This window comes from Bombyx mandarina, chromosome 10, assembly GCF_030267445.1.
Source record: "Bombyx mandarina strain Sakado chromosome 10, ASM3026744v2".
In the NCBI taxonomy this organism is placed as follows: Eukaryota; Metazoa; Arthropoda; class Insecta; order Lepidoptera; family Bombycidae; genus Bombyx; species Bombyx mandarina.
In genome coordinates, this window is record NC_143217.1 from 4,732,626 (window position 1) to 4,854,521 (window position 121,896).

The 121,896-nt window shown below is 37.8% G+C and overlaps 10 protein-coding genes and 3 long non-coding RNA genes across 14 annotated transcripts in view; 5 read left to right on the forward strand and 8 right to left on the reverse strand.

The window, feature by feature from the left end:
* Nucleotides 1-6,713, forward strand: part of LOC149502146 (multicopper oxidase 3-like) — a 63,868-nt gene extending 57,155 nt beyond the window's left edge. Inside the window, exons 6-9 of one of the 2 annotated variants that reach the window (XM_089730226.1) lie at nucleotides 3,308-3,503; nucleotides 3,592-3,804; nucleotides 4,118-4,348; nucleotides 4,891-6,713. In XM_089730226.1, coding sequence (XP_089586352.1) covers nucleotides 3,308-3,503; nucleotides 3,592-3,804; nucleotides 4,118-4,348; nucleotides 4,891-5,054 — 804 coding nt within the window. In that variant the 3' untranslated portion in view covers nucleotides 5,055-6,713. Of the gene's footprint in view, nucleotides 1-638; nucleotides 835-906; nucleotides 1,120-1,545; nucleotides 2,862-3,307; nucleotides 3,504-3,591; nucleotides 3,805-4,117; nucleotides 4,349-4,890 lie in introns of those variants that run through there. The other variant, XM_089730225.1, reaches the window with a different exon arrangement.
* Nucleotides 6,714-8,996: 2,283 nt separating this feature from the next.
* LOC149502147 (trypsin-1) lies at nucleotides 8,997-16,040 on the forward strand. Its single transcript, XM_089730230.1, has 5 exons — nucleotides 8,997-9,089; nucleotides 9,504-9,664; nucleotides 13,424-13,575; nucleotides 14,573-14,787; nucleotides 15,632-16,040. The coding sequence occupies exons 1-5, from the start codon at nucleotides 9,032-9,034 to the stop codon at nucleotides 16,012-16,014; spliced, it is 969 nt and encodes a 322-aa protein (XP_089586356.1). The 5' UTR covers nucleotides 8,997-9,031; the 3' UTR covers nucleotides 16,015-16,040.
* A 109-nt stretch (nucleotides 16,041-16,149) lies between these two features.
* LOC149502148 (multicopper oxidase 3) lies at nucleotides 16,150-30,493 on the reverse strand. The gene is made up of 9 exons (XM_089730227.1): nucleotides 29,982-30,493; nucleotides 29,466-29,816; nucleotides 27,886-28,099; nucleotides 27,286-27,449; nucleotides 20,725-20,873; nucleotides 18,866-19,073; nucleotides 17,784-17,984; nucleotides 17,016-17,154; nucleotides 16,150-16,669 (listed from the first exon to the last, which is right to left on the reverse strand). Exons 1-9 carry the CDS (start codon nucleotides 30,103-30,105, stop codon nucleotides 16,435-16,437), a joined length of 1,785 nt encoding a protein of 594 aa, XP_089586353.1. The 5' UTR covers nucleotides 30,106-30,493; the 3' UTR covers nucleotides 16,150-16,434.
* Nucleotides 30,494-30,861: 368 nt separating this feature from the next.
* Or-54 (olfactory receptor 54) lies at nucleotides 30,862-37,998 on the reverse strand. Its single transcript, XM_089730229.1, has 6 exons — nucleotides 37,848-37,998; nucleotides 37,059-37,227; nucleotides 36,127-36,338; nucleotides 33,251-34,076; nucleotides 32,699-32,923; nucleotides 30,862-31,120 (listed from the first exon to the last, which is right to left on the reverse strand). Exons 1-4 carry the CDS (start codon nucleotides 37,978-37,980, stop codon nucleotides 33,433-33,435), a joined length of 1,158 nt encoding a protein of 385 aa, XP_089586355.1. The 5' UTR covers nucleotides 37,981-37,998; the 3' UTR covers nucleotides 30,862-31,120; nucleotides 32,699-32,923; nucleotides 33,251-33,432.
* A 2,864-nt stretch (nucleotides 37,999-40,862) lies between these two features.
* On the reverse strand, nucleotides 40,863-46,481 carry Or-55 (olfactory receptor 55). Its single transcript, XM_089730231.1, has 4 exons — nucleotides 46,044-46,481; nucleotides 45,542-45,710; nucleotides 44,819-45,033; nucleotides 40,863-43,615 (listed from the first exon to the last, which is right to left on the reverse strand). Exons 1-4 carry the CDS (start codon nucleotides 46,180-46,182, stop codon nucleotides 42,972-42,974), a joined length of 1,167 nt encoding a protein of 388 aa, XP_089586357.1. The 5' UTR covers nucleotides 46,183-46,481; the 3' UTR covers nucleotides 40,863-42,971.
* Nucleotides 46,482-48,548: 2,067 nt separating this feature from the next.
* On the reverse strand, nucleotides 48,549-109,156 carry AdoR (Adenosine receptor). The gene is made up of 3 exons (XM_089730235.1): nucleotides 108,353-109,156; nucleotides 50,232-50,443; nucleotides 48,549-49,551 (listed from the first exon to the last, which is right to left on the reverse strand). The coding sequence occupies exons 1-3, from the start codon at nucleotides 108,765-108,767 to the stop codon at nucleotides 48,853-48,855; spliced, it is 1,326 nt and encodes a 441-aa protein (XP_089586361.1). The 5' UTR covers nucleotides 108,768-109,156; the 3' UTR covers nucleotides 48,549-48,852.
* Nucleotides 54,485-56,700, reverse strand: LOC149502152 (uncharacterized). The gene has a single exon (XM_089730232.1). It carries the CDS (start codon nucleotides 56,640-56,642, stop codon nucleotides 54,912-54,914), a length of 1,731 nt encoding a protein of 576 aa, XP_089586358.1. The 5' UTR covers nucleotides 56,643-56,700; the 3' UTR covers nucleotides 54,485-54,911.
* On the forward strand, nucleotides 58,172-59,428 carry LOC149502153 (uncharacterized). The gene has a single exon (XM_089730233.1). The coding sequence runs from the start codon at nucleotides 58,172-58,174 to the stop codon at nucleotides 58,865-58,867; it is 696 nt and encodes a 231-aa protein (XP_089586359.1). The 3' UTR covers nucleotides 58,868-59,428.
* On the forward strand, nucleotides 62,941-69,170 carry LOC149502154 (uncharacterized). Its single transcript, XR_016323645.1, has 2 exons — nucleotides 62,941-63,886; nucleotides 69,061-69,170. It is a non-coding gene; the product is annotated as an uncharacterized LOC149502154 (long non-coding RNA).
* Nucleotides 96,872-98,296, reverse strand: LOC149502155 (uncharacterized). The gene has a single exon (XM_089730234.1). The coding sequence runs from the start codon at nucleotides 98,003-98,005 to the stop codon at nucleotides 97,187-97,189; it is 819 nt and encodes a 272-aa protein (XP_089586360.1). The 5' UTR covers nucleotides 98,006-98,296; the 3' UTR covers nucleotides 96,872-97,186.
* A 3,176-nt stretch (nucleotides 109,157-112,332) lies between the features above and the next one.
* Nucleotides 112,333-116,894, reverse strand: slim (scruin like at the midline). The gene is made up of 3 exons (XM_089730274.1): nucleotides 114,552-116,894; nucleotides 113,830-114,041; nucleotides 112,333-113,291 (listed from the first exon to the last, which is right to left on the reverse strand). Exons 1-3 carry the CDS (start codon nucleotides 114,876-114,878, stop codon nucleotides 112,631-112,633), a joined length of 1,200 nt encoding a protein of 399 aa, XP_089586400.1. The 5' UTR covers nucleotides 114,879-116,894; the 3' UTR covers nucleotides 112,333-112,630.
* Nucleotides 116,884-119,330, forward strand: LOC149502157 (uncharacterized). Its single transcript, XR_016323647.1, has 2 exons — nucleotides 116,884-118,144; nucleotides 118,229-119,330. It is a non-coding gene; the product is annotated as an uncharacterized LOC149502157 (long non-coding RNA).
* Nucleotides 119,116-121,277, reverse strand: LOC149502158 (uncharacterized). Its single transcript, XR_016323646.1, has 3 exons — nucleotides 121,018-121,277; nucleotides 120,558-120,689; nucleotides 119,116-120,480 (listed from the first exon to the last, which is right to left on the reverse strand). It is a non-coding gene; the product is annotated as an uncharacterized LOC149502158 (long non-coding RNA).
* Between the last annotated feature and the right edge of the window lie 619 nt (nucleotides 121,278-121,896).

Consider the following 121,896-nt stretch of genomic DNA (forward strand, 5'->3'; position numbering starts at 1 on the left):
TATACAACATGGGTAATACAAATGTACATAAATGTCGCAATAATCTGAAAGTCATCGATACACGTATTGACGAGTTACGCTTCCTTTGAGTTTCCTCTGTCGTAAGTCTATAGAATGTACGGTTAATGTCACGAGACTACTTTGCTATGTTATTAAATGGCGGATATTGCATACTTGATATTAGTGCCGACAGGACAACCTCGATCAAGCTTACCTAAACTGTCAAGCACTAAGAACTCGGTTGCTCAAACATAAATGCTTCGATCGACTTGATACAACTTTTCGCGGCAACAATTAATTCACAACGATAAATTAATTTACAAGCTGATCAAGAATTAGACCATAACAGTACAGCTATCTTAATTGGACACTCACACACGAACCAGTCTTGTAAATATGTCAGTAGTGATACGGGCATAAGTTATTTTTCAATTAATTTATTAATCGAAACGGGTTTAAAAATGAGATCGAAAATAATTAAAATCGTCCATCATTTTATAGGTATAATACCTACAACGAACTTGTAATGATACACTTTTACCAATGTAGTTAGTTTGTAAAATATGGTAAAGTAGAATTGTATAATTTGCACGTATATTTAGTAACTGCACGTACCTTTGTTCCCACTAACCATTCAGGTGATGAACCCCTTGGACGCGAGATGTAATATATCAAGAAACGATGCTATTTGCGTGAGCCAATTGAAAAACGCTCAGAACATCGACCCCGCCATCCTTCAGGAGAGACCCGACGTTAAAATCTTTTTGCCCTTCCGATTCTTCGTATACAGACCAGAGATGCTCTTCCAACCCAACACATACAACAGATACTTGGGTAAGAAAAAATAAATTTTTTGAATTCATTTTGAATATAGATGTAATATTAATTCGAGTTTGGGTTCTTCAGTTGCCCCTGGAGGAGACCACGTTATCAGTTTGATTGACGAAATATCATATATGTCCCCGCCTGCTCCATTGATCAGTCAGTATGATGACATCAACCCTGACCAATTCTGTAATGGAGACAACCGACCCGCTAACTGTGGACAAAACTGCATGTGCACACACAAAGTTGACATACCTCTGAATGCTGTTGTGGAGATTGTATTGGTAGATGAAGGTATTTCCCATTTAAAATATATTACCCAACCCAAACTTACCGAAATAAAATTATTTCGTCAAAATACTTTCTGATTTTAAAAGCCTGTCGTTGGCAAATGGATTAATCGAATTATTTCTCACTAATCATTTCTCGTCTGCGTGTTGATATTTTTTATTACTGCATAAAAACTTAACCGAACCTATTAAAAGAGTCAGTTAAAGAAAACATAATTAAAGTCAGTTCAGAGATGAAAAACTTATAGACGTTTTAATTTTATATTGAATAATGACGTCACTGTCCATAAGCGTCATAAGAATTATTTACTAACTATCATTCTGAATAAAAGAGATAGAGCCCCACAATCAAACAAGAAACATTCACCGCCTTAAACTATTTTAGTAGTAAAAAGTAACAATTGTTAAACACATACATTTCACTTTCCAGTACAAATCGCGAACTTATCTCATCCGTTCCACTTGCACGGATATTCATACAACGTGATAGGTATCGGAAGATCACCCGACCAGAACGTTAAGAAAATTAACTTGAAGCACGCACTCGACCTCGACAGAAGAGGATTGCTCGAACGTCACCTGAAGCAAGGAGACCTTCCTCCTGCAAAAGACACCATCGCTGTTCCCAACAACGGCTACGTCATTCTCCGTTTCAGAGCCACAAATCCTGGCTTCTGGCTACTCCATTGCCACTTCCTTTTCCACATCGTTATCGGAATGAGCTTGGTGCTCCAAGTAGGCACGCAGGGCGACCTTCCCCCCGTACCCCCGAACTTCCCCACATGCGGAGACCATCTCCCAGCCATCCCACTCCACTGAACGGTTCCTAGAACGTTTCCCAGTCTACTTATATTCATATAAGTACATCACAGTTGATTTTAATAATGTTATCTAAGTGTAAATTTATGTTTGTTTTGTGTGATGTGTCCTGCGGATTCGAAGTGCTCGATTCCGTTGTTTGTGTTTATTTTTGTATTCGAATGATTCAACGGGAGTTTATGATGGTTTGTGATTTTATTTAAACAATGATACACTGTTTTTATGCGTTGATTCCATTTTTATGCCATATTCGGTGATATACTTAATATACGTTCATACTTCGATATCAATATCGCCAATAATATGCTTCTCGAGGCTCTTGAATCAACATGTCTTGTATTAAGTTTAATATTTTTAACACGAATCGTCTCGTTTATCCTGTAACTAACAACTTGCCATTATATTTTTCATCAATAATATTTATTACGTGTATATATTATAAAAAATATATATTAGACTACTACATGCTTAGAATTTTAAGAATTCCAGACCATTTTAACTTACCGCATGAGGAATTTATCCTCAGCGTGATACAAAAATGTAAATAACTGCAACTATTTGTAAATACACTAAATATAGTTGAAAGCCATATTTTATCACACATTCCATAACATGCAAGACTGTATATAACTGTGAATTTATTAGAAAGTATATACACAGGTTACCACAGAAAGTTACCATTATGTTAAGACATTAAGTGCTTACAGCATGAACTGTGTGACTACAAATACAAGAATTGGTGTAAAGAAAAACAAAAGTGGCGACTAGTCTACAATAATCCTATTGGTAAAATTATTTGGACAGCAGAAACAAAATCGCTCATAACTGTTACATTAAAATTTAAGCCCTGCTCAACAGCAGCCCATAAAATATTAAACATAAGTGTATAATTTTTATACCATTTAATAAAATTTGTAAAAAATAAAATGCTTATTACTTTACCTGAAAAAGACACAGAAATCGTAGTGTACATTACTGTAAATAGATTCAGCACTTTTACAAATTAACTTAGACGATACAAATGTTTTTATAATTAGTGTAACCTATACGGAAAACTGAAGGAGTAACTGCACCTAACATTACAGGTTGTATTTTTGTCTATTATTGTACCATTGCTTGTAATAAGGAGTGCTCATTTACGCTATAAGCATCACTAATCACATGAACCACCTACTAAATCTATGAACTTCATATTTTTATCATCTATGTGTTGTTTCAATACCAAATTTCTATTTCACCAAATTTTCCACTGATTTATTTATGTTATGAACATCATCGACTTCTTTTTCATTATTCATGGCTTTTTCATCTTGTGTTTTGCTTTTTTGATCCAATTCTACAATTTCGTGTTTTTTAATTAATTCACTTTATAGGTTATGAATCCACTGGATGCTATTTGTGATGTGAAGCGGAACGACGCAGTATGTGTCAGCAATCTCAAGTCGGCAAGGCCGGTTGACAAAGCATTATTACAGGATCGACCGGACGTTAAAATATTTCTGCCATTTCGATTTCATTTTTACAAGCCAAAGGATCTTTTCAAGGAAAATACTTACAGAAATTTCTTAGGTAAGTTTAACTTTTTAAGCTGTGCACGTGTAATTTCAATAATTGATTTCAGTAACTTTATTGAGTGTAACTGTTTATTTGATTTTAGTGGCCCCGGGTGGTGATCACGTGCTTAGTTTGGTAGACGAAATATCATACAGTGCTCCACCAGCGCCTCCTTTGTCCCAAATGCACGAGCTCTCCCCGGACCTATTCTGTAATGGAGACAACAGACCTCCCAATTGCGCAGTCGACTGCCGTTGCACCCATATGATTGATGTTCCATTAAACTCTATAGTTGAAATTGTACTCGTTGATGAAGGTGCGTATTTAAGGCTTCATTTCATGACACAAAGCTCTTTATTATAATACTTAAATCAAACCAGTAACACCCAGTCAGAATAGGATCAAAGCGATCTGACATTCTTACATTTTTAAATAAAAAAGAATATTGATCAGTTTCACATTAAGCGCTTGTCGACTAAGCGAAAACATATTACATGATCCAATTAATTAAATTCTACAAATAGCTTCGCTGAATGAAACGATAAAATTGCCAATTTCTTCAGTCTCAAAGAAAAAACTCGGAGCGTGTAATCGATTTTGTATCAATTTGAATCGCTTTCACGTTACAGTGCAATCGCCAAACCTCTCACATCCGTTCCATCTCCACGGCACGTCGTACAACGTCATCGGCATGGGACGGTCCCCAGACAAGAATATCAAGAAAATAAACTTGAAACATGCTTTAGACTTAGACAGAAAAGGACTCCTCCACAGACAATACAACTTGCCGCCGCATAAAGATACTCTTGCTGTACCTAATAATGGATACGTTGTTCTGAGGCTCAAAGCTGATAATCCAGGTAAAACTAGGAAGACTTATTGAAATTAAGCTTTCGGTTGTTTAGTGTCATTTCAAGTCAAAAATGTCCCAAGGATCACTATAAATTTAGATTAAAGCTATGACAGTAATTCAGAAAGGTTAATAGTTGCACTTGATTATGAGAAAATGTGCTGTAAGCATTATATACCCCATAGTAAGTACTATTCAAGTGAGATCAAAGATATAGAATCATTTTACAAATTCAGTCACAAAAATAAAAGTAATTTCATCAAAATCGAGACATTACTCGAGCCAACATATTTCACTGATGATTTGGAATCAGGTGCTCCTACCCTATCATCTTATGATTTATTATAGTAAATTCTTTTAAGTTCCTCTCTAGATATTATTTTGATACTCATAATATGAGATTTGCAGAAATGACAATTTGGCATGAAAACCACTCTTTGCTGTCAAGTTAGAACATGAGATGTTATCATTCTATAAGTTCATTGTCACTGAATTAATGGCACAGTCATCTATGTCAATGAAGTTAACCATACCATTTCTGATTGATTCCAGGTTATTGGCTCTTCCATTGCCATTTCATATACCATATAGTGATTGGCATGAGCCTGATATTACACATAGGAACACAAGGAGACTTGCCACCTGTTCCACCGAACTTTCCCCGTTGTGGGCATCATCTACCGACCATCTCACCACCGTTTTATCCGATACATTGAAAGTATCGGCAATAAACACGACGTCTTTCCGACGGCCTCCAAATCATTCAATAGATTTTTACGAAACTAAATTTAAATTATTAAAGTTGCTGGTTGTTTATATTGTTTGTATTATGTGTATTATAGTTTGTGTTCTTGTATGGTTTAATAATTATAAATTGACATTGGAGTCCGTCGAATGATTTTGTGAATGAATCCAGAGTATAACTCGATATAAACACGCCTAATGCCATATTTATTGAGTTGTTATGACAACGAAAGATTAAAAGTTTGCTCAAACATGACGCCGACTTCTGTGGAAACGCTTTCATCCTGTGTTATCACAGCTTTATACTTATTTCTCCATACTTGCGTTCCACAGGAGCAGCTTTATGTTTAACCAAACCATCGTTATTGACGTGTTAAAAATGTACATTGTTATTTATGGTGCTTTTCGCATCACTATTTTTAATTATCAAAAAAAAGCTTGATTTATTTCTGGTATTGACCACATCCATTGATAATGGTGGGGAAAATTTTACCACAAAAACGCAGATACCACTGGTTACTAGTGTTACTACTGGTTACTTTAAATGTTATTGTGTACATCCGTACATACGAGTATATAATATACTATATCACTTAATTCATAGATATTTGAAATGAATTTGAATTTATCATGAATTCTGACTGCACATTCGCAACATCCTATATCTTCGATACTATTCATAATTATTTTTTGTTAATTAAAAAGTAATGGTGCATTTATGTATAAGCCGTCAAATATCAATAGCGTTAGGAGACCAAAGTATTCTAATATGTTAATATCACCAAATAATTCATTGCTTAAGTTTTCAATAATTCCTTCATTGACTTCAAGACCATGATAATTGATGGCATATAAACCGTTTCGTATTTTTTTAGAGACGACTTTTTTTTTAATTTTCTTTCATTGTTATTGTAAAGTAAATTAAATTGGTTTAGAGCAATAAATCAATTTAATAGAATATAATGATAAACATAATCACACTATAAAATCAGATGAAGATGTACTTAGCTTAAACGTACCAATTCCTATAAATCGATTTTTAGAACACCTAAATTATCATAGCTCTAGATTATTTCCATTTATTACTAAAATATCTAATGGTTAGTGTTTAAAAATTTGTTACGACATTGATATGACTGATTCGCTTCATATTATAATGTATTTACATTTTATAGTCATTCGTTGTTGTTCAAGTTTCTTACGTGATCTTATGAAACTTGATACCGTAATATCGTTACGGTACGTAATTATAAGCCACGTTGCAACTATAATTAGATATGAGTTATCGTTACCTTTCTTATGGTATTTGCAATCGTTTGATCACTCTTTTGTGTCAGGAGAAACGTGCTTTTAGAACTAGAATTTCCATGTCCCGCGTATTTTCATGTTAAACAATAAAAACATAGTTTAAGTCGTTCGTTTTAGGATTTTTTTCAATCGTTGTGGGAATTTAGCTCTAAGCATAGTAAATGTGACACAGGGTAATATTTTGAATGTAATATATACGCCTGTGCCGAGATCGCGATCTGGAATGTTCTTGAATTCAGTTTCATGTTTTCTACTTTTATATTTCGCGTACGTTTTAGGAAATGTAGTCATTTTTATAATAAAAATAAAAAAGTTTTTATGAATGCTATGTTGTTTTATTTTGGCTTGATTTTATGACCACACCAAGCAAAGATCATAGTCGTCATAGGTTCGAAATATGGTATAGAAGTTAGTTCAGCTTAACTCTGGGTGCTATATCGTTACGAAAAAGTTTTCGCTAAATATACCTCTTTGTTAATCCACTAGCAAATCGTCCAAAAAGAGTTTTTGTTCACACAAAGATAACTACACGTAATAAAGGTTTTTAAAATAGTTCTTTAAAATAAATCGAAAGCTTCAGTGCTATTGGAATATACAACCCCGAATGATTTCAACACTATAACGACGAGACATATAATAGAAGATACAAAAATCTGTAAAAATCTGAATCGCTCCAAAGACATTTTCAAGATAATTTTGAATGTATACAAATTCTGAAAATAACATTCAGACCGTCGATCTACCGAACAAAAACTCGGTGGAAAATCTTCCCTAGGCTGTTCCTCGAAACCATTTGGAGGTGTGATTTACTCTTGCCAGAGCCCATCTGATATTAATCATGTGTATAGGTTAGAAATCAAAATCTTGCGACCAAAGTCACATTTACGTAGACAACGCATGCATGACTGGTTCGCGGTAAAAATAACCAAAACAGCGGTACCATGAGCCTTAACTATGTGTGTTGTGTGTGTGTGTGTGAATATTGATTGAATAGAAGTAAATAGGTTTGTTTCTTTTTTTTGATGTGAAACATCTATAGCCGCACGTAAAACCGATTTCTGGCATGGCGACGCATGCCGCGGCGACGCGTCGCCATGCGCAATCGACTGTGCGATTCTTTACCACTCGATCCGGCGTTAAGCCACCTCTCTCGCTACACTGAGCTCGGATACCTATAGTGTATACTCCGTAGTGTATACAGTGTTGTTTACTACAGTACACATAACCTGTGTTTTACTTGAAAACAAATTATTTTTTCGTGATATTTTATTTTATCATTATGACATACTTAGTTCCTATCACAATCTGTTCTTTTCTGCATATACTTTTACAAAATAATGTCGGTGTTTCACATCCGCCAGGCGTCCCGTGACGGCTCACATTTTTTTCTATTAGCTTTGTTTTTCGCAATCACCCATAGGAGTTCTCGCCATAACGGCTATCCATCCCTTCGTGACGGTAGCCCTTACCCATGCGGGCTGAGAAGCCATAATACCACCAGCAAAAATGTCATGACCGCCTACACCCCCTGACTAGCTTCGCATTTAACATAATATATAATTCGTGTAAACAGATTCCGTATGCATTTGTCCGTCAATTATTCTTAAACAGGGCCAGTATTTCAAAGTGCACTCATCAACGATAACTTGTCATAATTACTTAAACCCTGACCTATTATTTAAATTACCCGTACGCTTGTTTTCGTTACTTATATATTACTTTGCTGTGTTGGATGTTCAATTTAAAGCAATCTACATAAAAAATCACAACCAAAGCACTTTTGATAGACATAAATAAGGACTTTCGTTTTTTGAATCATTACTGATGGTAGGACCTTTTGTGAGTCCGCACGGGTAGGTACCACAGCCCCGCCTATTTCTGCCGTGAAGCAGTAATGCGTTTCGGTTTGAAGGGTGGGGCAGTCGTTGTAACTATACTGAGACCTTAGAACTTATATCTCAAGGTGGGTGGCGCATTTACGTTGTAGATGTCTATGGGCTCCAGTAACCACTTAATATCAGGTGGGCTGTGAGCTCGTCCACGCATCTAAGCAATAAAAAAATAAAAAATATTAAGTCAAAAATAATGTTGTGAAGCTGCAGATAGAAAGCCATTGTTAATGATAATAAACTGCAACTTCTATTGCCCATACAGTGACTGAACTCTGCTAATAGCATTCCACCAAAGCTAGAGTACTCTGCTTTTGTGGAAAGAGCAGATTAAGTACGTGTGCAATCTCGAACTTAAGCTCTCATACTTAACGTGATACAAAAAGGCTACGCGCGTGCCGATAGATACCGCCATAGAATACTTATTTGTAAATCCTACATTCATCAGACTTCATCTAGATACGTGTAAGTGTGTAGTTTTATCTAGTTGTTCTTGTGTTTAAAAGATACTTAGCTAATTAGAAAGGACAAGAACAATTAAGTGAAGCACAAAAACAATTAACAACACTAACAAGTGACAAAGAAAACTAGATATATTGAAACTGAATGAAACCAAAAAAATAAAATTACTTGAAAATAAATGCACACAATGTTGGAAACCTCTGCCACTAATATGCGTACCGATAACAAGATAGATCTCCACGTATGTTATATAAGAGCAGAAATGACATTAATACTAGTGCGTTGTCACCATGAACTTGTTTGTGAACTTTGTTTTCATTCTATTGAAGTGTTCGCTCTTATGGGCAGGTAAAATTGAGTTTTTTTTTTTGTTACTATCTTTTTAATAAAGCTGAATATATTTTTCAACATTCCACATACATTTTTATTCCATTAAAATGTGAGCATTGACTGCTTGAAACTTCTTTCACTCAAATAATATACAAATCCCCAGACTACATTCGTTGATATTAAAAACAGATAAATTGTATTTATTTTGTTAAAGTTTTTAACATTTTCTATTCAATAATACATCCCCCTATCTTATAAATGGCTGAGGTGAACTTAAGAAGTAAATAGCTAGCCTGCTGGCTCAAGACAAAATATGGTTAATTTGAATTATATACTTAAAAAAACGAAATCAGTCAGTCGCGGATACATTACAACCAAATGTTAATTTATTTCGAATAAACATAAAAATTCAATTTATTATTTTGTCCATAGCCCTAACAATTTCAAATGAAGAATCTAAGGCCCCAGAAAATAGAATAATGGGTGGAATAAATGCAAAACCTCATGCACACCCGTACATCGTATCGTTGCAGATTAGGTTTCTGTTTTTAAAATTGCATATTTGTGCAGGCACATTGCTTAACGAATATTGGGTAAGTTTTGATAAAACGAATTCACTAAATGTTAAATTTTATATCCTCCTCCTCCACGCGTCGTTTTCCTCATTACTGACTCCCCCGCTGCATCAGTTTCTCCCGAACGATTTCCCTCCATCTGCTGCGATCCTTAGCTTCATGAAGGGCTTTGTGGAAGTTGATGTTTAAAGAAGATCGTATTTGGTCCGACTATCTCGTGGGACTGCGTCCTCTGGGATGTTTGGCATCTACCTTTCCTGTCACCATCAGCTGTTCTAGATTGTGACCCTCTTTACGAGCAATATGTCCGAAGGTTTCCAGGACTCTACGAAGGGTTTCTATAAGGCCTTCGTAGGGTTTATATCCATTATAATGAATTTAAAAATGTTCTTGCCTTTTCTCACTGTCTTCTTTAACCTGTGTCCAGTCAATGCTGAGTCCAGGTCTCTTCGTGTACACTCTATTCTTTTCGGCCTCTTGCCTTTTGCATCAATATTGTGCTGGTCTTAATATAACCGATTTTTTTTAGTCGTAGATATAATTAACACTATTTTTGCTTTAACGACTGACGAGTCGTCCATGACCACGAAAACCGTAAAGTATTTGAAACGTCAGAAATAATATAATGAAAATAACAAAATTATAGATTAAACCATAAAAGTGGTTTTTTCTTTTTTTTAATAAATTTAAAATCTCGAAATAATGTGTAAAATGAATAAAGTCTCGTTTCTAAAATTGGTGGCGCCACGCTATCGCCGATATCAAATCTAAAATTGTCGCGATATTGTTGCTCATACAAATTCATATACAGAAAACGATTTATAATCTATGTATATGTCGGAGGAGAAACGCCGAAGGAATGTTTTTAAAAAGTGTGACGTCACCATTGCTGACGTCACGGTCATTAAGTTCTCGACGATGACTCATGTTTGGGCTTCCGAAACAAAACTTCAAACACGTGAGCGTGTTTACAAGATTTTAAAGTATTGAAATTACAATAAAAGGGACTGTTTAACATCAATTTCTTATCACAGAGTAATTAGTTGATGATCAGTAGGTAAATAGTCATATTTGCGCCGACACGGCCATACTGACAGGCGGTGCGCGCTCTGCACCGGCCTCGTTGATTCTCGTAGGTTTTTTCTTTGATTCTCATTGACCTGCAGGAATAAAAAGTTTCTCTGAGTAGCGCATCTGTTATACTTGCGTTACTTGTAACTATGTAGGTTTGAGACTTATTAATGCGATTTGATTGTAGGGTTCTCGGAGGGTATCGTAGGGTTCTCGGAGGGTATAGTAGGGTTCTCGTAGAATTCTCGGCGGTTCTCGTAGAGTTCTCGGCGGTTCTCGTAGAGTTCTCGGCGGTTCTCGTAGAGTTCTCGGCGGTTCTCGTAGAGTTCTCGGCGGTTCTCGTAGAGTTCTCGGCGGTTCTCGTAGATTTATTTAAGGTGTTCGGATAAGGATGTTGTGTAGTGTGATGTTGTGGCGTACACTGTGGTACTTATGTAGTGGGCGTACACTGTGGTACTTATGTAGTGGGCGTACACTGTGGTACTTATGTAGTGGGCGTACACTGTGGTACTTATGTAGTGGGCGTACACTGTGGTACTTTTGCCGAGGCGTACACTGTGGTACTTTTGCCGAGGCGTACACTGTGGTACTTATGTGGTGGAACTTTAGTAATCAAAAATAAAAACTTATCTTTGAGTGTTGATTTTGTTGCTCGACCATGCTGATTTGTGAAGTAGATGTATAGGCTCATCGGCTGTTGCTGGGGGGTAGTCTTCTTCCGCCGATACGGTTATCTGGTCACCAGGTTGTTGCTGAGCGGAGGCGGCGTGTGATCCCGCTTCTGATGTCGGAGGAGAAACGCCGAAGGAATGTTTTTAAAAAGTGTGACGTCATCATTGCTGACGTCACGGTCATTAAGTTCTCGACGATGACTCATGTTTGGGCTTCCGAAACAAAACTTCACCAGAATTCACAATAACTGCGTATATTTCACGAGAAGCGTGACAACGTTCAGAGAGATCCGTACTGTACTACGGCTCGGACACGAATGAATCAACGCTTTTTTTTTTTTTTTTTTTTTTTTTTTTATGATTGAAAGATTACTGGTGGCCCGGAGGCCTTTCCAGCTTCACCAGGACAGGTGGGCGAGCAAAGGCTCAGCCAGGAGGGGTGGGATTTGCTAACAACTGCCTGAGCGCCTCCGAAGGAGACCTAACAACTCAAGAGCAATTGCTTCGCGAATGAATCTACTACCGGATCGGAATCGCGACCCACTGAGAAGATCCGGCGAGAAACTCAGCGGGCTGATGCATGGGTTAGGTTGCACGTCGACCTCTTTGTCGAGTTCGACGAGTACGGTTACCGGGGTTCCTCAGCCTGCTTCTAGTGTTAGAGCTGAAGGTATCTAATGCAAGAGTTATTGGATCTGATGGATCCGTAAGGACGTGTCTAGGGCGACGACGGTGACTTGCTCCTGCGTGATCAGGATTCGGGGAGTAATCAGCGGCGGCAACGATAAGGCGATTATCATGACGCATAGCCTTATCGAAGTAACGTTCCGACATTGACTTCATGTGTTTGCGGATCGATTCGAGGCCCAGGTCATCGTGTAAGTCGATGTTCCTCACGAACCACGGAGCCCCGACGGCTAACCTGCAAAAGCGGGATTGTAGGGATTGGAGGCTGTCTATGTGTGTGCGGGCCGCGTGAGCAAACACCACACTCGCGTAAGTCATGACGGGCCTTATGCAAGTTTTGTAAAGTGTCACCTTGTTCCGAAGGGACATTTTACTCCGCTTACAGATCATGGGATAGAGTCTTCCGAGAATAAATGCGGCACGGTCGCGGACTGTTTTTATATGCGGGCGGAATGTCATGGATGCATCCAGGGTGACTCCCAGGTACTTAACCTTCCTGGCCCAGGGTATAGGTTGGCCGAAGAGGGTGATCGGGGGTGTGATATTTCTCCTCCTAATGCGGGAGGAAATAAGCGGTGTGAATCAACGCTAGACAGCACGGCCGTATTTATAGGACTTTACACGTCAGCGTGTTGACAAGTATTAAACACGTGAGCGTGTTTACAAGATTTTAAAGTATTGAAATTACAATAAAAGGGACTGTTTAACATCAATTTCTTATCACAGAGTAATTAGTTGATGATCAGTAGGTAAATAGTCATATTTGCGCCGACATATATAAAAGAAAGTCGTGTTAGTTACACTATTTATAACTCAAGAACGGCTGAACTGATTTGGCTGAAAATTGGTGGGGAGGTAGCTTAGGATCAAGAAAAGGACATAGGATACTTTTTATCACGTTTCTGTGGGATGTGACATGAAATGTGGTATAACAAAACGCAACTGACAGCTAAACGTAATGTAGTTTATGGTTAATATTATAGTAGAATTTTGAAGTTGACCGGTTGATGTGTTTATTTCGAGTTTCGATTAGCTTAATGTGTCGACAATCAAATCTTTCCCGACGAAACCGTAATGCAACTAGGATTTGAAACTTTGAGAGTGAAAAGACTGAAGAAGAACAAGAAAATATAATAATAATAACTAAAATACATGGCCAATAAATAATCATTAAAATACTTGCTTTTTTAATTTACATTAATTATCCAAATAAAAAATTTACCTTGATCAATAGTCTGTTCATTTATTGCCTCTAAGGCGGAACAAAGTTCGCCGGGTTCGCTAGTTTAATATATATCTTCTCGGTTACATTTATTTGACCAAATTCAAAAAGCCTACCTATCAACAGATCCTGTCTGCCGCCCACTGTATTCCAAGTTTCTTTCTGATCAAATGGCTCCCGATGGAAGCCATTGCAGGATCAAATAATATCAATCATTTGGCACGAACAGCACAGATTGCCACAATTTCAAAAAGAATACCGCATCCGCTATTTACCAGGCAAGTACTGATTATTTAAAAAGAAAATTTTCAGGGAGTTCACGGAGAAAATTTGAGTAATTAGTTGATTCGAAGGGTGAGGCAGCCATTGTACTTTAAAAATGTGACTTAGAACTCGTGTCTCAAAGTGGGTCGCAGCATTAACGTTGTTGATAGGCTTCGGATAGCCGACAGCGACTTTTTTAATAACACAAAAACTAGAAATCGTCAACTCCGTTACGTTTCGGTGTTGTTTAAATCCCAACAATTAGGTAATTTGAATTAACTCATATTTGAATTAACTCATTAATAATTATTAAGTAGGAATTTTACTGGTTGTAGGACCTCGTGTGAGTCCGCACGGATAGGTACCACCACTCTGCCTATTTCTGCCGTGAAGCAGTAATGCGTTTCGTTTTGAAGGGTGGGGCAGCCGTTGTAACTATACTTGAGACCTTAGAACTTATATCTCAAGGTGGGTGGCAGCACTTACTTTGTAGATGTCTATTTTTTTTTATTGCTTAGATGGGTGGACGAGCTCACAGCCCTTCTGGTATTAAGTGGTTACTGGAGCCCATAGACTTCCACAACGTAAATGCGCCACCCACCTTGAGATATAAGTTCTAAGGTCTCAAGTAAGCTACAACGGCTGCCCCACCCTTCAAACCGAAACGCATTACTACTTCACGGCAGAAATAGGCAGGGTGGTGGTATCCACCCGCGCGGACTCACAAGAGGTCCTACCACCAGTAATTACGCAAATTATAATTTTTGCGGGTTTGATTTTTATTACACGATGTTATTCCTTCACCGTGGAAATCAAATTAATAAAATTGGTACCCGTAGATATAGTTTTATATGTATATATAGTTTTTTTGGTTTTCATAAGCAACTCTTCTACCTCATTCTACTCATCTACCTTAAAAAGATGCAACTAATTCAATAGCTCTTTATATTTCGAAATAGACTCTTAAATTTTAAGTCGTCATCGTTAAATCGTAACCTTATTTGCTTTCAGTGACATAGCACCGTATGACATAGCGATGCTTAAAACAAGCAAGCCTTTCACTTTCACAAAAGAAGTTAAACCCATAAATTTACCGGAAAACTCTCAACTTCGACACAAAGACCTTATTCTTGCCGGTTGGGGTGAACTCAGTGAGACGAACATCATATTTTCTAACTCACCAAGTAAATTGCAGGAAGTACGAGTGCAATACATCCCGTATAAAGGTAAAGGCAATATTCTGGTACATCAAATCAAATTTATTGCACCTCAAAATCACCGTGACGTTGTTGCTGTTTTTAGTGGTGGTAGGACCTCTTGTGAGTTCGCACGGGCTCGTACCACTACCGTGCCTATTTCTGTCGTGAAGCAGTAACGCGTTTCGGTTTGAAGAGCGGGGCAGCCGTTGTAAATATACTTGAGACCTTAGAACTTATATCTCAAGGTGTGTGGCGCATTTACGCTGTAGATGTTTATGGACTCAAGTAGCCACTTAACATCTTAGTGGGCTATGAGCTCGTCCGCCCATCTAAGCAAAAAAAAGGTTAACTTTACCACCGGCTCCAAAAAGAAGTCAGATTCATAAGAAAAACTGTCGAAATATACGGCCCACCTGGTGGTGAACGGTAACCGAAGTTTGTGGACATCAGTAATGCTGGGAACACAGCTGAGCCTTGCCTATTCCATTTTGTTATATTTCTTTTAAACGCATTCTTCTCTATAGAAATGTTTTTTTTTTATTATGCTGCCACTTTTTATCGCTGTAGTGAGAGAAAATACATTTTTTAAGTCTAGTACTATGTAATTTCATTAATCTATCTATACAGTGATAAAAAAGAAACTTATGAAGGAAACCCTATAATTAGGATATTAATGCGATGCCTGTACTTAACCGACCCTTATAAATTTAATATAAAGAAACACTTTTTTTTCAATGTATAGATGGTACATGTACAGAGCATAATATTTATTAAAATACAAAATATGGCTATCCAAATATTGTCCAAAATAACGTACAATCAGAAGTCTTGAGTGCTATATTGACTAACAAAGAATACTAAATGATTACAGAATGTCACGAAGCTATGGAAAACCTTTTTGAAGACGATGGTAGTATTGAAGACATTGAAACTTTGAAAGAAAACGTTCACATTTGTACGGGCCCTCTAACTGGTGGAGTGGCAGCCTGCAGTGGAGATTCCGGCGGTCCACTTGTTGAATACATATCTAATTATAACAGCGATAATGCAAAAAAAGAATTCAATGATGGCAATGAGGTAAATAGTAAAGAAAATTCACGTAGAAGCCAAGATGGAAACGCCGATCATAAAACACCATATATAATCGGAATAGTTTCATGGGGATTCGTACCTTGTGGAGAACCAGGTGCACCCACAGTATTCACGAATGTTTCTCATTACACAGATTTCATTTATGATCATATATACGAATGACAAATAAAAATAATGATCACATAAAAGTTTTTTATTTTACTAAACATAGATCTACACTCATAGGTAAATAGTTACTTATATTAAATTTATAAAAATAAAAAATCAACCTTAAATTAGAATTCCTTACATTCGATCTAGTAATTCACATAACAAATAAAAATATTTTATATTTGAGTATTTTTGAGTTGCATTAAAACCACTTAATTTTTTTTCTCTGAGTCCGATAAATTTATAAGGTAAAATAAAATTGATAACACAAAGCTATCATCGTATATTAAGTTACATTTGTTTAGTTAAAGTAAAAGATTTATAGAATAACTTAAATTCACATCCATTCTTAAATATTACAAACTTCAGTAAAAACCGATTAAGGCACTTACTAATCATTCTCGAGCACAATAAATTATCAGTCTTTTGGTACTAATTAAGTAAGACATCGGGAGGTCTATAGCTGCCACACTTTGGTAATGAATCCACAATGGATGTGGGTAATGCTTGTGGAACGTTTATCAGGACTGCTGTGGGTACAGACGAAACAGAACAAGCTCTACATTCGAGTAACCAACTACCTCCGCGGTTGAGTTTGACCCTGACTATTACGAAACCCTTATTAGGAACGGATATTGTGTCTTTGATAGGAGGGCTCTGTAAATTCCTGAAAATAAGTAAATAATTACGAAATAATAAAGATTATATGAAATGTAAATAAATATCTGAAAATGCAAATTCTCTAGCGAACCTGTTTTATGGAATTTAATAATAATTTGAAATAAAACGGAGTGCCACAGTTTGTCGCGTTTGTCTTTCTGTGGTAGACGTTTGCTATACTTTATCAGACTTATACGAGTTATAAGGTCGTACACATAAAAATTACCCTAATTTTATTAGAGAAGATGATTGGCATTTTCCGAAAGCCCGAAATCCTCTTACAGTGAGACCTAGCCCGTAAACAAACTAGCGTTTCTTTAATACTATTAGCTGTTTTTACTTGAAATACATACCTCATTAGTTTCCCCTCCTTATCCAATTGAATAAACTTCTCTTTCGTCAAGGGATTTCCATCTTGGCTATATCCCGTTGCTAGCACCTTCATACCGAAACCGTGCATGTGGAAAGTATAGGATTCATCACTTCCATTTCCTAAAATTTAAGGAAGAACAAGTAAATAAATATTTCAAGCTAAACGATACTACCATTCAAATAATGGTTTACTTTTTTTGATTACTATTGGAGGCAAACAAGCTTACGGTAAGTTGCTACTGTCGCTCAATGATATCAGGAATGACTGAAGCACAGTCTAACCACTCCCTATTGATAAGACATGGTTCTTTATGATATGGATCTTTATATGTATAAAGTCACATAGCTTGAAACGAAGATGCGAACGGACTAATAGACTTCAGGTATGGGCTACTACGTCCTCAATGACAACGGCTGAAATTTCCATGCAATTCGCTCCTCTGTGTTTGTGTTAAAAGGGCAAGTATCTGTCATGTTGATCTCTCAAGACGTCCTTTTTTATTGCTTAGATGGGTGGACGAGCTCACAGCCCACCTGGTGTTGTGATTACTGGAGCCCATAGACATCTACAACGAAAATGCGCCACCCGCCTTGAGATATAAGTTCTAAGGTATCAAGTATAGTTAGAACGGCTGCCCTACCCATCAAACCGAAACGCATTACTGCTTCACGACAGAAATAGGCAGGGTGGTGGTACCTACCCATACGGACTCACAAAAGGTCCTACCACCACTAAATTCAACACCCACCTTCATTAATTAAAGCTATCTCCAACATATCTCCAACAACAGCTTCCACCGTCTGTATACATTGTATTTCCAATTGCTTGCTCTCATCCCCGACGTTACAAATCAAATTTTCTTTAATTTCCCGAGGCTTCAGTAAAATTGGAGCGTTCGGGTATAGAAAACTCTTCTCATTTATTTGTACTACACCTTTGTCCTGAAGAACTGTGAACACGATTACAATAATAATAAGTATTACGATTCGTTTATGTAAGTTAAATAATTATTTATAAATTTAAATTAGAATAATCACTAAATTTCTATAAATTAAACCACTTACCTGAATTATCATAAACCACATACAACTAAGGCTTATTTCAAGTTACTAAAATTACAAATCTATATATTAATACGTGAAGCAAAAACTTTGTATCCTTTTTTACAAAAATTGCGCGGACGGAGGAGTATGAAATTTTTCACACTTACAGAGAATATAGAGAAGAAGTGCACAATGCTCTTTTTTTTTTAAATAATGCATAAAAAATACATTAAATCAATAAAGAAAACATTACACACACTACCATGTATTTGACACACACATATACTCTTTGTTTAGTGTCAAATTTTTGTTATTGCTTAAAGTCTGTAGTCAAATTGAGAATAGGTTAGTATTGTTTATCTTTAATATTACGACGATTTGTCTATAGTGTAGTCTTGGCGAAATCTGTAACCATAGGACCATAATAATGTTGAAACTGATAATTTCAATTAATAATAGTCGAATTTCGACTACCTACTGCGGGACCACTAGTCTATATCTATACTAATATTATAAAGAGGAAAGATTTGTTTGTTTGTTTGTTTCGAATAGGCTCCGAAACTACTGGACCGATTTGAAAAATTCTTTTACCATTAGAAGCCGACATTGTCCCTGATGAACATAGGCTACTTTTTCTTATTTTTTTTTATTTTTTTTTTGGTTTCATGTGTGTTTTAATGTTTCCGAAGCGAAGCGAGGGCGGGTCGCTAGTAATTAATAAACGCGCTAATTTATGCACCACGTCTCTAATCCTCGTTTAATAAAACACTGCAGTCAATAAACTTACATAATGGAGCTGGATAGTAAGCCTTCTTTGGAATAGCATCACTGATGTATCTGAAATCATTTTCCTCTTTAATAGGCTTCTTTCTGTCAATCGATAAATAGATCGATTTAATATCGGAACTGAAAGAATCATCGCGAATCGATTCCAGTGCTTGTCCATTTAACGCTGGCGTATTTTCATCCAATTCGGTGTCTTGCAATTTTTCATCCTGCAAAACAACATTAGAAGATGTATCACACATTTTCCGAATGTAATTTTATGTGGGTTCACGAGTGCTCATAGGTGTGGTGGTGTCGTCCTAGAGTAGCACCCGACCTCTGCCCGTAGCTATGCCGTGAAAAGCGAATATCGAATTCAACGGAAAATTGATAACAGCGTTCTCTAAGTACCAACGAACTGCTATTGCCAGCCGGCATTGGTGATATGGCGTATTGTAAGCCTAGGCAGGTATCTGGTACCGGATACCATGGACTATTCCTGTCGCAAAACAGTCTTGCATTATTCATTGAAGGGTGAGACGACTGGTGCGGTAATAAAATAAAAAATTCGACCTCAAATCTCAAGATGAGTGGCGGCATTCAAGCAGTTAGTTATATCTATTATGTCTATGGGATCTAGCAATCACTTGATCAAAACTTTTGGTATATAAAAGTGTAAGACAATCGTATATCAATATTAATCTCCTATTCGTCACTGCTGAGGGTCGTGACCACCATTTTGTATCGCCTTCGCATGTACGATCTTTCTACATGAATACACAATAACAAAAAAAAACTTTCGAAAAATCGCGTTCATAGTTAATCACTTTACTGGTGGTAGGACCTCTTGTGAGTCCGCGCGGGTGGGTACCACCACCCTGCCTATTTCTACCGTGAAGCAGTAATGCGTTTCGGTTTGAAGGGTGGGGCAGCCGTTGTAACTGTACTTGAGACCTTAGAACTTATATCTCAAAGTGGGTGGCGCATTTACGTTGTGGGTGTCTATGGGCTCCAGTAACCACTTAACACCAGGTGGGCTGTGAGCTCGTCCAACCATCTAAGCAATAAAAAAAACAACTTGCTAATAGACTTTATTTACTTAACATGATGCAACACAATCAATGCATTCCAATATTTATGCTTCATGAAACGAAAAATAAGTTGACAATTTTTTTGCTTAGATGTGATGGTGACGTGGTGTGGACGAGCTCTCTGCCCATCCGGTGTTAGATGGTTACCGGAGCCCAAAGATACCAACAACATAAATGGTTTTAACGCTGGGGAATCCTTTTACGGATACCAGGTCCCAGGAAACTACGCCCAAAGCACCCGCCCTGCAGAACCGACTACCGACTAAGCCCCATCGAGCTCCACCACACCAGCTAAACGAAACCTACGGTACCGCATAGTGCGTGCCGAAGTCCATCTTCATCGGTACCCGTCCTGATAAAAGGACGAGATTTCATCCCCGGGAAAATCCCGAAAGACGTCGTCCCACCTTGCACTGCCTTTTGCACTCGTCAGCCTCACGACAGACAACACGACAGCCCGCAAGGAGTGATCCCACCCCAGCAACGCGATGATAAATGTCGCCACCTACCCGTGCGGACTCACAAGAAGTCGTACCATTTTGCGTGTTTAATTTTTATTACACGGCGCTATTACATTAACGTGGAAGTCAATCGTGAGTATAATAAGTACGTATCTCATTAGAAAAATGAGTACCCGCCTGCGAGATTCGAACACCGTTGCATCGCTTGATACGAGTGCACGGGCGTTTTATCCTCTAGGCCACGATGACTTCAACAATCACATTCTTCAAGTCAAAGTATTACATTGCTTTCTTTCTTTCTACCTACAATTCCACAGTAAAAAGCCAACCTGATTTTGTAACATAGAAGTATAGTTGAATCCAGAGTATATGAGCATAGATTTACTACTGAGTCCGCCACAGACTCCTTGTCCGCTGATTCTTATCCAGTATCCGTTGCTTGGCTGGTCTGCTCTAACCACGACATCCATACGTTCACCTGAAATAATACATTAAAATATATAGTCAAAACTTCACGGCTGTAAAAAACGAATAGGTTGCATTGAAAATAACACTGAGCTAAAATAACTTAAAGTAACCAGAAAGATGTAGTGAGTGATCAATTGTCTGAGCACCTGGACATGAGGTTGAGCGACGTACTTCACTGTATCACTGACCGACATAAGTGTCACAAATCACAAAAAAAGGTTGTGACCTTGTGAGCGCATCACGATGCTCAGCAATTAGCGATAAGTTGAAGGAGGAGAAAGATTTTTTAAAGATTAAACTGCTTTGGTACAATGCTTAAGTGCCTTGTTCCTTCGAACCTAAAGGCAATAGCAGAAAGCATAGCTCCAAGATGGTACAAAGCGGGTTTACAACATGCCTTAGCACTACCTAAGATAAGATACAAGAGAAAAGATTATGATTAAATTTACAGAGTTAGGTTACAGTGTTAGACTGACCATAACTGCGAATGGGAGTAGAAATAAATGACCTCGAGGAATTTTATACTATTGTTACGCCGGTAAGAGTAACGCCATCTATCGCCGAATAGTCGAACGAATGTCGAAGGACCCAGTAGCACCTAGAACGCTAGAGAACTACAACGCCATCTATTGTCAGATAGCGGAAACACAATACTAGATATGTGTGGAATGTTCTCGAGAATTCTAGGGATGTGATATCGGCTATAAAAGCGATGCAGAGCCAGCAACGCAATTAGTTAGTAATCGGAACTACTCGAAGCGAAACAGCGAACGGATCACCTGAAGCGAAGCGGGAGAAGCGAATTGAAAGTTTTAAAGTGTTTGTGAAGTGTTTTAAGTGTTGTAAGTGTGGAATATAGTATTAACTTGTGCTTTGGTGGAACTTTTTATTTATCTCGAACCCCAGCGCGTAGCACTATCCATCACAATTTCATGATGAATTTCCGAATTAATAAACCTCCTCTGACTTTAAAGTGATGTTAAAGTAAGTGCCGCGAAAAGCATCAGTACGTTTTAGAGACATATCACTAGGCACCAAACACCAGGCAAATGGTTGGGCACATTGAGATAGTCCGCATTATAAAAGATTCTGAATTTGTAACAATTTGGAATATACTGTTTGAAATAATAAGGTCAATTTCGATTGGACTGCTTACAAAGTTTGAAGAAATGCACATAATTTGTATTTTACTACTACTAAAAATAAATTACTTTCAAATAAGATTTTCAGCACATCTTTAACTTTGATCACGAAGTGAGTATAATGTGTCATACAATTGAATAAAATATATCTTACAAAATATTTACATATTTCGTATATTTTAAATATATAAAATCTAGGTTAGCTGTTGCATGTCGTGATGACCTTGCGAGATTATAATCGTAATTATTTCGCTTTTAAAGAAATCGTATTAATTAATTATTGTTCGATGTTTGTTTTTGGTCAGATTATCTTAACCTGGCGACATCCACCAAATCGAACTTCTACTCTCAAGCGCTAGAGTTAAAGTATCCTACGACTGAAAGGCCCAATAGCTGTGGGCCGGCTCAGCGTCCTGCAGTGGCAAGGTGAAAGATATTCTCCAAAATAACTCCAATACAAAACGCTTCAAGCTGCCCCGCGGCTGCCTCGATTGATTTATATTTCATCTAAAGTTATCGTTTCAATTCCAACATGCCCTCCAATCCGTAAGCTGAAGTACGGCAATTTCATTTTTTTTTTATTGTCTAGATGGGTGGACGAGCTCACAGCCCACCTGGTGCTAAGTGGTTACTGGAGCCAAAGACATCTACAACATAAATGCGCCACCCATCTCGAGATATAAGCTCTAAGGTCTCAAGTATAGTTATAACGGCTGCCCCGCCCTTCAAACCGAAACGCGTTACTGCTTCACGGCAGTTATAGACTCCTGACTTAAAAAAAAAGTTCTAAGAAAAGTCTTAAATCAAACAGGAATTTTGGATATGAAGATGATCGAACGACCCGTTTCAACTGAGTCCCCGTGCTCATTCATCTGTCATTAACGTTCCGTCTTACTGGGTAGAATAACTGCTGTAGCAATGTAGACATTTAAGATTGAATGTCAAGGTTAGTAGCACAGTTACCATACAAGAAACACTGTGTGAATTTCACGTCAGTCCAGATCCTTCCGATCCATTAACTCTGCTTTTATGTACCACAAGCACTGGTCATCGTCCTCGTCGAAGCCGTCGCTTGTTACGAAGGGCTCGACGAGCGAATTAGCCCATAGACACAGCCCACTGAGTTTCTCGCCGGATCTTGTCAGTGGGTCGCGTTTCCGATCCGGTGGTAGATTCTGCGAAGCACTGCTCTTGCTAGGGCCAGTGTTAGCAACACTCCCGGTTTGAACCCCGTGAGCTCACCTACATGTTAGGGTGAAGCTGAAATAGCCTCTCAAACTTAGATAGGGGAAAAAAACAAGTGTGAATTTCAATAATCACTGTAAATCCCACTACCGGAAAACTATGTTTATTTTCCGCTCCAACATACGAAGTAGCACAAAAACACAACATTCATAAATAATTAACCAAAACTGTTTGCATTCTTCAAAAGTAAGAGCAAACAGTTTATTTCAAAATTAACATTGAAAATGACATTGAACTGTGAATTCTTTTCTTTTAAATTATAATGGCCAATTAACATATTCCGTTTTATTTATTAGCATGTGCGCAATTCATTTAAATAATTAAACTTGTTTCTTGTATTGGGTAAAGTAAAGAACTCTATTTAAGTGCAAAAGTAAACTGTTTACAATCTTTTCAGCTAAAGACCTGTATTTTTGGGAAATAATACGCTAACTAAAACTTTAGTTGATTGTCGTATTTATTATCATATTAGACTTAATGAAGAAAAGTTGTTACTAGTGGTAGGACGTCTTGTGAGTCCGCACGGGTAGGTACCACCACCCTGCCTATTTCTGCCGTGAAGCAGTAATGTGTTTCAGTCTGAAGGGTAGGGCAGCCGTTGTAATTATACTGAGATCTTAGAACTTATATCTCAAGGTGGGTGGCGCATTTACGTTGTAGATATCGGGCTCCAGTAACCACTTAACACCAGGTGGGCTGTGAGCTCGTCCACACATCAAAGCAATAAAAAATAAAATAAAAGTACTGTGTAATAAAATTAATATCGAATCGATAGTTGTATTTAAATCAACTAGCAGATTTCATTGATATAATACTTTAAAGTTTTAGTAGAGATCCTCTCTTAGTAGAGATGCTCGATTCCATTACAAATGAAAAAACTGTCAATAAGGTGAATGATCACACAACGATTGCTTGATCATTTTAATTCCTAATAATAAAGATGCAATATCGAAAATTACTTTCAAATATTACATTAGTCGTGCCTTGCGGTTTCACCTGCGCTCAATTTTAAATCCAGAAAGTATGCAACGCGTTTTGATATTCCCGGCTTAGCCAAGCTTACACCACTCCCTATTCCATAAACTACCAGTCAATTTGTAGATTTTTGGTGTGTAAATTCACGACTCGTCAAACACATTTGATTGAGTGACAAACATACAAACTTTCACATGTAAAATATAATATAAACCGAGTCTTAAGCTCAATTCCCAAGTCGGTTAAATTAATAAGTCAATTTGCTCTTTGTCGGAATTATATAGATTATGTTTAAAGGTGTTTAAGTATATTTTTCAGTCTCTGTTTCGCAACTACAGAGAACCCTAGTTGGAGGCCAGATGACAAGTCACACTTGTCCCCATTTATTATTTTTATTTCAACCCACAGACATCCACTCCTGGCAATGGGCCTCCCCAAGGCTCGCCGCAATAACAGATCCAGCGCAAGGTACTCGGTACTCAACTAATTACTGTTGTTACTAATTACTGTGTAGCAGACGATCACATCATGATTATCTCTTTTCTTTTTCTCCACCTTATCCCACTAGGTGGGGTCGGCACAGTAAATTTTTTCTTGCATTTTCTTCTATCAGCCGTCATCTCAACACTCACTCCTCTCATATCGTCATTCACACACTCCATCCACGTCTTCTTCGGTCGACCTCTTCCCGCTCTACCTTGCACTATAATTTCCATACATCTCCTAGTCACATGCATCTTCTCTCTGCGCATCACATGTCCATACCACGCTAACCGTCCGCTCATCATGATTCCCGCAATTCTTAGGAGTTCGTCGGCCCACGTCACGATAGACCTACTCAGGCTGCGCTTTCCAGTACGCAATCTCCATACGAGAACTTTTCAGCGCCAGCAGTAATTGTGTGCAGCGCAGTGTTCTTCGAGCAATTTGCTCGGCCCAATGCCAATTCAGTCTGGCAAGATATTACTGTTATTGTATAATAATATCCATATCAATATTCCATATAACAATTATTCTGTTACTCGAAGGTACTACCACACTGCCTATTTCTTCATTTCGGTTTTGAAGCTGAAGTAGTCGTTGTACTGTAAAGACTGAGTCTTAGAACTCATGTCTCAAGATGGCATTGTAGGCATTACTTAAAGATTCAGCATTTCGTAGACACCAACCTCGACTTTTTCGCTGATCACTTAGACCAGGTGGGCCGTGAGCCCGTCGCCCCATATTAGCAACAAAAAATAATAAATACATACATACATATTTACTAACAACCACGCCACGTTAACTGGTCCCGTGATAAGTTCGTAAAGAACTTGTGTTACAGGTACCAGATAACGGAAATAAATGTAAGATTTTTATTATACACATACATATATTTAATATACATCCATAGCCCTGGAAAAGACATTTATATTTATCATACAAATATCTTCCCTTGGCGGGATTCGAACCCGCGACCCCCTTGTATAGTGACCATGTCACTTACCACTACACCAGACGGCCGTTAAAACCGTTAAAAACATATGCTCACGAATAATTTATAATTCACTTAACCAGATAGAACGTGCGTGTTTCTTTACGTGCTATCATAGCCAGGATAGAATAAACTTAATGCGAGCTACAAATTTCCAGTACTAAAAGTGAAATTAAAATGAAACCGGTTCTCAGTCGACCTTAAACTTAAGCCGCGGACTAGCGCGTGAATCGGTTGCCTTTCTCCTCTCTCGCAATTACAGAGAAAATAATAACAATTTTAAAAATGACTGTTGTTTCCGTTAGGCTTTGCAATATGCCTATTTTTTATTGCAGTAGATTGGTGGACGAAGTCCCATCCCGCCAGGTATTACGTGAGTATCAGGGTTAAAAGGCGATGTTAATGTAGACGAAATACTGAAGCTTTGAATATTACCACAGATTACTACTGTAGTACTTATTAGGCTTTCTTACGACACGTGTTCCTTGCACTTTCCTGCCGCCAAGCAATAATGTATTCCAACTTGAACAGTAAAAATTGAGATTTAAGCTTGATGTCACAAGCTGGGTGGCCCATTCGTTTTCTGAGCTCTATGGGCTCTGGATGAGGTATAAACGATCTAAATTGCGGTACCTACCCTTGCGGTCTTACAATATGTCATTCTTAGAAGCTACTCAATACCAGACGAGCTAACCCGAAGCAAAATAAAATTCTTAAACCAATAATAATTTATTACTTTAGCAAAATTGATTGACACAGTCAATTCTACTCCTAGAAAGTTGTGATAGAAAGGTCGCAATGAATCGAAGAATTAAACACGTAACAAAAAGTACTGATGTGGTTGAAATGTGCTCTTAATAGTGCGTCTTATGCAATATTTTCTAATTTACACTCACCGGTTGCATCATAGACACAAAAAACATGACTATACTATTTTATGTAGTTCCAAATTGAATGAAATAACGTATCAGATTTACACTTTGTTTTCCACGCCGAGCAATGACGGCATGCTGTTTAAGCAGTGCGTTAAAAATTAACATATTCATATATTTCGGTAATACGAGGACAGTTAATTACAACATAAAATAATGTTTTTCATGCTACACATTATTCGAGGGTTTAGAAATCACGACAAAAATAATTAGTTAATTAATAAATACTCTGTTAAACTCTTTGTGAATCTGGGTCATGAAGCTATGTTAACAAGACAAAGTATGTACTTAGCTAATTCTTAACCTTAACATACCGAGAAATGTAATGCCGCATGACGCATTTTTTGATCATAATATTTTGATGTTAGTTTTCAAATAAATCTACATCTAGTTTAGACTTTAGTGTTCCATAATTTATGATAAAATATGGAAGCAGTTTACTTATTAACCCTTAAAACTGTTAAACTTCTATTATATCTTCTATTATATATATTCTGTTATATCAATCAAAGCATTTTTTGGTTCATTAAAAAATTAATATCTGCGTGTTTCTTTGCTAGTGATTTTACATGCGGAACCTTTACCGTACTCCCAGAGGTCTGTGTTGACGAAAACAAAATACGCTTGTACTTAGAGATTGTAAATGTAACTTACCTGGATACAGTTGTACCTTTCTCGTGGATACAGGCTTGACTGGTTCTCCGTCGGTGGCAATGATCACAACATCGTGCTTATCAATGCTCATTACAATGGGACATTCAATAGCAATTGCGTTAATAAGCCTCAATCTGTACGCGTAGTCTGGTAGTACGAAGAATCTGAAAAAAGCCAATTGTGTTAAGGCAAAAATCAGATAAAATTTAAAAGTCTAAATCTTAAGTCAAAGAGTATTGAACAAAATCCTCAAAAACATCATGCCAAAGTTTGTTGTTGGATTTTTTTATTGCCTTTGTAGGCAGACGAGCATAATTGGCCCTTCTAATGGTGAATGTTACTGTCGGTCTTGGATGTTAGCAACGCCAGGGACAGAGCCAAGCCGCTGCCTACATTTTTGCTGGACTTTCACTCAACAACAAAGGTACACATTAGTTTCTGATATATATAAAAAAAAGTTAACCCGCATGGAAATAATATTAGTTTTATATAAAAAAATTAACACGTATTTTGTTCTTTAAATTAATAATAAGAATAAGGCCAGTGATAGTATAGAACATGTTCAGTAGTTTAATGAACATATTTTACTATAGTACGCACTTAGAACTTTCTTCATTGCCATTCACAATTAGAGAATACGGTTTCAAACGACTTAAGTCTTCGAGATTCCCGGTCATGAACTGATCGAATTTGGCGGCAATAAGGACCGTTGTTTCTTCGCTCCTGTCATAATCATACAAATTCGAATGAGCCTCCAGAGGTTGAGGTTGATTCACTATCAGAGACCCGTACAGTCCATCACTTTGATGAGTAACTGGAAAAAGAAATAGAACTGGAAATAGATTGATAATGGCAACTCTCAAAACCCGACAATTCGTTTATGCTGCTCTATGTTCAATTACTAAAAATATAAAAGGTACAATACAAACAATGATTCATTATTATATACAAATTAATCATATCGAAAGCCTTATGCATATCTAGGTACGGACTGGTGAATTTTGATGAAACTACTTGTGTTCACAAAACTGGACAATTACAGCCAGATTGAACTAAAAATTCACATTTTTTTTCATGTACTAGCTGACCCGGCAGACTTCGTAGTGGCTCAATCAATAAATCAAAATACCTAAACTTTTGTATAAAATAAACTTAAAACAAACAAAAGAAATCCGTCCGACGGGGGACACATCAAAGGAAATACAAAATTGTTATTTTTATTTTTAATTCCGAGCATTTTCATATTTATCTACCTTTTAAACCTTCTCTGGACTTCCAATAATACAAATAATTCAAGTCCAAAATTAGCCCAATCGGTCCAGCCGTTCTCGAGTTTTAGCGAGACTAACGAATAGCAATTCATTTTTATATATATAGATAGATAATAATAATAATAATCTGCATAAGCTGAGCTCTCATTTTAACTAAACGTACTTCCAGATGCTGACCAGACATACCAGTTGTTTTATTTATTCTAAACTAGCAACCCGCCCTCGCTTCGCTTCGGAAACTGTAATTTATTATTGATTTCTCCACTATTTAATGGATGTTATTATACATACGAACCTTCCTCTTCAATCACTCTATCTATTAAAAAAAACCGCATCAAAATCCGTTGCGTAGTTTTAAAGATTTAAGCATACATAAGGACAGTTATAGGGACAGAGAAAGCGACTTTGTTTTATACTATGTAGTGATTAACGCGGACGAAGCCGTGCTATTCGATCGTGCTAACGAGGAATACATACATAAAACTAAACGAGCATAGAAATTAACGTAGATATCATTATAATGTACTGATATGACGTATTTTGTTTACCTGATGTTTCATTTAATTGTATGAAAATGCCGGTAGTATTGAAGTCGTAAAACTACGGAGAGTTGTGGTTAACTATTTTCGACCAGAAATTTTTAGTTTTTTTTTATTGCTTAGATGGGTAGACGAGCTCACAGCCCACCTGGTGTTAAGTGGTTACTGAAGCCCATAGACATCTACAACGTCAATTCGTCACCCATCTTGAGATATAAGTTCTAAGGTCTCAGTATGAATGGCGGCATTCAAATCGTAGTATGAATGGGTCACGACGAGGACACTGTGGACCTCTTCTGGTCTTCTAAAGGTGTAACAAAAATACTTACTGCCTTATTTCGTTGGAGAAGAATTAAAGAACTACCATTACCTGAGTCTGCATGATAGAAGAAAGTACCAGGAGACGAAGCCCTGAAAGCGTATTTGTATGTCATTCCGTAACTTATCGGACATTGTGTTATCATAGGGACACCATCCATATAAGGTGTTCCTTTTTGTTCTATACCATGCCAATGAATCGCTAGATCCTGGCCCGGGATTCTGTTGGTCACTTCCACTATTATTATATCATTGACGCAAGCGACAATTGGAGGTCCCGGGGTTAATCCATTCATGGTTAGTGCAGGAGTTCCATCTTCCATTATGGATGGTTCGATATTAATTTTGTACTGACATCGTCTCGGTTTCACGTTGAACTTGCAAGGTCGGTGACACGATCGATCTACATAATTAATATATAAATTAAAAACTTAAACAAACAGCTCAAAATATACACATACTATTTACTTTATAAGATTATGATCATTTATTCCAAAATAAACTTTGTAGAATAGCACATGCTATAATAATATTTGTAGTTAAACTAGAAATTGAATTACAAACAAACCCGTATTCTTGGTGGTGTCTTCAAAAAGGAGGTTCGTCGCCATCGGAGCGAAACTCTCCAACGATGCTTTTCCATTATTACTGATGTTAATAAAAATAAATAAACAAAAAATAAACACTTTCATTATGGGCACAACACTACGCCTTTCTAACGAATTGACGTAAAAACATTACATTAAACACGAGTGATTCTCGGTGTGAGCCGAGGCAAACTGGCTTGAGCCTCCGCACTGTTTCTCTGCCACAGAAACCAAATTTAGCTCTTTCACTTAACGTTTCCTCAGTAAGTATCGCGTATTGAAATATTGTTGGAAATTTAACAGTTGTGGTAAAGGTTCTTTTACAGTCATTTTAAATATATAGCGTATCTGACAAATCCTAGCTAAAACAACTTTTACTTGCTTCCGCATTCAAACTGATTTGGAATTCAAAGCACGAGGACGTTTGAGGCCTATAAAAAACAAAGAAGAGTAGCACTAAATGTTATATTAATCCTCTTTGTGCTTTTTAATTGATTTTTTTTTTATCATCAGCGTTTTATTTCGAAAATGAATTGAATGACAATCTGTTGACAGACTGCTTTATTTATGAACTATGAATGACAGCCGGCAAATCAGAGTGCTTAGTGCGAGTTTTTTAACGTTCTCGATAGCGTAAAAGTTAACCCAATTTTGTATGCAGTTGCAACAGCGCCCCTAACGGCAAACGTAGGCAAACGACCCCATACCATACAAATATGAGCTAACTTTTACGCTATCGAGAACGTAAAAAAACTCGCACTAAGCACACTGCAATCCACCAAACTCCCATCGTCAATGGTAGATACATTTTGATCAGTGGATAATGGAGCTGAGGGTTGTATAATTACCTACGTTTAATCTTACCCCTGTATTTATTTAAGTTTTATAATGCAAGTGCTTGTAGTCCTCAGTAAAAACTAAAAATGGTGCGGGTGCAACTTGGGGCACGTGAAAGAAGTGAAACTTCTTTTACGGTGTGTAGTATGGTGGTTTTGTTCATATTTCATACTTAAATCAAGTTTCTTTTGTAATAGGGAATGTTGTGTATAAGAGAAACGACATCTTCACCATTTATATATATTTTAAATTATAAATAGAAAAACAAATCTTTTTTTTAATCCTGCAATAAAAATAAAATATAAGATAGTTAATATGTTACTGCCATCTAGAGTAGCAATGAGAATCTAATAACCCACCCGTTTACGGGCGTCGGCTACTAGATGGCTTGTTAACGACCGAGCTCGCTTTCTCCATCTCTCCAAGATCAAGTACTTTGCAAGACGCTCTGTCTATTTTCTCACTCGCGCTCGTCCTAAATTGTATATTTTCCCTCTAGCCGTAACGAATCTGTCACGAATTAAATTTGACTCTCAAAGCGCCTAAAGAAGTTTCACTTCAAAAAACAGACAAGTTCGGGAAAGTGTCTTAAAATTATTGACTATATACTTATTTATATATGAATATGTTCGAATAAAATTTGGGAATATACATAAAGGAAAAACGATAACTTCATGTTTCAGTGCTTGAGTCAAATAGTTTTGAAATGGGCTTCTGATCCAATGAAGAAGTAAATAATCCAAATAATTATGTATATTTTCCTATCAATCGTATGGGTGGAATTTGAAAAGAAAAAGCGTTTAGAAAAGCGCTTAAATTTTCTCGCTTAACTCTTGCTTAATCTGATGTCATCTGATAAGTACCTATAATAATTCATGAATTAAATCCACCCGTTTTAACATTTATATCTGTTAAAAATAAATAAAAAACACGAAAAGGTTAAAAGGTGGTATATACTCGTATAATGTAACCCATATGAAAGATATCCTTTTGGATCTAATAAGGTCGAAATATATCCGTTCTATTTATAATACAAAAAAAAAAACAACTTTAGTACATGATAGAATTTTACCACGGATTAGCAAACACACATAATATGAGGCTTAGAAATAGTGTCCGACAAAATTTTGCAATATAGCTAAACACGCAACTGCAAACAAGCTATTGGGAAATTCGGTTGAAGTACATTATTTAATTTCGATGGTAATAAGTGCAATGATATATGTCACAACGATGACACGACTGGTCAGTTAACTGGTTAGCTGGTCGCCCAACTATGCTATGACTCTCTGGTGAATAGAGGGCGTCCTAAAAAGACTTTGATGGACTATATGAAAGAGGACATGCAAGAGAAGGATATGAGTGTAGTAAGAAAAGGAAGAAATGCTGCACCGAACCCACATATTTCTCGAAAACGATCACAAGACTAGTCAGCCATGGATCGGGGAAATATTCAAAAATTCGCATGGTAAAAACAATGATAGAAAGCTGCTTGTGAAGCTAAAGCTTTTAAAAGCTTTCGTGGAAGATGTAAAAGAGTGTGCTCTCGAGAATTTTAGTAGCCTTGTCTGATGTCGTTTTTGTTAAAGCTATACTACTCCGTAGTAGTGATGAATAATATAAATAGTTTAATCTACCTAAGTCTGGGATTTCAATGTTCAATGATTTTAGGAGGAATGGAGAGGGCGATATTATGTTTCAATCTCAAAAAGCAAGCTTTACTTAGCATTTGGGTGACACATATGAAGATTAATATAATTAATAATAAATATTATTCACTAAATAGATTTAAAATAGCCTCCGACTAGATTTCCTAGATGTTATTTTTATGATTCGCAAAATAATAAGTTAAGGTCCTCACCATATTTCTTCAAGCTAAGTGTAAGGTACAATAACGGTACAATGGCGACACACTATCGTGGGCCGTAAATCGATTCATTGCGTTTAATTTCTGTACACTTAGATTTGTATTTTTACTGCTAGAGCGTGTGAGCCCGCAATCGCGGATACCACCATCCCAAATATTCCTTCCGCGAAGTTAATTTACGTTCAAGGAGGGTATTCCAATGCAAAGAAATTTTCCTGTCTGAGAGTCAAAATTAAAATCACTGCCTACAGTGGGCTCCATTTTAGGTGGCCTGAGAAATACACATCATATGATTCTAATATATAGCATCTTTCGTTTTAGTAATAGTAATATAGACTACAAGGACACGAAGGAATAGTTTAGTTGCTAAAGACTTGTTCTGGTCGTGCTAGTAATATTTTGTAATGCTGAGCTTGTATCGCGAAAAGGTTATATTTAGTAGGATTAGTTGAAGCCAACTAACTTTAAAATATGCTCGTTCTGTATAAACGAACGAATAATGACGAAAAATAACTTTTATAAACGCAACACAATAAAATTACCCACATCATACAATCTTAATACATTTTTACTACAAAAATATATCATTTAAAAACAACGTTTAAAAAGCCATATTTTAATTGTAATCTACATTTTAATTCGTGTATTTCTAACAATATATTCTGCTATACTTCTGCTAAAACTAAAAGTGACAACAATTTACATTGTAATAACAAACATCTGACATTTTAAAATTTAACTACAGTCACAAATTTATACATGGCCTGCAGAGTTGTGGCAAAGGTGTTCATGTTCACAGGTACTATGTCAGCTGCCAACAATTCGACCGGCCTTTGAGACTGATGGAGCATCACATAAATCATCTTCATTTCCCTCAAAGCGAAATTCTCCCATCCACAGCAATAAATCGCTGTTTCAAATGCTTCAGACGCATTGACTAATTTCTGGCACAGAAAGCAGTAAAGGAAAAATAACATAAAACAAAAAACAAATATCGGAATGAATTTAAACCATTCGAGAATGGGTAAATACAATATTAAAAGAATAGTTAGTGCATTTGAACCAAAATTAACGCCCAGTGGAACGCTGTACAATGATTTGTAATTGTCTACAACTGATAAAGTCAAAGAATGGCGTTTGACTAAAATTGGCAACGTTTCTTTCACATATGCCTGATGTTGTTCTAAATTATCATAATTATTTAGAGCCATTATCTCGTCGGCCAAAATCTGAAACATCACGGCCGTGTGTGCTATAAAACACAGAAGTAGAGCTTGAAAGTTTAAGACAACCGTCATTATTGAGAATTCTTGCATGCAGAGAATAGTCAAGCATAGTTCTCGATTTGGGGAGACGGTCAATGGTTCCATTCCTGAAATAATAAAAGTTTTACATTTTTATTAATTTAGTTTCATGCTCCAGACCATACCTGCACAGGTTATACCTGGCACTAGACCAGGAAAACGCTAAGAAGAAGATGAAAATGTTTATGCACCAAACTACTTTATTAAAGATATATAATACAAATACGAAGTAAATATCTAAGCCATTCTCTATCAGTCGTCCAAGGGTTGGTGTAGAGAGTACATTGCTTCTTGAGAAAATTATTTAACACTAACACCATAGATATTAAAATCACCAAGCTATTGAGAATCATAACTTATGTTGTAATAGTGCAGATTATTCTATTATAGGTATAAGTACCCCAAATTAGTTGTTAAATTTGTTTGTTATTAGGACCTGCCTAATACCACATAATTTAGCCTACCGGTAATTTCCAACCTGTGGACCGTGAACTCATTCACCCATATAAAGAATAAAGAAGCAATTAATCAAAGGATATTAAAGAATTTAAATACCACATTTCTTTTATGAAAAATGTTGAGGGTATAAAATTAAAATCCGATATTTATAACCATTACAAAGCGGCTCTCCACGATTTGCCAGGATCTTTTTTATTGCCCTTGTAGGCAGACGAGCATACGGCCCCCGATGGTGAGTGGGGGGGGTCACTCATGGACGTCAGCAATGCTAAGGGCAGAGCCAAGCCGCTGCCTACCATTTAATACTCTCCACAAGCTTCGTTTGAGGGAGGACATGTCATAACGCTCAGCTCTAACACTCAGCTTTTTAGGAAATATCATGCGGTATCCAAGGCATAGTCTGGAAAAACTTCTCATTCTTGGTCAATCAGTCAAGTGGAGGGGAAACGAGTCAAAGGTACCACCAAGATGATCGGACACTATGAGGAGGACAGTTAGGGGCAGCATCCAATAGGCGGTCCACCTCGCAGCAGACCGATCTTCATGGAAATTCTTACATGCGTGTGATTGACATCCTTAGTAATGAGGGAACTACGAAGGAGAATTACTGGTGGTAGGACCTCTTGTGAGTCCGTACGGCTAGGTACCACCACCCCGCCTATTTCTGCCGTGAAGCAGTAATGCGTTTCGGTTTGAAGGGTGGGGCAGCCGTTGTAACTATACTGAGACCTTAGAACTTATCTCAAGGTGGGTGGCGCATTTACGTTGTAGATGTTTATGGGCTCCAGTAACCACTTAACATCAGGTGGGCTGTAAGCTCGTCCATCCATCTAAGCAATAAATAAAAAAAATTACAAACAAAGAATAACACAACACTCGTGGTTTTAATAAGCTTAAATTTCCTGAAAAATCATAGGTGGATATAAGAATACGCATACGAGTTTTACTGTCTTTTATTATCATCAAGGCTGTCTTTTTTTGTCGATAATAAGTCACCCTGTACGAATAAAGGTACTTTGATCATATTCCACAACAGTAAATAATGATTACATTACACACTTGACCCGTGAGACAGGCGTCTAAATATCTCGTTAGCAGTTACGTCACAATCATCACATAATAGTTTAACCAAAGATGCCACTCAAACGTAACATTAATGTTTAAGTAGTGATCGAAGTTTGAAATGTTACATAAAAGAAAATTTCGTTTTAATAATTAAAATGACTTTGTTATTTTTATTTGACACATATGCAATTTCTATGAAGTTTCTAAATAAATAAAAATATTTAGCAATACGTTTGCAGCTTTTTGTTCTTTTTCCCTAATTAATGATTAATAAAAAAATATCTGGATTTGAAAACTCTATAAAAAAAAACTTGGAAGATTTTCTTTGTGGCGTTATCAGTATTATATTTGGAACTTTGAATGTAAAATGCTTATCTTTGTTTGTGTTTTAATTAATTGGATAGACGGATGAACGAGCCCAAAAAAATATAAAATAAATGCTATTCTCGAGTGTTTGAAAAGACTGTTCTCTGAATATCCGTCTTTCTGATGAAGCTACCGTGACCACTCAGCATCAAGCGAGCCATATGCTCGTCTTAATAAGGCTACAAAAAATGCTTTCTGAATCACAGCTAATATCTTTGGAGTACTTACCAACACACGGCGTCATGGCATAATTGTTCAGAACGTCAACGCGATTAGGCAAATATATAAACGAGGCATTCACATAGTTAGACATATAGAACACTAGCACGATTCGTTTGATTATCTTCAAAAGTTTCTTGTGTTTGAGACGCGATTGCTCCGAGCGACGAGACAGTTCGTCGTTTACTTCGATCTTGTGGAGCACCGACTTCAGTAAGCGTCTATAAAAGTTATCAAATTTCGTCAAACTATAAAGAACTAGAACATGTCGCAATAAAATGAAAATACCTAGTACCGGTATGTACCATTATCCTTGTCGTTTTTACCGCATAGCCTTAAACGCTATGTCTTAAAAAATGGGCGATAATAATGAAATTAAAAGAATAACGAGTAATGAAATTCAAATTGGTAAACTTATAAATCTGCATAAACAGTACTAACAGTCGTAGGCAGGGAACACCATCTTGCCAATTTCTGGGCGAAATAGTCATGAGTGACGATTGGAAAGATGGCATAGTCGAAACATTGAACTTCACGTCTCAGACTTATAGATTCACGGCGGCATAAGAAAACATGATACTAAATTATGTACAAACCGCCGATTTATGGTGCATCTGACACATGGTGGTAGGTATCACTGGTGGTAGGACTTCTTGGGAGTCCGCATGGGCAGGTACCAACACCCCGCCTATTTCCGCCGTGAAGCAGTAATGCGTTTCGGTTCGAAGGGTGCGGTAGTCGTTGTAACTATACTGAGATCTTAGAACTTATATCTTAAGATGGGTGGCGCATTTACGTTGTAGATGTCTATGGGCTCTAGTAACCACTTAACATCAGGTGGACTGTGAGCTCGCCAATCTAAGCAATAAAAATATTTTAAAAAAAAGTGCTGCTCACAAAAATAACCGAAATAAGATTATATATAGAAATAACATACTCACCTATTAGCAAGGAACCACCAGCTGTTATTGCCGATCAAGATCAAAAGTGAAACATTTATGTAGCTCGTGATGTAGTCTATAGCTTCATTGGCGAATTTCCATTGGTATACTGCATTGCCAACCGCGTAGACATACACGAGTAATGACCAGTGAATTATCCAAAATGGAGCTAAAATTTTTAGTAAAAAAGTTTTTACCTTCTGACCTGCCGAGATCTTTTAGTCCCTGCTATGTTTGGCATCTTATATTCCGTGAGAATACTCCGAAGAACTACATGATAATCCCAAATTTCCTGTTACCATAATTCCCGGGGCTGTTTTCATGCTTTCATTTTAGAATTGCTGCATTTATTTATTGTCATTTCCAACTCTCATGAAATTAACTTCGTGAATCCAGATTTTAAAAGGGTCAGGTGTATCGCAAATGTGTCCACTTTGGCAATAAGCATTATTAAGTCCATCCATTAGTACTCGTTTATCAAGAGTCAAAAATGTTTGAGCGTGCCATAAACACACTATTTGGTACCTACTGTTTCTGCCGCAAAGCAGTCCAAGTGTTTATTTGGATCTGAAGGGCGAGATTATTACAACGCAAGTGAGACTTCGACTGTATATCTCAAATGGGCAGCTTTCATGTCTATGGGATTTGGTAACTTAATATCAGATACCGTGAAAGAGACCGTGGTTTGTCTGCACATTGTAAACTTATTTGCGATGTTTAACTATCAAAAAGTCTCTGAACACTTTAAGCTTCGCCTAACTATTGTTCTACTATCAATTTACAACAAACCAGAAACCCTATCACTGCGAATCGAGAACCCAGCCAAACTGGGAACAATGTTCACTATCCACAGTAGACTGTCAATGCTGACATCTTGAAATCGTCTTTTCACATTGACAAAGAACTCTTTAATCGTATTCATCTTTATCAAACAACTGCTCAGGGTTGAAGTCAATAATAAATTCCACAAATAAAACCTGCCTTGATGGCGTTATAATTATTCGTCGTGTGGAAAATATTTGTCGTTTTTTTTTTAATTATACAGGACTATATGTTAGGGTGGTTATTATGGGTATGTGAAATATTCCATGAGAGCAGGTTTGCTTTACATTTTTCAAGAACGAACGTAAACACCACATAATTATTAATATTTTTATTATAATATACATAAGTTCCGTTAACACATTTTAATGTTATTTGAAGAAATCGGAAAATGTTTCAAAAGTACTATTTTATGTACTATAATTAGCTTGGTTATCTCGCTAATAACTAAGTTTATATTAACAAAAACCACTTTTACGGCTTAAAATATTTATTTTTATTTTATTGTACGAGTATTATTGCCAAAATATGAACGTTTCCGGCTAGGTGTTAATAATCGTCGAGATTTGAATGTACTAACTAATGTACTAACTACTCTAAAACTTGCTCCGTAAAGTTGTTTTTGTAATTATATATGGAGCCTCTTATACAATCAAGGTACAGAGAGTTTTGCAGCTCATTTCTATCCAACACTATAAAACTCTGGAAGATGTCCCCATCTGTTGTCTCACCGCGATTACGTACTTTTTATACGAAGCTTACGATAAATTATTTATTCTTATTTTTTTCCTGATACTACTGATGTACATGGGTGACTGTATCCACTTATTGCATCAGAAGTTTTTAAAGTCGTCGTGGACTAAAGGAAAATATAACACACGTGTACTTTTTTCCCCCTTCCGATTCGCTGGTAGCCTAGGGGGCTCTTCCAGCTACGCCCGGATGGGTAGATAAGCTCACGGGCGCAGGCTAAGAGAATCTGCTGGCTGAACCTTTGCTCGCCCAACTGTCCTGGTGAAACTGGAAAGGCCTCCGGGTCACCAGTAATCCTTCAATCATAAAAACAAAAAAGTATTTGCTAACACTAGCCCTAGCGAGAGCAGTGCTTCGCAGAATCTACCACCGAATCGGAATCGCGACCCACTGCAAAGATTCGACAAGAAACTCACTCAGTGGGTTGGGTCTATGAAAAGCCGAAGTACTATCTATACTAATATTATAAAGAGGAAAGATTTGTTTGTTTGTTTGTTTCGAATAGGCTCCGAAACTACTGGACCGATTTGAAAAATTCTTTTTCCATTAGAAGCCGACATTGTCCCTGATGAACATAGGCTACTTTTTTTTTTTTTTTTTTTGTTTCATGTGTGTTTTAATGTTTCCGAAGCGAAGCGAGGGCGGGTCGCTAGTTTGTTATAAAGCGATGCGACTATGCCGTTGTTCAAATCCCTGAGAGAGGTAAGGATTTTTCTTATCAAATGCTTTAACACATATTCATGAATTATCTCTACAATAAAGGAGTAACATCGTGTGATTAAAATCAGGCCCTCAAAATGTTTAATTCGCATAATTACTGATGGTATTAGAAACCCGCATACCACCAGCCTACCAGCTCCAGCCACGTACTAGTCTTCTTCTATATCGTTCCCTCACTGCTGAGGATCGCGACCACATGTGACGTTCTTCCACTTTGTTCGATCATGGGTGGCATGGACCGCATGGTACAGACTACCACCAAGTGCTTCTCTTACTAGATCTGACCATCTGGCTGGTGTTCTACCCACGACGCGCTTGCCCTCTATACGAAGGAGACCGCATGAAGTCTCCGAAAAAGCTCATAACACGTTCCCGGCAGATGAAAGAGAGCCTTTTTCGGATGCTTAGCATCCCTTCCAATGGACTCGTTAGTTCTCATGGCAGTCCACGGTATTCGTAGCATCCTCCGCCACACCCACATTTCAAAGGCATCAATCTCTTTGATATCGCGGCTTTTCATTCTGATTTTGTACTATACATACTGTAGTGACATTGACATTGTGATATCCACGGATTTCGGTAATCATTTAATACTAGTTATACCAACCGGAGTTCGATCATCCGTCTATGCAATACAAATATACGTACTCTTTACCTTCAGTATACCTACATTTAACATTGTTAATTATACGAATCTAGATAAATTATCATTTATTAAGTTGCCAAAACTTTGAAATTTTATAAAAACCAAACTTTTCTTAACATATTACTAAATATTAATTGGTTGAAACTGGAATTAAAAAGAGCAAATTCAAGAGTAAAATATGTATTCAGCTTCTATATCGGGGCTGTGACATATTCCTCTTAAAAAGAGACTTAAACAGGTATAGTAAACAGAACAGTATCAGCTCGTCAGTCTTCAAGCTATGCCTTTATACTCTATTGAGTATGTTACAACTTTTGTGTCATGAGGCCAACGACATTGTTATCTAATAGGTAAACAATCCAAACTAAAGACACTCTCTATATTACGCGATACAGATTTAGCGACTCCGTGATAATTGTACCAACAAACATTGAACACATAACAACTATGTGTATGATGTTCTTTTTTGCTTTGATGGGTGGAGGAGCTCACAGCCCACCTGGTGTTAAGTGGTTACTGGAGCCCGAGGACATCTCCAACGTAAATGCGCCACCCACCTTGAGATATAAGTTCTAAGATCTCAGTATAGTTACAACGGCTGCCCCACCCTTCAAACTGAAACGCATTACTGCTTCACGGCAGAAATAGGCAGGGCGGTGGTACCTACCCGCGCGGACTCACAAGAGGTTCTACCACCAGTAAAAGTTCTTTTGAAAGTGTTCTTTTGAAAAGTAAACGGTAGGCAGCGGCTTGGCTCTGCCCCTGGCATTGCTGAAGTCCATGGGCGACGGTAACCACTTACCATCAGGTGGGTATACTCGTCTGCCTATACCGCAACAAAAAAAAAGGTATTTCTGGCAATTTAAATTTGGTTTTAAAATGCATAACTCTAAATTATTCGTTCTCTACACTGCCAGAATTCAACCCGATACAATTCTGGATCGTTGTTGTCTCTGTTAGGGGAGTGCAGAAATGACCATAAGGCATCCCCTTCTATCCGAGCAAGAAATCGTTCCCAACGGTATTCCGACTTTTTTATCAAGCCTATGAGGCTAATTGGCTCGGACTAGCAGGGTGGATAAGCATATAATCTCACATCCTCCTCCTCCTACAGCTCCTGTAGCTATCTGTTCCATCAGCTTACATTAGTAGGCTAAAGATCGAATATAATCTTGAATATTCTATTTTACTATTTGGTAGGGCTTAAAGTAGTAAACCAATTAGCATCTATTAGTTGTAGGGCATATGGCGAGCCCCGCAACTAAGGGTACCATGTTCGTGCCAATTTCTGCCGCAAAGTAATGGTGCATTCCGGCTTTAAAGATAGGGCTGTAAGTTAGCGGTAAAAGCACATTACTGATAAGAACCTAAATTGATATCATTTCCGTTTAAATTTGGATTGGGATTCAACTAACGTTGGTAAATATTCACACTGTTTCAGATACAGGCACTCTTTACAGATCATCTGTATTATACTTCTTATCTTGTTTACACAGAGCAGTTTTGTACAGCTGTTGAGCATTACCTTAGGTTCTTGAAATCTGTACATTATCCTTAAAAACATTTTCATAACTTCGTGCTAAAGCTATAAATAATTTAGTATAGAAAATTGTACATTATCATAAAAATAATACGTCTAGCTTAATAACACAGATCGTCACCTTTCATTAGCCACACCTTCGTAGAATTATAGCTTAAAAACGTGAGGCGTACAATTTATGTGACACCCTTAGTGTACCTTGTCATTAACAGAAATATCCTACTAATAGGGCTCCTTCGCACGACCTTTCATTCGACAGCTTCCTGATTTTAGTCATAAGATACTATAGTACCATATAGTACCATATTCTCAAAAATATTACGTATTCCTTTAGAATAACAAATCGTAGTTATGTTTAAGATAACGATTCAATTCAAACTATAACCTTAGTTAAGCTAGATTTAAATAACAATTAAAACTACTTTCACGGTTTAAACATAAGCTTTTTATTGCCATTATATTATTTCCAGCCTTTCGAATACAGTTTTTCTGGTAACGGACGACTAAGGTGCTATTCACTGACATTCGAATATTGTGCTAATTATTGCCTACTTTTCTATAGGCCTACTATAAAAATATTTCTAGCCTTTTACATTTCATTTCACACATAAATAACTAATAGTACCTTTAGGTATGACAGTTTGTTTAACTTGTGTTTTCATTTCACGGTAAGCACATTACATATATCGTCTTTTCGCATTAAAAGTGTACAATTTCCAAAAATATTCGAAATTGAGCTAATCATTTGGTATCAGTATTTTTCACATAAATACTGTCAAAAGAGCGTAGTTTAGTTACAGTTTTTTTTTTAGTTTACCTATGTTTTGACTACTAGTAACAAAACTAATACATAATTTTATCTTACTTTAAAATACAGATAATGTAACTGATAAAAAAGAAAATGCTGCAAAGATGATTAATATTAAAAAAAGACGTGTGGCACTCGGGGACTGCCGCGGTAAAGCTATTGCAAAGCATTTTTTATCATCTTATGCAATTACAATTAGACAATAATAATTTAATATTAAAACAATAATAAAAAGAAGACCACGCTATATTTATAAACATTAACAAAAGCAAAACATTAACTGTCCCCTTCACACTCATAAGCTAGACCGCGTGAAAGAGAGATGGGCAGACTTTTCATGATGCTCATGCTATGCGACGTCACGCCGCGCGCTTATTCACAAACGCTACACCAACGCAACGTGTGAATGTGTTGAACGCGAGCTACATAGTAGATGTAGTGGGGAGTCAGGTTATTTTCGTTATGGAATTTCTTGATTCAGTCGCCGCGCTCAACGCCCGCGATAGAAGCTATGCAATAGCTTAAAATATCACATGTTAAGCGTTTAAAACACTCATCTGTAAAATTAGTAAGTTTTAAGATTATACAGTTTTAATGCGAGAAGACGATATGTACATCCCTGATTTAAATCTTTAGAACAGTCACAAACTTGTAAATCAATTGCAGCGCTTCCACATACGTGTTCATGTTGACAGAAATCATTCCTAGAGCTATTATCTCCACGGGTTTCTGTGCCTGTCTCAGCATCACATGCACCAGCTTCTTTTCAGCTACACCAAAATGCTCCCATCCACAACAGTATATCGCATCAATGAATTTCTCAGACGCGTTAATCACGTTTTGGCCCAGAAAACAATACAAGAAAAATGCGAAAAAGCAATAACCTATGATATGTAAGAAGGATGGCCACTCGTGAATCGGCAAACACAAAAGCACCAATATGCTCATAGCGTTCGAAATAAAATTTATGCCTAAAGGTACGCTGTACAATAACCGAAGCTCGTACACTATTTGCAAAAGTAAAGAGTGACGATTAATTAACGAACGCAATGATTCTCTTATCATTTTTCTGTGATCCGCCAAATTTACTAAGTCAGTCAGTTTTGTCATGTCTTCTGCTAGTACAAGGAACATGACAGCAGTGTGAGCTGCTAGCACTAAAAATAGTGCAGCGAAACTCATCATGACTGTAGTAGATATGAATTCGTGTATTAATACAATGATTAAACAAATTTCCGAGTTCGGTGAACTGGACAAAGGTTCTAAGCCTGAAAATAATGAATAGAATATTTATTAGTAATACCTCTTATGTTATAAGCTTTAAAACTATATTGATATTTGCAGCCGTAGCTGGTGTATGAAAATTTTTTTTTTATTTTTTTATGTCTTAGATGGGTGGACGAGCTCACAGCCCACCTGGTGTTAAGTGGTTACTGGAGCCCATGGACATCTACAACGTAAATGCGCCACCCACCTTGAGATATAAGTTCTAAGATCTCAGTATAGTTACAACGGCTGCCCCACCCTTCAAACCGAAACGCATTACTGCTTTACGGCAGAAATAGGCAGGGCGGTGGTACCTACCCGCGCGGACTCACAAGAGGTCCTACCACCAGTGATTACGCAAATTATAATTTTGCGGGTTTGATTTTTATTACACGATGTTATTCCTTCACCATGGAAGTCAATCGTGAACATTTGTTGAGTACGTATTTCATTAGAAAAATTGGTACCCGCCTGCGGGATTCGAACACCGTTGCATCGCTTCAACACGAATGCACCGGACGTCTTATCCGTTAGGCCACAACGACTTCTTTTTCATGTGATGGTAAGCTATATCTGTCACTAATATCTATGAGCAATTTGATGGGCAAAAGGAAACAACAGCCTGAGATACACCCCGTTAAAATTCCTTCATTACCCTTTTTCAGACTTTTCCTTCATTTTATATTAATGAAGCTTTGTATTGGATAAAATATCTGTACCAACCTACGTATTGATATAAATTGATTTAAAACATTTTATTATTGTTCTAAGTTTTAAAGATTCTGTGGGTTTTCAAGTTAAATTTAAGTAACACTGCCTCGTAGTTTAGTGGTGGGATCATCTACCTTCACGGCAGTATAGAGAACAAACAGCATAATGATGTACAGTACCCGGCAATAAATATTGCACATCGATATTTAGAAAGAGACAGTCGTCTAATTTTGTTTTTGTTGTAGAGCGTTACTTGTGTGCGGCGAAACCCCAACGATTCGGTATGTATGGAGACCAAATGTCAATTAGGTGATGTGCGACAGTTAAAACGCTCTACGAAGCAAACATTAACCGTCTCTTTCTCGCAGTCGATTTGCAATATTTATCGCTAGGTACTGTATTTAATGTGTTGACATTATTCTAATTCACTCTAAGCACCTATGTTTTTTTTATGTTTTACTTGAATCTTTATTCAAGATTGCTAAATCACTCACCTACACAAGGAGCTAGAGAATAATCTTCCAACAGATCGTAATTACGAAATAGAAACATAAAATATATTTCCATGAAATAAAATAAAACGTAAGACGCTAGTAGCAGATGAGTTACAATTTTGAAAACCCGTCTGTACTTCGCCAGCGCGTGCTCTGACTCACAAGACAAATCTTCAATCAAATGAATCTTCTTAAGTACTGTGTTCAATAAAGATCTATAAAAAAAACATTATAATAAAAATGTGATTACCAACCAAAAACTTGACGATCTAGAGTTTTTTGTATTATATAATCAAGTTTTGTATGTTGATTATCAATTTTTACAAAAAATCTACAACATCTATCTATCCAAAACATGTATCTAATAAGCTTTATATTAACATAAAATATAAATTATATTTATTTATCTTTAAATCACGTACCTAGTAGTCCTACTACTAATACAATTTAGAAATAATCAATAATTACATACATACACAAACAGTTTATAATTGTATTATAAAATTTGTGTAATATTAAACAGGAAGGGTTGTGGTAGGCCGTCTTTTGAGCCCGCACTCTTAAATACCACCCTACTGATTTCTCGAGAACTCGTTTCAGAAGGTGGGTAGCGGCATTTATGCGCTGTTGATGTCCATGGTCTGCAGTATCGTCGTGAGCACGATCACTGTTTTTCGCAATATTAAAACAAACAACAAATGTATTAATTTAACACAAACTTACCTTTTTGAGAGAAACCACCAACTGTTGTTAACGATGACGAGAATCAAAGACAAATTTAAATAGCTCTTCATCAAACCGCTCATTGTGTCAACATGTTTCCACAGGTAAACAAAAATTCCGATCCCAAATACGTAGACCAGTAGAAGAATGTAAATTGTCCAGAAGAATACTGAAAAATACGCAAAAAAAAAGATATCTCTTAAAGTTATAAAGAATAAGTCTCGAAACACTAAGGAGACTGAATCAAATTCTTTTCCATTAAATATGTGTGTCTTTAAACATTAATGATTTATAATTTAGAGTTCAAATTAGTCGAAATAAAACACCACATTAAAAGATAAAGCCTTGAAATGATCTTGTCTATTCTAAAAGCTTATTGAACCCATAGACATGTGATAGCTGCTGCTCACCCTAAAACATAAGATTGAAGTCTTCAGTAGCCCACGGTACAGCTGTCTGCCAATGAGTGTATTGCGGCAAAAATACGAAAGAAAATACGAACCACCCACTTTATCTGCTCTCAAATTAAATCCCATTAGACGCGGTAATAAATTCACGATCCACAAAGAACCATTTAAACTATAATCTTTGAAATGTTTCTGAATATCAATAATTTGTTGTTTAATTTTCAGAAAACACATGGTTTTTAAGAAAACCTCACTTTATTCTATTATTTTAACAAAACACCTACAACCTCCCAAAATTTCTGTTGTAATGAACACTTATGAAGACTGACGGCTACTTAAATATTTATAATATGTTTCAAGTCAAATTTATTAGTTACTACAAAGAAAATTATAATTTAAAATAAGTGAAGAAGGCATCTTTCAGCTTAAAAGTATCCTGTTTAAAATGTAATCTAAAACAATGGTAATTTATAATCAATAATAAGTTATTTGGTACTCGGTAAAAATATTGAGTATTTAAGAAAACTCTAATGGTGAAATAGCTGCTGAAAAATGCAACGCAATACTTAACTTTTTTTTTTATTGCTTAGATGAGTGGACGAGTCACAGCCCACCTAGTGTTAGCTAGTTACTAGAGCCCCTAGACATCTACAACGTAAATGCGCCACCCACCTTGAGGTATAAGTTCTAAGGTCTCAAGTGTAGTTACAACGGCTGCTCCACCCTTCAAGCCGAAACGCATTACTGCTTCACGGCAGAAATAGGCAGGGAAGTGGTATCCACCCTGCGGACTCACAAGAGGTCCTACCACTAGTAAGAAACTCTTCAAGAACAAAGATGACACACAGTTATAGGAGATACAGAACAATTATAGAGAATAAAACTCATGTCACATAATAATAAAAGGGGAATAAAGTTCACAGCTTAAAACTTTGGGAGAAAGTGAGAGCGAGAAGAATGAGAGAGGAGAGTGAGGTATCACAGAACCACTTCGGGTTGATGCCGGGACGCAGTATCACGGACGCCATTTTTGTAATTAGCGGATTGTGCGAAAAATACCGCCGTGCACGTAAAAACTTCTGCATGGTGTTGGGCGACGAAAGTAAGGCATAAAAGAGGAGTACCTACATGTGGCAGAGATGCGAGTGTTGAGATGAATATATAGAGTGACAAAGAATGAACATGATAAGGAATAAGTATATCAGAAGAAGTATGAAAGTGATTGATAAATTAAAGAGGGGGTGCTTAGCGTGGTATGGACATGTGATGCATAAAGAGGAGACCCATGTGACTAGGAGATGTATGGAAATGATAGTCCAAGGTGGAGGGTGAAGAGGATGACCGAAGAACACATGAATGGAGTGCATGGATGACGATATGAGAGAAAGAGGAGTGGGTGTTGAGATGACGGCTGATAGAGGAGAATGAAAAAGAATATTTCGCATAAATACGGGCAAATCTATTGTTGTAGTCAATTTTTCTTCGATTCTGAGAAAAGTCTGATTTTGAGTTACAACAGTACCGTATTATCAGTGCTATATAATATATGAAGTAACAAGTGATTAAAATATTTAGATTAATATTAGAAGGAGAGAAATATGTCGGACGTGTTATTTTCTGCCGTAGAAATAAGAATTAACTACTTAAAGCACTAGTGCTGCGATCTCTTAGAAAGTTTTGAAAACTCTGTCTGGAAAATAAGTGATTCTGATTTTAGTTATCTCGCTTTCCCAAAGATGGCGTTAGTAGTGATGAAAATGAATTCGACATAAATGTGGCTTTTGAGTATAAAATTAATATTATTGATTAATACTTTAATTGAATCTTAAAATGTGAAGAGATCAGCTCGTTTATTGCTACCGATGACAAACAAGCCATGATCCACATGATCGTTAGTGTTCAGTTACTTATCATCGGTAATCCCACGGCACAATAATTTAACCCATCGCTACAGAGGGAATCCACAACTTGCGAATAAGAACATATCATGGCACAACAGAAACAAGGTTACAGTTGATTCCAGGCCGCATTGTATAATGTAATGGTAAAGATGAAATGATGGATTCATCTCAAATAGTTCCACAAAGTGGAAGCGCTTGGAACATATAACACTACCAAACACAGATAGTAACAAAGTCTTCTCCTACACAGAAAAAAAGGATGACTGGTGGTCTATGGGCCTTTCCAGTTTCACCGGAACAGGTGGTGCAAACAAGCATAAAAATCTCATTCCTTCTTCTTTTTGTTTGTAACGTTACGAAAACCACACACACAAAATTTCGCCTACTGAGTTTCTCGCTAGATCTTCTCAGTGGGTCGCGATTCCGATCTGGTGGTAGATTCTGCGAAGCACTGGTCTTACTAGGGTTAGTAAATTCTTTTCGGTTTACCCCTAAAGTGACCTATCCATCCGGGCATAACTGGAATAGACTCTTAGGCCTCTTAGGCCTCTTAGGCCTTTCCTCAAATAGGAAAAAAATCAACATTGAATAAACCATTCTATCGAACCGTTATATTCTATTATTATTTTTGTTTCTAGGATATACGGAGGAACACGGTGCAACGAGGCGGAGGGACCTAGAATATATTAAAATACATACTCTTATTTTTCCACTTTTTATTTTAAGCAACAATCAACGAATTCGCGAACATCCATAATTCAAATCCAACGGAACAATAACGTACTGATCACAAAACAACAACAAATATACATTCTTAATTTCAGAAACATTTTATTTTCACAATAATTTAATTTTATACTACAATATTACAAACATGACTAATTGTTTATCTTCTAATGTGTAAATAATGTGTATATTAATAATCTAATTTTAGTCTCACAAGGAATGTAAAGCTTCTAGTTCAAACGACGCTATACGCCGAGATAGCTCGGCAAGGCTCGGGTCAGCTATGTTCATCACTAGCACTACGCACTCTCCTAATGAAGTCTTCGACTCTTTTGTAAGGAATATTATCTGGACTGTTCTCTATGACATAAGGGCCGGTCTCGCTGAGCCTAGCATCGGGTGTGACACACCCGCTTGAACTATCATTAGTTTTCTTCAGAAACGGTTCTATATCATTGACTACAGGTACTGAAGGTGTCACCGCTCTATTTTTCTCCGCGAGACTGTTCTCCATTTCCTTTTGACGGAGCCACACAGGTGAATCTGTGTACATACGGGGACGCTCTCTCAAAGCGTTACACCTTTCCAAAGCCGGTCTCGACATAGGCACCGGCGGTCTGTAAGCAGCCGGCATCGGCACTCCGTGTCCTATCATTGTGCATATCAGACCTTTCAGGGCAGCACGAAAATCTTTAAGATGATACGCATACAACAACGGATTGATGGCGGAATTAAGATGAGAGAAGATAATACAAAAATACGTAAGAGGGTTCGGAATGTCCAGCTCTGGCATGAATGCTTTGACAGCGTTGATCGTATACAGCGGCATCCAGCATAGTATAAAGAAAAAAACGATGACCGCAAGGTTTTGAGTAGCTTTTACTTCGCGTTTCTGCGCCGCCCCAAGCACACGGAGCATGGTTCCACCGCCGGCGATGCGTCCGTGCCCGCCCTCGACAGTCATTACCTGGCTCAGCTAGAAAAAAAATTTAGTACAACAATAAAGTTTATATTTCATTTGAGGCATGTTCACAGTAATACAAAGGAATATTGATTGATTGATGTCTTTGGTTTTTTTATCGAATCGAAATTCACTGGTGGTAGTACCTCTTGTGAGTACGCATGGGTAGGTACCACCACCCTGCCTATTTCTGCCATGAAGCAGTAATGCGTTTCGGTTTAAAGGGTGGGGTAGCCGTTGTAACTATACTTGAGATCTTAGAACTTAAATCTCAAGATGGGTGGCGCATTTACGTCGTAGATATCTATGGTCTCCAGTAATCACTTAACATCAGGTGGGCTGTGAGATCGTCAACCTATTTAGCAATAAAAAGAAAAGAAAAAAAAAACAAATAAATCTATACTAATATATAAATCTACAGTGGTTTTTTATGGATGTTCCGTTATAACTACTGAACCATGCATCCGATTGACTTGAAACTTGGTATCCGTATAGAAAATAAATGTACTTAATGGATAGTCCAATATTTATATCAGTGTAGAACTCCCTAATAATAATGACAATAAATAATAATGTTAATTTTGAAATGCCCAGCGAAGCTGGCGAATACGGCTAATAACGAAAATTTCTATCGAAAATTTTACATTTTTAAAATTCAGATACCGTTACATACAAATATTAATATTTCAACGGACCTGCTTAACAACCACTCGGTAGATGTGGGCATAGAAAGCGGCTAACAAGACGCTCGGAGTCACGATTGTCGCAAAATAGAGGAACAGCAAATAATTGTAGTCCATGACGTCTACGAAATAGCATCCCGGAGCCGAGTCCACTACTGCGTGCCAACCAAACAAAGGTAGTAGTCCAACTACGGCGCCAGCTACCCAGCAAACAGAGATTATTCCTGTAAAGAAAAAAAAGAAACGATTTGACACACATTCTAATCCATAGAACAGATAATTTCATGAATAACCATTATTTAGAGAGAAAGACAGAGAGAAGAGAGAGAGAGAGAGAGAACACAAATTAAACCAAAACCACAATTAATATTCAAAAAGCAGATACATTTGTGCAATAGGCGGTTTTATCGCTAAAAGCGACCTCTTCCAGACAGCCGTTACATTTACAGAAATTCTGGAAAATATGAAAATATAGCAGGTTTGTTGCGGTGTACTTTTTTTTTTTATGATTGAAACTTTACTGGTGGCCCGAAGGCCTTTCCAGTTTCACCAGGACAGGCGGGCGAGCAAAGGCTCAGCCAAGAGGGGTGGGATTTGCTAACAACTGCCCGAGCGCCTCCGAAGGAGACCTAACAACTCAAGAGCAATTGTTTCGCGAATGAATCTACTACCGGATCGGAATCGCGACCCGCTGAGAAGATCCGGCGAGAAACTCAGCGGGCTGATGCATAGGTTAGGTTGCACGTCGACCTCTTTGTCGAGTTCGACGAGTACGGTTACCGGGGTCCCTAAGCCTGCCCCTAGTATTAGAACTGAAGGCATCTAATGCAAAGGTTATTGAATCTGATGGATCCGTAAGGACGTGTCTAGGGCGTCGACGGTGACTGGCTCCTGCATGATCAGGATTCGGGGAGTAGTCAGCGGCGGCAACGATAAGGCGATTATCATGACGCCTAGCCTTATCGAAGTATCGTTCCGACGCTGACTTCATGTATTTCCGAATTGATTCGAGGCCCAGGTCGTCGTGTAGGTCAACGTTCCTCACGAACCACGGAGCCCCGACAGCTAACCTGCAAAAGCGGGATTGTAGGGATTGGAGGGTGTCTATGTGTATGCGGGCCGCGTGAGCGAACACCACACTCGCGTAAGTCATGACGGGCCTTATGCAAGTTTTGTAAAGTGTCACCTTGTTCCGAAGGGACATTTTACTCCGCTTACAGATCATGGGGTAGAGTCTACCGAGAATAAACGCGGCACGGTCACGGACTGATTTTATATGCGGGCGGAATGTCATCGATGCATCCAGGGTAACGCCCAGGTACTTGACCTTCCTGGCCCAGGGTATGGGTTGTCTAAAGAGAGTAATCGGGGGTGTGAGATTCCTCCTCCTAATCCGGGAGGAAATCCGTGTGGAGCTTCCCCTCCGAAATAGCACCGCAGTACTTTTCGATGGGGTGATGTCTATGCGCCATTTTCGGAACCACTGTCCTAGGGCTAGGGCTGCGCTCTGAAGCTTCTTCGCGATTAGGGACTTATTTCTACTAGAATAGTAAACAGTCGTGTCGTCGGCGAATAAAGCTAAATGGGTCGGCGGCGACCGGGGAATATCGTTGACGAATAAGCTAAATAGGAGGGGTGAGAGGACAGAGCCTTGCGGGACTCCAGCTGTGAGAGGTCGTGGGGAGGAGCGGGTTCCCTCGACTCGATATCGAAAAGAGCGGTTCGACAAGAAGTCCCGTATGATGAGCACGAGACTATCCGGCACGCCCATGTTGAATAGTTTGAAAATCAAACCATTGTGCCAGACTTTGTCGAACGCTTTTGCGACGTCGAAGAAGAGAGCTCCCGTGTATAACGGTTTTGGTCGATTAAGCCCCACAAGAATGTGCTCCGTGAGGCGGTGCACCTGTTGAACGCATGAGTGATTTGTACGGAATCCGAATTGTTCATCGATGAGAATGCCCTTGGATGAGACGAAGTCTCTGAGGCGTTTGTAGAGCAGACGCTCATACAGTTTGCCTAGAGACATGAGGAGGCTAATCGGGCGGTAGCTCATCGGATGATTTTTTGGTTTACCGGGTTTATGTATGCCGATAACGTCCGCTTCTTTCCACACCGCGGGAAAGATACAGTTCGCCATAGCGGCATTGAAAATAGATGCCAACATCACGATGAGTTGGACGGATAGAAGTTTAATAACGCGGTTAGATATACCGTCGGAACCGGGAGCCTTGCGAGGACGTAGGTCTTTGATCAAGTCTTTAACTTCTATCGGGGTGACGGGTGGTAACGCATCCGATGGTGGCAAGGAGGCTCTGCGTTCTACCTCACTGTCTACTAATTCTACATGAACAGGGTCCACGGATTGAGTGCTCGGCGTGCACTGGGTTTGCAATGTATCGGCCAGCAGCTCTGCTTTTTCGTCATCATCGAACGCCGCGAGTCGGCCTGAGGGGCCTACGAGGGGGGGCATAGTTACTACCGTATCCGATTTGAGAGTACGAGCTAAGCGGTAGTAAGACCTTTGGGAGGGCGCGAGTCCTTCTAAGAAATGAGATCATCTGGCATCTCGGACTTCGGCGATGCGAGACTTTACGTCGCGTTGTAGGGCACGCATTCGAATACGATTTTCCGCGGTAGGATACCTGTCGTAGGCGCGTATCGAGGCGTTCTTAGCTCTAAGGAGTTCCCTAATATCGTCGGACAATTTGAAGCGGTGAAGGAAGTCCTCCGCTACAACTTGTTTCGATGACCTATCTAATGTCGAGGTGATGTGTGACGTTAAGATGTCTATGGCTTCAGCGGTATCCTGAGGAGACGGGATAGAGTCCGGGTTAAACGGGAGCGATGGTGGATCAGATTCAGCCAGGCTGATGCCCAGCGTGTGCCAATCCACCACAGTCCTCGTGACGGGAACGGAATCGGGAGCGCGACCGAGCTTCATAACGACGGGACGGTGGTCTGAATCTAACTCTGAAACTACTTCGATCGAGTGTAAGCGCAGACTTACGTTTTTTAATAACGCTATGTCGAGTATATCCGGGCGATGCGCGATGTTTAGCGGGTAGTGAGTCGGGGTTAGCGGAGCGACGATATCGAAGGCTAGATCATCGACTAACGCGTCAAGCCGCCTGCCATTCGGGGTTGTGGTGTGTGCGGTGTATTATAGACAATACATTATTATAGAAAATATATACATACAATAAACAGATATAAACAGATATTTACTGACTTTCCAAGCAAAGCCACTTTAAGAGCATGCGGCGATATCGTAGCCTTTTAAGTAATAAGTCATTTTCATTGTACATTTAGAGATTTAGACTATGTTTTGCCGGTCATCGTTCTCGTCGAACCCGTCGCTTACGACGAAGGGCTCGACGAGTAAATTAACCCTCAGACACAGCCCACTGAGTTTCTCGCCGGATCTTCTCAGTGGGTCGCGTTTCCGATCCGGTGGTAGATTCTGCGGAGCACGGCTCTTGCTAGGGTTCGTGTTAGCAACGTCGTCAGGTTTGAGCCCCGTGAGCTCACCTACTAGTTAAGATTACGCTGATATGGCTCTCAAGGCTCTCAGCTAAGGTAGGAAAAAAAAAAAAAAACTATGTTTTGTTATTGCCATCCTTAATAAAAGAACATAAGATTTATTGAATGGTACGAGTAGTTGCAGCCGCTAATGAGGGTCAACGATTCGTGTTATGTTAATAATTCTCTTCATAATTATTATTTCTAAGCATTTCAATATATTTTTTATTGCTTAAGTGAGTGAACGATTTGAGATTGCCAACCAGGTGGACGGACATTATCAAGGAGGCCGCAAACACCAGCGTCCCGGGCGCCATTAAGCAGGCCGAATGCAGGCAACATTGGAGGAAGCTGGTGCAAAAACTGGACCAAGGTGACGACCCTCAGTAATGAGGAAACGGCAAAGAAGAAGAAGAAGAGTGAACGAGCTAACGGCCCACCATGTGTTAAGTGGTAACCGGAGCCCATAGACATCTACAACGTAAATGCCGCCTCCCACCTTGAGATATGAGTTCTTATGTCTGAGTTTTCAAAGAGCAATAAATTTATTAATTAATGTTTTAATACAGCGATACTCTAAAAATTTTTGTTATCAATATTAAATTAAACAAAAATAAAAAAATTCAGGTCACATTCGAATCGCAATCATAATAAAAGATACATAATATGTTATTCTACAAATACATATATATGTCTAGGAAGGAACATATTAAAACGTTCTAATCAAAAGGAAAACTACAATATAATATTTAAAATTAACTTTAATAATATTGTTTATAATGCTATTAACGGTACATGAAACAATGAGTATTATGATCTAATTATGAGTCCTTAAATTTAACTTAGGTATATTATGAAAAGAGAAATAAAGACAAATGTTTTTTTTAATTCTAATTAAGAACAATATTTTCGCAATGATGATAATAATAGCACGAAGAAACACGTCAATAACATTGATATTGTTTTTGAAGTAGATTAAGAGTCGGTGTTTAGTTCGGTTCACATTAATTATGTTTGTCGTATATCACATGTATTTTTGCCTTTTTAGTGGTCGTTAATATTATGAGATAACTCGGCTACGGTGATAAAAACCAGATAGAATACTAGTAGATGTCTCTTTTCAATTAGCATCTTATGGTACATGGTTCTGCTGTATTATCGGTAACATGCTTAAGCAGCAATAAACATAGCCATCCACCACGGTGGCTTCGACAACCAGGACTTCAGCTTCTCTTTTTGTGGTAGAATAACCGTTTCTTTCTTTGGTTCTGGCATCCTGGCGTATTTCACTAGAACATCGCAATCAATTTTGTTCGTGTAAGTGACTTTCGAGTGTATTTCTACAAAGCATTCCATTTTAGATGAGTTTATCGGTGGCCCGTTGACGGCCAATGGGTCTACTGCATTCGTTACAGTGGTCGTGTTGCACACCGTCACATTCCATTTTACTGAGCTTTGAGAAGACGAATTGTTTGACACAGTCGAGCTCCCGTTTATACCTTGTGAAATATTTGCTTTTGAATAGACCGTGGAATTGTCGCTTGCGGTCATATTGTTTTTGGTTACATTAAAACTATTCACGGTTGCATTTGTTAACGTAACGTTTTGTGACACTGTTAAATTCTTAGGATTCCCTTCTATCGTTACATTTGACGGATTGGCACTTACAATAGTCGAAGTATTCGTTGTGCAAACGGTCACATTAGTGGTTTTAACTTCACGACTTCCCTGTGTAAACGTAGACACTATCTCACAGGGCACTTTTAAAGATTGCACGTTGCCATTTTCTTTCACTTTCAAAACACACGTAGTTTCATCTTTAACGTAATTGTTTGTAACGTAAGTGTTTCCAGTTGTGCCATAATATCTGTTTCGATAATAATGATCATTGTAGTAATGCTCCTGGTAATGATGGCTATGCGAGCGGCCCATGTTATACAGAGCTAGGCCAGTTAGCAAATCTCGGTAAGGGCTATCAGAATTACGATATTCATGAACATAAACATACTGTGGAGACGTATAATATGAGCGATGAGGGATATATGTAGCGTGCGAACCATAGTTGTTGTAGCCATGTGAAGACCCATACGTTGGAGTATGGGAACTATGTGAGATGTAGCTGGGTTTGTATCCAGAGCCCGATGAGGTATAACTTGGCTTACTTCCAGATCCTGACAATCCAGATATTGATGAAGGATAACTAGGTTTACTTCCCGAGCCTGAAGAACCGAACCATGATGAGGAATAGCTTGGTTTACTTCCAGATCCTGACAATCCTGATCCAGACGAAGGATAGCTCGGCCTACTTCCAGATCCTGATAATCCCGATATTGACGAGGGATAGCTTGGTTTGCTTACAGACCCTGATAGTCCAGATCCTGATGACGGATAGCTCGGCTTACTTCCAGACCCTGATAATCCCGATATTGACGAAGGATAACTCGGCTTACTTCCAGAACCTGACAATCCCGATATTGACGAAGGATAGCTCGGTTTACTTCCGGATCCTGACAATCCTGATCCAGATGAAGGATAGCTCGGCTTACTACCTGAACTTGATCCAAACCATGATAAACTTCCAAACCCTGGTAACGAAGAACTCGAAGATGAATAGCTCGGCTTACTTCCGGAACTGCTCGAGTACGACGGTGAGTAACTATGACTCCCAGAACTGCTGGAGTACGACGGTGAGTAACTATGACTCCCAGAACTGCTGGAGTACGACGGTGAGTAACTATGACTCCCATAACTATTCGAAGATGGCTTATAACTTGACCTTGAGCCATAACTCTTTCCATAGGATGAGGAACTCCTTCCACTACCACCGGATCTACGACATTGCACAATATATGCACTAAAACACAAAACTAAGAGGCACAACAAAATAGTTCTGTTGGCCATTTTGATGGTAGATTCTACGCTACACTCTGATTCAAAGGCCCGGACTTGTTTGAGAGCACGCGTTTTAATCGTTGGTTTTATTCAAAACATCTCTGAACTAGTGTGTGTGTGTGTGTGTGTTGACGTCATGTTGGCTAATGGATACGCTGAAATACATTTACGGGGAACACATATAATGATCTCGCTCTGTTTCGCGTACGAGAGATAAGTCCGGTCCAGAGGTGAAGTAAACAACATGATACTGGCCCCGCTTCTATGTGTTTGCCGATTACGGTCTGACACGGAAAATATTGAACAATTTTTTTGGACACACACTTCGAATTCGTGCGCTGTAAGCTCGCGAAATTAATTTTATTGAACTCAACAAAAAACTATTCCGATAAAAGGTCACAAACATTACATTGGTTCTGACAGAATATCAAAATCTATATTTGAGAGTAGAAACTTATTTAAAGCGCTGCACAGTAAATTAACGGCATTTTTTTTTATTGCTTAGATGGGTGGACGATCTCACAGCCCACCTGGTGTTAAGTGATTACTGGAGCCCATAGACATCTACAACGTAAATGCGCCATCCACCTCGAGATATAAGTTCTAAGGTCTCAGCACTGTTACAACGGCTGCCCTACCCTTCAAACCGAAACGCATTACTGCTTCACGACAGAAATAGGCAGGGTGGTGGTACCTACCCGCGCGGACTCACAAGAGGTCCTACCACCAGTAATAAAATTTTGATGGGCGTGGCTGGCCACTCGGTATTAAGTAGTTAGCGAAGGGCATCCACATCACAACCTGAATATCGTTACACATCAGAAGATGTTGTCAGAGAGTTGCAAATCTCAAATCTATTGTATAACGTCTGTCCCCTAATCGAACCGAAACACCCTAATTGCTTAACGGTGGTAATGAACGCGATGATGAAAGCCACTCATGAAACATCCGTCCCAGTTAATACCACATTTATATTTGTTTTATTAACGCACTTATTTTGAAGTCGTCGCGGCCTAAAGGATAAGAAGTCCGGTACATTCGTATACTCCGAGCATTTTCATATTTATCTATCTTTTAAGCCTCTGGACTTCCACAAATAATTCAAGACCAAAATTAGCTAAATCAGTCCAGCCGTTCTCGAGTTTTAGCGAGACTAACGAACAGCAATTAATTTTTATATACTTATTCACTAATAGAAGTTATGCGTTTGCAAATGTAACACTTGGTTGAAATAATATTAATATGGTATTTAAAAACTAACCTGCCTTCATAACTTTTTAAACGTGAATTAAGATATTACCATAGTAAATTACCATTCAATACGTAATTATTGTGAAAAATTGCATTAATTCATCGTGTACCTTGATTTTATGCTTAGTAAACCAATTACTTTATTACAAATAAGACTTTAGTTATTTTTATTCAATAATCGAAAGAACTAGCTCGCATTTAAATCTAAATAAAATTATACTTTGTATATTCAAACAATGGATTGTTAATGGTGATCTAATAATCATTTTCAACTTGTATACACTTCAATGGAGGCTCCGTCGTCTATTATATTACGTTTGCTTAAACGCGAACGTAACTGTCACGACAATCAGTTACAATCATGCCGCCATCGTAACTGCACCACGATTAAAATGTTACTGGTTTTTTTAATCATTCTTATTCTACCTGAGGCGTTATGCAGTGAAGCGAACAACAAACCTGTTAGGCCCTATTCGTTCCCGATACCATTCGAGCTACCGACCCGCAACGACCGCTCGGAGCAATGCTGGCTGAGAATCGAAGATCTAGAAATTACGGAGACCGTTTCGGTGTACTGTTTCATCGTTCACTCGTTCCTCCGGAGCCACATACGAAACTACAACAGTAAAAAAGTGGCCGAAGACGGCGTCGATGTGATCCTATGGATTGAAGACCCCAGGATTGCAGATGAAGAAGTTATCAGTAAGCCCCCTGAATCCATTAATGCTATAAAAGACTGGCGTGTGACCACAATACTGGATCCGATCACTCGCATGAGGCTGTATGTGACCAAGAATGCTCAATGCAAGATCATACTGTACAACAGAGAGGCTATGACAAATTATCAAGTGGATTGTGAACAAATTTTGTACTATATTAACGATAAAACAACTGGAAATGCAATTTTGAAACGTGCTAATAACTTTGTTCTTGTAACGAGTTTTTGTGTTGTTTTTTATTTATTTTTATTTCTTGAACTATAACTGTCTTTTTAATTAATAGGATACCAATCCAATTAAGTTTAACCAAAAAATAAACAGAAAATCGTGAGCTGTTGAACACTTGTTTCTAATAATTAAATCGACTCGCCCAAATATATATACAATTGTAATTTATATTTATCTAAAAGTAAGATTCGGTGTTACGCAATAAACATTTGTCATTGAACTGATAATAACTGTCAAGTAATTACAAGTACGTATCGTTTTCTGCGTGTTTTTTTTTTCTCTTGTACCAAATAATTTATTCAATTTAATATCATCAATGGCTACAACAAACGGCAATGAAGCTATTACGGTTGGCGAATGAAGGTCGCAGCGACAACAATTAGTTCCGATTCAATCGCTTTGAACTGTTTAAAGAAGCATACGAAACGACACGTTGTTACAATAAGAATTGGCAAATGGCTTTAGCAACTTGAGTCTTTTTTATTATTCGACGCATCCTATTGACTAAAACTTAAATATGTTTAGTGTACTAAGTAGGTAGTAGTGTAGTAAAGATACTTAATTGCATCTAATCGAAATTAAGACAAAGGAAAATGAGTTCAACTTAGTGCTTTCTTTGGAAAATACCTAGATTGTATTTTAAGAAAACCGTTTTTCGGACAATGATTCATTTTAATTGCTATAACTATCCCTGCGATCGAGAACTAAAATTAAACTACAAAAACGAACTATGACTTGGTTATTTTGAAAAAATAATGTCTCCCGACCGCGCGTTGCTGGAATAGTCCCTTAAGCCAAGGAATAAGTGGGGGAAAACATTTTTTTATATATAAATTTTTATATAGTTTTTTTTTTAATTATCTTATCTTTTTTTTAATAAATATTCTAATATATTATACTTAAATATTATACTTATATATATAGATTTTAATGGAAATATAAAGAAATTAAAGATTTTAATAAATCAAGAAAGTTTGGAAGAAAAACTTTCCTTCCGAAACAGATGAACTAACCAATTCGAATGTATTGACTAAATGCTTAGCAATCATTACCATAAGAAAATCTCTGCTTACTTTGGATATTTAAAAAGGGATTTTTTCATTCACTTAATGTTAAGTGAAATCAGACAACCAAAGCACCTTGAGACAATAAGGTTGAATTCTCCATTGTATTATAGAACGGCTAGGGTGCGAGCCCTTCAAACCGGAACGTGTAACTATTTTGCGGAAGGAACCAAAAGAAAATCGTGAACGAGCGCTTACTAATTTGTCAATTAATATATCATTGCCTGTCTAATGACAATTATGTCAATGACTTTATGTCAAAGTACAATATATCTTTAATTTTTTTAATACTTATTGTACACAAAAAGAAAATACAATAAAAACAGATTTAAATAATGTCTAAATACTATGTACAAAGGCGAGCTTAACTCATTCATGAGTTTTCTTCCAGCAAACCATTATCAGAGAGAAATACGATGTATAAGATGATTTGTTCGCCCTGAATATCATATTATGAAGAAATTAACAATGATTTTATATGTACATTTTTGGTTGTCAAATAAAGCGAGACTAATTCCCGCCAAAATTTACATACATTTCAGAATTGAAACATGCAATTTAAATATTATTTGTTCGGGTAAGTAAAGTATTTCGCTCATTTCGCTCGACGTCTGCACGTGTATAGCGTTTTGTTTATTTATACCCGATTCGTGATGCAAGAGAGACGATCAAAACTTGTGTCTGAAGTGGAGCACTCTCTGGGGCGAGTCTCCGAATGAGGTGAATTGAACTTGGTTCAATTCAACCCGGTTGGAAATTGAACTTGGTTCAATTCAACCCGATAAAGAAACAAGTTTGCGCGTTCACTGCGAAGAAGGACCCCTTTGTCATGGCGCCGCAATTCCAAGGAGTAGGTATCCCTGCAACCTTCCGAGAGTATCGGGATACTTGGGGTCGACATTTCGAGCGATGTCCAGTTTCGGAGTCATTTGGAAGGCAAAGCCAAGTTGGCGTCCAAAATGCTGGAAGTCCTCAACAGAGCGAAGCGGTACTTCACACCAGGACAAAGACTTTCCGCCTGGACAAAGAAGTCCGGCCTCGCATGGAGTACTACTCCCATCTCTGGGCTGGGGCTCCCAAATACCAGATTCTTCCATTTGACTCCATACAGAGGAGGGCCGTTCGGATTGTCGATAATCCCATTCTCTCAGATCGTTTGGAGCCTCTGGGTCTGTGGAGGGACTTCGGTTCCCTCTGTATTTTGAATCGTATGTTCCATGGGGAGTGCTCTGAGGAATTGTTCGAGATGATACCGGCATCTCGTTTTTACCATCGCACCGCCCGCCACCGGAGTAGAGTTCATCCATACTACCTGGAGCCACTGCGGTCATCCACAGTGCGTTTCCAGAGATCTTTTTTGCCACGTACCATCCGGCTATGGAATGAGCTTCCCTCCACGGTGTTTCCCGAGCGCTATGACATGTCCTTCTTCAAACGAGGATTGTGAGAGTATTAAGCGGTAGGTAGCGGCTTGGCTCTGCCCTGGCATTGCTGAAGCCCATGGGCGACGGTAACCACTCACCATCAGGTGGGCCGTATGCCCGTCTGCCTACAAAGGCAACAAAAAAAAAAAAGATTTACTCGTATCTATCTATACCTGAAACTAAAATGAAATCAAATGAAGTCTTACCCATTTCTATGTTATGAATAATCAAAAAATGAAAATGTTAATTGAAATAAATAGTGTAATATTGATTATTTTCCGTTTTATTAGGTAACTTAAATACTATTCTTTCGTTCGATTATCGCAAATCGTGGACATAATTAAAATTAATTATACGGCTTATTCTCACGTTTATTCTTTTCATATTTCTAACATTTTAGTTGTGGTGGCTACGAACGACTTAGGTGAACAACACCTTAGGCAGCACCTACACTGGTAGACAGTGGCTTGGCTCTGCCCCTGGCATTGCTGACGTCCATGAGCGACGGTAACCACTTACCATCAGGTTAGCCGTATGCTCGTCTGACTGCTCGGGTAATTAAAAAAAAAAAATACCTTAGTCGGTTGTCAACAATTAAATATTGTACTAACTATAGTCACCTGTAAAACATATTCATTGACATTTAATTTAACAATATTTCATGAATAATAAACGTATTCGTTATCACATAAATAAATAAATAAACTTATAAATAGTACTTTAAAAAAAAAAACAGTAAAATATTACGCCAAATCTAACACTATAATTTGAATAAAACGGTATTTTATTACTCTACAGTCTCGAGGTTTTATGAACATCCAATCAGAAAAGTGCTCAAAGTACTTTAGTTAGCTTGTTAACATATTTTATAATTAAATTAGTTTCAACACAACTGAAAAAATAAAGTGCAAGACATGTTTATTTCCAGTAGTACGCTTATTACATTAATTGTCGAAGAAAAATAGCTCTCAAAACTAACGATATAACGGTAAGTTTTGCTCAAGCCGTAATCGCACTTAACACCTTGCGTAAGCGTAATCCGTTTTATACGATACGTAGACGGCTTATTATTTTGTTATAAATTAGCAAGCACGGCAGAGTTTGCTGTGCTCTGAAAATAAATAAAAAATCCTGGAATCTGATCTCAGTACTAACCATTGGATATAATTGTAGCAAGCATGGCAGAGTTTGCCGTGCTCTGAAAATAAATAATAAATCCAGGAATCTGATCTCAGTGCTAACCATTGGATATAATTGTAGTTCCATGAAGGAACCCATTCAAACAAAAGAAGAAAATAATGTGAATTACGTTGTAAAATTCCGTTGGGTGGATATGGAGATCAAACTGATAAAAAATCGCATACCGTCGCCCATGGACTTCAGCAATGCCAGGGGCAGAGCCAAGCCGCTGCCTACAGCTTAATACTCTCCACAAGCCTCGTTTGAAGAAGGACATGTCATAGCGCTCGGGAAACACCGTGGACGGGAGCTCATTCCATAGCCGGATGGTACATGGAAAAAAATACCTCTGGAAACGCACTGGATGACCGCAGTGGCTCCAGGTAGTATGGATGAACTCTACTCCAGTGGCGGGCGGTGCGATGGTAAAAACGAGATGAAACTATCAATATTAAAGTACAACGGCTCACTGTTTCACTGTTCTAATTGGAACGCATAGCTGCTTCGATCATGGTAGTCACATATGCGATCAAGATGCGCTACCGTCAGTACTACTGTTCAGTCAAAATAAGCTATTTATACACTCAATTATCTCTTTATCACGTTCATTGTACGCAGAGCTATTCGACCTTACGGCCAGAACAATTAACACAATTAAAAGCGTCACAAATTAACAGAATCGAAAAGTTCGCGGTTAAATCAAATAAAAACTCAACAAATGATACCTAAGTTCAAAATTCACTGAAAATAAAATTACGAATACTCAATGAATGATTAAAAAAACGCCTTACAAATGAAAGATTTGCGACTTGATCTCTTGACCACTTTATCTAATTTTTAACCTTACTTTTCGAATCCTTAAAACCTATCACGTCACTCGTGATCATCTATATTGACGTCATCTAATTATTATTGTAACTGTTATCGAGGGCAAAGTGTAGGAGCACTAAATTTCCATAAAAATAATTAATTCTTGTCGATCAAATATTTCACTATTTCTTCTCATGTAGACGCTTGGCGAAATTTAGAGCCGTATTGTTGTATCTATAATAATTACATAGTTAATTTTCCGCAGAGAAAAAACAAATTGTACAAAAGTAGATGTAATTGAAGACCACACAATTACGTTTGAATAAGAAGCCAATTTAAAAATGTGTTTTTTTTTTTATTCAGTCTGTTGTACAGGCCAGAGATAAAATGATTGTATTTGACACGTGTACAAATTTTCAAGTTAATATTTCAATTTACTGGTGGTAGGACCTCTTGTGAGTCCGCACGGGTAGGTACCACCGCCCCGCCTATTTCTGCCGTGAAGCAGCAATGCGTTTCGGTTTGAAGGGTGGGGCAGCCGTTGTGACTATACTGAGACCTTAGAACTATATCTCAAGGTCATTCCGATAGAGGCACCCGTCACGTGCGGACGTGCTCATTGTCCACTCGATCGCCCGGTCTTTGTTCGCCCGGCTTTTGTTAGCCCGGCCATTGTTCGCGCGGCCTGTGTTCGTGATACATCTGCCGACCAAGTGTGTTTCCTGGAAGCTTTTATTTGTTTTGTTTTAGTTATTTTTGTGTTCGTGGAACATTTGCCGACAAAGTGTTTTCCTGCAAGTATTTATTTGTTTTGTTTCTTTTTGTAATTTCTGTTTTGTTGAGCTTTTTCTTTGTCCTGTAGTAATCGCGCCGCATTGCCACCTGTGTTCAATAGAACCGCTCAGGTCCGAGAAGTTGGGGCCTCGCCGCAAGGCGAGTGTTTTCAAGACCCGGGGCCGCCCCACCTGGGTACTCAGCGATCATGGACGCTGTATTCGCGGAATTCCTCCGACTTCGCCACCCACAGCTCGCCTCAGAGTTTCTGGCCTTCAAGGCCAATCACACTGCGAGCCCTCTCGAGGACTCCGCCGCGCTCGCTGCTCCTGCGTCGCCTGTACCTGCGTGCAGAGCTTCTGCATTGAGCACCGCAGCCTCTGTCGTGCCTGCCGCTCCCGTGTCGCCTATACTGGCGAGAAAAGCTGCTGCGTCGTCCGCCGTGACCATCGTTTCAGCTGAGCGATCATCCGCGGCCTCCGTCGCGCCCTCTAAAACACCTACACTTGCTCGTAGGTCGCCTGCACCCGCCTCCTCGTGCTCCGACTCTGACTCGGACATGGAGGTCGACCTCGCCCCCGCCTCATCGACGGATGGATTCACCCTGGTACAGAAGGGTAAGAAGCGTGCCGCGGAGTCTCGAGCTCCCGCGGCCGCTAAAATTAGCAAAGCCGTGAACGCGTCGCGCCTCCGCCCTCAGACTCCCGTTGCGCCCCCAGCCCGTGCCACTCCGTCGCCGCGTCCGGTGGCACAAAATAAAACCCAGACCCCTCCCCCGGTTATCCTTCAGGAGAAGGCAGCTTGGGATCGAGTTTGCCTGGCCCTTAAGGCCAAAAATATAAATTTCACGAATGCCCGTAACCTCGCGAACGGCATTCAAATTAAGGTTCAAACACCCGACGACCATAGGGCCCTCTCTTCTTACCTCCGTAAGGAACGTATAAGTTTCCATACTTATACGCTCCAGGAGGAGCGCGAACTCCGCGTTGTAATACGCGGAATCCCTAAAGAGTTAGATGTAGAGCTCGTCAAGGCCGATCTGTTAGAACAGGGCTTTCCAGTGAATTCTGTGCACCGTATGCACACCGGTCGCGGTAGGGAGCCATATAATATGGTTCTAGTCACCCTCCAGCCTACCCCCGAGGGTAAGAAAATCTTCAACACACAGACCGTCTGTAGGCTCTCCGGTATCGCCATCGAAGCCCCCCATAACAAAGGCACTCCTAGCCAGTGCCATAACTGTCAATTGTACGGGCACTCTTCCCGTAACTGTCACGCGCGCCCCTGATGTGTTAAGTGTTTGGGCGATCACGCCATGGCCCTCTGCGCTCGCGACCAAATAACCGCGACGGAACCGCCTAGCTGCGTTCTGTGTCGAACACAGGGTCACCCCGCGAATTACCGTGGTTGCCCCCGAGCCCCTAAAATAAATCGCCGCGTCGCCCGCCAAAACCGCCTCCGAGCTTCCGGCCCAGACATCAAAGCCTCGGCACCCTCTGCGTCGCAGGCTAAGCCAGCGTTCGTTCCGGCGGCGGTGCCCAGTGTCTCGGCCTGGGCAAAACCGCTGCCGTACACGAACACGGCTACAACTCCCTCCTCCGCGATTCGTCCCGCCCCCGCGACTAGTCCCTCTCCCGCGACTTGCCCTCCGACCGCGTCCGAAAATCTCGCTTTAGCGATCGACTTCTTTCAGTCGATCAACTTTGAGCGCGTTAACGCTTTGGGCGACGCCATTCGCGCTGCCTCCACTGCACAACACTTTATCGCCGTTGTGCAGGAATACGCCGACGTATACGCGTCATTAAATACGTACGTCCTCCCCTCACTCCGCCGGTAATCAATGGCGTATATAAGTAGAATAAAGCCCCTATCCGTAACGATAGGATTTTTTAACGCTTACGGTCTCGCAAATCAACGTGATCAGGTTTCTGACTTTTTGCGTGACCATCTAATTGATATCTTTTTAGTGCAGGAGACCCTACTTAAGCCCGCGCGCCGTGACCCTAAAATCGCGAACTATAACATGGTCAGGAACGACAGGCTCTCTGCCCGTGGTGGTGGTACCGTCATTTACTATAGAAGAGCCCTGCATTGCGTCCCGCTCGATCCTCCCGCGCTCGCTAATATCGAAGCATCAGTGTGCCGAATCTCACTGACGGGACACGCGCCGATCGTTATCGCGTCCGTTTATCTTCCACCGGATAAGATCGTTCTAAGCAGTGATATCGAGGCGCTGCTCGGTATGGGGAGCTCTGTCATTCTGGCGGGCGACCTAAATTGTAAACACATCAGGTGGAACTCACACACCACAACCCCGAATGGCAGGCGGCTTGACGCGTTAGTCGATGATCTTGCCTTCGATATCGTCGCTCCGCTAACCCCGACTCACTACCCGCTAAATATCGCGCATCGCCCGGATATACTCGACATAGCGTTATTAAAAACGTAACTCTGCGCTTACACTCGATCGAAGTAGTTTCAGAGTTAGATTCAGACCACCGTCCCGTCGTTATGAAGCTCGGTCGCGCTCCCGATTCCGTTCCCGTCACGAGGACTGTGGTGGATTGGCACACGCTGGGCATCAGCCTGGCTGAATCTGATCCACCATCGCTCCCGTTTAACCCGGACTCTATCCCGTCTCCTCAGGATACCGCTGAAGCCATAGACATCTTAACGTCACACATCACCTCGACATTAGATAGGTCATCGAAACAAGTTGTAGCGGAGGACTTCCTTCACCGCTTCAAATTGTCCGACGATATTAGGGAACTCCTTAGAGCTAAGAACGCCTCGATACGCGCTTACGACAGGTATCCTACCGCGGAAAATCGTATTCGAATGCATGCCCTACAACGCGAAGTAAAGTCTCGCATCGCCGAAGTCCGAGATGCCAGATGGTCTGATTTCTTAGAAGGACTCGCGCCCTCCCAAAGGTCTTACTACCGCTTAGCTCGTACTCTCAAATCGGATACGGTAGTAACTATGTCCCCCTCGTAGGCTCCTCAGGCCGACTCGCGGCGTTCGATGATGACGAAAAAGCAGAGCTGCTGGCCGATACATTGCAAACCCAGTGCACGCCCAGCACTCAATCCGTGGACCCTGTTCATGTAGAATTAGTAGACAGTGAGGTAGAACGCAGAGCCTCCTTGGCACCATCGGATGCGTTACCACCCGTCACCCCGATAGAAGTTAAAGACTTGATCAAAGACCTACGTCCTCGCAAGGCTCCCGGTTCCGACGGTATATCTAACCGCGTTATTAAACTTCTACCCGTCCAACTCATCGTGATGTTGGCATCTATTTTCAATGCCGCTATGGCGAACTGTATCTTTCCCGCGGTGTGGAAAGAAGCGGACGTTATCGGCATACATAAACCCGGTAAACCAAAAAATCATCCGACGAGCTACCGCCCGATTAGCCTCCTCATGTCTCTAGGCAAACTGTATGAGCGTCTGCTCTATAAACGCCTCAGAGACTTCGTCTCATCCAAGGGCATTCTCATCGATAAACAATTCGGATTCCGTACAAATCACTCATGCGTTCAACAGGTGCACCGCCTCACGGAGCACATTCTTGTGGGGCTTAATCGACCAAAACCGTTATACACGGGAGCTCTCTTCTTCGACGTCGCAAAAGCGTTCGACAAAGTCTGGCACAATGGTTTGATTTTCAAACTATTCAACATGGGCGTGCCGGATAGTCTCGTGCTCATCATACGGGACTTCTTGTCGAACCGCTCTTTTCGATATCGAGTCGAGGGAACCCGCTCCTCCCCACGACCTCTCACAGCTGGAGTCCCGCAAGGCTCTGTCCTCTCACCCCTCCTATTTAGCTTATTCGTCAACGATATTCCCCGGTCGCCGCCGACCCATTTAGCTTTATTCGCCGACGATACGACTGTTTACTATTCTAGTAGAAATAAGTCCCTAATCGCGAAGAAGCTTCAGAGCGCAGCCCTAGCCCTAGGACAGTGGTTCCGAAAATGGCGCATAGACATCAACCCAGCGAAAAGTACTGCGGTGCTATTTCAGAGGGGAAGCTCCACACGGATTTCCTCCCGGATTAGGAGGAGGAATCTCACACCCCCGATTACTCTCTTTAGACAACCCATACCCTGGGCCAGGAAGGTCAAGTACCTGGGCGTTACCCTGGATGCATCGATGACATTCCGCCCGCATATAAAATCAGTCCGTGACCGTGCCGCGTTTATTATCGGTAGACTCTACCCCATGATCTGTAAGCGGAGTAAAATGTCCCTTCGGAACAAGGTGACACTTTACAAAACTTGCATAAGGCCCGTCATGACTTACGCGAGTGTGGTGTTCGCTCACGCGGCCCGCACACACATAGACACCCTCCAATCCCTACAATCCCGCTTTTGCAGGTTAGCTGTCGGGGCTCCGTGGTTCGTGAGGAACGTTGACCTACACGACGACCTGGGCCTCGAATCAATTCGGAAATACATGAAGTCAGCGTCGGAACGATACTTCGATAAGGCTATGCGTCATGATAATCGCCTTATCGTTGCCGCCGCTGACTACTCCCCGAATCCTGATCATGCAGGAGCCAGTCACCGTCGACGCCTAGACACGTCCTTACGGATCCATCAGATTCAATAACCTTTGCATTAGATGCCTTCAGCTCTAATTCTAGGGGCAGGCTTAGGGACCCCGGTAACCGTACTCGTCGAACTCGACAAAGAGGTCGACGTGCAACCTAACCCATGCATCAGCCCGCTGAGTTTCTCGCCGGATCTTCTCAGCGGGTCGCGATTCCGATCCGGTAGTAGATTCATTCGCGAAACAATTGCTCTTGAGTTGTTAGGTCTCCTTCGGAGGCGCTCGGGCAGTTGTTAGCAAATCCCACCCCTCTTGACTGAGCCTTTGCTCGCCCACCTGTCCTGGTGAAACTGGAAAGGCCTTCGGGCCCACCAGTAAACTTTCAATCATAAAAAAAAAAAAAAAAAAAATATCTCAAGGTGTGTGGCGCATTTACGTTGTAGATGTCTATGGGCTCCAGTAACCACTTAACACCAGGTGGGCTGTGAGCTCGTCCACACATCTAAGCAATAAAAAAAAATAATAATAATAGGACGTCTTGAAGTCGGTAGAAATTACGTTACATAACCAGATTATTCTTCTTCTGCTGTTTTTCAACAGACAACACGTCCAAAGAAGCTTCTAGTAACAAGCTATGTAAAAATATTGTTATTCAGTTCGAAGATGAGTAATTCCCGAAACATCGTTTATGAAACAGGCATGACGCTGTGTTAATTTTAATTACAACTCACGACACGGCAGTTAAAACGACGACAGTAAACGTTGTGGCTCTAGAGTTCTTAACATTAATCGCTAAGTAATTAATTGTCACATCATTTAGTTAAAGTTTATAGTAATTTGCTATCTTGAAATTGACGTCCGAATACTGTAGTTAAACTCAGATAAGAATCCAAGTTTTATTTTGTATATGAATAAGCCATGTTATATATAATACGAGGAGTTTGTACAGAAAGAGACTGATTGCGTGTTCAAAAAATTGAAGGATCACGCACGGAAACAAATTTTATCCGAAATACTTTTTTTAGGAGGATGCCGCCAGACTTGCACTTGTCACCACCGATTACTCTCTTTAGACAACCCATACCCTGGGCCAGGAAGGTCAAGTACCTGGGCGTTACCCTGGATGCATCGATGACATTCCGCCCGCATATAAAATCAGTCCGTGACCGTGCCGCGTTTATTCTCGGTAGACTCTATCCCATGATCTGTAAGCGGAGTAAAATGTCCCTTCGGAACAAGGTGACACTTTACAAAACTTGCATAAGGCCCGTCATGACTTACGCGAGTGTGGTGTTCGCTCACGCGGCCCGCACACACATAGTCACCCTTCAATCTCTACAATCCCGCTTTTGCAGGTTAGCTGTCGGAGCTCCGTGGTTCGTGAGGAACGTTGACCTACACGACGACCTGGGCCTCGAGTCTATCCAGAAATACATGAAGTCAGCGTCGGAACGGTACTTCGATAAGGCTATGCGTCATGATAATCGCCTTATCGTTGCCGCCGCTGACTACTCCCCGAATCCTGATCACGCAGGAGCCAGTCACCGTCGACGCCCTAGACACGTCCTTACGGATCCATCAGATCCAATAACCTTTGCATTAGACGCCTTCAGCTCTAACACTAGGAGCAGGCTTAGGGACCTCGGTAACCGTACTCGTCGAACTCGACAAAGAGTTCGCCGTGCAACCTAACCCATGAATCAACTCGCTGAGTTTCTCGCCGGATCTTCTCAGCGGGTCGCGATTCCGATCCGGTAGTAGATTAATTCGCGAAGCAGCTACTCTTGGGCTGTTAGGTCTCCTTCGGAGGCGCTCGGGTAGCTGTTAGCAAATCCCAACCCTCTTGGCTGAGCCTTTGCTCGCCCACCTGTCCTGGTGAAACTGGAAAGGCCTCCGGGCCACCAGTAATCCTTCAATCATAAAAAAAAAAAAAAACTTGCACTTGTGCGTTGAGATAAGTGGAAAGCGGAGCATGTCGCGGATGAGACCGATGAGACAAAAATCAACCTCCCCCTACGACCACCGAGCCTCATGGTCGGTGGGCGATCCGTAACTCGCATAGACCTTACCGCAAACCCATACACTCGAGATAGACCTCTGACTCAGAACCAATGTGGGTTGGGGTGTGTGTTATCCGTGATCCGATTGAATTCCATGTATGTGTAGTATAGTGTAGTAGTGTAGTGTGAAGTATGGTCTGGTAAAAAATGCAAATATCCCGCTAGAAAAATAATTTATCTACTATCTATCATATTGTCTATCCAGCAATTCACTTTTGCTAAACATTTCTTTTTGTATACAAATTTCCACTTGGCGATCACCCATACCATTAACTATAAAATTCACAAAAAAAATAACTACATCATTTACATTTACATCAGACGTGGAACAAAAGAAATGAATCTATATGAAACTGCTCTTTTTCAATAATATCATGTAAACAAAAAATACTTTACGTGGTACAGCCACGTTATTGTTTTTGCGTCCATTGTTGTTTTTGCCAAATCCTTTGCAAATTAATGAAACGTGACCGTAGAATGGGAGTTCGGATTATATGTATTTGTGTCATAGCTAACCTGAATAGTTGTTTTTGATATGAGTTATTACGGGACGAAAATGATTATTTGGAACACTGGATCGTGATTTATACTTAGCATCATAGTATTACATGTCTAATATCACAGTCACGGTGAAGTAACAGCTTACATAACCTATGCATCAGCCAGCTATGTTTCTTGCCGTATCTTCTCAGCGGATCGCGGCTCCGATCCGGTAGTAGATTCATTCGCGAAGCAGCTACTCTTGAGATGTTAGATCTCCTTTGAAGATGCTCGGCTACCTGTTGGCAAATCCCATCCCTCCTGGCTGTGCCCTTGCTCGCCCGCTAGTCCTGGTAAAACTGGAAATTTCCCCGTGCTACCAGTAATCCCTCAATAATAAAAAATTTAAAAAAATAACAAAATTTAAAATATTCATATATATTGGCTGTTTATGAAATACAAAAAACGGAGTTATCAGAATTATGCATAACGACACTACCTTCAAAAATGTAGAAGTGTGAGCGAGAAAGATAGCAAGATGTATCTTCTAGACAACTATTCTTCCTTACACTTGTTTTTAAATTAACTTCAATTTTGGTTAGTATTACACGGAACTATTTTTTTTAAATCTATAAGAAATTTAATATTATAAAGACGGAAGAAACCTTGGCTCTTTGTTACGCTCTAACAGCAAAACCAATTAATCGATTTTTACATAATGTAGAATGAAGTAATTACATCATCATCAAACGATAAAATTCTTCTTTTGAGAAGACTACCAAAAATATGCTTTGAGGGATTCTTTGAAGTTACATTTGTCCTTACTCGTACAGGTCCTTAGTAGAATTTCCACTACTAATAACCATAATTTGTCCGTAGTAGTATCATTTCTCTTATTTGCCTACCAAGTTTTACCTTTAACTCTTTATTTCGAATACTGGCAGCAATGCAAATATTTTGTACCACCGCCCTACCGATTTTTGCGATTTTTACGCCTTCTAGTTTGAAAGCGACTACACCCGTTATACTAATTAATTGGTGGATCAAACTTTGCGGTAAGGTAAGCCTTGCGGTTGTGCCAAGGTCATAAAATATTTAACAATAATAAGTTAAAACAGTCAACTAAACACCGTTATTTCCTTGTTTGATAATGTAGGCTGAAGTCTGTTTTGTGTAGAGGAAAATACTTAAATATATTGCTAATTAACTTTATATTATATTAATAACATATAATATATACGTCGCGATGTAGGACATGACTGCAAGTTTGTAAGAAGGTATAATAGAACAACAAAATTTAACATTAATAACGTTGTTACAATTAAAATAGAAACAAGAAGGCATATCCTTGGTACTGGTTGTAGGACCTCTTGTGAGTCCGCACGGGTAGGTACCACCGTCCTGCCTATTTCTACCGTGAAGCAGTGATGCGTTTCGGTTTGAAGGGTGGGGCAGCCGTTGTGACTATACTGAGATTTTAGAACGTATGTCTCAAGGGGGGTGGCGCATTTGCGTTGTAAATGTCTATGGGCTCCAGTAACCACTTAGCACCAGGTGGGCTGTGAGCTCGTCCACCCATCTAAGCAATAAAAAAAATAAAAAAATATCCAGGGATACGTTAGTACAGTACCCGGCAACAAATACTGTACATCGACTTTTGCAAAGAGACTATCAGCTCATTTCGACTGTAGAGAGAGCATTATCACTGTCGCATAAAAAATAGTCTGACATCTATTAGGACCGTACACTACGGCACTTGAACAACGACTGGCAAAAGTCACATGGGTCGATGTGCCATTATCAACATTTATTTATTTACATATTCAGTCTCTCCAGGTCTTCCAATCCCGTTTCTGTGGGATAGCTGTCGGAGTACCTTGATACGAGTAGAATGCTAATTTTCGCGGCAACCTAAATTTTCAACTGATACGTCGGCATCTTAAGGAAGCGTCAGAACGCTACTTCCTTAAAGCGGCGCGACACTATAACCCTATTATCATGGCTACCGGTTATTACATATTCGACCCAGGTTCCGGAGCAACGCAAAAATATGTCTTGTCGGATCCCCCCGATTCTGTTTTTGTGCTTTTAGGCTGTTCAAGCACCAATTACAACAAAGAGCTTAACGTGCAAACTAGCCCATAGACACAGCCCACCGAGTTTCTCGCCGGCACTTCACGTCGGTCGCGTTTCCGACCCGGTGGTAGATTCTGCGAAGTACCGCTTTTGCTAGGACCTGTGTTAGCAAACTCTCTCAGGCTGGCCCCGTGAGCTTACCTACTAGTAGGTGAGTAGCTGAAATAGCCCCCTAGGCTATGAGATTCGGCTAGGAAAAAATGTTGGTGAGTAATTCGTAGAAGAATTCCTCGAAGAACTCGAAAAATACCCGAATAGATCCCGAATTTGTTAACCACAGCATTTTGTTACCTTTTTTTTATTTTTACGTTACGAGGGATTATATAATTATGTAAACAGATTGCAATTATTTAAAGCTTTAATTAACTTTCGACGTCACTCCACGTTCAGAACGGAGGCTACAGTGACAGATTCCAGCTGTAAATTACTCAAACAACGTTGATGTCAGTTAAGTACATTAAATAATGAAAAACAGATATAGTTTATCATGAAAGAACATTCGCATAACAACGAATATCGCGTAACATTCTACGCATTATGTACTTAAAGGTTTTTAAGTAATTTTAAAACTTTAATTTTATGGGATACATAAACCAAAAAAATCAAGAAGGGAGAAAATCACAATTTTTTTTTTTATTGCTTAGATGAGTGGATGAGCTCACAGCCCACCTGGTGATAAGTGGTTACTGGAACCCATAGACATCTACAACGTAAATGCGCCACGCACCTTGAGATATAAGTTCTAAGGTCTCAGTATAGTTACAACGGCTGCCCCACCCTTCAAACCGAAACGCATTACTGCTTCACGGCTGAAATAGGCAGGTAGGTGGTACCTCCCCGTGCGGACTTACAAGAGGTCCTACCACCAGTAAAACAACCATTATTATATCAGTGCACCGAAATGAAAATAAGATTTGAATCTATACTAATATTATAAAGAGGAAAGATTTGTTTGTTTGTTTGTTTCGAATAGGCTCCGAAACTACTGGACCGATTTGAAAAATTATTTTTCCATTAGAAGCCGACATTGTCCCTGATGAACATAGGCTACTTTTTTTAATTTTTATTTTATTTTATTTTTTTGGTTTCATGTGTGTTTTCATGTTTCCGAAGCGAAGCGAGGGCGGGTCGCTAGTAGTATTATAATAGTATAGACCAAGTTAAACCGCCTGGTCAATTTTTACAAGCAATGATTCCGAACCGATCTATCCGAATCCGAATCTAAACCGACTCTACAAGACTTAAAGTAATTTTAACTATTGGAACACATCTTTGCTATGTGAATGTATATAGGACTCGATTTCGGTAAACCCACTTCTTTACATTTCCTCACTTTTTGATAAAGCAAGTGCGTAATATAAAAAAATTATAATAATATGCACGTCAATACGAAGGTAGGTTTGTTACGAGAGATGAAGTAATAAAAAAACAACTCATTATCTCAATAGGAGACAGACACTTCATGACCTCTCTGACAGTAAACACTCGCGCTATATCGTTTTGGAACTTGCAGCTTCTTTGTTGTTTACGTGATGATAAGTTCAACATTTATTCTGACGATAATAACGCTAAACCGATCTTGGGAAATTCAAATTTAAAATACCTACGTCATAATATATTTATCGTCAAAACTTGAACGAACCTATTACTTACTCTACATTAACGTAGGTACCTATTGAAAAGGTAATGAAATTACTAATGTCTTGTGATGAGTATGTAGATACAATTTCTGTCGTCAAATATACGAGAGAAAGGAGCATTCAAATCTTATAGGGAAATCTTTTGTAATAGTTTTTTGTTTTGCAATATCAAGTCGAGAAAGTCAGAGGAGTAATAAATCCAGCGAACTAACCACCCCCGTTCTGCGCATTGAATTCGTCGAGATAACGCGACTTAATAAAAGGGTCGGGTGTTCAAACAAAAGAATTTTGTTTACGTTTTTACAACTACAGAAAAGACAACAGAATTGGGTTAAAGAAATTTTCCCGTAATTCCCAATGACTGTTTTGCGGTAGAATTCAAAACTATCAAGGTATCTAAGGTATGTAGAGATCTCGACAGCAAAATCAGTCATTAATCTTAATATTAGTTATTTCATGTCACTTCGAACCCTGCTTTGGAGTCGATAAATGAAATTTTCATAAATGTTTTTCGGATAATCACATCCAATATCACATTTTTTGGAATCAACATAATTTAAAAAAAAACTAAAGGATTTTTTTGTTTTTTTGATGTTGATAAATAAAAGATAAAATTTCAACACTTCAATAGACTCCGACAGTTTCGAAAGTAACATAAAACTTCAGTCAATTAGTCTTCCAGCTAACGTTCTTATCGTGCTCCGAGTCAACATGAAACAGCAAAACAAAAGATTAATGTTCAAACTAGGCCACAAAAAAAACGCGAACTCTTTATTTTGACAAACTTTTCGATATCCATCAACTGTTCGATGCTTCAAACTTTTCATATCGTAAACCTAAATACAAATTTCATGATCAACAAAATATGAATGGCCAAAAACTTACGTATTTTATATTAGAGAATACAAAAAAGAGTTCACGACTTACCTATATAGTATTATATTGAAATGCAGGGATCATATATTTCAGATCACATATTTTATCTAGTTTTGACATTGAGATTATACCTAAGCATATTTTTCATTATCTCTAAGATTTGTAAAAACTAAATAAAATACTAAATAGAACCATTTTATGGTACAGGAAAGCAATTATTACAAATCAAATAGAATAAGGCATTAAAAAAATCTTAATTTATCACACGAACAACTCCCTAAAAAAGAAAAACCTCGAAACCGTCAGATTTTACAGCTTGCAATAAAGCAGCTTTTTAAAAACGAGACACGATAATGAGACGAAGAATGAACATGAATAAAAATAAAAAAACCGTAAACCCTGAGGTAGTCACCCACCCGCAATAACTGAATAACATCAGGGAAGAAAACACGAATGTTCAATTAAAGTAAATCTTTCGTGGAATAAAACGCAAGGTGAAAGTCACCGTAGATTCTTTAAGGCTGGACTGCGTAAAGAGACACGGAAAAATAAAAGATGTTAATAACCAAAAGTCAAAGGTTTTTTTTCCCTACCTAATCGTTGGTAGCTTATGGGGCTATTCCAAATTCGCGCGGACCGGTAGGTGAGCTACGGGCTCAACCTGAGAGCATTGCTAACACTAGCCCTAGCAAGAGCGGTGCTTCGCTGAATCTACTACCGGATCGGAATCGTGACCCACTGAGAAGATCCGCCGAGAAACTGAGTGGGCTGAGTCAAATGCTGAATAGAAACGAATCGAGGGTTTTAGTTGCGGGATGATGAAAACAGCCTATATAAATGACCGGGGCACTAGATTCGATAAAGTGAATGCCGACAGCAATAGAGACATGAGTTTTTAATCTCTTTTGTAAAATGGCTGGCTCACTATTCAAAGCGAAATGCAAGACCCGTCAGAAATAAATAGGAAATAGTGCTCGAGGACACTCAAAAAATATTTTACACGGCTACTATATCCTCGCATCAAGGATTCTAACACCCTTACACAAAAGTATGTCAAAGGTTTTGGCAATTTCGATCGCGGCGCCCTAACGTCACCCTCGCATACCTTCATGTTTCAAATCCTTCACAAAGTAGACGCATTATTTGTAATTCGCTTTACCGCTGATGTACCTTGTCGAGAACATAAACTTAAATATGAAAATATCTTCCAGAAAACTTAAACACTACTTGTAATGTACAAATTTGCTCGCTGTAGGTCTTTATCGTGATAATTTCAGCCAATGCCCTACAGGCCACTGCCTCTGCTGTCAAATAAACTCAAAGGCAACTTTATTTTAAAAGATTAAAGATCAAATTTGGCTAAATGATATCAAGTTATAATATGACTCTTTGAATTCAAGCACTACCACGAATCCCAACTAAGATTTTAAGTAAATTATGATATAGATTTAAGTTTTAAGAGAAAATATGAAGAATGAGAAAATTTTACACGTACCGAGTAAGATAAATCATTTTCTCAACACACTGCATTAAAGAACCGCATGAACAATAACAGCCTCAAACTCACACAAAGTAAGCATATTAAGCTCTTTAATGCGGCAATTAGATATATTATATTTATATTGTAATCTTATATACGGAGGAAATTCTGTTAAAACCAGCCTACTCATGAATATACATTAATTAAAGGGTTTCATAGCGTTTAAGGAACATTCGTATGGAAATTTTATAGAGTGCTTATCAAACTACGTATCGTTGAGGGTGTATTATACATCCTCATATTATCCTTCAGCTTATTACAATGATATACATGAAATTACTAAGAAAAGATGAATATAGAAGAATTGAAAATATAAATTACTTAATATACATGAAATAACTAAGAATAGTGAGACCTTAAAGTGAATCTTATATACCGATTTCATCATTTTTGCATTTTTATTTTATTTATTTGAACAGTTCTCCTTTTTTAGTATTACAATTAACATCTTGCGATGCCATTGCCAGCGTCTTAAATCTTACATTACATCTGTACAAATTCTGCTATATAAAAAATTATATGAAGCGAAATGAGATGAATTTGATTAATTTGAGATTTTAATCCATTGGGATGAAATTCAATGAAAAGAAATGAGATGGTTTGAAATAAAATCTCAGTAGGACGATGATTATTGACTGATACTTTCTCAGTTATCTTTTTAGAAGAACCCAAGAAGCTACATCCAGCGGTTTTATTTCGTCGGAATCCATGGTTGATTATTAACCATTATGGAAAATTACATTACATTACACATTTAAAGCGGAAGAAACACTAAACTAACAAAATCAATTATTTCCAGAACCTCGCACCTCGCGTTTCCACCAAAAGTCCACTTATATCCAAATATAAATCAGCAATCGAATTAAAACATTTAGCTATTTCGATAAAGTGGCAACATTGAGTTAAAATACAAAATAAAAATTAATAATATTAGTTGTAAATGATCTAGAAAATTACTTTACCTATGCCCAACTAATTCTTAATACCAACATCATAAGACAAAAATGCTAATAAATAAATATTTAAATTTAATTTCTGCTTTAGTTTTTAATTCGTTTAGTTTCGTGTAGCTTAGTTTAATTCGTTTAATTAGTTTCTAAAATCGATAGATTAATACAAGCAACTATTTGGAAAATCACAAGAATTCAAACCATGTCACAAAGGGTTGAAACACTTTAATTTGTGGTGAACCGGTACTTAATATCGAAGAGGTCCATTCCAGAGTTAAATTAACAAGATTCCAGCTTTAGGGTTTTGTAATGGCTTTTATTTTACCTTTTATAGTACAGCGAAAGCGGCGAGCGAAGTACAGCGGTTAGGTAAACTATCAGAGTCATTTCGCCCAACGATCCTCTGCGGTATCGACAATTTTCAATGGCAGTTTTATTTTAACGAAATTCAAATGAAATAGAATAAAGAGGTTACTCAGAGCATTAACTAAATAAAAACTTTACAAATAACACAAAGAATAATAGTCGCATTATCATTTAAGAACATAATATTACATACATACAATATAATACATTATCTATATCTATATATATATAAGTATAAAAATGAATTAGTTAATTAGTCTCGCTAAAACTCGAGAACGGCTGGACCGATTTGGCTAATTTTGGTCTTTAATTATTTGTGGAAATCCAGAGAAGGTTTAAAAGGTAGACAAATATGAAAATGCACGGAATAAAATAAAAATAACAATTTTGTTTTTCCTTTGATGTGTCCTCCGTCGGACGGATTCCTTTTGTTTGTTTTACGTTTATTTTATACAAAAGTTTAGGTCTTTTATTTATCGATTGAGGCACTACGAAGTCTGCCAGGTCAGCTAGTGTACAATACATTACACAAATATTTGAAGGAATAATTATATTTATTAGTATCTTTTATAAAACGCACTAGCATAGTTCACTCATTCATATGTGTATCTTTTCATAGTCTATAATCTTATAAGTGACTTGAAACATTTCATTATCAATCTGGTAACAATTCAGAGTGATTGATGAACGCTATTTCAAAATGCATTAATTTAAAACGTCCTGCATTTTAATAATGATGTCAATGGCTACAGCTTTGCCAACTTACAATACTTTAACGGAATTATTTAACGTTAAAACGTCTTTGCCACATTATTACATAAGCATTATTCTACTCATGGAAACCTCCGTCGAAATTAAGCATTTAAATGACGCTCATGTATAACTCGAAACTCACTACCAACAGTTTTGATGATAATTTGACGCTTTAATAGTGGCGTTTTATAATTTAAAGAACACGATTTAAAAAGTTGTTTTTTTTTTTTAAATATGACGTATGCGTTTTTTTTTATCTGTGGTTTGTGAGACAGCCCAGCCAACGTACTTCATAAATTCGGCTAGTAACAGGAAGACATAATTATAAAAAAAAAACTCATTTACAGCAGCATTCAAGTTGTCATCATAATATTTCACTTCGTACAATTGCAAAAAACCAACTGCTAAAGAAGTCATATATACATTTTCGAAAATAGAAAGATAATTTATTATATTTTATGTGAAAAAGAAAATCCTCTAGGTTACCTACGAATGAATTTGAATTAGACCGCTTCGGAATATCACTGGATAAACAACAGGTTATAAATCGACCTTATTACAGTAGGGTGTGAAATTGCAAACGTATTAAAACACTAACAAGGCAAGGCAAGATAAATGTCTAAGCGCTTCATGCTGCACACAATTTCTAGTTAATAGCTTTAAGATAATTTAAATGTTTATTTCTCTAAGATCCGGACATACTTTGGAGCTATAATATTGTAGTTGTTAAGTCTTCTGTGGAGGTGCTCGGGAAGCTGTTAGCAAATCCCACCCCTCTTAGCTGAACCCGTGCTCGCCCACCTGTCCTAGCGAAACTAGAAAGGTCTCAGGGCCACCACTAATCTTTCAATCATTAAAAAAACGAAGCATGATGCTAATAACTTCAACCGGTTTTAGGAAAAACCTAAAAACCGGTTTTTTTTCGGAATCCGGTTAAATTTATACAGTTATGGCGGATACTACACGCAACTCATTTACATTTCAATTAATTACGTTTTTAATTACGTTTTTAATTACGTTTTCATGAACACTCGTAAAGTGTTTAAGTACATCGATATCCAATGAAATGCCTACTGGCTCCTCGCACACCACCAGAAGGGGTGCAAATTAAAAAGCTAAAATGAAAGTAAAGTAAAGTTTTTTTAATGGAACACCATACTGTTCAAGACTAAGGGTTTGATGATATTTTTACAAAACGGGAAATTTTTCAAAACGCTACTGTCATATATTCGTACATAAAAAGAGGATGAATCAAACGCGACATACAAACCCGTTATATGTAGGAGGAACCTTGTGTAGAAACCCGCCCTTTGATAAGGGTACAACTGGAATTTTATATTGAACTGAACTGAAAGATATATTGTTTTAGGGTTTGGTTTTACTACTGGCGTTACCCAATTATGATTTATTTTGAAAAAGAAAAAGTTTCCCCTATTTTATAGTCCCTGTTTTTAGTACTCCAGAAATATTTGATGATGCCAAACGCATGTCTTTGCCACCATATCGTTAATGTACGAATAAAAACCCTTTTACTACCACTAAAAGCTACGGCTACCAAATCGGCATTGAGTGTTGAATATTCAAACAATGTTGCTCTCAAATTAAAACCCGTCAATGTTGCCAATAGTGAATTTAACTGAATTTAAAAATCAAAATCTTACAACAATGTAGTGCTTTCTTTAAATGTAACAAAATGTATCATATCTGTTTTGTATCATATCTAGAACAGACGATGATGACAGAAAAAAATTAGCACTCGATCACTGTTGACTGTACAGCCATGGATTCAATTTCGTACACCAAAAGGTGACATAAACATACATTCTTCGATAATTTCCAACGCCGAATATATTTAGGGGTATAACCTCCATTTAGCGTAAATCTTAAATAGAATTCGATTGTATAATTGAAATGTGATTTGAGCAACGCTTTAATAAAACCAAAGTTGTACGAACTACGATGTAGGGGCAAGATATTCCTGATCTTTTTCTGACAACTGTGAATGTCACGAGTCGTGAATAATCGCATCACAAACAGTTATTCGTTTCGGTTTCGTTTTTCTAATGAAGAATGGAAGTCGTTAAATTATTTTAAAGGTCGTTGTCGTATCATTTCTGAAATTAATTTCGCAAGATCTCAAGAGTGTAAGTTCTTAAGACGTTGTAAGATTTAAGTTGAAATGAAAATTTTAACATAATGTGCAAATTTAATAAGCTACTATTTCTATTCGTTTGCAAGCATTTGACTCGCTAAAACATCAAAAAATATGGGAAGCTCTTGCTTTACAAGGAGTCAATAATAAGTACATCCGTCTATTGAAAAACATATACGAAAACATGAAAGCAAGAGTACGGACAGTAAAGCTAGGAGAACACTTCCACATCAACAAAGGAGTTAGACAGGGAGACCACCTTTCACCCAAACTTTTCTTTGCAACCCTAGAACATGTGTTTCGTCAGCTCGAATGGGACGATTACGGTATTAATATTAATGGAGTGTTACTAAATCATCTGAGATTTGCCGACGACCTCATACTTATAAGCGAAAATCCAGAAACTTTACAAAAAATGATTGAGCAACTTGTATATGAAAGTGAAAAAGATGGACTATGGGCGGGGTATCATTCCCCTACAATATTATAGCTTGAACGGGAAAGTACTACAATCTTTGACGCCTTCAGCTCTAACACTAGGAGCAGGCTTAGGGACCCCGGTAACCGTACTCGTCGAACTCGACAAAGAGTTCGACGTGCAACCTAACCCATGAATCAGCTCGCTGAGTTTCTCGCCGGATCTTCTCAGCGGGTCGCGATTCCGATTCGGTAGTAGATTCATTCGTGAAGCAGCTGCTCTTGAGCTGTTAGGTCTCCTTCGGAAGTGCTCGGACAGCTGTTAGTAAATCCCACCCTTCCTGGCTGAGCCTTTGCTCACCCACCTGTCCTGGTGAAATTGGAAAGGCCTTCGGGCCACCAGTAATCCTTCAATCCTAAAAAAACTACAATCTTTCCGGTCACCGTCCTCGCCTGACCCGTCGTTTGCGACGAAGGGCTCGACGAGTAAACTAACCCAAAGATGCAGCCCACTGAGTTTCTCGCCGGATCTTCTAAGTGGGTCGCGCTTCTGATCCGGTGGCAGATTCTGCGAAGCACTGGTCTTGCTAGGGCTAGTGTTAGCAATACTGCCGGTTTGAGCCCCATGAGCTCACCTACTCGCCCGGTTACGTTGACATAGCCTCTTAAGGCTATCCAGCTTAGGAAGGAAAAAAGAAAAGAAAAATAAAACTACAACCTCTGCCTATTTTCAGGTACGATGCATAAATTAATGTTTTCATTAGTTTTAGATGTTTTCAAAATTGAACGATATTTTTATTTTTTTTATATTATAATTCAATTTAAGATCAAAACAAGCTAAGGTATTCATTTATATTCGACTCGCGTTAAGGACTACGCTTGATAAATAGCATTTTCTTGTTACGTAAGGAACAACGGATCGCTGCCAAATTTTAACAGAAATCCATTTTCTATAACTTTAACAAAAACAATACTATTGCATATAATTTGATTGAAGTCTGATCGAAAGTGGGCAAATAAAAAACGCAACAATAGCGTCAAGAATATTCTGAATTGGGATGCAACAAGTACAAATCTGAGAGAAAATCTGGAGTTGTAAACATAGGAAAGAAACTCAAAGAGAATCGCTTCCATTGAAATGGACACCCAATTACAAATTCACCGCTGATGAAACTTTATGTACGTCTAGTCAATTATGTTAAAAAGGGTAGCATAGGAATACATTAGGTTGGTTTGGAGGTAGAATGGGAAACACTAAACATTGCATAAGAACGCGATCTAGTTAACGTGACTCTTAGTAAACAAAACCATTTCATAACATAATTGGTCATACTTAAGTTGTCATTTATGACGTTGTAAAACTTTGCTAGGCCGTCAGGGGAGAGATATTTTCTGTTAGTTTCACAACTTTCTCAAGTTTCTTGTTACAGTTGCTCTAAGGATCAGTCAAGGACATTTGCAAAATCAGGTTTTATGATAACCTTGATGGCACAATATTATTATTGATATTTGTGAGGCCAAGGGTTGCTGGTTGCCCGAAGGCCTTTTCAGGACAGGTGAGCTAGCGTAGGTGAGCAACTTAACCGGAAGGTGTGAGATTTAATAACAGCTACCCGAGCGCATCCGAAAAAAACCTAACAGCTCAGGAGCAACTTCATGTTACATCTACTGCTGCTGAGAAGATCCGGCGTGAAACTCAACGGACTTATGTTATGAGTTAGGTTTGGCGAAGTTATGATTATCAGGGTGCCATGCTCAAGGCGTGGTGGTCTCGCCGCTTAGCGCATCCGGCGCGACCCGATAGGGAGCACCGTACCTCGGAGACCGGCGCCGTTGTCGATGATCGCCTCTACGACTGGTCGTTCGGGCGTCCTCGAGGTGACGCCGCGAGTCTAGTTTTAGTGTTGAACACGGGAATCCCCCTATCCTGCCCGAGATCTGATCCCGGGCCAAGAACGGACGTCGAGTGAAAGAGTACAAGGGGAATCGTTTGGTGGTTAGAGCCCTAAAAATATCCTTGGGCCCGCGGTCTGCTCCCAACATTTGCTGACCGTCAAATTCCACATATACCGCGTGCTCCTTAGGCCCGAATACCTCGAATAAGATTGGGCCCCTATCCACAAAAAAAAAATATTACCTCGGTCCCTATGCCTGCTGCTAGTGTTAGTGGTTCGGGTGGATCCGTAAGGACCTATCTGGGGCTTGGTCATATTCTGTTACGCTGCTTTTATCCGTGCTTGTTGAGGTTGAAAATTCACATAAGATTTCTGAAATATCTGGAAGCCACAGACACATGTCGACTAGACTTCCCTACTGACCAGCTTAGTGTTATCTCACCTCTAATTTTAGGTGCTCACATGGCTTAAGCCCAAATGGCTTTAAAATTATGTAGAAATGTTTTGAATTTTTCAATGAATACTTTTCTAGTACGTTTTTCTTTTAAATAACAATACCAACATTCTCTAGGATTCACAACTCAACACACAACACAACAGTAAATCTAGAACTTACCTACCTAATAAAGTAACTCCTAACTGTCAGGTTCATTTGTTTTTGTGCACGTACAAGGAACATTGTGTGTGTGTGTGTGATTCACAACTAACAATATTAGACCTTACACGTGCCTGCTAAGGCCGGCAGGTCTGTATAATTTCTTCGAATATACATATGTATTTATGTACTTAAATACATATAAATATTTTATGAAATTATAAATACCCATTACATTTTTAAAGAAAAAGCTTTTTTCGTAATTTTTATGTAAAACTTTTTTCTTATATAGATTGACTGAACTCTCTGTCATTGAGAAAAAACACGAGTTCAGTTTTATTTCATTCAAGAATACTGTGTAAAATAATTTGTGGAAAATAAAGGCTTTAAAGGTTGTTTTCCATATCATTATACATATTTCGGCGACGCATCACTGATATTGCTAAAGCCACTACAAACTCCATGTAATAGTACACATTGATACCATATTGACATAAATTTATCAATACCGATGAATTTCCAATGATCTATCGTTTGAAAGGCTGCATTGAATTCAATATTAAGCAACGGACTTTTTGGATATTCGTAATGTACTCAATCTTTACATAAATTTTGTTACAAGAAAAAAGTATTTTTTCCAATTATGAGTATAAATTATGCGTTCGTTTTATTTAAAATCCCTCATCAGAACGCTCTCTTTTACCTAAAATTATTTTAAACCTGTAACTAAAAGAATATTACCACTGCTAATCTTTGCGAAATGTTTTAAAAGACTGCAAATTATCATGGCATACACTCTATGAATAAATAAGATTAAACATAAATATAATTAATAAGGTTTAAGATCTACGCATTGACTATACGACGTTGTCATCACCTCTCATGAAATTAGAAACAATACTTTCCGACACGTCTATGTCGATTGAGCTTTAAGACCCGGTACTGAATGTTGTTAAAAGAACTGTTTTTGATAATGGAAAGAAGCTTAAATACTTGTCTTAATATCTTGATAGACCTGGATCGATATTTTAATAAAACTATGCAGACCCACCTATGAACACCAGAGGCGGATTATCCGTAAGGCAAACTAGGCACGTTCCTAGGGGCGTGTGCCAAAGGCTCGCGCGAGCTCAGCATTTTTAAATAAATAAAGAAAATAACATATCGACGATTAAGAACTAAATGCTGATCTATAATCAAAATCTTTTATCTCCCTCTTGATTTCTTCACAGTTATAACGTCATTTTCATTCGCGCATTAGCGTAAGTACAGGGGTCTTGGTCTACTAAATTCTAGGGTTTGATGATACAACGTCATCATAATTGCAACTAGTTAAAATTTATAGTATTATGATGGCCATTTATGGCCGGTACAGTGGCGCCGATAAAGTGATTGCCTAGGGCGCTCTGGACCTTTAATCCGCCACTGGCTAACACCCCACCAAACAATCAGTGAAGCGAAGAGATTATTTAAATATCATATGTAGCAGAAAAAAAAGTCGACAGTAAACATGTGGTCTTTGATGTTGCCGTATTTACAATATTGGCCATTTGAAACGTAATTTATGGAGGGCTGGCAATAACTCCCTAAAGTCTCATGATTTCATTTTAAAAATCTATTACAAACAGAGGACGTCCCAAACCCCTATCAATCTCGTCGTCGATATCTGGCAATGTACTCGTAAGTTTAAAAAGCAATATTCGTGAAATACAATTATCTGCTTAACTTCTAAGCGTTGACTTCTCTACTTAATAACTCACATGTTCTATATCGCAGCTATGTCCTTCGAAACGTTGTCGGAAACTTAATTCACTTCATTAATTAAAACTAAATGGTGCAGTCGACTAATCCCTGTAGATATATGTTCTACACTTCACGTATTATCTATTTACGCTGTAATTACTAATGTCTGTTACGTTGAACCCTAGGGATAGCGGATCAAGAATTTAATAATAAAACATGTGCTATTTATTATAATACGAGATTTTGTGTAAATTTATTTCTTTAAGATAACATTCGATTTAGAGTTACTTCCAGGTACTTTCTTATATGTGTCGAACTTGATTTTTAAACATTACAATGCTTTCGTTATGAGGTCTAGGAAAATCATCAAAACAGCTGCTGAGAATTCTTTTCAAAGATTTGACGGAGAGTTTTTTCACAGAGCTCAAAAAACATAATTGTGGAGAGCTGATTAGATCAAAAAGCATCTCATAAAAACTACTGTTTAAGAATGAAAACAGTGATTATACAAGTTATAAGAATATCGTTCCGGTGACTATGGGCGCGAATGGAAAATGGCGATGACGGAATCATATCAAATTCTCAGAGCACGATTTCTCATAATTTCCAGTATCTTACATTAACTTAAGTCTAATGTTTAATGTTAATGGCCTGATAAAATTGCCAAAATCGAATATTTTGGCGATTAGATACTTATTGTAATACTTATGATAGCCGTGATTTTATCTATAAATGACCGCAATCTGAATTTGAACCTAATATTGACGATAACAAATATTATCGATTTAGGCTTTTGTGAACTAAGCACGATTAGCTGCGGGAATTGCATGGACACCATAATTTTTATAATAATAGCATTATCGTCCGTTTTCGCAAGTCGTAGGCATAATCCTATCCATATCCTCATAGTATCCGCACCATATCCGCATAGTCTTGGCAGTATTGTCCCTGTCGACGACTTATAACGAAGAAGTAGCAATCTAGAAGTAGCTACTAGAGAACGGTGTCATATATCCGTTTAATCTAATAAATAGCCGTAACTGCATTTATGGATATGGATGGTTAATGTTTGAATTTATGAAAATGTTATTTGTAGAATTTGTAAATGAAAGTAGTGTTATAAATTGTTGATGAGTTTTTTACATGAATAACAGGTACTGAATATTAAATAACTGAGAATAAAATAATTGTTTGAAAAGAATAACAATGCAATAATGTTTGTCCCATAGAGTAGTATGTAGGTATATTAACTATAATATATGTAATAGCTGTTTGAACTTTTAAGTGTCATAATCTTTCTTGCAATGATAAACGTTCTCACAATGATGTAAAGCCGGTAGACAGCGGCTTGGCTCTACCCTTGGCTTTGATGATGACCATGGGCGACGATAACCATTCAGCGACAGGTGCTCATCTGCCTACAAGGGTAGGTAATAAAAAAGACTTAGCATGTAGAAGTAGCATTTCTTTGTTTCTGTAACCCATAAATCAATACTTAAAAAAAATTGCTCACTAAATTTATGAAATTATTTATGAAAAAAATCCAAATAATTATTTATGAAAAAAATCCAAAACATCCAGCTATCACATAAGAGACTTTAAATATTTTTATTGCCTAAAAGCATATAATCTTTATCGCGACTACATTACATTTCTCGACTTTCCGAATTCTTAAATTGTCGTAGGCGACAATATTTTCGATTTCATACTTGGGCATTGACCTAATAACATTGTTTTATGTTTCTGAAAACATTTCGGTACTTTCATCTGCAAGTCTGGGTATAAATTAAACTGACATGAAACAATTATTGTGTTTCAGTTACAAAAAAAGAACGATTGGCGGTCTTACTACACGGTGCGCCACAAGACGCGACCCTTTTTTTCCTACCTATGCTGATAGCCTTGAGAGGCTATTTCAGCTTCACCCTAACGTGTAGATGAGCTCACGGGGCTCAAACCGGAAGTGTTGCTGGCCCTAGCAAGAGCAATGCTTCGCAGAATCTACTACCGGATCGGAAATGCGACCCACTGAGAAGATCTAGCCAGAAACTCAGTGGGCTATGTCTATGGGTTAATTTAACCTCATCGCAAGCGACGGATTCGGCGATGACGGTGACCGGTCTTGAGGTACATAAAAGCAACGCTAGTGGATCTGGAGGATCCGTAATGACGTGCTTAGGGCGACGTCGACTGTTTGATGTCATCGCTTTATGTAAACCGTAGTTTTTCAGCTTTCGTTTGACTTTAAAACACCATCGAATCCGGGATCTGGCTCCCGTCGCTTGCTTAAAAGCCAATCCAATGATCCCAATGTTCTTTGTCATTCTATTTAGTCTACTAAGAAAGCTTTTAATACCAAAATCCTCTTCGTAAATTAACATTTTTAATTTGGGACGATACTAATACTAATGTATTTTTTTTTCATTATGTGAATTATTTATTAACTAAGTTTGTAATAGTGTAAAGTACAAATCAAATTTATTTCGCTTAAAATGAAATAGAAAAAAACTTACATACGTATATGCAGATTTTCATAATGACGATTAGAAAATTAAAATGGAAATTTAATTTTAATCGTTCTATTTCTGTAAAATGATTATTAACATATTTTAAGCTGAAGCATTGGTTCGTTTGTCACATAACATAACACAAAAAAGTCACAGAAAAAAAAAAATGCTGCAAATGGTGTCACTGAGTCTATCACGGACTATCCAATTATGATAATCCGTCGGCCATTTTGCAAACAGATTTAGAAATATGACCACGACCAAGAGTATTAATTATATGGAATTATTGAAATATCGTGACGACAAACGCACTTCCAATATGAGTGTGGTATCCTTGCTCACCGATTAACAAACCTCTAATTGAACGCCGGAGTATTTTTATTTTTCTTATGAATTGCTTACAATTTGAACTTTCCTGGGACATTGCCAAATTGTTTAATTCAAAACGTAAACATGTCCTGTATTGCAGACGTGAATCTTTCCTTATAAACGTCAAATTCAATTAAAGTTATCTTATTTTTTAAATGCTTTCGATGCGGTTAACGTTAGGCAACGGCTTGGCACTGCCCCTGGCATTGCTAAGGTACATGGGTGACGTATGCTCGACTGCCTACAAAGGCAATAAAAAAAATGCTTAAATTATTCAATGAAGATCGTGCTATGCTGAAGAAGATAAAGTGGTGAGTTTAGTGATTGTAATCTCTTAGTTAGCTCCTTGTTAGATGAACTAGATAAACTAGAGATTCTTGCATAAAAAATAGGTAAGAAGTTTCAACAATGAAAAAATAAAACTAATTTAATTACCATGAAAATAATCAACAATGAGAGCGATGATGTAGTTCTCTACTACTACTATTATCTTTATTGATTATTAACACAATAGTGTTACTGTTAATAATAATAAAGTAATATTATTTACTGCTAATTTAAACTTTTTGTTACTTCTTTTTTTTAGGTTGACACAGCCGGCTTCCAAATTTAATTATGGAACTTTGATTCGAATTTGTATTTACTTGCTACCGTCTACCTTGACCTCTTAATCACTCCAGTCGAAAAAGAAAAAAAAATCCTATTTCTACGAAATTATTTTATTTCCACTTACTACCTTATAACAAAAAGGACGAGTGAGCGTTTCATGACCTTCACATCCCCTTTTTTCACACAATTTTCCATAAAACCTGGAGGTTTTTATGAATCTCACAATTTATTACTTGTAACTGATGGTAGTACATCTTGTGGATCCATAAGGGTAGGTATCACTACCCTGCCTATATATACCGTGAGACAGTAATGCGTTAAGGCAGCCGTTGTTATGTAAAAACTGAGACCTTAGAACTCATGTCTCAAGGTGGGTGACGACATTTACGTTGTAGATGTCTATGAGCTCCGGTAACCGCTTTACACCAAATGGGTCGTGATGGATTCATTATTTTTTTCCCTACCTATTCGTTGGTAGCCTAAGGGGCTATTCCAGCTACGCTATGGCTGCTAAATGAGCTCACGGGGCTGAACCTGAGAGAATTGGCGCTGACACTAACAAGAGCAGTGCTTCCCAAAATCTACCACCGGTTCGGAATCGCGACCCACTAAGAAAATCCAGCGAGAAACTCAGTGGGTTGTGTCTGTTGTACCGCGCGCACCATTATATTAATACTAGCGACCCGCCCTCGCTTCGCTTCGGAAACATTAAAACACACATGAAACCAAAAAAAAAAAAAAAAAATTTAAAAAAAGTAGCCTATGTTCATCAGGGACAATGTTGGCTTCTAATCGAAAAAGAATTTTTCAAATCGGTCCAGTAGTTTCGGAGCCTATTCGAAACAAACAAACAAACAAATCTTTCCTCTTTATAATATTAGTATAGATATAGATTGTTCTCCTTAACGTCGTACTACGCATGTTATTTTTACCCCTAACCTTTCATTGTTAGAGTGGTTAAAGAAGTCGCTCTTCCCTATCTTTTTGTTAACTGTTACGTCATTTTACAACTATTACCTAGATGTTGCAAAAACGTTATTAATGGTTTCTACTGTAGTCCCAGGAAACGCCTCTATTTAAAAACATTATCATAATAACATTTTAATCAAAATCCTTTCCTTAGCCGGATCTAACAAAATATCAATTACAAGAAAATCTGTGAGTATTAATATTCTTTAAGTGGGTTCGTACATTCTTGACCCAAAACGCCGCAGTCGGACTACAATAATTGTTCTACCCTAATAAACTTTTACGATTTCCATTACACACAAACAATCAATGTTTCTTTTGACTTTTTTGGCTTCTTATTCATGTTTATATTTCTGCGACAATAATATTTTATGTATAATTACTTTGATTGCTTTAATGTTATTTTGATGAATGGTCTGACTTTAAAGACATATTTTCCTATATATTTCCTACATATTTTCAAATCTGCCGTAGATACCAAGTTCTTTAGGAACATACGTAGTTATCTAGCCTACCTACCGACCGACACTCGTTTACAAACAACCTCCACAGTGAAAGAATAATATTATGGTGTTTTAATGGTAATGGTAGGGCGTTATTATCTTGGTGTATTTGGTAGGTACATATGTATGTTTGTTTAAATGTCACGGAATCTTTGATTCGTTCTAAGCCTTCATGTTGCCTTACATGTCAGCTCATGCCATTCAGAATATTGAATTATACGAAGCGACCAATGTTTTGTCTCTTTGTCGCATGTTTGACGCAAAATAATACGAAGAATATGACATAATTCCCATGTTAAACATGTTAAACATGGATAGTTCAAAATGGTAAGTTAAATAATTCAACAACTACTGAGGATTACAATGCTATAATAATGACAATGTCATATATTTTTTAAGTTTTATAAAAATAATAGGTTTTTTTATTTATTTCTTAGATGGGCGAACGAGCTCACAGCCCACCTGGTGTTAAGTGGTTACTGGAGCCCATAGACATCTACAACTTAAATGCGTCACCCACCTTGAGATATAAGTTCTAAGATCTCAGTATAGTTACAACGGCTGCCCTACCCTTCAGACCGAAACGCATTACTGCTTCACGGCAGAAATAGGCGGGGCGGTGGTACCTACCCGCGCGGACTCACAAGAGGTCCTACCACCAGTAAGGTTATAAATATTAACTCTCCTGCCTCTCCATTAAAAACGAACTCCAAATTTGTTCACAGTGCGAGATTAACACATCGCGTGCCTACATGTAAACATACATTAATATGCACTTCCTAATTTCATCTATAGCTATGATAATTTAATAAATATAAACAATAAACTCTCAGACTCATCTCGTTTACATATTATCTTTTTGTAATACACTGTGATATGTGCACTAGATATGAAATATAATCTGCCGTACGTTACATGACGCAAAACATCGATCAAAGCTATGACGTATACGGTAGGTATTTGCAGCTGTCCACGTGGGTATTGTATGAACGACAGATAAAGGATCATAAATCATTACGTAAAAGCATTACGCCAAAATTTTGTGAACTCAATTTTGTAATTAAATGAAAACATCGGTGGTTTTACTGATTACTGTTTTATTTTAGTGGCTTTTTTAAATAGGCCATCAAAATTTCATTTCAAATTTTCAGCATAGAATAAGATATAAATATATGAGATACCATATCTAGTGAACTTGTAATTGTAACTGAATTAAATGGCCAGTCTTAAATTTTCAACGCATTCCTCGTGTAGGAATAACATCGTGTAATAAAAATGAAACCCGCAAAATTATAATTTCCGTAATTACTGGTGGTAGGACCTCTTGTGAGTCCACGCGGGTAGGTACCACCACCCTGCCTATTTCTGCCGTGAAGCAGTAATGCGTTTCGGTTTGAAGGGTGGAGCAGCCGTTGTGACTATACTGAGATCTTAGAACTTATATCTCAAGGTGGGTGGCGCATTTACGTTGTAGATGTCTATGGGCTCCAATAACCACTTAATATCAGGTGGGCTGTGAGCTCGTCCACCCATCTAAGCGATAAAAAAAAACATATCTAGTGAACTAAAATTGTAGTAAAACAATTAAATGGCCAGTCTCAAATTCTGAACGCATTCCTCGTGTATTGCAATAATGATTTTTTTAAATTGCCTCCTTATCCGTTAGTTGCTCCAAGAGGCTATTCTGGCTTCACCCTGATTGACGAGTGAGCTCATGGGACCCAGCCTGAAGTAGTTTGCCCTGAGAGCCCTAGGAAGAGCAATACTTCGCTGAATCTACCACCACATCGAAGTCACAAGCCACTGAAAACATCCGGCGAGAAACTCAATGCTTTGTGTCTCTGGATTAAGTTCCGGCAACGGTCAAACTTTGACCAGTATTCGCAATGCTTAAAGTTTTGAGAAAGAGAGTTGGTCGGGAGAATCCGAAATTAAATGTCTAGAACGACGACCCGGCGGTGGTGCGTTTCACGGATGCACAAATATAATTTATCATTTATCTTAAATATTTGTGAAACAATCAATACAATATATCAGTATGTTAAAGATAGGTACAGCGAAAAGCAAACAAATTTCCACCATTAACATATCACATTAGAAGATAGTGATACATAATATCAAAATAACTGACGTCAATGAATTTAACAAAAAGTATTTTTTGAACTAGGAAAAAAATACTAATACATATAATAATATATAAGTCTATTAAGCAAACCGAAATAGTATACAATTTTTTTACTATTCATTAATTACCGCGAACTGACTAATAAAACAATACTAGTGCTACGATTTTATCTCGCGTTTATTATTTTCATTCTGACGTGTCGAATACATTACAGTTTTCTTGGTCACGGACAACGCAATCATGTCTGCAATTATGTCTACGGTCTAGCGAAAACCGAAGAAAATACTGACTCATAAACATAAACAGTACACATGTCTGTGGCGTCGTGTTCTTGAGGTTACTATGCGCTCCAGTTAACACCAGATTTAATTTTATATTGCTGTGGACAGACGAGGTCACAACTCACTTTGTATCTCTTAATACGAAGTCTTGATACAAAATCATGAAAGTCCATAAACACCAAAATATGAACATGAGATGGTATGTATTCCCCAATTGTGTTTCATAACCGTCTTCATGATCTTCAAACAGGAATACAAGATTACTTCACTGCAAAAATAGGCAGATTGGAAATAACTAATTTGCGTGCTCACATCACCGGTAAAGGTAGGTTTATTGACTTAACAATGAAATTTTAATTAGCAATTCTGAATTATGTATCCGCGTCGCATGTCTTATTTACAGTAGAATTTAAGCATGCTCTACGTCAGTCTTTCCCAAAGTGGGCGATAACGCCCCCTTGTGGACGCTGTAGGCCTAAAGGGGGGCGGTAAGAGACCCGGTATAAAATGGGGGCGTTGTGTAGAGGCTTGTCAGGCAATTTGTTATTTCATCTAGAAGGACTCTTAGACACCGGACTGAGCTCTCTCTATAGTCGTTTTAAGCAGGTAAAAAAATGGGGGCGCTAAAAAATAATTTATTCTCAAAGTGGGCAATAGACAAAATAAGTTTGGGACCCCCTGCTCTACGTGTAGTACTAATTGAAATAGTTGTGGCATTCAGCCCGTGATTCGAGTAAGCTAATTAAATTATATATCTGTATAACTACCACATCTATTAGCATCACAAAGAAACAATTGAAGCCAAATAAATTCAATTTTCTTGCACTGTATAAGGGTTGACGTCGCATTTGGCTACCAAAAGACGGGGTAGTTAGTGAGATACCGTAAAACTAATTTTAATTATACCTACGCGAACTGTAGCCTGTAACTGTAGCCGAAACTGAAGCCAATAGCTTATAGAAAATACATGTTAATTTTCATTTAAAAAGCTTTATCGCCGGAAACATTAACTCAGTTACAAATTTGTTGTTTATTTTCAATCGGGAGATTCCATTGAATACCGATTTTTAATGAAGCCCGTTAATACAGAATTTAGTTAATACAGAAAAATAATTTTCTATTGGTTTTCGCTGCGTAATTGTTTATTTTTATAACATTTCTTCTTCGTTTTTATCGTTAACTAGCTGACCCGGCAGACTTCGTAGTGTCTCAATCGATAGATAAAAGACCTAAACTTTTGTATAAAATAAACTTAAAACAAACAAAAGGAATCCGTCCGAAGGGGGACACATCAAAGGGAAAACAAAATTGTTATTTTTATTTAATTCCGAGCATTTTCGTATTTATTCACATTTTAAACCTTCTCTGGACTTCCACAAATAATTCAAGACCAAAATTGGCCAATTCGGTCCGGCCGTTCTCGAGTTTTAGCGAGACTAACGAACAGCAATTCATTTTTATATATATAGATTTAATTCTGTATTTTTTATCTTTACTACCCAGCTTCACAGTGGATGAGCATTATGGGTAGGGATGTTCGATAGTTGAAACCACTCTATGCATTCGCATCGACTGAAGTGACAGTATATAAATCTTAAGACCGTGTAATACCTATATATATTTAAAATAGCCACGTTCCATAATACTGTAGAAAAATAATCGCAAAATATTTATAAAATTTGTATTATATTATAGTTATTGTTATTCCGATACCTGCCAGAGGATTCGAAGCATAATTTTGAACAATTATAATCCATACCCAATATTCATGGCAATCATGTCAACGGCAATCAGTAGACTGTTTGGTATTAAACATTTACAAACGATTTAGAGGAGAATTCATTTTTAAACTTTTACAGGTAAATTAGACCTACTATCCAAGATCGATCCTGGTCGATGTCATTATGTCTTTAAAAGTTATCTGGTTTTTATACCGTGGATGTACCCGTTCTTGTCTCATATGCGTTTTCAATGGCCATTGCACAGGGAAAATACTAGCTTAAGCTATTTCCAATTTATACACATTATTTATTATTATATACATTTTTATATATTTTTTATACACATGTACTGTACATGTGTATATAAAAATCACGTATATTTTACAGTGTCCTAAAATCGTGTCTTGAATGGCTTGTATTCATGTTACGTTCGTAGAAGAAGCTGAAAAAACAAATTTTTGACGTAATGGTTGATTTTATATGTACGAAAATATTATATACTTATAATGAAATTAATCGAAGTAATTACCGAAAACACGTTTATGATTTAGGTCAATGAATTCACGGTAATAACGACGAATGTTGGCTGTTGCATTGACATCAAACACACATGACATCGCGTCTATTTTGGAATTTGTGCGTATTGTATGTATCATACGAGTAACATAAACCTGTATTTTATCTAAATGCATCCCAAAATATATATCAAATATTCAACAGTTTAAAACTATTAAGTCTCCGTTGCAATCCTATTTAACTTTCAATTAAGTTTATTAAAGTGGTAAATTATAGTATTAGTCATTTTAAATTATTACGAAGCACAAGTGCTTATAACGATAATAACACGACGATGTAACTATTTCCTTCAATGCGTTTATTCATAAAGTAGTGCCAGACTTTGGGGGCAATTTCAGCCGAATCGGGCCATAATCGGATAATCGGGCAATTTTTGCATTTGGTAACTATGCTTGTCTTGATGAAGGAATACCTTGAAAAAGGGAGAATATACAATGGGCGACTGTGTATTTTTTTATACGTACATTATGTTCATCGTTCTCTCTGTCATTTTTGGATCTGTGGATTTTGAAAAAATATATTTTTTTGTTCGTACTTTTATTGCTTGTAGTTTGTAGTTAAATTCTTGACATTAGAAACTGAATATGAACTGAACTGAATTAGAAAATGAAATCATTTACAATTTTAATTGATTCTAATCCATTCTGGATACCTTAGTGACCATTTTAAGGATAGCATGTTTTTTTATTGATTCATCTCAAATTGTCAGTTTAGAAAAACGAAAAAAAAAGATAAAGAAAAAACCGAGGAAAAAGATAAAAACGATTTTTGCTAATATAACACCGGTATGCTCTCTGACGTATTAGACCACCACCATGATATCCAAGTTAATTTATTGTCTATTTTATTAAAGATAAAACAGTAATTAATCAATTATGGAAAAAGGCTTTTTGTTTTTGTCTCGTTTCATGAATAAAACAATCATATCTCCATATCATATTCTTTATTTTACGCGTCCATCACTAAAGATTACATCGTATAAAAACTTTCTATAAAGTTATAGCTAAGAAGCAGTACAAATTCAAACACATAACACGTTTAAAAAAAATGTAAAAAAACAATTATGAATATATCAGAGACTTAAGTAACTTAGTATAAATATTTTGTAAGGCTTTATTAAGTTCCGTAATTGAGCTACACAAACAATATTTCTTAACTCAAAATCTTATTGCAGTATTTTTGTGCGCCTTCCCCATTTCTAATTCTTAATACAATCACAAAAAAAAGTTTCTACGAAATATAGAATAAGTTAAGTCTTAAGATACAAATTAGGCCCGCGGCTTTATTTTACAACATCGGGATAGTAATTACCGAGCGGCGGTTGTCTAAAAAGATCATCGTCGGTAATGTAATCATTTTTCTTTTTGACTCTCCAAAATCGACAGCAAAGCGATATAATAATCACCGTGACCACCAACACCGGTAGCCATATGTACACCGGTACTCCTGAAGGCTTCATTGTCTCCGAATACGCCTTCAATAACGCACAAGGAACGTTGTTGCGCTCTTTTAGCATCGTCATGTTATGCCACAACACGCATTCTTGGTCTCTTGTTATCTTAATTGAATCATCGCTATTCTTCACAAATGGCTCAACGTCAATATGAGACGACTTTATATCTACTAAATGTGACTCAGCCTTTGGTCTCGCAACGCTTTCCATAAAACTTGACATTACAAAACAGGGGACGATCGTTTCTTCGAAATGCGATCTTTCGATGACCTGTAATGAACACTTCTCATCATCGCGAGCCGCATAGTAATGCGAGTGCGGTGAATGCTCCGTTATCGATCGCCCGAGATTGTAAAGAGCGAGTCCCGTCAGTAAGTCTCCGAAACGGCTGCCGGATTCTCTGAATCTGTAGACGTAGGTCGGCGGCAGGCCGTGGTACACGGGATACGAGGACGGCGATGAGCAATAACGACACGTGAAATGTATTTGGTTCGGTGGGTGGTAGGAGTAATGGGCGTGGTGCGCACTGACGTGATGATGACCGTGCGTCCGATGGTTACTAAAGCGGCCACGCGGCCCGCCACTAATCTTCGCGGTTACTTGCACTAAATTAATTAAAAATATAATGTAGGCGGTGTGCAGCTTCATGGTGTGGCGTCAGGGACGGTTCCCGGCGCGCAACTGCCGTACTCCAGGACATGGGGTCGTGCGACGCCATGACAGACACGCCGTCGCCGGGTTGGCGCCCGTCGCGTGCACCATGGGGATTGCAGGGGGAACAAGCTAACAAGCGTTCAGTAACCCGCCCTTTTATTCAGTTGTACGTTGATTAAAACTAAGCCTTCCCTACGGCACTTCACACTGTTTCCTATAAAATTGTAAACATGAAGATACATTTAGATGTCGGTCTACCGAATAGCTACTTGTGATGCGAATGTACGCTTAGATCGTTTTAAATTTGAGATTACAAACAAGGCCGCCGATATAACAACGTTTTTTTTAAAAGTAATTATTCACTGTAGTGTTCCACTGTTATTGGAAATGCAATCTGGTACAGTACCTTTGCACTTAGCTTAACCTTCTTAGTTGAGGCTAAGAAAATCGTAAAGTATTGAAGATATCATCGTTCAGTCATGCTTGTAAACATTTAGATGCACCAAAGTCTGAATCTTGCCAAAATCAGTAGGCAGCGGCTTGGCTCTGCCCCTGGCATTGCTGAAGTCCATGGGCGACGGTAACCACTCACCATCAGGTGGGTCGTATGCTAGTCTGCCTACAAAGGCAATAAAAAAAAAATGTAGGTTCGATTGTTTCTCTCACTTGACTCACTCTTCAATTATTAAGTCGATTACTTCGAATTTAGAATGCACGTGGTATTGGAAAGTAAACCAATTAAATTCGTATCCATTCACCATCCGACATGCGTAGAATTGACTATTACAAAAACACTAATAACTATAAAATGTTTTAATCCAATTTAATGTAAAAAATCCAAAAAATTAAGTGACAAAATAAAGACAAGACAAATAAAAGACAGGAATTAAAATCATTGTTTAAGCTTCTTATTGAGCACAAAATCCTGGGCGTATTTTTATACGCAAGATGAGCAGAGCAGCTGTGGTCACCTGAGAAAATAATAGCGAGGCTGCTATCAATCTCGGTCATTCCCACTTTCGATGAAGGCCATTTAATTCACCTGACTGAAGAATGGGGTATTTTTAGCAGACTTCAAAATGTTAGTTCTAAACGTTCGATTGGATTGAAGCTTCGTATAGTTATCGTAGGTATTTCAGGGAACGAGTTAATATGGCCACATAAACCTACGTCGGAAGTTTTTTATTTATTAAATGGGTGGTCGAGATCACGGTCCATCTGGTGTAACCGGAGCTCATAGACATCTATAACGTACCTACCTAAATGCCGCCACCTTGAGATATGAGTCTAAGGTCCCAGTACAGTTACAGAAATTACAGTTACATAGAAGATTCGCGATTTCACTAGTTCTTTTTGTACAATATAAATAAAAGCTATAATTGAATAAAATAATAAACTTAACTAACCGTGGCGAGTATTTGCTTCGTATATCACAATACAAAGACGTAGGATTTAGAGTACCAAATGTAACGTGTAATCTTTACGTCGCGCCTCAGTATAATCGCATTCTTCCTGTCAGATATCGAGATAGACAATTTCCTGAGCTGTACCTACTCTGTATTTTCATTGAGGTCTTAGCATCTAGGACGATAACAACGTTACGTGACTTGTTTTCTTTTTGATATTGCTACAGAAATCTCAACACGGCACAGATGTGTCGCAATCTCGGTATATAGTTATTTGAACGAAAATCGTACAATAGATCGGGAAATATTTAACAAATATTAGTCATGCCCGAATGAATCGAATGAAGATCGGTTTGCAGATACTTATTAATTACGGATCAAGTAAAAAGACATATATACATATGGATATATATGTACCTAGTCCAGCCATTAGTTCTGTTACAAATGAAAATGCTTTTTTTTTTAATGAAATAATGTAATAGTATAAAAAATTATACCTACATATTTATTAAAGACTCAGCAAAAAAAAAAAAAATTCTTTTCGAAATGGCCACCTTTGCCTTTTATACAGGCCTTTAATCTGTTTGGCCACGAATCTATGGATTTACGTACTGTTTCCAAAGGAAATTTCGCCACTGCTTGCTCCAAAGATTTTGTAAGAGACTCAATGTCGCCTTGTCGTTTAGAGCAGGCCATGTCCTCTAAAACTGACCATAATTTAAAGTCTAAAAGGCTGAGGTCTGGGCTAGATGAGAGCCAGTCTTCAGCTCTTATAAAGTCGGGAACGTTGGTTTCAAGCCAGGCTTGAGTAGTTGGTGCCTTGTGACCAGGTGCAGAGTCCTGCTGGAAAGTCCACGGTATATTTTAAAAAAATGTATTGCTGAGAGGTTTCTCAACATGATCCAAGACTATATCTTGATACAGTTTGACTGAAATCAACACCTTTTTCAAAAAAATGTAGTTTTCTGACTCTTGGATAAGACACGCCCCACCAAATCCTCACTGACGCACGATGATGGCCACGTTATACCTTTCCGACCACTTGAGCAGCTTCTTTAGAGCTGTGAGCGTACACTTTATCATGTTGCTTATTGTAGTGTTCTTCAATCGTGAAAACTTTTTCATCGGTAAAGAGGATATTTCTGTGCCTTTCCATCCACTCTCTTTAATTGTAAAGATTGATTTAGGACATGTCTTGTATATCGACGATAAGCACCGAGCTTCAGTTCCTGTTTTATAATACGCGACAGAGTCCTAGGGAATCTTCATTTTTTGCGATTGGGGTTTCTTGGGGTTTCGAGGAATTCTAGCTTTAACAGCATTTGAAGTTTTTTTTTTTTTTATTGCTTAGATGGGTGGACGAGCTCACAGCCCACCTGGTGTTAAGTGGTTTTTTTTTTTTTTTTTAATATTTACTAACAATCACGCCACGTTAACTGGTCCCGTGATAAGTTCGTAAAGAGCTTGTGTTACAGGTACCAGATAACGGAAATAAATGTAAGATTTTTATTATACACATACATATATTTAATATACATCCACAACCCTGGAAAAGACATTTATATTTATCATACAAATATCTCCCCTTGGCGGGATTCGAACCCGCGACCCCCTTGTGTAGTGACCATGTCACTTACCACTACACCAGACGGCCGTTTAGTTACTGGAGTTAGTTACTAGGTTACTGGAGCCCATAGACATCTACAACGTAAATGTGCCATCCACCTTGAGATATAAGTTCTAAGATCTCAGTATAGTCAGAGCAGCTGCCCCACCCTTCAAACCGAAACACATTACTGCTTCACGGCAGAAATAGGCAGGGTGGTGGTACCTACCCACGTGGACTCACAAGAGGTCCTACCACCAGTCGTGGCCTAACGGATAAGACGTCCGGTGCATTCGTGTTGAGCGATGCACCGGTGTTCGAATCCCGCAGGCGAGTACCAATTTTTCTAATGAAATACGTACTCAACAAATGTTCACGATTGATTTCCACGGTGAAGGAATAACATCGTGTAATAAAAATGAAACCCGCAAAATTATAATTTGCGTAATTACTGGTGGTACGACCTCTTGTGAGTCCGCGCGGGTAGGTACCACCGCCCTACCTATTTCTGCCGTGAAGCAGTAATGCGTTTCGGTTTGAAGGGAGGGGCAGCCGTTGTAACTATACTGAGACCTTAGAACTTATATCTCAAGGTGGGTGGCGCGTCTACGTCGTAGATGTCTATGGGCTCCAGTAACCACTTAACACCAGGTGGGCTGTGAGCTCGTCCATCCATCTAAGCAATAAATAAAAAATTACCAGCCTTTGTACTTCTAACAGCACGCAGCTGCCCCGATCTTTTCTGGTCTTCGACAAACGAAGTTTTGTTGTATTTGTTGATAGTACGATATACGACCATAGGGCTGATACCAAGCTTTTGAAGTTTCTGGAATATTACCGACGAATATTGTATCGCCTTTGATGGTTAATAAATGTGCTAAATTTCCGATACAGGCACGGCTAATAAAAACGTGTTAAAATCGGCGCCGAACTTCATTCCAAAAACTTTTGTAGGTAAATGTTGCGGATATCAGTAAATTTTGATTTACAACAAACTAACACGAGAAAAATCAAATTTAACCAAGCGTATTGGTAGTATTCGGTAGTCGAAGCGTGAAGCAATGTGTTTTCGGCTTCTAAAAGCTACGTATCGTGAATATTAAAACAGCCTTTCATCACGAAGGTGATCATTCTTCTATTTGAAGAACGTGCTCCCGACGCTGTCAAAGGAAATTTTTAAAGTGCGATTATATGGCTTTTTTTTGGGTCAGAAGGAAATTTTTCTGTTCGTTTTCCCAGATGCATTTGAAAAAAATATGGATATTTCTAGACACCAGAAACACAAAGGTGCATATCAACTACATGATTGTAATCGATTCAATATTATCATCACAAGCAAGAGGTGACCCGCGATTTCACCAGCTTCAAATTTGTAATTCAAAAGATATAAAACACGCTACACTACCGAACTAAAAATATGCTCCGTAGGTCCGTAAGCTACATATTAGGCGATTTGTAGATACATTAGTACATAAATCACGAACCAGTCAACGTGCTATCATATTTACTGTAGCATAAAAAATAAACACGTAGCCTATGCATAGTACATGGAATGCTTTTCATCCTACTGTTTTTTTTTTCTGATACAGGTTACAGGATATCGAACCATCCATATACCCAAAACCATTGAACCAGTTTTGCGTAATTAAATAAGAATTGTGCAAAATTTCGTATTTCTAACATTAGCTTAGATTCTGTGCAGCATTAGCTTTATTTAGGATAAGATTTCTTGAAACTATTCTATTGATTATTTATTTTATGATAAATAATATCTGTTACAATACCGGAATAAATAAAAAAATTATAAAACTTATTCTCACCGATCTGTAAGTCAACTCATTTGTTCATTTTCGCGGTTAAACTTTTTATTAGAAAAATAAGCTTACATTATCAAAAGCGGTATTTAGTATCTACGAGAGAAGGCTTGCGTTTTGTTCAAACAATTGATATTCCCTCTCTCTCTTAAAACTTATCATCTCTTTATCACCAATCATAAGAGTCCAAACGCCAGTGTCATGTGTCACTAAGCATGTAATAATGTTTTATTTTTGAAATAGTATGTTTACTATGGTTCAGCTGTATATTATATGTATCAATAACTAGCGATCAGCAGAAGTGGGACTTCCTTTCCAAAATCGGTATGGAATGTATGACTATCATCACCATTTTAAGATTACTTTGTCGCTTATTTTGACATGCAGCTTATGCAAACTTATGCAAAGTTTACGTTAGAAAAGTCCGATAACCTATTGTTAAAAAATCAAACTCAGCATTTCTCGAGACATTTCCATAATAAATCCTCTAAGCACAGCTAATGATCATTCGTTAGCGTTTCAAAGGGTCGCATTACAGCTTCATATTACACTCGGAAATTGACATCGCCTATAAATTATGAGCCGAGATCGAATGTACCAAAAGTTATTGGAAAAGTCCTGATGAAAAACACTGTTACACGATCAGTACTTGTTCGAAAAAAATATAAAATTTTACCTCCTGCTCAAAGCGCTATTTATGGAACAAAATAATAAAAAACAAGGGTTCAAACATATAATTAAATGTCCAAAATTTTAATTGTTCAACAGTGACAAAAACTTTACGTCAATTTCCAACATTGTTATAGTTATTCAGTTTTCAAACGATAATTACTCTCGCAATTCTAATATATATTCTCAAACGTGATCCAAGAAAACATTGTGCGGTTTTGATTGCAGCAATATGGAAACCTGTAGGTGGATGTTATAATCCACAAATCTTAATACTGTTACTCACACCCAATTATTTATTGTAAAAGATCAATTTATTTTCTTTCTTTCCGTAACGGTGGTATCCGTATCGCCTAATAGACTTTATTGTCTAAACATTGTTACATATTTGATATATTATGGGTAATTTTAGACTAACTGATCGCAGAAAAATTCAATTTCATAAATAAACGAACATCATGTATAATGGTTTCCCACACTGGTTCGTGACTAATAGTTTTCATTGTATACAATGCTGCAAAAAAAATAAACTTGGGGCGAATTATCGAAAGATATCGCTTGAAACCCAAAAATAGTTTAAGATACTTTTTTTTGTAAAAGGCATCATAAGAATGCCCGTAAGGCGCATTGCTTCTAAAAATAAATGTGAAATATAATCAAATTTTGGAACGAAGTTCCTTATCGCGCGTTGTGAAAGGGGGCTAGACGGAAAAATTCTTACGAAAAGTTGTCACGACACTTTTTAGATTCGTCATTCTGACCAATCAACGTGTAGGCGCTTATTGCGTGACATTGCTCGTATCCGATTGGTCCGCGTAATGAGTACAGTTTCTCGAGATAGCGTTTCAACAATAGTAATTTAGTTCATAGTATTGTTTTTTTCTTCTTCATAATGCCGTAATTTATTATTATAACTTAAAAACAAAATTACAATTCCTTCACTAATTAATCGAAAGGAACTTGGTTCCATCCGGGTGTCCCTTGACACCTCTGAAGTTTTTGATTAAAATGTTCCACTTTGATTTTCAATCGATGTTCTAAGAAGTACAGATAACGAAACACAACTTTACTGTTTATATGTACATTTTTTCGCGGGTATGCTTTTCGAAAATTTTCAATGATTTGGTTCTCTATAGCACAACTAAGAGATTAAAGATTTAAAAACATTCCGCAATACATATCATTTGATCTATTAACCACAAGCCGCCTAAGGATCGCTACATACTTGAAGGCTGTGGGTATAAGCAACGACTTAGGACAAATTGTTTTTTTCCGTTTGCAGTGCTATTTCATTGATTGGATATTAATGACTTCGTTGATCTGGTCAGTGACACTGAATATTGTAACCTCGGATTATTATTACGGATCAGAATCAGTATCTATATAAAAGATATAATATTTTGGCATTGAGTGCACCGAGTTGTTCTTATCGCATAAGTATGCTTCTTGTACCCATTCATAGACCTATATAGTAGGGACACGACATATTGTTCTATACGTACAATTGCTTATATAAATAGCACCCATTTTGAAGGCACATACATAAACATATATCTATCTCGTTATTACTCAGCACTTTAACTCGCAGGAAAACAATATAACAGTATTTCAGTGCGTACATAAAATGAAACATGAATATACGTAAATATCTCCGTCTCCGTCTAATGAGGCCGAAAATCCGCCATGTTTAGCGCGCCAAATGTCATTGTCACGTCAGTTCGGCCGTCTGTTTTGGGTTGTACATTATTTATTGACTATGATATCGATTTAATATGATTGATTATATAAAATTTCATAATTTATCATGCTTAAAACATAGAAAAATAATAATTAAAACGTATTTTATAGGATCTCAAGAAAGTCGATGTCCTAAAACTATTATCTATATGTATTTAAATTCATTATGGAGCCCTCATTCCTCATCATGACACTAATCATAAATACCACTTTAAAATATGTCATCAAAACATATTTAGACATTCTGTTTAGATATTTCGGGAAAAAGGCTACCGACAAAATCTCTTCGGAACTATTTAAATAAAATAGTTTTATTCCGTAGTGAGTAAAACACTATTGTAAATTTGTTAAATATTTAATAATTAAGTGATTTTAGAGAGGAAGTCACAAGGAATGACGTTTGTAATTAATGAATAAATGTTCTGTAGGTGTGTTTTTTTTAAACGCGGTCCCTGGATAAGTTTAAAATTTGAATCACTCTCAAGCGAAAGTGATTCAAATGGTGCGGCGCACCTTCCTTGGGGTGCGCTGCGGTAGTATGTTACGGACTTTAGAGTCAGCAAAACAATTAAAATAGATTGTAATAGTCTAAGAAAAACACGTAGTCAAAATACGATAACATTTAGCATGCTAGAAATGGGCTGATGGCTTTGAACTACGCCATATCTTTATGTTTTGCGACAAACGACAACTTTATAAAATCATTGTAGCAACTTTTAAAAATCATCATATCGTTTACTTGGCAAATTCGAAGGACGAACTTGTCTTAGATTTCACCCATCTAAATCATATCATATTTGCACATAACAATATACCTACTTACTTCCCATTAAAGTATAAATTCTACAAATAAATAATACTCAACAATATTTAAAATAAAATGAGCCAAGAACGTTTATCGATAAAACCTGATAACATTGAAATCCTTTGTACAGCACTAAAGCCGCCATGTTTTGTGGCCAGATGACGTCACAGTGGCACGAAATTTTGGTTGACGTTTCATTTCCATAGGTTTCCTACTTCATTGTACCCATTACAGAGGAGAAAATCGTCTCTTAGGCCCATAGAGCATAACAGCTAAATCCAATTTTAATAATTTCTGTCTTAATTCGATAAGTCATTAACATTTGACGGATCTTATGCAAAAGTACGCATCGAATAGAACTAGTAAATTCACCCAATGATAAAATCGACCATAATGACTTGCTCTTGACACTTCCAAAATTTAGATTAATTAATTTTACCAAAATTATCTCTTTTATTTTGTTTTTGTACTTGTTTTCTGGTAAATGTGGAAAAAATACTATTTCAAAAAAAATACACCAAAATAAAACATAAAAAAAATCTGTCGACAAACGGAGAAGAAAATTGCCTTAAATTACCTTTGCCTTCTTTGATAAAAATATAGTCGTTTCCCGGTAAGTATATTATTTTTTATTACACATAGGTACCTAAGCCGTCAACCAAATAACTAACATTTTTTTTTATTACAAACAAAATAGAAAATGAAACAACTGTTTAGTCTTTGCCTATCTATATACCTAATATATAAAGATTTTATCTGACGTTAAGCGGACGTACATAATATACGTAATACACCTGCTTATATCGTTATCTTCGTTATTGTGAATGAACTAATAATAGGTGATAACGTTTAATTACAACGTTAAAATTAGGGTAAGCCTGCGATTATGGAAACAGCGCTTTTTATACGCCTACTACGATAACGCGAGAACGGTTTATTTACAAAAACTAGATCGAAACAATAACTTGAAGGAACCCTGCTCGGACTTCTTCCCAAGTACTGTAGTTGTCACAAGCTTCTTTATTAAAAGTTGCACGCCTGTGTTATAAAATCCCTAATTGCGAAACAAAATAACATACAAGTACAGAGTACGCATTCTGTGTATTTTTCAGATAAATAATATAATGAACAACATTATAAATTGGTTATCCATTTTAATAAAATTCTTAAGAAAACTTATGATTGCTATTTATTTTACGTGTTATATGTCATACGGCACAGGGAATAGGAAAGGCAGTGGTTGCAACTAAGTTGTCGATTGAAAACTTTCGTGGTCTATGAAAGTCGACCATAGTAAAAACTAAAATTAGGTACTTAACTATCTTCGGTAAGTTTAAGTCCGTCGTAATAAATATCTGTATTGATAATATGCAAAAAATTTATGAAATCCAAAAATTGATACTGGAATAAAGTGGGAATTACCTCGAACGTAATATTAAAGCTCATATAAAGAACTTTTAATAATAAACACAAGTGAGAATATATTATTGTCCTTATGTTTTTGCGCGTCTCGAAAATATAATTTTAAAATGTATTTTTTTGAATATATTTTTAAATAATTAAGAACACCTTTATACAGAATACTGCGTCGCGTTAATTTTATTTTTTCAATGTTTTGAATTGTCATTTCTTTTTATTGCCCTTTTTGTCTGACGAGCATACGGCCCACCTGATGGTGAGTTTAGCAATGCCAGGGGCAGAGCCAAGCCGCTGCCTACCGCTTAATACTCTCCACAAGCCTCGTTTTTGAAGAAGGACATGTCATAGCGCTCGGGAAACACCGTGGGGGGGAGCTCATTCCATAGCCGGATGGTACGTGGCAAAAAAGATCTCTGGAAACGCACTGTGGATGACCGCAGTGGCTCCAGGTAGTATGGATGAACTCTACTCCGGTGGCGGGCGGTGCGATGGTAAAAACGAGATGCCGGTATCATCTCGAGCAATTCCTCAGAGCACTCCCCTCATTTGATCAATAACAATTAGTCTGGCAGGAGGTTAAGCCGTAAATGATTTAATGGAGTTATTGTTTTGTTACTTTTATAACATTTTCACTGTAATATAACTGCAAAACATAGATATCTCAACTCAATCAATTCATTTATAAATTTTATTTTCATAACAATAAAACCATTACATCTCTACGTTCGTACCCCATATAAGATATAGATGCCATTGTATTTAAATGCTAATGTTTATCTACTTACATTCAAACAGATTAAAATGTGAACTCTGCCATTAAGTGATTTAAAAGGAAAATTATAATAAAAAAAAAACCTATAAAAATGAGATTTTCATTAAACTCACCTATAGCAGTTCTTGTCCGGACATTTCTGGAATAACACATGGGGTGAAGAATAGCCCAGTATCGATCCACAGAGACGGCCACCAGACAGAAAATACTGATTGTGCACAACATCACTAGTAATGAAACTGTGAAGAGACACGCATGGAGATTCCTCGGCAATCCTACCGAAGCTAGAATAGCAAACGGTATCCCCAATAGGCCTACTAGAAAATCGGCTGCGGCTAGAGACACTATATAATAGTTAGTTCGACGTCGCAACCTCCGATCGCGACGAAACACAAATATCACCATAGCATTGCCGATGACTGCCACTAAAGTAACCAGAATTTCGAAAGTTGTGTAAGCCGCGTGCAGTTCTGGAGTCGGCGAACGGTGAGGTGCCGATGCGGGCGTAGTATTCATCTCTTCAACCATCTCTCATCACTAATTTAAAGTCAACAGATCGGCCCCAAAGATTATTCTGCAGCATGCAGCTCAAATAATAACAAGTATCTATTTGCATCATACTATAATGTTATCGGCAATACGGACGTCACCAGGTTTTTTTGTTTGTTTTAAATTCATGATTCCGCTTTTAAAATCGTATTGCGAGATTAGAATGCGAATTAAAACTTTCGATTTAAAATGATAATTTTCGGCTAAACGCATTCGGATCACGAGCAACGGTGTTCGATGCAAGCGTGTCCCGTCCGCGGAGCGCGCGTCCCATCACTGCGGCCGTGAATTGGCGCGAAACCGCGACAATACATAAGCGTCCCGACTCGACGCACGTCCTACGCCGACGCGCTTAGGACTTGTTGCGTGCTAACGACACTCTTTACTGTGCCATTATTTACCCTTGAAGAGGAGCAAGTACCCTTGAACGAACAGTTTTAGTATTGGATCTGTTAAATACGTTTTAAAGTATTACCAACAAACATGTAGTTGTACGCAAATTAATTTTGTAACGAATTTAACTGTTAACTGTCGTTAAATTGACCCCACCTATGTGCATTATGTTTTGTGATGACTCATCCACAGGTGGACATGTTCTTATGCCTACAAAAGCAACAAAAAAAAGCTGGTACATAATAAGCAATACGTTCCGGATTAAAGGGTGGGAGTTGGGACAGTCATTATACTAAGACTGAGACATTGAGATTTGAGATTTAGACCTCATGTCTCATGATGGGTGGCGGCACTCATATTATGATGTGTATGGCCTAACCACTTAGCAGTATATTGACTGATCACGTTTACACACCCAGAGCCAGAAAAGAAAACGAAACACGCTCTATTTGCGTTATCTTGCTCTATCTATTAAATAGTTGCGTGCTCTATCTATTAAAATTTCAATAATTATTAGCGGTGCTAGGACTAGTGGAACGTCATGAAAATTCGAAAATTAGAATTTCTTAGTGAGTTAAACTTCCACATACACTTCACAATACTAACATAGATGATAGTTCAACGATTCCAACTTTCGCCACCTAAATAGGTATATACCAATTTTTTTTTCCTTTTTCTCCTTGTGCCCTCGCTCTGCTCCCAACATCTGCAGACCGGGAAGTCCCTGATAAGCCGCGTGCCCCCACAAGGCGCGGACATGCGTAAAAAAAAAAAGAAACACCCTGCCTATTTCTGCCGCGAAGTATGGAATATATTCCAATTTCAAAATGCCTTAACTCATTGCGAAGTGTATAATCTATGACTCATTGTTTTTCTTCATTTAAAAGAATTGTGAATCATGCTAGGGGGCTAGAGCTCCCTATGTGACTTGTGTCCGATTTTTTGTTATGATGATTATAAAACAACTTAGACGTAAAGCATGTACATAGTTTATACTTCCTATCTTTCAGAGGTTTTGTCAGAAAATTTAAAATAACTATTATCCATATCCAGAAATAAAAAGACAGCCACCTCGTTTTTTTTTTATCTATCCTAGTAACCTCGCGGGGTTATAAGTTTCATCTAACATGTAGGCGAGCTCACGGAGCTCAGTCTGGCAAATTTCTGGCCTTAGCAAGGGCAGTGCTTTGCTGAATCTACCACTGGATCGGAATCGAGACCCACTGAGACGATCCGACGAGAAACTCAGTGGGCGACAGTAACCCGTCCTATAAAAACGACTAAGAAAATCGACAAGCCAAGAATCGCGACTGTTGCTCGTCCACCTTATTTTCCACGGTAACTATTATTTTATTCACGGTACATACTTATGCCCGAAGTATTGAGCGCCCCAAAACTTATGAAAGATAAGTATCAAACAAATAAATCCTTGTGTCCAAGTTCTCCTGTTCCTCGAGCTCTGGTCACTACTACAAATACCTACTACTTAGATCGGTCTGCCTCGCAATATAAAAGCGCCGCCGTATCCACGTCGCACAAATCAGAACCTTCTTGTCGCTACCAAATCTGGTGGCTACGATACTTGACAGCGACGGATCATGGCAGGATAATGCTACTAGGAATGCACTATCAGGCAATAGCAGGCAATGGGGCGTAAAAGAGAACACTCCTCTCTCTATATCAATCTATTGCCATCGCGTCGGGGGACGGAATAGGAATCTCGGCACTCGGCAGAATTTTGACCCCCTAAGTGTTTCGGAGTTCGGTGCTCTCCGTGTGCTTGTCTGGGAACCGGAGAAGCACAAGCTTTTATGAAGTGCGTCTCGTATTATTATGGATAGGTAGCGTCATTCACGTCTAAGCTCCGTCAATCATTATACGCCTAGGTCGTGCGATCGCTTGCCTTTTTTTTGCCTATTTAATGGAATAAAACAATTAATTTAATCTAATATAGAACAACGTAGGTAGAATGTTCGCTCCAGAGCGACATCGTAGGAAAAGATTTCGAATACCATGATATGTATGTGCTGATTCATAATGCCATATGCTCTTGAAAAATTCTCTGCCACGTTGGATCCAAATGCATCACCACAATTTTCGACATTATGGGGTTGATTTTTCTGGAGAGGAGCCGTTAAAAATAGGATAAGCCCTTGGAGTTTTCAGTACAGGTTACCAGTTTTTATTCGAATCAATCCTGGAAGATCAAAAAGATGGTCTTACGTATAAAATCGCGAAGAAGCCACGAATTTCCGATGGCAAGTTGATTCGGTATTAATGAACCCTTGATGGGTAGGTCTCTGCAAACTAACCATAGTTCCAAAATAAGTATCCATTAGACATTAAGTTAAAGGTTTCTTCTTCTTCCTATTCGTACACTCTTGACAGAGTGGTCGTGGTCATGCATCAGTCGGATCCTGCGATACCGATGCTCTCGCGATGAGACGCCATGTGGCACGATGTTTCGCAGAGTGAGAGCAATCATTTATGTTGGAGTGAGTCACAGATTTTATGAGGTCGGTCCATCGTGTTGGAGATCGTCCGCAAGATCTTTTGTCCTCGACTTTCCCTTGTACCACCAACCGCTCAATGTAGTCCTCATTACGAGTGATGCGCCCGAAGAACTTGAGAATTCGTATTTGGACTGTTGACGGTTAAAGTTATTGTTGTTTATTGTTAAAGGTTTACTGAAATGTAAAATCAGGCATCATACTGACGTTAATAAAAACGGTTAAAAGGCTTTGGCCTTTACTTAAAACTTACTTAAAACTTGCCAAAAATAATAGGTTCCGTAATTGATTTATTTATTGCAAGTGACAGGCTTACAAAATAATAATCACAACCTGTACAACCCGGTTACATTATCTCTGGACCTGGCGAAAGGGAAATTGGGAGGGGCTGCACATTCCAGCGAGGTCCAGAGATATTGTAACTGAGCTCTACTTGTCACTTTAATTCGAAGCTCTCCTGAAACACTAAAACCCTTAAAATTAGCACAGACAAAACACTTTTCTCAGAGGCTGTATAATAATGACTGAGGATATAAAATGACTAAACGTGCGCCGGTATTTATTTTCAGTTTGATGGATAGGCATTGGTTAGATAATACATATTAAATATGTGTCCAAAAAACAGTCTGAAATAAATCACATTTGTTAAAATGCAAACAAATTTAATAAATATACATATTACAATCCGTAATTCACATTAACACATCACAAAAACACAAAATTGCTTTTACAAATCTTCAAGTCAGTCAGTTCGTTCATTCAAGTCGTTCTATATAAAGATAATTTAAAGTTTGAAAAATAAACATTATTGTTAAATTTATGGTTGATTTACTACCATTTTTAGGTAATTCCGTTTCCTAATAAATAGTCATGATGAAAATTATTGCTTTAGAAGAAAAGTAACTACTGCAGTCTGCCTCTTTCCTCCATTTTCGACAATTATTTCCAGTCTGGATGTAATCTATTTACAAAGTGTAATGGTACACCAGTGTTTAGTAATGTATTTCTGTCAACTTGGTCTAGATTAGGATGGAATGAAGTTAGTGCTTCCCAACAAATTTCACTGAGTTTTGGTATACATAACCATACTTTATACAAAATATTATTTCTACAGTTTGCATCTTCTTTAGGCTCAATCCCACCAAATATATACATGCAACCAGAGGATGTGACTGTTGATGAATGGAAGTACAAAGGATGAGGTAACTGAGTTTTTTTCATAAGGGTCCATTGCAGATCAGCAATGTCTAACCTCCAGATATCTTCAAAAACCGCTTGACCATCTGAACCACCTGCTACAAACACTTGAACACCATTTGGTGAATCTATTTGAACAGCACTATGACATTTTCTCGGTAAAGGTGCTATTGTATTTGTCATACTATCATCAGGCTTGGCTGACAATATTGTCCATGATTTTGTAGTGAGATTAAAAACTGGTATTTCCATTAATTCAAAAGCCAAATCTCCTGTTCCTCCTCCAATAACATAGAAATTATCACCAACTTGAGCTATTTCATGTCTATATCGTCCCAATGGTTCACCTTCTTGGCCAGTTCCTACAAATATTGGTTCCCAAACTAATGTCCTTAAATCTAATCTGGAAACAATATTATTTTATCAAATTTAAATACTGTTAAGAAAGACTGATGACAGATGGGCAGCCAAGCTCCCTGTCTACCTGGTTTTAAGTGATAGTAGGTAGACATTCACATTAGGATTAGATTATCCATCACCCACCTTGAGACATGAGGTTGAAGTCTCAATTATATTGTTTCAGTAGATATAAATTACAGGTCAATGTATTATTATTGTATGTATTATTGCAAGTGTACCCAAAAAAAAGATGGTGGTGCTAAAAAAACCCAGTCATGCATGAATCTAGTCTCAAGAGACAGTGTTGACTCACACATACAAAATGAAATATATATTTTCCAAACTCATCCAATATAAAAAAAATGTGTTTGTTCATCATGTAACATTTTGTGAACAAATGATTCCTACACACTCTGTATTAGACAGCATATTAGTGTGGAATTGAATTAGCCCACCTACGCTGGGATCAAACCACTGCTCATTTGAGTTACATCTAGGACTTGACCATGCATCTAATCTAACAGGCTAAATGAAAAACATACCTGAAAATATCACAGTTATATGCAAAACCGTTGGTGCCTCCTATAGCATAAAATCCACCATCATGACATAAAACAGATTGGCCATACTGTCCAGGTGGTCTGTTTCCTGTTACATCTAGAATTTGTAACTTAGCTTCTTTTGACCCAGTCCGCCATACAATAACATCATTACTACATCTGTTGCCAAATGGTGCACCTGTGCCACCAAAAATCTAAAAAGAGAAGAAGCCAATGGATATAGGCTTTTAATAGTGCTTTAATATTATTATTAGTAGGGGGTACAACTTTGCTCATGCTGTTTGTCTATACTCCGATAGTATTAGCTTCTCTAGATATCATTACCTTAACATTAAACTGTGCCCCAATACCTTTAGACTTAAAACCTTCACTTTTACAATCCTTGGGTTTGTTATAAAAGTTAATTAATTCTATCTAGTCTTGCATTTTAAGACAAATGGCTCTAATACAGCAAATAACATAGTTGTTTTCAACAAAAATATATTTGATCATCTGCTGCAAGAGATCAAAAACACAGAAACAATAAAACTCTCCAAATTCTCCAGATGTTGAAACTATCAGTTGTCTAGTTCTGTTAGTAGTTGTGACCAATGGTGTTCATTTGAATCACAAGCATAGTGTTTTACAATAATACTCTTATATTTAAAAAAAAACAGTGGGAGCAAAGTTGCACACCTTATATTGATAATAAATTTTCTACTGACCATTAAATACCGCCCATTAATACACATAGCATTAGAAGCCAATTCGTCGGGCATGTTTACATATCCCTTGTGTAGTTTCCACTTTCGAGTGGCAATAGAAAAACTCCAAAGCTCTTTAAACAAAGGTCTTGCTGATGTCCAAGTAGGATTCACAAGGTCTATGTTTGCTAAAGGTAAAAACGGATTATAGCCTCCGAAACAGTATAAATTCACATCGTCGCAGGCAATTCTGTGTCCACTTCTAGGCCTAGGAAAATCAAAACCTCGACACTTCACTTCGGTTACCTTAAAAGGTTCGAAAACATAATCTTTTCGCTGTGATGTCATACTTAGTATTTACTCTTCACAAGGAACTTTTCTCAACTAATTAACAAATTTTACTCAAGACTCCATTAAAAATCTTATTTTCCACAATCATGCGAAACATGTGGGATCTTCGATTAATAACATTATCATATGTCAAATTTGTACAGCTGTCTATTTGACAGAAATTATGGTCTCACAGCTTGTTACACAGCTTGTACGTCTAGTTATAATTTTAGGCCAAATTTGGTGAATATCTCGGAAACTCGACATACCCAGTATATTTACCACGTAAAAACTTGTTTTGGCATCCTAAAAATAAATAAGTTAATAAAAATGATAATTATATGTTTAGCAATAAAATATAACCATAATAATATTACGAGTTTTTGATCGAGACTACCAGTTGACCTCAGATAATTCTTTGACCGCACGCTCTACGTCCTATAACTTGAAAACAGTACAAAAGTTTCGGTAGGCAGCGGCTTGGCTCTGCCCCTGGCATTGCTGAAGTCCATGGGCGACGGTAACCACTCACCATCAGGTGGGCCGTATGCTCGTTTGCCTACAAGGGCAATAAAAAAAAAAATGTTAAATAGGAAACTTGTAGAGAATTCAATTCTCTACAACATTGATAACAAAATACAAATAGCGTAAAACCCATAGAAAACGAGATATTTGCAAGAAATATAAAAAAAAACTTGTGACCTTTGACCCCTGACTTTACAATTTGCGACCATCCAAGTGTATATGAATTTTGAGAATAGTTTTAGGATGCCAAAACACAAGTTTTTATGTGGTAATCTACTGGGTAGGTATGTCGATTTTCCAAGGTCAACCTCCTATAATGACTGGACTATATAAGCTTGTTGATTAATCTCGAAAAAGCCGCTATTACACCGGCGACTCCAGATCGCAGTAGCCACAATGGGACAGTGGTTCCGGAAGTGGCGCATTGACATCAACCCCACGAAAAGCAACAGCGGTGCTCTTCAAAAGGGGTCGCCCTCCGAATACCACTTCGAGCAGCCCACTTCCTAACAGACGCATTAACACCTCCGCCATCAGTCCCATCACTCTCTTTAACCAATATTAAGACACCTCTATCCTATGATTTGCAAGCGAAGTAAATTGTCCCTTCGTAATAAGGTGACATTCTACAAAGCTTGAAACCCCTTCAAGTCATTCACTTCCGTTTTTGCAGGATAGCCGTCACAAAACGTTTTTTTTTTACTACCTAAGCCGGTAGCCTTATGCGGTTAGAGGTTATGCTAACGTAGCCGAGCGAGGTGAGCTCACGGGGCTCTAACCAGAGGACGCAGCTAAACACTAGCCCTAGCAACAGCAGTGCTTCGCAGAATCTACCACTGTATCGGTAACGACCCATTGGAAGATCCCGGCGAGAAACTCAGTGGGCTGCGTCTATGGGTTGATTTATTCGCCGAACCCTTCGTCGCACGCGACGGGTTCGACAAGAACCATCCGAGCAGCGTCAGGACGACCAGCCAAGCCAGAAACTGTGAAATGAAAACGTGTTCACAATATTGCATCTAATATTGATGATAAAGAGCCTCCTGCCAAAAAACATTAATTTTATAAAATTACTTAATTATATTTGTATAAGTACCTAAGTTGATTGCCTGTAATACAATACCATACTCATACATCTTTGAATATAGTTATATTTTGGTCCTAATAAAAGGTTAAAGACTGTTTGAGTTTTCTTGCTCATTCATTAAACACAAAATTACCTTCGAACAAACACGGATTTGTGGCGCTTAATCAAGGCGCATACTCCTTGCAAACCCGCCCCCTGATCACGTAAAAATTTGCGACAGCCACAATTTTGCAGATGTTGTGCAGACGCGTCGCGACCGATCGCAAAACGTCAAATTATTTCGTATCACGTACCGTAAAACGGGGTCAATAGAAATTACGGGGTGAATAGACACAAAACCAGGAAAGTTTTTTATACCATAATATACAATGATTTTCGTCAGTAAATCTACCTACCGCGATTGTTCGCTTACCGCTTACTGCAGTTTTCTGTCATACAACTAGCGCCAGTCGCAATCGGGTAGCAATAATTGGCACTAAAAAGCCACATAACTTTTTTTTTTTGCTGAACAAACCGGCAAATGAATTTATAAAAGCGCGTTACATATAAACATTTCAAAATGTTTAAGTGGAATTCACGTTTGAAATGCCAAGTGAGAGCTGCTAATTCTGTTCTTTTGGATGAAGCGTTACTAAAAATAAGTGATCTAATAATAATTTTTGCTTTATTTTGAATAATAGCTATAAAAATGTAATTGTGTCATGTCAAACACTGATAACATTTTTTTTTGTAATCGTTTGATAATTTGTAATCAGATAGTTGTTTACGTTACGAACCTATTTTAAAAAAGAATGGATCAAAATTATAGCCTAATTTATTAATTTCATTATCAATTAAGTAAGTACATAAGCTCACAACCCATCTAGTGTTAAGTGGTATAGACCTCACAACGTGAATGCCGCCCCCATTTTTAGAAACGAGGTCTGAGTTTCAACTGTATACCAAAACGGCTGCCCCATTCTTCAAATTGCAACGCATTACTGCTTCGCGGTAGAAATGGGCGGAATGGTGGTCTTGCGGGTTAATCAAACGCCCTACCACCAACGATTTCAGAATATTTGCTAATTTGATTTTAAATAAAAGATGAATGAATCCTTAATCATGGAAGTCTTCCATGTATATATGTCAAATACGTGTTTCATTGGATTTATTGATATCTGCCTGCGGGATTCTAGCACTGGTTCAGTAAGATTTCAAATTAAATAGTAAATTCTAGAATAAATGAGTTAGTTTTATGGTTTTATCAATAATAGAGTGTACAACAGATCCATCTTACGCCGACATGAGGCCGACAACGCTAGAACAACCAGTCGATGATATTCTAGGCGAGATGCTGCTATTCTTTATCAAGTAATAGATAGTGGATTTGTTTGACTTGGCAAGAGTAGGCTTTGATTTGAATACCAGAAATATAGTGCAGTCTTTCACAGCTTGAAGGGAAATAAAAGCTGTGCAGACTATTCATAATAATGTTCACCCAAGGTCATGGGCAATATGACGTGAATAGGAAACTGCATGTCAGACATTAACTTAATGTTCTATATTATTTTTAAACAAATGAATCTAATATTTTAAGACAATAAATAAATATTTATTTTTATAATTAGCCCAGTTTTTCGTCGACGAAGCCATCTTAAGAGAAGCTTCATTGCAAATATCAGGCCGATATTTAGTAAGTTATTTTTATTCATTAACCAGGTACTCTTTGCACTCACTCACGGCAGTAAGAATGTTAATCAATCATTATATTATCTAGACTACAGCGGACAACAAAGAAGAGTAGACACATCGTGAGCTGTAGTTGTAGAAAGAGGAGAAAATGGAAACTAAGGCGAACCACTGGCTCATGCAGCTTTCATTTCAGCAGAGGCTGCTCGTACGCAGGCAGAGGTCGCACATCTTCCAGCTGAGATATATAAAAAAATTCAAGGAATTGACCAATATCGGCAAAAACCTTGTTTAAAATAATAAGTTCAATTTTGTTTTAATTTTAGCCGAGTCCATAATAGTTTATATTACCATAAAAACGAAATAGCGCTTGTTACCATAGTCAAGCAAATCCAAATATATACGTTTTACTTTAGGCTGGTACTACAGTAAATTTTATGACACTAATGAGTATATTTTACGCTAATAAAACTACTCTCAACTTAGCATTTCAAAATGACTATTTATTTTTTTATTGCTAAGATGGGTGGACGAACTTACAGCCCACCTGGTGTTAAGTGGTTACTGGAGCCCATAGACATCTACAACGTAAATGCGCCACCCACCTTGAGATATAAGTTCTAAGGTCTCAGTATAGTTACAACGGCTGCTCTACCCTTCAAAACGAAACGCATTACAGCTTCACGGTAGAAATAGGCGGAGTGGTTGTACCTACTCGTGCGGACTCACAAGTGGTCCTACCACCAGTAGAATACCAGTATTTAGCTTCATTGTATATTTTGTACTCACAGTATTCGGCATGTTCTGCTTCTAGTCTATAGGGTTATAGAGCTATCACCTTGCTATCATCCTACTTACCTCGGCCCCAAGTTCAGTTATGTTTCTTTGAAGTTATCGGCAGTCGATATTATATTTCAATTGTGGCTTCAATTTCATGCGGCAAGAAGTTGGACATGTATTACAAACAAACTACGATTTTCTAATTTAAGAATTATTATTCAAATAAAACAAAATTACACAAAAAAAATTATTATCAAACTTATCTGACGGCCGTCTGGTGTAGTGGTAAGTGACATGGTCGCTACACAAGGGGGTCGCGGGTTCGAATTCCGCCAAGGGAAGATATTTGTATGATAAATATAAATGTATTTTCCAGGATTATGGATGTATATTAAATATATGTATGTGTATGTGTATAATAAAAATCCTACATTTATTTCCGTTATCCGGTGCCTGTAACACAAGTTCTTTACGAACTTATCACGGGACCAGTTAAATATTTATATTATTATTATTATCACAATGAACAAAAATCAGTGGTGGTTGATCAACATTTTGTCTAAATTATGAATTATGTTTTTCATTTTGTAAGTAATATTCATGTAAGTATCCAACAAAATCTAGAAGAATTATGAATTACTAGTCGATTTGTTATTCATTCTATTCGATTATTTAAAACAGCAGTATATACAATAATATATATAACAACACAACATACAAACGGGGTTAACATAAAGATAAAATGATACAGAACAAATTGAGCACGACAGATTAAAACATTGTCTTAATAAAACAACCTCACAATTTTGCTTTCAAATAGTTATGAATCCATCCTTTACTATAAACACAAAAATGTTAAGGAAATATGTATATTTCCACTAAGCACAATTAAAAAATTATAGGCAGAAATAATTAGGCTATTCTTGCCCTCTCAGTTCACATAATTAAGAACAGCAGTTTTAAAAATATCTACATAAAATTACTAGAATACAGAGGTTGAGACTAAATTTAATGTCTGTTCTCCACAATCCAATTGAACCACCCTTGAATGTTGACATGGTGCTAAGTGCTGTGTTTCCTCTTCTCTCCCAAAAAATACAATGTTATGAATTTGATAAGAAACATCAATTTCAGCATCTTCGTCAGAGAGTTGGGGCACTGGAAACCCATGTGTGTTTGCCATGTTATGCAATACAAGCTAACAATTATGGTCTTGGCCATCATATGATGATCATAATGCAGTACTCTATGTACCAACAAGCATCTCCAACTGCCTTTCAATACTCACAATGGTCAACAGTGTTCCTGGTATGACAATAAACATTACTATAGTACTATATATTAACTGCCTTCCCAGTTTTAAATATACTTTTAGATTGAGTATTATTTTGTAGTCAGGTTACTGAGACAGAGCTCATGATGTCTTACTTGCCTAAAAACCAAACTTTTTCACTATTATGGTGCAGGTCCTGCATAGGCATATTCAGTTGTGATAAGCCAGACAAATGTATCATGAAATGTTGCATCAATACTAAAAATGTTAAGATCACTATCACATATCTGAAAAATTTTATTCTTTAGATAAGTACTATCAAATGTTTGTTATTGTGAATGATAGGCTTCAGCAAAATACTTACTATTTGCACATTCTTGAAATGATAATGCTTGCGGTTCTAAAACCTTTCTTCATATACAGAAGATCTGATAAGTGCAAATGAGTGCCATCTATACACCCCGAAACCCCAGGAAAGCCAAATTTATTGTAAAACCTATAATGAAAAGAAATTTATTTACTATTATATTATGTTTTCAATCACAAAATTATTATTGTTCAAATATCTATGTACTATAAAAATAAGACAAATTTTGAATTAAAAAAAAACTATGTAGGAAAGATTAATGGTGGCCTGAAGGCCCTTCCAGTTTCACCAGAACTTAACATTTCTCAGAACTCTGTTTAAAATATAGCTAGCTATATATAGCTAAATATAGCTGTTCAAGAATATAACTGATATATTATTATATGATTGACTCGTGGAAATTGTAAAATCAGTGGAACTCTTGTGCTCTATACTATAAGACAATTATTTAACTTACCCATTTATAATAACTTGTGACCCATTGTACTGTTTGCAGAAACTTTAAATGTTTCAATAAAACTGGAAGATTGTTTAATGCCATAGCCACTTCCCTATTGGATTTACTACAGTTTAACTCAAAATGCAAAAAGCTCATTCTCACAGGTTTCTGGTATGAAATTTTGCAATGCTGTTAACACCTGTATAAACAAGTTATTTAAAACATTTAGTTAAGAATAAATCTGAAATCAAAAAAACAATGCTACTTTTGAAGACAAGATTTTGTGAATCTTTTATTTTCTTCATTATTTACACATAATATATTATAATGTTAAATTGAATATATATAAGTACCTTGCATTTTACTTTCTATTCTTGTTCGTCTTGATGATCTAGGTTATTAACGGCTTTAATTCAGAGCACAATTGTAAATATTGATGTTTCGAAATTCTGTAATGTGTTCTGAACAAATTTTCCGATAGATTAAGGGGTCAGGCTTGATCCCGAAGACAGCGTCGCAAACGCACTGATTCGTATGTATCCGACCTAATTTCCTTAGACTCCAAAGCCCCATTATTTCATATTTGGGCTCTGTCCATAGTACATACCTAGAAGAAATATTAATTTGTAAAAAATAAACTTTATAACCTCAACATTATTAATGTACTTAAATTGCCCAGCGTGGTATTTAATGTTAATACTATGGAAAACACAAACACAAATAAAGATCTAAACCAATTACACTTACCTAAATCAAGTTAAAATAATTTAATTTCACAAATTTTACACTTGCAGATAGTTAGCAACAATTCAGCACCAGAAACAAAAGGTGTCGCAAATTTGACAAACGAAATTGCTAAATATCTGCTGTTGTGTGGCAAACAAAAGCATCCGTAAT

Excerpts from the sequence above, each read along its gene's own strand:
- AdoR (XM_089730235.1), bottom strand. The coding sequence starts at position 108,767 with ATGGTTGAAGAGATGAATACTACGCCCGCATCGGCACCTCACCGTTCG. Across the intron at positions 50,444-108,352 it reads CCGGACAAGAACTGCTATAG|GAATAATCTCTGTTTGCTGG; the intron begins GTGAGTTTAATG and ends TTTTCTTTACAG. Across the intron at positions 49,552-50,231 it reads ACCGAGTGGTTGTTAAGCAG|CTGAGCCAGGTAATGACTGT; the intron begins GTCCGTTGAAAT and ends TTTTTTTTCTAG.
- Or-54 (XM_089730229.1), bottom strand. The coding sequence starts at position 37,980 with ATGAATACGATTAAAGAGTTCTTTGTCAATGTGAAAAGACGATTTCAA. Across the intron at positions 37,228-37,847 it reads TCGCAGTGATAGGGTTTCTG|CTCCATTTTGGATAATTCAC; the intron begins GTTTGTTGTAAA and ends TAAAAATTTTAG. Across the intron at positions 34,077-36,126 it reads TGCCATGACGCCGTGTGTTG|GAATGGAACCATTGACCGTC; the intron begins GTAAGTACTCCA and ends TTATTATTTCAG.
- LOC149502148 (XM_089730227.1), bottom strand. The coding sequence starts at position 30,105 with ATGAAAGTGTTTATTTTTTGTTTATTTATTTTTATTAACATCAGTAAT. Across the intron at positions 27,450-27,885 it reads GGCAATGAAGAAAGTTCTAA|ATTCTTCGTACTACCAGACT; the intron begins GTGCGTACTATA and ends GGCTTTTTTCAG. Across the intron at positions 17,985-18,865 it reads TTACTATCCAGCTCCATTAT|TTCTTCAGGACAAAGGTGTA; the intron begins GTAAGTTTATTG and ends TCGTGTTCACAG.
- LOC149502153 (XM_089730233.1), top strand. The coding sequence starts at position 58,172 with ATGGAGGCTCCGTCGTCTATTATATTACGTTTGCTTAAACGCGAACGT.
- LOC149502155 (XM_089730234.1), bottom strand. The coding sequence starts at position 98,005 with ATGAAGCTGCACACCGCCTACATTATATTTTTAATTAATTTAGTGCAA.
- Or-55 (XM_089730231.1), bottom strand. The coding sequence starts at position 46,182 with ATGTGTTTTCTGAAAATTAAACAACAAATTATTGATATTCAGAAACAT. Across the intron at positions 45,034-45,541 it reads TGGTGGTTTCTCTCAAAAAG|ATCTTTATTGAACACAGTAC; the intron begins GTAAGTTTGTGT and ends TTTTTTTTATAG. Across the intron at positions 43,616-44,818 it reads TTCTCTAGCTCCTTGTGTAG|GCTTAGAACCTTTGTCCAGT; the intron begins GTGAGTGATTTA and ends CATTATTTTCAG.
- LOC149502152 (XM_089730232.1), bottom strand. The coding sequence starts at position 56,642 with ATGGCCAACAGAACTATTTTGTTGTGCCTCTTAGTTTTGTGTTTTAGT.
- LOC149502147 (XM_089730230.1), top strand. The coding sequence starts at position 9,032 with ATGAACTTGTTTGTGAACTTTGTTTTCATTCTATTGAAGTGTTCGCTC. Across the intron at positions 9,090-9,503 it reads GTGTTCGCTCTTATGGGCAG|CCCTAACAATTTCAAATGAA; the intron begins GTAAAATTGAGT and ends TTTTGTCCATAG. Across the intron at positions 13,576-14,572 it reads CCGCATCCGCTATTTACCAG|TGACATAGCACCGTATGACA; the intron begins GCAAGTACTGAT and ends ATTTGCTTTCAG.
- slim (XM_089730274.1), bottom strand. The coding sequence starts at position 114,878 with ATGACATCACAGCGAAAAGATTATGTTTTCGAACCTTTTAAGGTAACC. Across the intron at positions 114,042-114,551 it reads TTAATGGGCGGTATTTAATG|ATTTTTGGTGGCACAGGTGC; the intron begins GTCAGTAGAAAA and ends TTCTCTTTTTAG. Across the intron at positions 113,292-113,829 it reads TATAACTGTGATATTTTCAG|ATTAGATTTAAGGACATTAG; the intron begins GTATGTTTTTCA and ends TATTGTTTCCAG.